This window comes from Xenopus laevis, chromosome 4L, assembly GCF_017654675.1.
Source record: "Xenopus laevis strain J_2021 chromosome 4L, Xenopus_laevis_v10.1, whole genome shotgun sequence".
Classification (NCBI taxonomy): Eukaryota; Metazoa; Chordata; class Amphibia; order Anura; family Pipidae; genus Xenopus; species Xenopus laevis.
In genome coordinates this window covers 92,351,397-92,495,575 of record NC_054377.1, presented here as the reverse complement: position 1 = coordinate 92,495,575, position 144,179 = coordinate 92,351,397, and the positions used below count along the sequence as shown (strand labels likewise).

The window sequence follows — 144,179 nt, the reverse complement described above, 5'->3', positions numbered from 1 at the left end:
ACAATAACAAATACAAACATGTAGAAGTGTGCAAACACTGTAAACTTTTACAAGCAGAGCCCTTTTTACCCTTTTGCCACCTGAAGAATTTTGCACTCCAGAGTTAAGATGGTCATAGACCTTTATACGACAAACGTTTTTGGATATTGATTGTTCGTTTCAATGTAACAATCTACAACTAGTAAATAAAGTAGAAAAAGGACAAATCTGATTATGTTTTGCCCATTAATTATCAGACCACAATTGTGTGAAAGTTATGTCAGACAAATAGTAGTGACAGTCATCCATTGATATGTAGATTGGTAGATTAATATATACTATTTTAGGATAACCTTTTAAAATATGCTGAAATGTATGTGTGATTCCATTTTGTTAATATGATTAGGCTTATAAATGTCTAAAAAATGGGAAAAGTGTTGATAATATAGACATATATCTGAAACCTATTTTTAGCACAAAAATACATCTGATTTCGAACTCCCCATTTTTCCCAAGCATGTTTTAAAGGTCAAAAACTCCTAGAAGTACCTCATTTTCAAAGCACCAGAATTCTACATAGCTTAGATTTCAAGGCCTAATAGTAGTATTATCCTAGGAAACCATTCATTTCTGGAAAAACATATTCTGATGAGTATAAAATTGGTAAAGATGTATTTCTCCTCTAAACTACCCACCTGCAATACTTTGCCAAAGTTATTGGTTTTACATTTTTTTTAAAAATTTTTTTAGACATTTTGAATATGAATTTCATGCCTTACATTCCAACTACTTCAGAAGCACACTGTTTGTTTTATGTGTGGTAAAAATATGCATAGGTTTATTGTTGCATGCAGGGCCCTAAAATGAAAAATGCATATGAATTTGCAAATTCAGCTTGCAAACAAAGCCCCCTGTATTTATATTTTGTGTTTTAAGACCCCTAATGGTATGACGATTATGACACATCTAAAATGGGTAAATAATACTTTAATACTCTAACCTTTACACCAAACTACCAAACTGCAAAGTTATGCTAAAAATACACAATAAACTGCAAAGTGAAAGTTTGCAGTTTGTGCATCCACTCCTTGTTTGTCTTACTAACACTTATTATTATTATTATTATTATATAATTTTTCTTTGGTGTTACTTTGTGTTTTATTTTAATTGTTTCTCTTTTCACTAGGACAAAATTTTTTGGACTGATTTGGAGAATGAAGCAATCTTCAGTGCAAACAGACTAACTGGTCATGAGATTTCTATCCTTGCAGACAACCTGAATAACCCACATGATATTGTGGTAGTTCATCAGCTCAAACAACCAAAAGGTCAGTAATCCCTGCCTTACTGCTCAATACTCCTTAAATTATACAGTACGTAGGCCTGTGAGTGTCCAGCATTCAAATATTTAGCTATCAATTTTAGGTTTAGTATTTTATTTTTTCTCAATTTTAATTTGTATAGCACTTTTTCAATGTATTATAATAATATTTACAATAGTAACATAGTACATTTGAATCTGGTTGAAAAAAAGACAGTCCATCAAGTTCAACCTCTCCAAATAAAAACCCAGTATCCATACATACAACCCTCCATACTTTCACATAAATTATATATACCCATAGCTATACTAACTATAGAGGTTAGTATAACTCCATATAATTCTGGTTGCATTTCTATATGTATTTTATGACTTTAACAATATGTTTCTAATAGAATGAGACTGGATACTTTTTATGAATTAATGTCCCAGTGGCAGAAGCAAGGTAGACATCAGCATACTGGCAGATAGATTATATCCTTTTTCTTTTCTTATGTAGCTGTGAATGCTTGCAACCAGGGACCTTTCCCAAATGGTGGCTGTGAGTATCTGTGCCTTGCAGCTCCCCAAATCTCTGCTCACTCACCAAAGTACACATGTGCCTGTCCAGATGGCATTGAGCTGGGGCCAGACATGAGAAGTTGTGAAAAAGGTAAGTGAAGAAAAAACATAGTATCACATTGGTATCCTAAGAGTTAATTGCAATTTATTGAATTTATAGCAACCCATATAATAAATTAATTGTGCAAACAGGCCCAGTCAGTGTGGAGAAGAAGAGAATTCTTAATGAGTGTGTTGAATTTGGAGATAGAAACAATAAGGGAGAATGGAGAAACATAGGAGCAATAATAATAGGCATAAAGAAGCTATAAAAATTAGAGGATGATGCTGCTGCAAGTAAAGAGAGAGTGGTGTAGAGAGTGTGTGATGGTGTGGGACAATGGCTTTGAACTACTGAATGTTTTGTTTACACTTTAAAAATTTCCATAAAATCTCTGTATAAATAAATGAGAATAAAGTGTGTACATCATTTTATTAGTGTGAATTTGGCAGGTTTAAGATGTGCTGAAACATAATGTGTAATTTGTTTTCTTTATTTTTAGTCACTGTTGCAACTGCAGAACCTGTAGCCAATGTAGCAACTGCTATCCACCAGCAGGTCCCAGAACCCAGTACAACAGCTGAGACAACCACTTCTGCTCTTCTCACCTCAATTTACACTACTACTACTGCTGCTGCTACTACTACTGAGATATCACTAAACTATTCCAGTGTAACCAACATTCACCAACCTTCCTCTTCATCCACGGACAGAGACTCCAAGAATAAAAACACTGGAAATAGCAACTTGTCCCTACACTGTAAGAGAATGAGTATGGATGTCAGGCATAAAAGTCATAGAGAGAGGCATTTTTATATTTGATATGCTCCCTTATTACTGCCAAACTGGAGGTTTAGAATCTTACATAGAATTTCAAGCTTACCCTGATTGTCACTTACTTCCCCTTTTCTTTATTTGGAAAAACTTAACAGATTCCTCAGCCACTCTCAGCAGCCTCAAACTGTGTTTATAGAGGAGACATTCACATGAATCAGGACACACTCATAGATGTGGGGTACCCTGTGGTTTGGGGTATAACCTTATTAGTAGATTTTAATTCTTTGTCCTTAGGAAAAGTTCTGCTGTTGCACTTCATATTATTGCATTACTTTGCAACAAGTACATTTACTTACCAGCAATTCCTGTACATTAATGGAGAAGGAAAGCTATGGAGGCATTTTATTGCCAATAGATTAGCTGCAATAGTACAAGCTAGAATGCTATATATATTCTGTTGAATGTTTTACCATACCTGAGTAAAAAGCTCCAGAAGCTCTCTGTTTGTTTAGGATAGCAGCTGCAGTATTAGCTTGGTGTGACATCACTTCCTGCCTGAGTCTCTCCCTGCTCACTTAAAGCTCTGGGCTCAGATTACAGCAGAGAAGGGGGGGCAAACTGAGCATGCTCACACCCGGGGCAAGGAGGTTTAAGATGAAGGCAGGAAGTCTAAAACAGAAAAGAAATGCAATGTATGTTTTGACAGGGGACTGGTATATTTATGTTGACCTTTATGATAAGGCTTACTTAGTTTTAACCTTTCCTTCTCCTTTAATACAATCCCTCAGTATGTGAAAATGTGTGACAATGACCAATAAAATACACTTTTTTATACAAGGAATATTATACAAGTTTATCCATGTTTTGGGCATCAGTACCAGCCTAGCAGTTATGATGATACAAGTAGTTTTTGATTTTTTTGGCCAACTTACAATATACACTAAAGTTCGGGCACACTGATAAAGAATGACTGAGCCCAATAAAGAAAACTAAAAGTGACTTTTAAAGTATGAATTGTCTAGGGACTTATCCACACCCCAGGCTAACCCTGCTGCACAGGTTTGCCTTTTCTAATAAGGTACCATAGAGCAGGGCCATTTTATGGAATCTGGATGGTGCTGTTGGGAGTTTACACCCTCCTTGTTGTATTCACTGATACTGTATCGGTATACCCAAAATGATTTCTTATGGAATGTGGTAGATTGAATGTAATTTTGGGATTTTTTTTAATCTGATTATTTACAAGGTGCTTTTACCTTAAATTTCTTATTTTTTTGTATTTTTTACTGTTTTTTATAGATGGAAACTCCGATTCTGACCTTAGTTCTACATTGACTGCGGCAGTGATTGGAGTTGCTGTTCCTCTTGGTGAGATTTTTAAATACAGGCTCATCCCCTAATTCATATAGCATTTAATCTTCTATAATCATTGTATTGTATTGTATATGTGGTATGCCCTTTCTTACCTAATTAGCTGGCCATTTATGTTAGAATTAATCTACATGTTTTGCCCTACGTTAACATCCTTCAAATGAACCACCTTCAGCACGTTTTGTCTATTCACTGACGCAGCATATCCCCATACTGACAATGTGCTGCTCCTTCTGGCATAGGTTCCCCCTTTTAGTCATAATGTATATTCCTTCTTGATTTTTCTTACTGTACATCCCTCCTATTTCCAGTTAATCTACCCCTTGGTAGCTTCATATTAAACTGAATGTAATTCTTCTGTCTGGGCAAAAAATGCTCTTCATAGAAATTTCACGTGTGTGTGTAGCAGGTACTTAAATACACAGTATAGCTAGATTCTCTTGTCTTTCAGTATTCCTTTACCAACTCCTTCCTTTTTCAGCTGTACTTGCTCTTCTGTGTCTGTTGGGATATCTTATCTGGAGAAACTGGAAACGAAAGAACACAAAGAGTATGAACTTTGATAACCCTGTATACCGTAAAACCACAGAAGATGAGGAGGAGGAGGAAGAAGAGATCCACATTGGAAGAACATCGCAAATTGGTCATATTTATCCAGCAGTAAGTACACCGACAGTCCCTGACCACAAACCTTTTGATAATGTAAACATTTGATGGCAGCCTATAAGATAACCGTTAAACATTGAAAACATATATTAGTTATTTGTGATCCAGTAGAGAACCATGTGCCATTCAGTAGAGTGTCTTCCATTGGAAAACTTTTTTCCACTGAAAAACTTGTTACCAACAGTCTGGAGAGGTTATAATTGCAATACTATTTGCAAAAAGCTGCTACCAGTTCAGTGCTGCAATACAGTTTTTTTGCTTATTATTCACACAATGAAAAGCCAATATACTTTGCTGCCACAAACTTGTTTATATACATTGAAATACTTATATATAAATACTTATATATATATTTTATTTATTTGATAGAGAGTTGCATTAAGCCTGGAAGATGATGGGTTACCTTGAAGACTGAGGATGCCCCACTACTCCTCCTTTTTCATATTCTGATGCTGTGTAACAAAAAAACATTGTGACACCATGGTGGGAGCAGTATATGAGTACATGGAACTTATGTGGACTTGCCCAGATCATGTAATATATACTGTGAGGAATGTCCGTAGATCCTGGTTACATGTAGTGCAGCGAGGCTGATGCTGTGTTATGCGCAGTGCTGAAACTAATCCTCTCTGCCTTTTTAGGAACATAACAAATTTCTTATTTATTCTGGTGATGGAAAACCACAAATATATAATTTTTCAGACATCCAAAGGATGTGAGGGTTTCTATGTATAATCTTTTATACAGATTTTTACTTGATTCAGGCCGAGGTACTCCTTGATCTCTGTATATAAAAGCCTCCCAGGGCAACCTACCATTTTAAGATATATTTATAGATAATTTTGTACATACCTTAACAAAACTTTGTGGTTTTCCATCAGCGAAACCTTTAAATTAATAATGAAACATTGACTTTTGTAGCATATTTATTAACCTAGAGCTGGATGGCTTTTTGTGAGGGTGGGAGGAGGCTTGTGTTCTGTAAATATGGATCAGAGTATTTATTTTTCTGTATGTTTTGAAATTCTATGTTTGGCTTAGTGCCCCATTACAGAATATTTGGATTTGTTAGCCTGACCACTGTCAGATGGAAATATGTGTTATTTCTTCTATCTAAGTATTCTGTGAGTTACTTTTTCATAAGTAGGACATCATCCATCACATAAAAACATATTTTAGGAATCAACTATAGAAAAATGCCACAAACAGAGAACAATTTCGAAAACATGCACAGACCAATACTAGATAATAAGTTTTCTTAATTTAATAAAAAGTTTATCTGGCATAAACTAGAGTGATTCACAACACATACTGTAGCAGTTCAGTCTGGCCAGACCACTCAGTCAGTCGGTCACATTATACAGATGCAAAGAATTCTGTTGGTTTCTACTGTAATCCGATGAGTCTATTCACACTATGCAATTCACAGTCTGGTTGCAATTAGCTTGTATGGTCATCTGTAATACAAATGAATGGGTCTTATTTTGCTTATAGCTAATAGGAGAACGTATCTCCTACAATCTAGTGTCTAATGAGTGACTGTGGCCTACAGAGAAAATGTGTTGAGCATAACAAACAACTACTGAAGCTCTGCTTACAGAGTATTATATAAGGGGATCGTTTACTGTGTGCACAAAACATTCCTACTTATTCCTACTGAATATTTGTATTGCCTGCCTCCATTGAAGTGAGGTTGACTGTTCATAAATACCAAGCGCACCCATTTTATTGTTGTCTTGGGGGATCCACAGACTTTTTTGCTTAAAAAGGAATGCTTTTTGGTAAGTGAGGTTATCCATCTTTACTTTCTTTTTTTATGGGAATATTAACAGAAGCTTACTCATTTTTTAAATAGGGCTTGTATGAGACACACAGTATACAAGAGCCATATAAGATCCATACGTTTATTTAGTATTTCAGACATAATGACCCAAGACAAACCCTGAAGAATTGCCTCTGTTGCTTAGCTGATAATTGTTTCTAATATGGATGTGCTTGTTTTGGGGTGATAATTACTCGGGTCTCTCATTAACAGAGACATTGTCAAGCATTTCTAAGTAGGATTTTTTTTTTTACTTTTTACTGGTCGAAGTCACAGAGATAAAATGCAATACAACACTCTGTGCCTAGCCATAGGGATTGTATGGAAAAATAAATTATTAGTTTATTAATTTTGCTTATCATTTACAACACAATCCCTACTTATTTGCCCTATTTAACTATATGTTGTCACTTTAAAGACTGCCATAACCATATATATTTTTTACTAAACTGTGCTTTGTACATGAGGTCTACCTGTACTGGCATAGCTTTATGCTACCTTTCTGTACATCCTATAAGATAAGAAAGCGATGCTATTGGGTATTCAGTTTACAGCTCTGTTTCGTTGTCCATGCCCGGTGATGTGAAGACCCACTTCTAGGGCCGCCATCAGACAAAATACGACAAAATTTCCTGGGCCTCCTGGGCTGCGCCCACCACAGGCCCCCACCTATAGGTCCGCCCCACAGGTCCACCCCCCACCACACAGTAAAAAAAAAACATTGGTGGTTAGGGTTCCCACATGTTAATAAAAAAACATTTGTGGTCAGCCCCCCCCCCCACATTATAAGAAAATTGGTGGCCAGGGCCCCCCTTAAATGTCCATGCAAAAAAACTTGCGCCCCCCCAGAAGTTTAAAAAAAATTGGTGCCCAGGACCCCACCACACAACAGGGACCACAAAGGGTTACCTTTGGGGGGGCCCTGCCATGTTGCACTTTCTTCATTAGCAGAGCCCCCCTGCTGTCAGTGAGATGCCAACTACAGAAGGGAGTGAAAGCATTTTCTTCCTTTATTGGTCACAGAATTTCAAGTCCCGGTAAAGCTGCATGGTGATTTGATGAGCTGAAGGGGAAGTTCAAATCTCAGCTATCCAATCCCTGAGCAGCTCAACCGGACTTAAACTCTGTGACCAATAAGGGAAGGTAATGGACAAAAGATATCTTCCCCCTGTGCTCCTGCCCTGCCTTCCCGAAGTCGGCAGCTCTGAGAAAGCAGGGGGGGCCAGCTAATCAAGTAAGTGCGGCGTAGCCGGGCCCCCCCCTTACCCTCAGCGCCCCCTACAACTCTACCCCTGATGGCGGCCCTGCCCACTTCTGTTTAGTAGCCCCTTGTGTGAGGATTATAGTACCATGGTACATCAATGGCAAAAGCAAATGGAAAATAAGGTATTCACTTATTATTTTTGGTTTTTAGACAAATATATTTAGGTAGCACTTTCAATATTTCTCCAGTATGTCATGTGAGTGTTTATAGGGAATTTTGATGTTTATAGTCATGGTGCAGTTTGGTTAGTATCCAAACCAATGCAGAAAATAGCATCACATTTGATGAAAATTGTACCTTTATAATAAATTGTACAGTTTTTATATCATAAGATTTATTTTGCTGAACACCTTGGGGCCCATTTATTAAACTTCAAATTTATCTGGTTGAGGTTTTAAAGGGGAACATTTTCATTGAAAAAACCCCTCATTTTTTGAGATTTATTATACCCTAAAGCTGCTAAAAATCCAAATCGGAAAATACTCCATTTCAAAACTGTCGAGGTCATGTAGAAGTCAATGGCAGATGTCCCTGAAGTTGTTTCTTTACATAGTGATCTGCACTGGATAATCCAACAAAGTCTGGGTTTTCATCCAATAATCTGGAAAAAGTCAAGTTTTTGCAGCGAAAATTAGAGAAGCTAGTGTTTTCAGAGCCTCAGTCGTAAGATACGAATCTCTGCAACTGTTTTTGAATCGCTGCAATTGTTTTGAGAAGAATTATTGATAAATGACTTCTATTTGTGGAAGGGAGTTTGGTAGACTGTTTTTAATAAAAAAAAATAAGATGAATTTGTGTTTTAGTAAATAACCCCCTGTATGTTCTTTATAGTTTAGAACATTAGAACTTGGGGAATGAGAATCATAATAGAACAGCGAGTTATACAGTACCACTGGATTTTAAAATGGAATTGCTTTATTTACCTTATATCTTTGCCCATTCTGAAGTGGTGCTGACCTATAACTACATTACCTCATTCAGTCACCTTTCTTCCAGGGGTTGGGCTTTGTAAGTTTTCCCATCTGCAGCCATTCATCTGTTGTAACACTCCAAGCCCAAACTGTCAGTGGCTAATAGATGAAGGTGGCTGTAGATCTATAATAGCATTCAACGGCACCCCTGCTATTGAGTAATAAAATACTCCCTTATGAGGATACTCATTTAAAGCCATAGCTGCTTTTACCTGCATAAAGCAACAAACACATCACTCTCTAGACTGAAGGGATTTCATTTGTATACAGTAAGCAGAATTAAAGAGGTTGCCTTTGTAATTTACCTCTTTCAGTATTTATATTTTTCTGTGTAGAAAACGGCTTGTTTCATTTCCTTATTATTTTCAACAAGAATCTTCATACAATCAAACTATAGAATTTAACCCTTTGACGCTAGAAGGCTTCCAATGCAAAGCCACTCAGACTTTATAAGGGTTTTGGTACAAACAGCACAAGATTATTACTGTACACTGGTGTATCTTAATGAGTTTATGTTGGAATATGTGAATAGTGTACACATACTTTAATTGTGTTTAACATTCTTATACATACACACACATCACTAAATACATGTATATAGGCGAGTGGATGCTTTGCAGGCTGGCCTGGCAATGTACAAGGGCACTTTATACTCTTCTAACCAACATAGGTACAACTCAACCAAAGGTGTTCATATTTTTTAAATAATGGTTGAATTATTGGGTTTTGGCATTTTTATAATATGGGATTCCTTCTTGCTGTTTATGGATGTCTCTCTACATTAAGATAAAGGACACTGAGATAATTTCAGTCTTTCAGAATCTTACTTGTTACAGGAAAAATACATTTAAAGGACTTGTATCTACCCTGTGCAGTGTCCGCACTAGAGCTATGGGCTGACACAGCAAGTATACATACATATAAGTGTCCTAGTTCACCTATCACCTTAGAAGAAGTGGCTGTTAATCTGTATGGAGAAGTCAGATGTGAAGATCTGAAGATATCAGCCCACATCTCTGGTGTGAATGCTTTTCAATGTTGATAGGCGGTCTTTCCTCAATTTGTTAATGTTACATTTACAGTGAGCTGTGGCCTGAGGTAGAGGGTGAATACCTTTTTCTTTTTTTGTAAATACATTCAATGTCTTAACCCTCATTTTTTACTTGTAAAACAATGACCCATTTCTACTTAGACAAGAAAATAAATTTTTTATTCTGCAGAGTGTATTGTGTTTCTGTTCCAAACATTTAACGTCCTGCTGTATGAAAAGATTAAGCAAAGACTGTCTAGTATGTTTGCATTACATTCAGTCCAGAACATTATGGATACAGACTTCACATCAGTTTATCGTTAGGGGTTTACCCTAAAGCTGGCCATAGATGCAAAGATCCGATCGTACGAATCATCGTACGATCGGACTTTCCCATCTCCCGACCCGCCACTAACCATTCAGATCAAAGTCTTACCAGTCAGATCAAATAAAGTAGTTAAAGAACAGATCAGCGATGTTCTGCCCCTGACAGCAATCCTACGATATCTATGTCCAACCAAAGCTAGTGACAGTCTCCCACTGAAAATCGTACGATCGGCAATACACGCAGAGATATTATCTCTATTATCTTTCTAACCTGCCCGATCGACCAAACGACCGATCTCCGCCGGATGGACACAGGTTGATTTCTCCTTTAAGGAGCACAAGGACCTCCAATTGTGGGCACTTAAAGGAACAGTAACACCAAAAATGAAAGTGTTTTAAAGTAATGAAAATATCATGTAGTGTTGCCCTGCACTGGTAAAACGGATCTGTTTTCTTCAGAAACACTACTATAGTTCATATAAATAAGCTGCTGTTTAGCTATGGCGGAAATTGAAAAAAGGCTTTATGGCACAGGTTAAATAGTGGATAACAGAATAGCTGCCCCCATTGCTACACAGCAGCTTATTTATATAAACAATAGTAGTGTTTCTAAAGTAAACACAGCAGTTTTACTAGTGCAGGGCAACACTGTATTATATTTTTATTACTTTAAAACACTTTAATTTTTTGATGTTACTGGTCCTTTAAAGTGTAACGGGATGTGTGTAACAAGGTAGCTTGACTCACTTTGCATCATGCTGCCATTTCTAAATGACTCTGTGACTCTCTAAGCAGTAAGGAAGCAGGTTTGAGAGTGATTGAGATTTTCTATGCTTTCAGTTATGTTGATGCTATTTCCTGTAAATTATGCATTACACAAATCAGGCAAAAAAACATCATTAGAGCAACAAAACTCTGAATAAATGCTCTAAACCTCATTAATGGTAGCTTTGTGAGGCTCTGTTCATTACTTCTTAAAACCTTATCACTATTATTCTAGGGGCCTCACATTCCAGTACCATTACATAGTAGAAACACAGGCTTTTAATGGATTTGAGTTTCATGGAAGAAACCGGTTAATAAGATGGATGCTTAAACAACATTGAAGTGCTATGTAAAGCAGCATTAGTTTAAATTAATTGAAGACATTTTTATTTTAAAGGGCACCAATCGCCCCACTACTCTTTCACAGATGGATTGGTGGTTATCTTTCACACTTTGCATTTCCTTTAGGTGTTATTAAAACATGCATATTATTTGCAGATAGGTAAAGTTTAATAACTGGAGATATACAAAGCTTAAACACAGAGTTGGTATATTCTCAAAACACACAAAATGGCTAAACTTTGTTTCAGTCTCATGAAAAGAAAATGCAATTCTAAGCAACTTTCGTCACAAATTGAAAGCAGCATTTAATATTCACTGAGTCTGCATAAAATTTACTGTCATACTGCTTTTTCTTGTTTATATGAAAATCAAATGAATATTTTAAACTGCCTGTCCTTTGCATTTGGCACTGCACTGCACAGGCAATTGCATAGCACTGAAGGCTGCCAGTAGATGATTATTTCTGAGCATGCGCTGATGCCCTGCACTACAGGATCCTGGTATTGGGAGAGACCTCTGCTGTATCTGCTGGCCATAAACGCAAAGATCCGATCATATGAATCCTCGAATCGTACGATTTTTGGACCATGTGTAGAGAGTCCCGAAATTTTTCGTCCCACGGTAATCGGTTGTTTGGACGATCGGCCAGGTTAAAAGATTTCTGTTGGCTGCCGATAATATCTCTGCATGTATTGCCGATCAAACTATTTTCAGTGGGAGACTGTCACTTGCTTTGTCGGACATAAACTTTGTACGATTTCTGTTTGGGGCAGAACATTGGTTGATCTGCTCTTTTACTACTTTATTTAAACTGAAGGTTAGTGGCAGGTCAGGAGATGGGGAAGTCCAATCGTTCGAGAAATCGAATGATCCGATCTTTACGTCTATGGCCAGCTTTAATCCGTTTACAGTTATCTGCGGTATTTTTGGAAAGACGCTTCTAATGCACCAAAATAAATGAGAATTAAGGTAATGAAAGTCATTAAATAACATTCTATGTGGGCATCTCAGGTGAGATTACAAGTTGATTGGGCTTTCCTTGTCATTTAACACAATGAAAACTAGTTACTTATTCTGATTTTCCATAAATATTTTAGTGACATTTTTCATGGACAGAATCTTATTGGGCCAGGCTGAAAGCACAATGCCTATATGGAGGGAACCTCTAATTATTGACATATTCCTCTGATGAAACAAGCCCTTTATCATTAGTATACTAGTATACTCAGGCCCAGGTTTGGAAAATTAGGCAACGTTTTCAGGAGACTGGTAAGGTGCAGCATTGAGGGGGGCAATGTGGGCCCTCTTGTTAAAAATAAGGTTTACTTTTCGTTACACCCCCTTAAAGCCATTGGCCCCCTCCCTGCTGTTTCCCTCCATAGGACCTTACTTGAAAAAAGTGTCCCTGGCATTAATGTTGGCATATTGATGCAAAGTAGCGCAGTGGAGTTCATGGGTGCTATCTTTAGTATCTTCGGGTCCTCTTGTTTTCCTTTAGTAATCTTTGGCCCATGTGCAATAGGCACGAATACCAAATTGGCCCCAATTTCGCATGCGTGAGAAAGTCCAATGTTGGCACTCACGCGAGGAAATTTTGATTTGCAGGTTGATAATGGGATGGGATTTACTTTACAAGGAAATGGTGGGGTTTGGTCAGATTGTGGGCATTGTTTTCATATAATGGCTAGGAACAAAGTGGATTAGGGGTGTGGCCATGCTTCCACAGCTCATTTTTTCAAATTGGGGTCCCATTCAGATTGTTGCCAGGGCCCTCCACAGGAAACCAATGGGTTAATAATAATAGTGCCCTTGGGGGGAGGGGCCTGCTAATTTAGTAGTATTATTGTCCATGAGTACTAATGGCCCTGCCACCAGGAACAACATTTAGAGTTATGGCTGGAACTAGAGATAAGCAGGAGCTGTGTGTCTAGTGCATGAACAAATGGGTGCACATGAAAAAGGAGCATACTCAAGCAAACAAGCACGGGGGCAAGGTGGCTGGTTGAATTGCCTAGGGTTCCAACTGGTTTGGCTCGGCACTGATGCCCAACCCCTTGGATGTTGCTCCCAGTGATCTCACAGCAGGAGCTTATTTTTGAATTCCTGGCTTGGTGGCAAGTTTTGGTTTCATAAAAACCAGGTGCACTGCCAAACAGAGCCTCAATTTAGGTTGACAATCCACATAGGGGCTACTAAATGGCCAATCACAGCCCTTTTTTGGCACCCCAGGAACATTTTTTATGCTAGTGTTGCTCCCCAACTCCTTTTAGGTCTGAATGTTGCTCACGGATTCTAAAGGTTGGGGAACCCTGGATTAGAGTATTGAGGCTCTGTAGCCACAGTAAGCAGAGCCTCCAAAAAGTCATTGACAAAAAAGTTTTTAGGCTGTTTTGGGAAAATAAGGGAGGAAGATTGGTCAGGTGTAGGATCAAACAAAACATACTAAACTTAAACTTCGTCCATTAAAAGCAGGATAGTTAAATAGGTGTGACAATAGAAGCGTGTATACAAAATAGGCATAGTTAAAGGTTTCACCCATACCTCCCAACTGTCCCTTTTTCGGAGGGACAGTCCCTCTTTTCTATGCTCAACCCGCAGTCCCTCATTTGTACTGGAAAGTCCCTATTTTCTCTGCACTGAACAGCCAGAAAAAGAAACAAAGTTTCTCACTTAATTGGCTTTTAGCAGAGAGCCCAAAACAGCTAACAGGTGCAAATAAGATACTTTGTAACAATTTTGAGACACAAAAACACAGTTTAGATAAGGAGAAATATTTTCAAACTTTCATAACCTGCCAAATTTTGTAAAACAAACATGGTAATTAGGGGGTGTGGCCACAGAAAGGGGTGTGGTCAAAAAATTGCTGTGCTACGTGCGGAAAAAGATTTTTTGTCCCTCTTTTTACTTCCAAAATGTTGGGAGGTATGGTTTCACCTACTCATTTCTTTTCTGATATTTATATAGCGCTGACTAATTTTGCAGTGTTGTACAGAGATCATTCACATCTGCCCCTGCCCCAGAAGAGCTTACAGTCTAGAGCTCTTAAAATATTCACAGCACTGCAGTAGATTATATCAATCTTTCCCATTTTCAGATGTTGTTAGGTATGGATTAGTGTGCATTTAGAACCCCTAACCCAAGACTTACTAACTGAGAAACTAGAATTCCCACCTACATACGTCTATGCCTCTTATCTTGCCTAGACAATTAACATGCCTCAACTCGTTTAACCCTCTGGAAACAGAGGCGTATGATGTCATAGACGTGTATTAATACAGACGGCCATATCAGCGAAATTACCCCTGTGCCGCTATTGGCTGAGATTAAACAACCCACTCATCTGGTTGGTACATTCCAGCCAATTATATCTTCCAGGAAATAGTACGTCCTATGTTCGCGCTTTGTTGGTGACGTAGTTATTAAGCGCCGTCATACAGCACCGCGACCGGTAACATGGGGAGCGATTTCTATCTCCGCTATTATGTTGGACACAAGGGCAAGTTTGGACATGAGTTCTTGGAGTTCGAGTTTCGGCCTGACGGTAAGTATTGAGGTAGATCGATACCACTGCTGCAATACATAATGGCGGGCTAAGGGAGTCTCCAATGTTGGAAGGCAGTGGGCCTCACATGCAAGCGACAACGTGGGGCTTCCATCGTCCAACAAAAGTCCGAGTGTGAGTGCATAAAGGCTCAGAGCTCTTTTAAGTGCAACGCAAAGCAAAATGCCTCCTGATAAAGATTATGAAGGTTAACAAGTGCCATAGTTAGCGGGACGGCGGCTTCTACTTTGCCTTTATTATCGCGAGAATAGGCTCGGTAACGTGGTAAATGGAAAAACAAACACGGAGGTGATTACATTCTGACACGGTACCAGGAGCTCCTCTGTACAACTCGTGCTTCGATACTGCTTTGTACTTCACAAGGGTTAGAACACTGGCGGCCGCTGTGTTAGTGTGTTTACCTATTGTCTTGTCTTTTCACTTCCGCCCACTTATCTCACTTCCGCCATCCACATGCCCAGCTCTGTGCAACATGTTAGGGGCAAATTCCTAGCCTCTCCCTAATAGTATCCACACTGCACGAATTACATACAATCTTACAGTTTAGGAGCTACTAACTGTATTGCTGTGGACATCTTTTGTTGTATGGGATGTTTTGCTGCTCCCAAGTTTTCCTGGAAAGGCAAAATGTTTTGGTTATGACCAAAGAATTTCTTTTCTTGGGATCCTGTTAAAGGACCTGTAACATCAAAAAATGAAAGTGTTTTAAAGTATTAAATATAATACAGTGTTGCCCTGCACTGGTAACACTGCTGTTTGCTTGAGAAACACTCCTATTGTTTATATAAATAAGCTGCTGTGTAGCAATGGGGGCAGTCATTGAACAGAGAAAAGACTCTAATTACACAGCGGATAAGCTCTGTAAAATATAATGGTGCTGTGCGTTATCCATTATTTAACCTGTGCCATATAGCCTTTTTTCAATTTCCGCCATTGATATTCAGCTGCTTGTTTATCTGAACTATAGCAGTGTTTTCTGAAGCAAATACATCAGTTTTACCAGTGCAACACTACATGATTTTTTCATTACTTTAAAACACTTCTTGCATATAAAATACAAAGTTAAATTTGTTGTTTTATTAATTTGAGTTTCCCCAGAATTAGCTTATTTTTTCTGCGTCTTTACCAACCCTACACACCCAGGCCACTGTTAGATGCGCTACATAGTACAAAAGGATTGTCTTCTCCTAGCAAGTAACTATATAGTATAATAAAGAACATGCACACAGATTGCCAATGCTCATGGAGTAATCCTGTTTTGTTCTGCCAACTTATATTGTTTCAGGGGTGACCTACAATTAAAAAAAATTCTGGTTTCCAAATTACAGACTAGCCACCAGTTCATTGTCTTACTAGGTCTATGTGACATTTGTATATTACAATAAATACAATGTATAGTACTGCTGATAATGGTGTATTACAGTATAGCATGGTATAATGTTTATTACAATGTTAATATATGATAAAAATGTTCAATACTGTATATACAAGAAGATCAATATAAATGTATGCATGTATATTACAGTAGAACCCCCCGGGTTCTGCATTTGCTAGGGCCAACAGCAAACCAGTGTACATTTCAGGAAACCATTAAATCTGTGAAATAAATAAAAAAGTGGCTTGCTTGAAGGAGACCGCAAGAAAACGGTCCGTTCTGGAAAATTGTGGTTCTACTGTAATTTAATTGACTTACTCATTAGCGTGTTTAAGGTATATAGCTTGTTTCACTGTTACATTCTTGGTCCCCACAAAAATAGAAATATCAATTTAGTAACTTAACAGGATGCGTTTATTAGCAATGACATTTTCCCTCCCTTTCTTTACAGGAAAACTCCGTTATGCCAACAACAGCAATTATAAGAATGATGTTATGATCAGGAAGGAGGTTAGTTTATGCTACATACTACTTTTGTTCTGTTTTAAGAGAAAACACTCCCAACAGCCTTGTTTGGCTTGTACTTGTTCAGTACAAGCCCTAATAATTGACCTCATATTGAACAAATATACAGAACCCCCATTTACATTTTACAAGGGAACAAGAAATAATTGTAAAAAAAAAGTAAAATCAGGCAAATTTATTATGCATTATATATTGGTGGGTCCACAAAAACAATGTAAAATGCTGTTTTACCTTGGTATCTGCTGCTGCCCTAGCCACACTCTTCACTGTAATATTATTCTGCTTCTCCTCCCTTTCTTTCTAGCAGCAGACATTATTTACATAATTCATTTTTATTTTTTTGAGATTACATACATATATTGGTGCACACAATATTGTTATTGTTAAAGACTAACCACATCTGTGGAGAAATGCAAATTGTCTTTGGCAAGAGGAGGAGTAGTACTTGAGGGAGTTGTGGTATAATAGTAAGACAGAAGGTTAATTGTGTGGAGGAGTGTGTTGTGATGGGTTCTATGTAAGTAGAGGTAGGACATTTGTGGGGATATGTAAATCTGTATATGTGAACTAATTTGTTCAGCTAGATACTGTAGAGCAGAGGTCCCCAACCTTTTTTACCAGTGAGCCACATTCAAATGTAATAAGAGTTGGGGAGCAACACAAGCATGAAAAAGTCCCTTGGGTGCCAAATAAGGGCTGTCAATGGCTATTTGGTAGCCCCTATGAGGACTGGCAGTCTACAGGAGGCTCTCTTTGGCACTTCACTTAGTTTTTATGCAATTAAAACTTGATTTCTAGCTTGGAATTCAAAAATAAGCACCTGCTTTGAGGACCCGGAGAGCAACATCCAAGGGGTTGGAGAGCAACATGTTGCTCACGAGCTACTGGTTGGGGATCACTGCTGTAGAGAATACTTAATTGGTATCCCCCCCCCTCTTTCTTTCTGATGCTTTCTCCATTTCCCTTAGCTGTACTCCATCAAATTTCATATTATGAGTTTCGCCCATTTCTGGCGCTTCCTCTGACTGGAATATCTTTTCAGGACTAGGTCTGAACTTTGAACTTAGATTTGTATAAATGGGGAAGCAAGTTGTTTTGTTGTGATTGGTGTAATGATGAGGGGAATATATATGGCTATGTGACCTATCAATATCATTTGTTCTAATAAGTTATCACACTGCATAGGGAAATGAAAACCATAGGAAAAAAAATTCTGTTGATTTTGACCACCTGCTGTGTTCCTAAAATGTGTACTGAGGGTTGTGTTTTTCTTGTCAGGCCTATGTACACAAAAGTGTAATGGAGGAATTAAAAAGGATAATAGATGACAGTGAGGTCACAAAAGAAGATGATGCATTGTGGCCGCCACCAGATAGAGTAGGACGGCAGGTATGTAATTCTACCAAAGTATTTCATATAATACTTTATTCTTAATCCTATACTAAAGCCTGTTTTTGTACTTGTTCAGGAGCTGGAGATAGTTATTGGTGATGAACACATTTCTTTTACTACGTCCAAAATTGGATCGCTTATCGATGTGAATCAGTCAAAGTAAGTCATAAATATATATACTACTCCATTATTTCCAGGCACATTTCCCCAGTTTTATTTAATGGGAAGTACACCCTTGTTCAACACGAGTTTAATGAATTTGGTTTGTGGTGAACATACTTTTGCCTATTTTAGTCATGAAAAAGTGTTTTGTTTTTACTTAAGCTAAACAGGAAAAACCGAGAAACTGAAGCTACTCCATGTTTGTTCCTTGCGATGTAAATTATCAGACAGCATTAAGGGGCATATTGTAACACGTCAACAGAATTCTATCTCTCAAAAAAAAACTACAAAATCAATAATTGTGTTTTGTTTTTTTTATTTCTTCTAGAGATCCTGAGGGGTTAAGAGTATTCTACTACTTGGTTCAGGACCTGAAGTGTTTGGTTTTCAGTTTGATTGGACTTCACTTCAAAATTAAGCCCATCTAATGGAATGGATTCTTTTTTTTATGGATGGGAGTGTATAATATTTTCCTTATACTAGATTGTGCATCTGAGGTTTTTTTATGTTTGGTATCATGGTTTTATTTCTACAGATTTGACACACTTTAATAAAATGTTGGCAAAACAACCATGATCACAGTTGTATTTAATGTAAATACAAAGTTCATGCCCTTTTTGCACCTTACCCTGAAAGTATACTTAGATCACTTAAAGCGGTGGTTTACATTTAAATTAACTTTTAGTATGTTATAGAATGGCAGATTCTAAGCAACGTTTCAATTGGTCTTCATTATTTTGTATAGTTTTTGAATTATTTGCCTACTTCTTCTGACTCTTTCCAGCTTTCACTCACCCCTTCTAAAAAACAAATGCTCTGTAAGTCTACAAATTTATAGTTACTGCTACTTTTTATTATATATCTTTCTATGTACACCCTCTCCTATTCATATTCCAGTCTCCTATTCATATCAATGCATGGTTGCTAGGGTAATTTGGACCGGCTTGCTGAAATTGCAAACTGGAGAACTGCTGAATAAAAAGCTAAATGAAAACCAATTGCAAATTTTCTCAGAATATCTCACTCTACGTCATACTAAAAGTTATCGCAACGGTGAACAACCCCTTTAAATGGCATGTAAACCCCCATAGCTGTTGTTTGTTTTATGAAAATGGGACAGTGCTGGCAAACAGAGGGGAAATATGTGGTAGAAATTATGCAGTTTGGATGGGGGAGATTTGGCCAACTTATATACATGGTTGGAAAATATAGGGTTTATATGTCCTTTAAAGGCAGTTCACAAACTTTTAGTGTTAAGGAATAACTACGTTATACATCAGTTGGGAGAGAGAAAGGATTTTTTTAAGGAATAACTAGCCACCAATTGGTCTTGGTCATTCGATTTTTTTTTCTTTCTCTGCTGGCTTTTTCCAGGTGAATGACTGACTCGGGCAGCTACAAAAAAAAAAATACTTCTCTCAAGGCTAAAAAGTTTTGGTTTTTATTGTCTTTCTAATTGGGCCCTCCCTTGTTATCTCAGTTTCTCATTTTAAACCACTGCCTTGTTTTAAGATAAATGGGACCCTAGCAACTGGATAACTGCTGAATAAGAGTTCCTGAACAAAATGTTATTTAAAAAAAAAAAGAATTCAGAGCAATTACAATTGTCTCCACATTCCAGTTTACATGATACTAAAATAAAAGGTGTTACCCCTATAAGCTATGCTGGGTCAGTATAATGTGACCGACTAAGACTGAATCCTGCGAAGGTTATTGCCAATGTTGGGGGAACTGCTTTGCCTGCACCAACCCACTTTTGAAGCAATTTTCCTCTATATGAAATTTTCATTTTACTCCAGATTAGCTGTCAAATGAAGCAACCTTGTGTTGCATTTTAGGTTTATATAGCACCTTACTCAGGTTAGTAGTCTGTTAAATGCATCACATTTTAATAATGCTTCCAAAAACTTCACAGCTAGAGCCTACACTGCCCTTGCTGTAGCTGAAAGGCTGGTGGTATCTGCATAGACCAAATAAATATTTGGCAAATAAAAGCATATACGGTATATGTACAGTCAAATGAAAAAGTTTGGAAACCCCTCGGCAGCTTGCATGGTAATTTACTCCACTTTCAACAAAAAAGATAAGTGGTATGTCTTTTGTTTCCCAGGAACATCTGAGTACTGGGTTGTTTTCTGAGCAAAGATTTTTAGTGAAGCAGTATTCAGTTGTATGAGATTAAATCAAATGAGAAAAACTGGCTGTGCAAAAATTTGGGTTCCCTTGAATTTTGCTGATTTGAATGCATTTATTTAATTGCTCAATACTGATTACTGGCAACACCAAATTGGTTGGATTAGCTCGTTAAGCCTTGAACTTCATAGGCAGGTGTGTCCAATCATGAGAAAAGGTATTTAATGTGGCCAATTGCAAGTTGTGACTCTCCTCTGAAGAGTGACAGCATGGGATCCTCAAAGCAACTCTCAAAGGATCTGAAAACAGATTGTTCAGTATCATGGTTCAGCGGAAGGCTACAAAAAGCTATTGCAGAGGTTTAAACTGACAGCTTCAACTGTAAGGAATGTAATCAGAAAATGGCACAGTTGCTGTAAAACCCAGATCAGGAAGGCCAAGAAAAATACAGGAGCGGCATATGCGGAGGATTGTGAGAATGGTTACAGACAACCCAAAGATCACCTCCAAAGACCTGCAAGAACATCTTGATGCAGATGGTGTATCTGTACGTCGTTCTACAATTCAGCGCAATTTGCACAAAGAACATCTGTATGGCAGGGTGATGAGAAAGAAGCCCTTTCTGCACTCACGTCACAAACAGTCGCTTGTTGTATCCAAAAGCTCATTTAGACAAGCCACAGTCACTTTGGAACAAATTGCTTTGTACTGATGAGACAAAAATTTAGTTATTTGGACATAACAAAAAGCGCTTTGCATGGTGGAAGAAGAACACCGCATTCCAAGAAAAACACCTGCTACCTAATGTCAAATTTGGTGGAGGTTCCATCATGCTGTGTGGATAATTCAGTGACTGGGGCCCTTGTTAAAGTCAAGGGTCGGATGAATTCAACCCAATATCAACAAATTCCTCAGGATAATGTTCAAGCATTGTTGAAGTTACGCAGGGGTTGGATATTCCAACAAGACAATGACCCTAAACACACAGATCTACAAAGGCATTTAATGCAGAGGGAGAAGTACAATATTCTGGAATGGCCGTCACAGTCCCCTGACTTGAATATCATTGAAAATCTATGGGATGATTTGAAGCAGACTGTCCATGCTTGGCAGCCATTAAATTGAACTTAACTGGAGAGCTTTTGTATGGATGAATGGTCATACTGCCATCCAGAATCCAGACACTCATCAAAGGCTATAGGAGGCTGTTACATTTGCAAAAGGAGGCTCAACTAAGTATTGGAATCTCTTTTGGGGTGCCCAAATTGAAGCACCTGTCTAATTTTATGATGCATATTGCATATTTTCTATTAATCCAATAAACTTTGTCACTGCTGAAATACTACTGTTCCCATAAGGCATGTTATATGTTAAAAGGAAGTTGCTACTTTGAAAGCTCAGCCAATGATAAACAAAACTCCATAGAATTAAGAGGGGTTCCCAAACTTTTTCACATGACTGTTCATATTTTGTAATGTTCACTTAATTTACCTGTTAGTTGAAATTCCAAACCGGAAAGCTGTACACAAACTTGGCTGCTATGGTTCCACTTACCCTAGTTGGGGTAGGTAGTTTAAAGACATGAAGAGGAGAGGTCCTGAATAAAAAGGCTAAAGATAAAAATCATAGAAATCTCACTAAGGGCTCTTACAGACAAGCGTTTTTACCTGCGCTCCCCTGCGTTCAGTTTTTCTGCGTTCAGCCGCAGGGATAGACGCATTACATTTTTTCCAATGGGGCTGTACTCACGTAGGCGCCAAACGCAGGAAAAATGCAGCATGTTGCGTCTCAACCTGCTTTCCTTGTCTACACGCGCCTGTGTGAGTACAGCCCCATTGGAAAAAATGTAATGTGTCTATCCCTGCGCTCCCCTGCGGCTGAACGCAGAAAATCCGAACGCAGGGGAAGCGCAGGTAAAAACCCTCGTCTGTAAGAGCCCTTAAGCATTAATTTGCAGAATAGATATTCCAGTTGGAATGGGGGCCCAGACTGCAGGGTCAGGGCAGCCATCAGGGGGGAGAGTTGTAGGGGGCCCTGAGGGTAAGGGGGGGCCCCGGCCACGCCACACCTACTTGATTAGCCGGCCCCCCATCTTTCTGAGAGATGCTGACTTCGGGAAGGCATGGACGTTTAAGGGGCCCTGGCCAATAATTTTCTTATAATGTGGGGGGGCCCTGGCCACCAATTTTATTTTCTCATGTGGGGTCCTAGCCACCAATATTTTTTATGGGGGGGGCCTGGCCACAAATGTTTTTTTATGGGGGGCCCTGACCACCAATATTTTTTTATTAACATGTGGGAACCCTAGCCACCAATATTTTTTTTTTTTTTTTAATGTGTGGTAGGGAAGGCAGACCTGTAGTTGGGGCTTGCGGTGGGCGCAGCCCAGGGGGCCCAGGAAATGTTGTCGTATGGGGCCCTGCGATTACTGATGGCGGTCCTGTCTGTGACGCTAGGATTACTAAGGTATAACTCAGTGGAGGTGTTGGCCAATAAATGGTATGATACACAGAAAACAACATAACATAGGATTCCTGGATAACTTTATTACAGAAAGAGGAATATCAAACTGAGTAAAGGAAATATTCGCTGATGGGATTTATCTTCAGTCGTCTCAGTTGGCTTCTTCTGTGGTCGAGACTCAAGAATCAATAATCGTGTAGTTCTGTACAACCTGAATGGCATCCAATAATCATTCTGGTACTTTAGGAAAATGACATATGTTTGGCCAAAGGATATCAAGCCTGCCACCACGTCAAGGTAGACTCTCTGAGCAGGTCCCTAACCTATCCTAACAGGGGCGCTGCCACCATGAGGCGAGTTGAGAAATTCGCCTCAGAATGGAGCAGCCCACAAGTTAACAGGGGTGGCAAAAAGGCACTCCTGGTAACTTTAAAATCCAAATTTCTGTTATTTAAATTGGAAATTTGACTCCTCTAGTGCAGAAAGCACTAGTGACGCTGCCCTGCTGGGCCCACTTTGGCGCAGTAAAAGTAACCCCTGGGGAGCAGGGGGCGGCATCACTAGAATTGCCCCTGTATACTAACCATCTTATTAGAGAGGCAAAAAGTAAGTATTGTTGGGATATACTTTTTATTTGGACTAAGAATTATTACAGCTAGCGTTTGAGAGAGACATTTCTTCTTTCGTAGGTTCAAGAAGCACTAATAATAAAGATTGCTGGTTGAACCCGAGGAAGAGAAAGGTCTTTCATTTAACAATGAGCCCTAAAAAATTACTGCTAATCTAAATAAATATCACAAATACTAACCTTTCACCTGTGGATTAATATGGCTGCAACTTTTCTGTTTAAATTAGTCTATTTTAGTTGTTTTGTACAAAATTCATCTACTTTATTGCTGGTCCTACATATTATTTTCTACCATATTTAATCATTGAAATCAAGTTTAGCTTATTTTATTTAAGCTATGATATGCTCCCTTGCTATGCCTATACCACTGAATAAAATGCCTGATATTTAATTTATTTCCTATAATTTAAGGCAAATTTTACCAATACATGAGGGTGGTTCTATAATAGGGGGGTTCTAATGAGGTAATACGGAACTATGAGTTCTTTTAACCAATGAAGTTTTTGACATTTTATTTTAACTTAATTATATAGGTTTTGTTCTTACATTCTGTAATTTTTAAGCATTCCATCCTACCTTATCCTGCATAATTTAGTAATTAGTAGTACTTCAATATGTAAGGTTAAAAAATATTAATAGCCACACGATTCAACCTTTCATTCATAAAATTCTTGTTTATCTTCATAAAATTCCTATTTATCTTGATCCAGAGGAAGGCAAAAAAAACCTCATCTGAAGCTGTGTCCAGTGTGCTTCAGAGGGGGGAAAAAATTCCTTCCTGACTCCAATATGGCAATCGGATAAATCCCTGGATAAGTAGTGCAGTATTGTTGTTAGACTATACTCTAGTTTCCTATTTAATGTTTTACTTTCTGTCTATTTCTATTTAATGGCCTATACAATTACAGGTTGCCTTGATCAATTTGTGTTTTTAAGAAATCCATATTTAAATAAGAGTCCTTTAGTTATATACCTTAGCCAAACATAACATACATAAATTAAATAACTGGAGTTAGAATGAAAGGTGGGGGTAATATTAAAGTGTACTGTGTGGTGCAAATAGGTGCGCTCCAGCTATGAGGCTAGTTGAGGTACTTGCCTCAGACAGTAATGCCTATGGGTTACAGGGGAGGCAAAAAGTTGTTCCTAGTACCCTTAAGTGTCAACTTTATCTTTTTTAAAGGGGAATTTAGACTATTTTAGTATATAGTGAGCAATTTCTCTGCACAATGATGCAGCCCACTTCTACCTGGTTAAAAGGTAACCATGGGTGTTAAAAGGATGGCATCGGGTAGGCTACCTCAGGGTGGAAGTGAGGGCAGAATCACCCCTGGGTGCAAAGGTTTTAGGGCCAATGGTGATGCTGGATTCATGGTGATACAGGACCCAATAGTTGGAGCTGACGGTGAATGACAGTAGTAGAGATAATAGGGCTAGAGCTGAGGAGCCGATGAAATGAACCATTGATTGGCTGAGGGCCAGAGACAGTAACTGATAGAAAGAGTCAGACAGAACCAGATGGAAAGGCCCAGAAATAGGTGGTGATGATTTAGCCAGGGAATAATGGAAATGGTGAGTGATAGACCATTGGTGTGGGGGCAAAGGCTGATGGTAATGACTAGTGGCAAGTGTTACAAGAGGGCGATGGCAGGGGCTAATAAAAAAAACGCCAAAGGCAGAGTTTTATATCAAGGGCCAAACCCTGGGGCAGATGGCAACTGATGGAACCTCCGTTAGGCCAAAATTAAGATGACAATAATGAGGACAGAAGACTGGAAGTCATGGAATTGATAATGGGGCCTGATGTTTGTTGTGGCATGGGGACGATGGTAGGGTATAAGATCACCATCATTGCCAAAAGGTCTAGAAATGGCTGGAACCTGTGAAATTTAATCCAGACATGCCATATCTTGAAGAGATACCTGATCACCTGATGTGATAGTATGTTTCAGGGACTCCAAGAATGATGGTGGCTCCTCACATGTCTTCTTAAAATCCACAGGTGACAACTGCAGTTAAACAAAATATAAATTAGTTTGTTACCAAAAAAAATGTAAGTAAAGTAGATGGCATTAGTACAATACAAAATATTAAGTGCAATTGTATTCGTTGTGGAATGCCATAGAGCGTTTTCCACAGAGTTAATAAACCTAGGCCTAGTCCTAACCGGCTATGTAGAGACTGTAGTACAGGAAGACACTGGTCTCTAGCCCAGAATATGTATTAAAACACAAACATTTCAAGATAAGTGCCTATTCATAATAAGCAGTAGCATACCAAAACACATGTAGTCATGTACTTACTGCTTTTGGCTGGGAAGGAGGTGGTAGAGTCCGGTTTTCTATTTGCACCCAATCAATGGCATTAAAAAATGGGTGCTCCCGAACACTTCCATTGCAGCCTAGTCGTTCTTTTGGATTTTTCTTCAGGAGCTAACGAAAGAGAACATTATCAGATATTTATTGCTAATATGAAGCTACACACCTGTCAGTAATACCCTCATAGAACAGGGATTTTGTCCAATTGCCTATACGCTATTCAGCAAACAGGAATATCCAGTTAGTGTCACTGCTAGATCTCTAGGAACAGTATCAGTTCTCTAGGAAATTATTTAATATAGCAGAACTAGTTATACCCTCTCCATAAATTCCAATACTTACCATTCGCAGGAGATCTTGCAATTCGGGCCTGAACCTTATTAGAATGCATGGCTGTTCAAGAAGAATCGACAAACGGCATTCTGTACTGTTGCCGTACTCTATGAATGGTGAGGTCCCACATGCCATTTTAGATACGATGATCCCTAATGCCCACCAGTCTACTCCTCTATTATATCTCTTCTCTTTTAACACCTAGATTTGAAGAAAAAAAAAGATTGTTATTAAAATCCTCTAGTGCATACATTTAACTAAACCTCTGCTCTTTCTGTAAGTCTCTCTTGTGCTGAAGCTGTTCACATGAGTAGTAAACTCCCAGCAATTACTCTAGGGTGCATGTGTCCCACCCTGGGCAGCACAGTGCATACCTCCCAACATTTTGGAAGTAAAAAGAGGGACAAAAATTTTTTTCGCACGTAGAACAGCGAATGTTGTTGACCACACGCCTTTCTGTGGCCACACCCCCTAATTACCATGTTCATTTTACATAATTTGGCAGGTTATGAAAGTTTGAAAATATTTCTCCTTATCTAAACTGTTTTTTTGTGTCTCAAAATTGTTACAAAGTATCTTATTTGCACCTTTTAGCTGTTCTTTGCTCTCTGCCAAAAGCCAATTAAGTGAGAAACTTTGTGTCTTTTTCTGGCTGTTCAGTGCAGAGAAAATAGGGACTTTCCAGTACAAATGAGGGACTGCAGGTTGAGCTGCCAAAAGAGGGACTGTCCCTCCAAAAAAGGGACAGTTGGGAGGTATGACAGTGGTTGCTTGGGAACAGTTAAAATGATGGGTAGGAAGGAACCCAGAGCATGCTATCTGAGACCCCATCTAGTGATTGACTTTTGTTCCCCTTTTAATCTGAATTGCTTTGTATAGAAAAAAAATCATATACCAGCAAAAAACACAAAAAACATATTTTTTAGTTAAGTATTTAAATGCATGAAATAGACTTATAAGTATAAGCACAACTTAGAGAATCTATTACCTCTCTGCTATATGCATATAAATTAAATCACAGTCACATACCTCTGGGGCCATAAAGGGCAGTGTTCCTTTTGTGCCTTTGATTTTTTTCTTTCCAAACACGCCCTCAGCTGCCAAACCAAAGTCGACGATCTTTATATGTCCCTCGTTGGTTACTAGGACATTAGCTGGTTTAAGATCCCTGCAAGGTAAACATTAGGGTTAAAAAATTAAAAGGAATTGAGAAAGAGCACGTAAGTAGTGTGAGAGGTAAATGTAAATGTTGGGAGTCAGTCAGTACTATTTTATGAGTGGGGGTGAGAAGGAATGTGAACCCTCTTCCCCAAATTCATGGTGTTTTACAGTTTTTTTAATACTCTGTTTTATACTCCATTTTCTTAATACTCTATTTTTAAATCTTTATTACTGATATCCTGGCAGTGATTTCAATGCATTGCAATAAAAGGTGTATAACATACAGGCGGCAAAATGCACCATGTGCCATTTGCATAATATTAATTTTATTTGAGAGAACAATGGGTTTGCAGAAAATATATATGAACAGAAAGATAATATATGGGATGTTTATAAATTTTACATACCGATGAATAATCCCTTTAGAGTGGAGAAACTGCAGCCCGCACACCAGTTCTGCTGCGTAGAATCTTTGGAGAAAAGAAATTAACATTTCCATAGTAAGTACATTTGTTTGCTTTGTTTATACTATAGTTATTTTTATAACGGTGCTTTGGCCCTGCTGTAATATATGAGGGCCCACTAACTAAAGGCTAGGCACACCTGTAGGACTGCTATGGGACATAAAACCATGGCCCTTACAGCTCAATTCAAGGGGTTGCCCTAGTCCTTCAAGCATTCAGCATTCTGAATGACGGTCACATCTCCATGTGTCTTAACAAAGGCAGCACTCCATACAGGTTGAGACACAACTCTTTTTGCCCCATTCTAGCAAATTTTAATGAGGTGATGAGTAAATTGAATAAAAAGATGCTTTGTGCCTATTTCCTTGCTGTAGGGACAGTGGATTTACTGCAATGGGAAGTAAAGCTACAGGACAGCACTTTATAGAAGAGAAAGATATTATGTGTTGTGCCATTACAGATATATTACATACATAGATTCCCTAGGTGATTTCCTTTACAAAAACAAAAGATGAAAATCAGTTGGCTGAAGATTCCGAATGCTGACCTCTTTCCATCCTTCCTTCTGCATGTACTCTAGGCCAGCTCCTGCTCTGTTATCCCATTACAAAAAAAATAAAGTCACTTACGTTACTAAGTCCATCTCCAGCTGGCCGGCATTCTTGATGACATTTCTTAGGGTCCCTCCACTGACATACTCCATAGCGAGCAGAGCATGCCGCTGGTTAAAGAAACAAAAGGCAAAATAACTACAAGCACATATGGCTGAAAACATGTGATTACAAAATTTTGCACACAGTGTTTTTTTTTTTTAAACATGAATGCGTGCGCACAGTAGCAACATTTTTGGTCAATGTCCTTGTGTACTAAATAAATGGTTAATTAGCAGTTAGGTAGGTTGTACTTGGACAAAATGTTAAAATTGTTGAATGTATTTTTTTCCAGTCACAGCTACTACAATACAATCTCACGAATCAAATTATTGAACAGTAGGGGTGTAACTATAAAGAACAGAGCAACTGCTGGAGGGCCCAGGAACTATAGGGGGCCCAGTGAGACTGATAAGTAGCTGCAGTATATTTGCTAAAGTCTGTCAGCTTATTGGGGTAGTGGAATATACCGTGAGTTTTTTCATTCATTCGGGGTCAGTGAAATGTGCCCCTGCCATTGCTTGATAAGTTACATAAGCTTCTATGTAAATTACTGTAAGTTTTTAGGCAAGTGAGTGCAGTTTTTGCAGAAATTGGGTAAGTAAATTCATACATAATGTACACAATTTGCGTTACTCTCATTATTCGCCTTACCCCCCCACCTTTTGGATGCGGTCTCTTCTCTCAATACCCCCCCATGGCGGACCTGCTTATCTTGCATGTGTTTTAGCTTGAGCTGCCCCACACCTTTACTCTTCCTGCACCCAGGGTTGCTGTCCTTGGCCTTTACTAAAATAACTATAAGAATGCTAGCTCTTCTAGCCTCCTATGTAGACTGGCAAGGGAAAGCTACAGGTGGCATTTTCTGAAGAATACTACTTTGGAGCTCAAGGAAAATGTAAAGAGGTAATTGGGGTTTTTCTACACATTTTGTGGTTCTCTGGTATAGTAAGAGTATTCTTATATAAAGGTGCAACTATGGTATCCCAGGTACTCCACTGCAGATTCCGTGACCCACCCTGTTTACATCCTGCCCCCTTTGGGAATACTTCAAGTTAACCTAAAGTTAGTGATAATATGTTGTACCTGTGTTTGGAATGATCCATGACCTTGGCAAAGGTAGGGGCATCCAGCAGCTGTCTTCAGTACCCGGGCCTCAGTGATGATGTTGGACATGTTGGTCTTGTCGCTCTTCTTGATGACTTTGATGGCCATATGCTGGCTCCTGTTAGGAAAAGATACCAACCATACCTAAAAAAGGCAGAATAAGAAATAAAATGTTAGAAATTCACTTCTATGATCCATGGCCGGATTTTCCTTTCTCACCATAGGCCACTTTTGTGCTACTCCCCCACAATCCAGTTCCAAATAGTTTCTCATTCTACCTGTATATAATAAACATAAACTATTCATCCCAAGTCATTTGCTAGTGATACATTTATGAAAAGGGCCTGCCTTTTAGCTCAGAATATTTGCCCTCTAGACCAGGGTCTAACTGGCCTTTCCTTAACAGTTATTTATAATGTCTCAGTTAAGATATAAAAAAAAGAGGGGGATTGATCAATGCACATTCCCTGGTCCCCTGTTTGATAAGTAGTTTAGTATCTGTGGAAGTACATGTATTTACAAAAACAGGGTTTTAGTTACAAAGTTGTGATTATAAATTGGTAAGCCACCATACCACGTTAAGTTAAACCCCATTAAAAGTCAGGGTAAACCTCAGTAAAGATATGGAATTCCCTGCTTCTTATATTCATTAATACTAAATAAGAAAATATAGGTATGGTTACCCAGAAGCCCAGCACTTACTTTGCCGAATGTTCCACTCCCAAGCTCAGCATGGATGGTGCAGTTGCTGATTGCTACTGGGAGAGGAAGCTCTTCTTCCACTCGGGGCCTCTTTAATCCACTTCCTTCTTCTGAGAGAAGTGCTATAAACAAATTTAAAGAATGGTAATTAGTAGTTACATGGGTTGTTCACCTTTGAGTTAACTTTTAGGGTAAAGGCACATGGGGAGATAAGGAGAGATTTAGTTGCCTGGCGACTAATCGCCTCTTCTTCTGGGTGTCAATCTCCCCGAATTGGCATTCACGACGCTTCGTTTTCCGAAGTTGCCTCATGAGGAAGGCGGGAAGGCAGGGGAAAACAATTCGGGGAGATTGTCTCCCAGAAGAAGAGGCGATTACTCGCCAGGTGACTAAATCTCCCTGTGTGACCTTACCCTAAGTATGATGTAAAGAGCGCTATCCTGTGACTATTTGCAATTGGTTTTCAATTTTTATTATTTGTGTTTTTTTAGTTATTTAGCTTTTTATTCAGCAGTTCTCCAGTTTGCAGCGTCAAATGACCTTAGCAAACATTCACTGATTTGTATAAGAGACTGGAATATGAATAGGAGAGGGGCTAAATAGGAGAGGAGTAATAAAAAGTAGCAATAACTATAAATGTGTAGCCTTACAGAGCATTTGTTTTTTAGATGGGGTCAGTGACCCCCATTTGAGAACTGGAAAGAGTCAGAAGAAAAAGGCAAACAATTCAAAAACTAAAAAATAAATAATCAAGACCAATTAAAAAATTTCTTATAATTAGCCATACTATAGGTCACCTTGAAGGTGAACCACCCCTTTAATGGAAAAAATAAGCGCAACAGGAATAATAATTCTTCTCTGCAAAAGTTTTTGCAATAGAAGCAGCTATTCAATAAACAGATACAAACATTTATATATACTATCACACATCTATATATAGATAGATAAATAAACAAATATATGATATATATACTGTAGTTACACTGATACAGATAAACAGAGAGACGCAGTTCTTTAGATAACCAACTGACAAATATATTTTGACAGTTGAAATAGACTGAGATCATTTAACTGATACAGATCATTAATAATTTTTCCAATAAAAAATCATTTAAACCCAATAGAACTGTTTTGCCACTAATAAGGATTCATTATATTTTAGGATTACCCAATAGAATTGTTTTGCCATTAAGAAGGATTCATTATATTTTAGGATTACGTAAAAAACAGTTGATGCAGACATATTAAATCACCCGGTTCTACTTACGTTCTGTTGAGGAGCTGCGTCGGAGTCTTTTTCCTCCTTGGATTTTTATTTGCTCCCTGTCTGAGCTGCACCCGTGTTTTTTCTCCTTTTTGCTCCTTTTTCTCCCACTTCTTTGCTCGGTGCTGCTCCTGTCGTCGATTCGTCTCTTCATCTTGACGGTACCAATAAGATCTCAAATATTGGACTAAAGTTGAATTTTCTTCTTTCTTCAAAAGCAACGTCAACTAAAGTTCGTGAATTTGCTTTCAGCTGCAAAAATAAAAATCGCTTTTCCGCACTGTAAAATCGCTTTGAATCGCTTGGAAATCCGCAAATTACCAAGAGATGCACTCTGGTCTGAGACAAACCAAAGTACTGATCCCAACTGCCACTGGTACTTCTCTCTAGACCTCTGATTCCAACTGCCACTCTGGCATGTGCCATATCCTGCATGCAATGGCATCTAAATGTAAAAATGTGCAGCCCCCATAGAAGTTCAGGTCCGGTCAAAATATTATCAGTGGACTTTAAAGGGGTTGTTAATTTGCAGTTGGTTTTCATTTTTTATTATTTGTGGGTTTTGATGTATTTCGATTTTTATTCTGCTGCTCTCCAGTTTGCAATTTCACCTTGTTGTTAAAGTCCAAATAACCCTAGCAACCATGCATTGATTTGAATAAGAGACGAGAATATGAATGGAGGAGAAGCCCTGAATAGAAAGATCAATAGGGTTAGCCTTACTGAGCATTTGTACCGTGAACTGGATCCCCACACATTGGATCAGGGAAAGCATTAAACATAAATCCCTATTAGTCTGTGATCCCTACACTACAGACCAGTCTTGCCTGAGGGGAGAGCTACCCCCTTGCTATTCCTCCTAGTTGGAGCCAGGCTGCTCTTGCTAAACTAGCTCTATATGCCTCATTTTCCTAGAAAGTGCTGGTACAGAGAACTACCCTGTCATGACCACACCTCATTCACGTGGTCCCTGTATCCCTGACTTTACCAAGGCATGCTCTTTACTGGGGTCTGAGCACCAGACTCCCATTAGAAACCACTCCAATAATACACTGTACACATTATGCTAATAAGCTACAGAAGATACATGGGCTTTTGCTTAGCAACCAGAGTACAAGGAAGTGTTGGCATGTAAAGCCATAGGGGAGCATATGGGTCCCTACATGTACAAACTACATACACAACATTTACAGATATGCAGAACATTGTAAGGATTTGGGCAGTAGAGTCTTGGACTGGTACAGTTATCTTCAGAGCCGCCATCAGGGGGGCACAGGAGACAGTTGTTTGGGGCCCCGCGTGGTTTTGTATCTAGGGGGGGGCCTAGCCATGCTTCAGCGTGCTGCCGGCTTCAGATAATAGGACAGTAGCTTAGTGCACACAACATTTTTCTCCTATTTAGATCCTCTGTACCCTCATTGGTTCTTTAAGGATAAGTCCCGTTAAAGCTGTACAGGGATTGGATAGGTGGAGTAAGAACTTCCCCTTCAGCCTAGCCAATCCCAATGCAGCTTTACCTGTATTAAAATACATAGGACACTAATGGCTATTCATAACTTGTGGGAGGGGGCCTAGACCATCAATTATTTTTACTTACAGGGGGGCCCCTGATCACTAATGGCTTTTTATAGCTTAGGGGGGTTTAATGTTTTAGCTCTGATGTCTGTGTGGCCTTTTTACTGTGGGGTGGTTGAGCTATGGGGTGGGCGGGGACCAGGGGGACCAAAAAATGTTGCAGTACAGGGCCCCGTGATCCCCTGTCTGAAGGCAGCCCTGTGCAGAGTCCACTACTTCTATAGCCACAATACCAATACAACTTTTAATAAGATAATTATCGGATATTTTTATTATTGGATTCATTAGGAGCACCATGTTGTGCCTTTGTGTAAAGGACCCGCCTCTCTCAGCAAAGTTTCCCGGTCACAGGAAGGCGGAAGGGAATAAGTAGATTTGCAGCATTCCCACCCTCTTATTCGTCGTTCTTCAGATGTTTGTACCACGTGAACGTTGAGACGCATTTGCTGTACGCGCTACGTCTGTGACACGCGTCGTAAAGCAGGGTGGGTGTGACGTCATGGTGGTAAGTGCCGAGCATGGTCTGAGGCATTGGTATGGTTTCTTGCTTTGCATGAATGCAGTGATACACGTGGACGCAGCTAAATGTATTGGATGGAGTTGATGTCTCTGCCATTAAAAAGTAAACATGTGACGTTATGTCCGCTGCGAGAAATCGAGTCTTTCAGTAAATGGATTGAACAGCAAAATAGGCCCTGGTAACTCGTGTATTGAAGGACCCAGTTCCCGTGCACATTGCTAGTATTAAGCGCTGGTACGTGCCATTTGCCAAACGTCTCTTTTAGGCCTTATTCATTGTTTGGTCTTTTTAGGGACAGGGTTGCTGTTTATATATTTTGTATCCTACTATAAAGTTAGTCAGGCCCTACACCCAGGGGCCCCAAGTATTAGCTCAGTGGTCACGTGGTGGGCCCTACAATCATGAAAAATGGGGTCCCATCATTCACTTACAGGTAAACTATACCCCCCCAAACAATGTAGGTCTATATAAAAAGATATTGCACTAAACATTTCATATGTAAAACCCTGCTTCATGTAAACAAAGCATTTTCATAATAATATACTTTTCTAGTTGTATGTGCCATTGGGTAATCATAAATAGAAAATTTTCATTTACAAATAATAATACTTAAATATATATACCAGTTTGGCAAGATTCTTTAATATGCCACTTAATATGATATAAACTATCTGTTGCGTAAGTATTCATTTTGGTGGTATAGTTTTCCTTTAAAGGATAGTTTATGAACACTGCTTCCCGAGAACCATCATACCTTTTTTACCTTGATAACGAGTAACATGCCCATGGCATTCTGAAGGGATTTAATAAATGATATACTGGCATCGGAAAGGACTTTATGATGTTTGCTGGCAGAGAGTTGCTCAACTGAATGAGTTCACAAAATCTAGGGAAGGAAAATGGAAGCAATCTTACAAAAACTTGTAAGGATTTCTTATCCTTTGTCTGATCAAATTAATTACACGTGTAACCATGGAATTACTGCCAGCTCAGACTAACTGGGTTCTAACGGGTTGTGTTAATAGAAACTGCTGACCTGTATCAAGCACATTGATATAAGGATATCCATGAAATTGCTGCCAGCTTGGATGTCTAGGAACAAGTTGTCTATAGACTCTATTTACTTAAACCCAGCAAACGGGACACAGTAACAGTGCATCCTATTCTAACACACATTGCATCCATTGCCACTTTCAAGCTACCGGTATTTGCCAAATGGATGCTATTTTGTGTCCATATTGGTGCGTCAATTGCAAATTGTCATGGTTGCAACTTAGCACATGCCTGCATTTGCACTGTGGAAAACACTGCATAGTAGATAAGAAAAATGGCAGTTTGGAAATTGCCCTTTTGCAACAGACATACTCTGGGTCTTCGGGTGGGAGAGATTAGTTGCCCAAATCTCTTCCTTGGGTGACTAATCTCCCAGAAAAGCCTTCCCGCCAGCTAGAATGTAAATTGCGGGCAGGATGGCACTCTGAGTGCTTTGGTTTCTGAAGTCGTCCCAAGATTCCTCGTGAGGCAACTTTGGAAAACAAAGCACTCAGAGTGCCATTCTGCCAGCGATTTACATTCTAGCCAGTTGGAAGACTTTTCAAGGAGATTAGCCACGCGAAGAAGAGGAGATTTGTTGTTGTGCGACTAATCTCCCCGGAATCTTAGCGTGTGTCACCACCCTTAGGCAGCTTATAGTTACCTCATGAACTTTAACTGGATTGCTTCAAATACAGACAACACCTAATACATTTTGTGTGTGGGCACTATATCAAAGGTACAAAAAACAGAGTTGAACCTGCTTATATACATCATATTTAAATTTACATACATTTCCTGTGCACTGAAGTGGATTGCCAATGTGAGTAGTGTAGTCTGGAATGAAATGAACTTCAGTCTTCTCAGGCAGCAATGCGTTACACTTTATACCTCTTGTTTTCTAACTGTCATATATATGTAATTAACTGCATTGACTGAAAGTAGAGACAGTCTTGGTAAAATGTTCCATATTCTATTGATTATCACAAGGTTGTTGGGAGTTTCATTGTGTACACTTCTTTAATGTCTGTTATTTAAGACAGTACATGGGGGTGGTTACTCTCATCTCTCTCAGTAACATCCTGGAAACATACTATCCTATGAGGTGTTTGTTATGCACTTTCAAGATTGCTTTTGAATTTTATTTTGGGGTCGAATGTTAAGGGCCAAATTGAGGGACCTGCACAAGCTGAGAGAGTATTGAGGCATTGGTTCAACTTCATATATGCTGCCTTTGAGACCTATAATGTGCCTATCTCCAGCAGCGGTTTCAATACTGCTGCAACTGGGTGAGACAATAGGTCAAAATTAAATTTGGTACAGTAGAACGGTGAATAGGTGGTCTAACCTGTGGAAAGATGCCATTGCGTGCAAGGTGAAGAGCACTCTAACCACCTCCCTTTAGAATGGAGAAAAATCATTGTTTTATCACACAGGGGCATGCTTCCTTTAGTATGCAAAGGAAGGTGCCAGTCTCCTAAAGCTGGCCATACATATGGAGACCTGCCACCTTAAGGCTGGCTATATTGGGCTGATCCAATAGTAAGCCCTAGGACCCAACGATCATATCATAATGGGAGGACGGAATGGACTGGATTTTAAAGCCTGGCTGATCGACATTGGCCCGACTTCTGGCCAGATATTGATCCGGGAAGCCCATTTGAGGTCCCCATACATTAAGAAATAAGCTTCTGACTTAATCTGTTGGCAGCCTATATCTGTCCGTGTATGGGGGCCTTAACAGTGTTGAATAGTGACACCAAAAGCACAATTGTACCAAATTCATTGGTTGTCTTGGTGCTCTCTTTGGTGTGTACATGTACTGGTGAAAAATTGTCAATTTCAGTAAGAGAAAACCTATTCGTCATTCTTGAATTACTTGATACCAGGATGGCACTTCGCCAACATACAGGGAGATGTTGATTAGAATAGGTATTATTTTGATTATTTAAGTCAATTCAGCTCCAAGGGCTAGTTATATGTGTTATGTTGTGTTATTCTGTGTGTTTGTGACTTTCTTTTTAGATACATCTTAAAGCGGACCTGTCTCCCAGACATAAAAATCTGTATACTAAAAGACATTTTCAAATTAAACATGAAATTCTTTTTTTTCTAATAGCATTCATAGCTGTTGTAAACTCATTTAAAAATCTCCTCTGTCAATCAAATATTGTCTGCCCCTTCTCTATGCCTTAGGCATAGAGGCGGGGCAGACGATTACTTTCTCTTTCCATTCAGCACTTACTAGATGTCACTGCTCTCCACTAGGGATGCACCGAATCCAGGATTCGGTTCGGGATTTGGCCTTTTTCAGCAGGATTCAGCAGAATCCTTCTGCCTGGCCGATCCGAATCCTAATTTGCATTTTCCCCTTCCCATATGCAAATTTGCATATGCAATTGGATTTGGTTTGGTATTCGGCTGAATCTTTCGAAAAGGATTCGGGGGTTCGGCCGAATCCAAAATAGTGGATTCGGTGCATCCCTACTCTCCACACATTCTTCCATTCTCTTCACCATTTAATTGTGTAACCAGGGCATGGGGATGTACATCAGGTCCCCCATTCTGGTGCACAAACAAGATTTTGAGATGATGCAAGGCTTGTCTTAATAACAGTGTCCACAAAATGGCTCCTGCCTGCTTGCTATAATTATGAATTCGCAGACTGAAGGAAACAAGATTCAAATAATTTATATAGTGTAATTAAATTTCATTTTGCTTGACTAACGTGATAAAATAGGATTTGGAATAATTTGTTTGGGTGATGGGTCCCCTTTAAGTGTATGTGAATATTATTTTTTCTCTCCACAGAAATTTGCTCTTCAGTTCAAAGCCTCTCTGGAGAACCTAACGCAGCTGCGGCCACATGGAGAAGATTTCCGGTGGTTTCTGAAGGTGACATGCTACATTTGTTATTCTGTTGCACGTTGCCCCAATCTTTTGTAGGTTATCCTACAGTGACTAGTTTGTGCAGTATGATTTTTTTTTAAATACCAGATATTGGTTGGTACTTAACGTAACTATTTAATTACATTAAATAAAATACAGCTCAACACTACAGAATTGTTGAAGAGCACTTTCAGCTGATTAAATCGTATTGCAACCCCACCAGGAAGGAAGGCTTAGTAGCTTAGCTATTGACACTTAACTCAAAGTCTAATGAAATGAGTCAGAGCTTTAGTAAGTAAACCTGGTGGTAAATTCTCTTGTCAGGGTCATGTCATATAGTTTAGCTGTTCCTAAGCAAATCAGCTCTGTTTGAGTGCTGTTCTCAGAGCCCAGTAACACAGCGTAGAATGAATATGCATGAAACCTTATAATATTTGCCACTGTTCTAGTGGAAGGAGCAGATAATATCTTGTGAGCAGCAGGTACAGCATTTTAAGACCATGCACTTAAAAGGGAAAATGTAATAAATGGTGCAAAGTTTACTACTGGCATTTACTGGTCACATGTTTAAAAGCAAACATATTGCTATAGATTACTGCACCAATCAAACTTTGTGTGTTTTATTACATATGGGGAATAGAAGGTTCTGCACACGGTACCCTATTTAACATTAGAACCCTCATAGCTAGACTTTATGTATTAAATATTTGCAAATCATGTAGGCCACAGAAACTAAAATCACTGAGCTCAATGCTGGATATGGCTGTTAAGGACAAAATCAGTCCTGAGAGTATCTATTCCCATCCTAATTAGTTTGTGCAAAGGTCTAGACCGGAAGAATGACACTGACACAGACAGTTCAGTATACAAAATGCTTCTTCTGCTTTATTCTAAGGCACAGAGGGTTATATAGGTTAAGTGGGGTGTCGGCTGGCAGCCCCGGATATAAGAGTTTTATCAGCATAGCCAATGATCATAACAAAAATCATAATATGTCCTTATTCTGAAAGCTTCTGCAGTCACAGGTGCAGAGTGGCTGTGGCTTGGTCCCAAACCGTTGTGACACTTTCTTAGCATGACCCTGTTTCTTTGAAGAGGTTCCTCTTCGTTACTTCCTAGCGTATAGCGATATATGATATATGTTTTGCAAACAGCTGAGCAAGGAAATAGTGAAAAACACACAGCATAACAGTAAAATAGACTTTTAACCTGAAAGATGATAAAGTAACACTGACACCTGTCCTCCACATGGCCACTTTGAGCCATACACCACATCCTTTGTAAGGGGTTTATATGTATGGTAAAACCAACCCAAGTGAATTAAAACACACAGAGTTTTATAATTTGGTTGAACGGAACAACATTGAAATAACACACAGATAAATGTGGTTAGATAGAGAACAAAAAAGGGACCGCTACTGCTCACCGCATTTGCCTGTATCCAGGTGCTCAGTCAAACAGTGTCCCCACTGTAAACGTTACAAGACTCGACAGACAGACGGCACCAGGTCCGGACTGAGAATTAAAATAGGCCCTGGCATTTCAGGTACACAGAGGCCCTATCAGCCCACACAGAGGCCCAAACAGCCCCCACCAGCCCACTAAAGACTGACTTTCTATGGAACCTTATAGCAGCCCCTCTGGCATTTGCCAGAACCCACAGATTGCCAGTCCGGGCCTGGACGGCACTTCTGGAATAGGTTTATTGGAGTTGCTGGTGACTATGACTAAGGGATTTACTCCCGAAACGCGTTAGGTTTTACAGCAGCAACCCCAATAAACCTATTCCAGAAGTGCCGTCTGTCTGTCGAGTCTTGATAAATGTGGTTATACTTCAAAAGCATATAATAAACCATATTCATGAGATATACAGCAGCAGAGTGACATTATGTATGTACAGCAAGTGTAGTGATGAGTGAACCTATGAAATATTTGTTAAATCCAAATTCTCCCCTTCACTTCTTCTTGTAGCTGAAATGTGGGAACTGTGGAGAAGTATCAGACAAATGGCAGTACATAACGCTTATGGTGAGCAGGGAAGGGGACCTAAAAGGGTTGGTTGGAGTGTCTGTATATTTTAAAATATGCCTTTGTGTTTTCATACAATAATAGATTATAACTCCCAGTGGCTGCAGCCATATGGAGAAGCTTCATTATATAAACTCACTGGGTGCCAGGGAATGTTGAAAGCAGCATTTCTCACATGACCTTCACTAACCATTCTTGCCAGTACTCTATCTCAAACAATAAATGTCTGATCGCCCTTCAAATTCAGTCAGTCTCTCTGAACCTCCCACTGATGTCAGCAGTGAAGTCACAGGTGCAACCTGAGCTAGTTTCAACTGTTATTAGCTTCTAACGGGAGCCACATTGGATAGGGATGTAGTCGGTAAGAAAATCATCTGTTGGCTTCAGTATAAAGGGAACAGTATTTGTTTGCCTTTTTTCCTTTGTTTAGTTTTCATGCAATTCTATTTAGGGATGGTCATACTCCCTTCATGATGTGGGCATTGCACTGGAACAGTAGATTCAGTCTGTGGGTTGCACATGTGCACTGCTTTTATGCTTTCATCATAGCCAACCAACACAAACTGCCTAAAGATTTATCCATAGTATCTTCACAGATCACTAATTAGTCAAGGGTGCATAGATACAATTGACATATATATATTCCATCTTCCATGCTGCCCTAAAATTTCATGGTATAGGAATTCCTGTAATACTGATTTTTCATAATTGTAGTTCACTTGGAGTACTAAAATGCACTGTGTATAATACATCTTGTCTGCAGGACAGCGTGCCTCTAAAGGGAGGCAGAGGTAGTGCCAGCATGGTCCAAAGGTGCAAGTTGTGTTCCCGGGAAAATTCCATAGGTGAGTGACAGCCCTCTGTAAGTCAGTTTCTTTAGTAATAGTCATAAAAGACATTGTTTTCATTCAAATTCAAAATATTATTTGAAATATGTTCATGGGGGTGTGGCCAGGCTATGGAGGCGACCAGAACTGAGTAGTCACTGTTGTATTCCTCCTCACCCAGGTATGTATCAGTTACTATATAAATAAGAGGCTGTATGCAAGGAGACTGAAGGAAAGGCATATCGTTTTCAATAGAGCAAAGATTAGGCTGTCCCCAGACTTTTCGGAGGCAGCTATTTCTGAATAGCTGCCAATTTTCATGATATGTTCTATATTTATGTTTCTATGAACCCCACAAATAGAATATCCTGGATCAAGATGCTATCTGTGGGATTATGTTTTAATGAATCTGCTATGCCAGATGTTACCCTACTCTTGTTTTGCCCGGGAAGCAGCAAAGGCCACCAAGCTACATCTGAAATTCCTGGGCCAGTCCTGTGCTGTGTGTTATCATTACCACTTGCTACACTTATGTAAACATTGCTCATTTCTTCCAGCTGGATTACTGGATCTCAGAATGGTTGGACTACTAATAAATCCTACTAATTATTTTACTGTTCACATCGGTAATTGAATGTTTGGGAGCTGAAGAGAGCCTGGACACCGGGGAAGAAGTCGGTGGGGATTGGAGGAATCATGGAGGTGTGGGTGCAGAGGGATCAGATTACTTTATCCTCTATATAATCAACATATTGATCTGTCACATTTCCTTCCAGATATCTTGGCTGCCTCACTGCATCCATACAATGTAAGTACTGCATAGAAATGAATGTACTCTAGCATTGATTTCCATCTTTTAGAATTAAAGTTTCGCTTTCTGTATTTTCCGGATTCACTATATAGGCTGAAGACAGTGAGACATTTAAGACAATTGTGGAATTTGAGTGTCGAGGTCTAGAGCCTATTGACTTTCAGCCCCAGGTAAAACTGTGCATCTCAGTTGTCAGTTGTAAATTGGTATCTTGTGTACTGACAATTTAAAGGGGTGGTTCACCTTTGTTATCTTTTCGTATATAGATTGGCCAATTCTAAGCAACTTTTCAGTTGGTCTTCATTATTTATTTTCTTTGAATGATTTGCCTTTTTCTTCTGACTTTTTCCAGCTTTCAAATGTCGGTCACAGACCCCAACTAAAAACAAAAGCTTTAAGATACACATTTATTGTTATTGCTCCTTTTTATTATTCCTCTTTCTATTCAGGTCCTCTCCTATTCATAGTCTGGTCTCTTTCTCAAATCAACGTATGGTCGCTAGGGTTTATTTGGATCCTAGCAACTAGAGTTTTGAAATTGCAAACTGGAAATTGCAAACTGGAGAACTGCTGAATAAAAAGCTAAATAACTCAAAAACCACAAATAGTAAAAAATGGAAACAATTGCAAATTGTCTCAGAATATCACTCTCTACATCATACTTAAAGTTCATTTAAAGGTGAACAACATCTTTAAGGAACAATAAAGTCCACTTTTAAGTATATTTTGCCTTACATTGAAAGATATCCCTAAAACCCTTAGGGGAATACATTAAACAAGCCACACATTTTCACTATAATTAAATGATATAATAGGTTAGAATTATAAGATTGTATTGCACATAATATAGATTCATGCAATTTAGTTACCAATGTATTGCTACAGAGAAAACAAATCTTTTTTTTCATGGGTGGAGTATGGATCCCATATTAAATTACTGCAAAACAGCTTAAGGACACAAGATATGATTATAAACCAATTACCTTCTCTATCAGGAAGTTTATTGTAGATTGCAACATTCTAGGACAGGCATGTCCAAAGTGCGGCCCGTTTTCATATTTACACCGGCCCTCAGCCTCTATCATGAAATTAATAATAATGCGGCCCGCCAGCACAGTACAATCAGGAATCGCCTAGCCGTAATATTTGGGCACATTAGTGAAATGATCTGCCCCTTGGTCTATACTGCTGCCTGTGTGCTGAAGAAGTTAGCAATTGACACGTACTGTGATGCACTGCTTCACATACTTCTTTAGGGCTGAAGGTGTCAATAGACATACTGACGTGCCAGTACAGTAAACTCCATGCCAGTACGTGTCTATTGCTAACACCTTCAGCACACAGGCAGCAGTATAGACCAAGTGGCAAATCATTTCACTAATGTGCCCAAATATTACTGTTATGGCTGAATGGTCGGCCCCCACACATTTTTACCTCAACAAATCTGGCCCTCATTGCAAAAAGTTTGGACAACTCTGTTCTAGGACTATGTGTTAAAACTGAAACTGACCTAGCTTTATAGTATGTGACTTGCGGTGAATAGCAATAAGCACCTGTATTATGTTGCAGTGTTTATATGCTTAGTTTCCCTTTAATTATTTCATAGGCTGGATTCGCTGCAGAAGGAGCAGAGACAGGAACCCCTTTCCATGAAATTAACTTGCAGGAGAAGGTTTGTGCTTTGATTCTGAACAACAATTAAGTTCATGCCTGTAGCTGTATACTTAAAGGAGAAGGAAAAATTAAGTAAGCTTCATGAGAAAGGTCTAAAACATTCTGCAGAATAAATACAGTGTTATAGCTTGCACTATTGTGGCTAATCTATTGCCAATAAACTGCTTCTGTAGCTTTCCTTCTCCTTTAAACGGGAACTATCGCAAAGATGAAAATTAACTTTGTCACAATGAAATAATCAAGTGTATCTTCACTCTCAGCATCTCTTCATTCTGTCTTCTTGAAGGAGTTGGATGCCAGATTTTCATTGACGGTTAGATCCAATATAATTTTCACGGGGAGGACTCCCTTTTCGGGTAGATTTGTTAGAGCAGTGATCCCCAACCAGTGGCTCGTGAGTAACATGTTGCTCACCAACCCCTTGTATGTTACTCTCAAATGCCTCAAAGCAGGTGCTTATTTTTTAATTCCTGTATTGGATGAAAGTTTTGGTTGAGTAAAAATCAGGTTTATTGCCAAACAGAGACTCATGTAGGCTGCCAGTCCACCAAGGGCTGCCAAATATCCAACCATATCTTTTATTTGGCACCCCAGGAACTTTTTCATGCTTGTGTTGCTCCCCAACTCTTTTTACATTGGAATGTGGCTCAAGGGTTATAAAGGTTGGGGACCCCTGTGTTAGAGTTTTCTCAAATAACTGATTCCAGCACAAAGAAACCTACCAAAATAACAGATTTTGGCACAAATGCTGCATGTAGAGAGAAAGTCTTAATGGTGATTTTAAAAGAATGAACTTTAATACATCTTTTAGGCAAAAAAAGCCTCCCCTAAGGCTGCAATGGACCCAACTATCATTCAGAATTAGACTCTCAACTCCTACATGAAGAGAGATAGACGCTGAAATGCGGAGAGCAAAGATTAACTTCAGTATTTCAGAAACGGGTCCGAATTTGTAATTGATTATACACGTATGGGATTCGTTATCCGAAAACCTGTTATCCAGAAAGTTCCAAATTACGGAAAGGTCGTCTCCCATAGTCTCCATTTTATCCAAATAATCCAACTTTTTCTCTGCAGTAATAATACAGTACCTTGTACTTGACCCAAACTATTACATTTTCATTTTCTCAATAGTTCCCTTTTAAATAAACATACAAGTGGTACTGTATATTCAGCAATAAGAAATACTTTATGGTGCTTTTAATTAAGGACTCGGCCATCATTTCATGGGGTACCCCCTTCTTCAAGTGCTCAATAAAGTGCCCATAAACCAATATTGATCAGTCCAAAAGCTGCAGGAGTTATCTAACCCATCTCTTTTCTGGATACACAGGACCACAGATAAAATTGTACATGTCCAAATTCAGTTTCAGTGTAGGACTTCTTATTGAATTTTGGGCTGTTCCTGCCCTTTGGCCCATGTCTCTATCACTGCAGAGCCATTCATATTATCCTTACCTGGGGAAAGCTAAAAAAGTAACTCCCACATGAACTATTTGTGGAAATGGAATGAAAACACAAAAACACATAGCTGGTAGCACTTGGTTATTCTAGAAAAGAGATGTAATAGCAGGGTAATATTTCAATACATTAAAGTCCAAGCATAAACAATATCCTATGATTTTCCAGGTTTAATAAAACTAATCTAACTGTTGTCTTTACTTTCCAGGACTGGACGGATTATGATGAAAAGGCAAAAGAATCAGTGGGAATCTATGAGGTGGAACATAGATTTACAAAATGCTGACTACGGGCAATGGTTGGGAAAAAGGTTACAAGTTACTAGTTGGCAACACCTACAGTATATGAAACACGTTCTTCCAAACTGTACGACAGTCACCGAAGAGCAAAATACTGTATGTATTGTACAGAAGGAGTCTGATATTGTTAATGCATTTTATTCAATTATATTACAGAAACCTTATAAATAAATCTGAAAACCCTGTGTTTATTTTCTTGTACAGATTTCACTTTGTGAGATGTCCTGGATTTGCACCAGATGCAGTTGCTGCAGCATAATCTCCCTTAAGAATAAGTTACCCGATAGGGACCATAAACATGCTATGGGATGGATTTGCTTTAAGTCTGTGTTGGGCATTACTTGTCCACTTTCCAGGCTTTGGACTACTGCCCAGGATTCCCAATTTAATTCAGGGCAATAGAAATCATATGTCCTTGTGTGTCTAAATACATAATATATTTTAATGAGCCCAAAAAATATAGTACATATGCATTGGGGAGTGGTATCTAATGCTTACAGCATCGGTCCCCAACCTTTTTTGCACCACAGACCAGTGTCAAGCAAGACAATTTTTAAGAGGATCAGGGACGTAGAGGCATGGGTGCATTACAGGCTTACCAAAACAGTATTTTGATACTTATTGCAATCAGTAGAAAGCTTCCTGGGCTGCACACAGCTGGTGGTTGGGGATCCCTTGCTTACAGTACTGAAAGAAACACATAATTGGAGGAGGGGCAAGGCCAAGCCTCAGCACAAGGACACGGTTGCACTATAAATGAGGTATTGCCAATAGGCCAGCTGGATTTTGCTTATGATGGGGAATAAATTGAATATTATTTTCATTAGGCACAGTGAAAATGAAGATACAGTGATCTTTTAAAGGGGAAGTATAGCTACACTTTAAAATTGGTCGAGGAGGAAATGAAAAGGAAATCCCTTTTCTTTCAAGGTTGATTATTCCAGTTTTGTACCTTGGAGTTTGAGGTGCAGCTTGTGTGCTCAGTAGCAGGTCACAGAGCCCTTTCTATGGATACAGTTACATGGCTCAGAGATGCATGGGGTTCAGTGTAGCTATTAATGAACTACACTAGCAAGGCTAAAAGGTAGGCCTAGACTCCCTCTTTACCTTAGCTAGTAATGTGTGAAGAAAGTGCTGCAGAAAGTATATGAAGTACAAAAGCAAGAGTAATAATAAATATATATATATATGTCAGCTTGTATCCAAAAACCAAAGGGGCACAGTTTGGATAAGGGGGTCTTTCTGTGCCTAATACATTTTAATATTGCAAAAGCATGTCATCATATGTGCTGGGCCATTATGAAGCAGATTAAAGGAACAGTTCAGTGTAAAACTAAAAACTGGGTAAATAGGCTGTGCAAAATAAAAAAATGTTTCTAATATAGTTAGTTAGCCAAAAATGTAACGTATAAAGACTGGAGTGACTGGATGTGTAACAGAACAGAACACTGCTTCCTGCTTTTTAGCGCTCTAACTCTGTTAGTCAGTGACTTTAAAGGGGACCACATGGGACATAACTGTTCAGTTAGTTTACAATTGATCCTCAGCATTCAGCTCAGATTCAAAAGCAGTTATGACCCATGTGCCCCCCCCTCAAGTCTCTGATTGGTTACTGCCTGATAACCAATCAGTGGAAACCAAGGAGCAGATTCCTTAAAGGTTGAAGTGACTAGTGCTAGCAAAAATTCGCCAACGTGCCATCATTTCGGAACTTCACCAATTCCCTAACGGCGCAGGTGTCACTTCGCTAGCGAAGGAGATAGACGCTAGCGTTGCTTCGCACTCTAACGCCAGGCGGATTTTCGCTCTGGTGAGTGGATGTAACTTCGCTAATTCACTAAGATGAGGATTTTACTGAACGTTACCTCATTCGCCAGACTTGCCTTCGCCAGCTCAGACCAGACAAAGTGCAATGGAGTGCATAGGACTTCCTCTATTTTAAGTGCAAAATTTTTCCCAAAAAACGCTGGCGTTTTAACTTTTTTCTGAGTGATAGCCTGCAAAGGTCTGTAACATTTTTTTTTGGGTAACTGGGTTCCCCCCTCCATTTTCTAACATATGGAATATAAACTATACAGTGGGCTCATGTGTAGGGCATTATAACAACTCTATTTTATTTATTAAGGTTCCCTGGACTTGTGTGATGTATTTGCTGCAACATATACGTCCATTCAACTTTATCATTTGCCGCCATATGCAAATTAGGCAAGGCTAGCGCATCTACGCTTTGACTGCCAAAGTAACGCTAGTGAAAATTTGCCAGCGTTCGGTGCCCTGGACACAACTTTGCACTTTAGGGAATTACGCCTGGCGAAGTGTTGCGATGGCTGCGAAGCTGGTGAATTTTCACTGGTTAGGGAATTTGCCCCCAAGAGAGCTCCAAAGCAGGAAGTAGTGATCTGGCTATTATGTTACACATCCAGTTACACCAGCCTTTATACATTACATTTTTGTCTACTTGTCTATATTAAAAACATTTTTTATTTTGCACATCCTGGCTATTTACCAAGTTTTAATTTTATACTGAACAATTCTTTTACATTTTTCCAAGATATAAAATAGGGAATCTCTGTGTATCGCCGTTCAGCGCTGGCCCCTTCTCCACATCAGGAATCGCTACACAAATTATTTTTGTTCATGCTCCATAAGTGATAACAGGCAGTGGGTAAGTGGTACAAACTAACACACTTACCCACTGCCGTTATCACTTATGGAGCATGAATAAAGCCGCTTTTTCAAAGAATTTGTGTAGCGATTCCTGATGTGGAGAACGGGCCAGCGCTGAACGGCGATACACAGAGATTGTCTTGCAGATTCCGGCTTGGAGTTGCCGGATTATCGTGAGAGCTGCGGGCGGTACGCTACACAGAAGGGTGAGCTCCGTCAAACCTTCACTACCCGTTCTCTTTATTATATAAAATAGGGACCCTACTAAATGTATCGACAATTTATCTTTGTGGATAGCAGCTTTGGTGTTCATTTTTGCCATACATTTACCAGTAATCATATGATTATTGGTGTGTGTGATGCTCTGCCAAGTCCAGCCTTTAGCCATGTACAATGGATATTGTTTGGTTCTGGAATTGGCAGTTAATAAAATGTTATCTGCCGATGCAGCGTCAGCCAGTTCATGGTGTAGCAGCAGATTATGAAGTACTTCCTGCTGTTTAGATCATTCATGGACAGACAATAGGATCCATAAGATGCTTTCCATCCATTTGTGCAGAGAGGTTACCAGATTGGCCTGAGTATGGACGCCTTTAGATTGAATAAGAAGATCTTGTGCCAACGTCTTATTGATTTTTACTTAATCTGTTTTGAAGTTAAACCCTATAAGAACTTATGTTAAAATGCTAATTATTACTCAGCTCTGTTGGATACTAGTGCATATTGGGGATACATTGGTAAATTTTAGCAGGGGGAGTCTGACAAACCTGGGTCATAAGCAAAATCAGTAACACTCTGACGCAAATCAAACCAAACTACATATGGTAAAAGTATGGTGGTTAAAGTGTCTTCCAACTGCATTTGCTCAGTAAACAAAACCAAGTTGACTTTTCAAAATGTTTATTTTTAGACTTTCGTTAAATACCAATGAATTCTAGTCCTGATTTATCACTATTTGTATTTTCCTGCATCAAAATCACCAGGCACAATATTATGTTCTGGATAGTTTAGCATGTACTGTAAATACCGGTTCTATTGGCATTGCTGTAGATAGAAAATAAATTTACTATTTAAAGAGAGAATATATCCATGTCATATATTTTCTTTCATTCGTTCCCATAAGGCTAAAAATAAAAATGTATCTATAGCTTATATTCACTTTCTTTTTCAGCAATTTCCCAGTAAACCACACTGGCAATGGTAATTTTGCATTTGTAGATATCATATTTGTGTATTTAACAGCTGTGATTTGTTTGTGATGTTGAACTCATCCTACAGTACCATCGGGTGGCAAGTTTATTATATAACAAAGTAAAATATTTACCCTTATTTAACACATATATAACATAAGCATTTGTCAGACATGATGGAAACAAGCGAAAACTATACATTTAGGGGCAGATTTATCAAGGGTCGAATTACGAAGTGAAAAAAATGTTGAAATTTGACCATCGAATAGGGTATTCCAACATTCGAAGTCAAAGGATTTTTAAGATCGTATGATCGTACGCCGATCGTACTTCAATTGTACTTCGAATCGAACGATTTAATCGATCGAACGATTTTACTTCAACTTCTAAAAACTTAGCCAAATGTTGGCTATATGTTCTAGGAGGTCCCCATAGGATAACATAGCAATTCGGCAGGTTTAAGGTGGCAAAGTTTTTTAAAGAGACAGTACTTCGATTTTCGAATGGTTGAAGTATTTTCACTTTCACTATTTTCACAGTCGAATTTGGCATATTCAATGGTCGAAGTACCCAAAAAAAATTCGAAGTTTTTTCATTCGAAAATTCACTTCGACCCTTAGTAAATGGGCCCCTTTAACTCTTAATAGAGCTAAGGTACAAAGAAATGATTGTACAGACTCATCACTATTCATTGCAGTTAGACAGCTACACAAGTAACAGAAATACCTGATACAGAGAGCATGGATTATTGTGCAAACAGAACACTAATTCCACAGCTCAAGCAGGGGTGCTTCGCCAATGAGGCAAGTTGGGGTTGCGCCCCACTAGGTACCAGGGGCAGCAAAAATGCTGCTCCTGGTACTTTAAGAGCTAATTTCCGGGGGATGGGGGGGCAAAAGCAACTGCTGCATGCCTCAGGCGGCAGAGGGGCCAGGATTGCCCCTGAGCTCAAGCAGACATTTTCCGGCAGCTAAAAAAAATCATTAGTGGTTATAAAGAGTTTATCATGTTTAAATCATGTACAAATATGAACTGAGGGAATGTTCTGTGTGCAAAATAATTCAACAGGTGATTTAGTCAGCACTTTGCAGATTGCTTCAGTCTGGTGCAAGTCCAACAGTTTCCACCTTCAACTTGTTTGCCCAAACAAATCGCCAAAGTTTCAGACCGCCATCAGTCTTTTATCAAGCCAAGACCGATGGTGGTCTGAAACGTTGCCGATTTGTTTGGGTCAGAGCCCATGGCTTAATAAAGGCTTTTTAAAGGAAAGAAAAACCGTGAGTGGTGCTGTCCATGATACAAAAAAAACCTGTGTGCAAAGTTAGTTATGCCTTACTGAAAATGAAGGGAAATTAATGGAAAGCTCAATATAAATATAAGGATGTATTTTCTCTTTCAAAAAAAAAAAATCAAACCAAATCAAATATCTTGAGTGACCTGTCATTTTCTGGTATGCAGACATTCATGAAATGTTTCTTTCCAAACTGCATTATTTCAAGGGTTTGTCTTGCAGAACACTGAAGAAGTCATCCAGGGATTGATGCACACACTGCACAAACTGTCTCACATCACACTCCGGATATGAAGAAACTGTGCAGCCAATCCAATCATCATGTACAAAGTATGCTACTCCAAACCCATCCGGCACTACTGGTGCAAAGCCTGCATTCTGTAGAGCAGGGCTGGTGAGTGTGCTGGTGGATAGAATGATATGATTAATCTGTGCATATGGGACGTCCTGGTAAATTTCAGGAAGTGAAAGCCCCTTGCTTGATGCCAAGTATCTCAGTGCAAATAAATGCAGATCAAAACCCTGACCTTGAGGAGGAAAAACACAGCTGTTAATTATGTACACAATAGTGACAGTTTGTGATCTAGTTCATATAAACCACCCCTTTAAAAAGACACATACATACTGATATCTAAGCTGTAAAACAGGAGACATTCTGGACTAACATTATCCATATGGTCGCCAGAGCTGAAACTGACTTGATGGCATTTAATAATACCGTTGTAAAAATTCTTCCTACATGAGGTGGACATATATTCTAAACACTGTTAGACCTTTCAGAATTCCAAAAACAGCATACATCTGCTTCAATTTGGGTGAAAAGTAGACGGTGTGATAACCGCACCTGACCAATGAAATATGGATAAATTATATATGTTTCTATTTAGTAATATTCTTGTTTGTGCTGAATGGTTTTCTTATATTTTTAGGAATCTCAAAGCAGTACCACATACAACTGAGTTATACATATTGGTATGTTGAAACTTACCCATCGCTGCTTCCTTGGTCAGTTGTCTGTGGTATTTTGAGCATTCCTGGAGCATGCTGCGGAGCTCTGCTGGGCTATACTTCGAGGGATGCATAACAAATGCCTCCGAACACTTCCTAGTATATATGGAAGCTGGCCTAATGGTCTCTATGCGACCATGTTTAAATGCTGCATTGCTGCAGGCTTCATATGTGGTCGTTGTCTTGCCATACTGTCTCAGAAAAGCCATCTGAAAGGACAGCTGCAAAATAGCATCAGGGCTCAGCTTCTGTGTCTTGAGAAACTTTTTTCCTCCTTTCTTGAACTCCATCATTGCAATGGATAGTGCATTTACAGAAGTGTCAAACTTATTTTTGGCATTTGTTACTGCAGCTTTCAAAGAGTCATCTAAGTTAAAGTTCAGTCTCTGAACTGCTTTGCTTGAGTCCACAGGAGCAGAACATGACTCTGGAGATATTGCTGGCCTCTGTGTGCTGTCCTTAAAAACCTCATTTTGGAACCTTAACACAGCAACTCCATCTCCCCATGAGTGTTCAAAGTTAATAGCGGCTGTCCCATCTTCAGTCATAATAATGCTGAATGACTTGTCAAACCAGCGATTCAGACCAGAACCATGCAGCATATTGTGTGACAAATGAACACTATCTTTAATAGGGAAATCATCCAGGCATAAGCAAAACACAGCAGAATCTACTTTTGCCAGAGCCTCTTCATTCCCGTTATCCAGCAATTGCTGCCTTAGAATTGCCCATGTGTTCCTCTCCTCACTGGTCAAATATCCTAGTGGGAATTCTGGGGTCGGGGTGGTATCAAACAAAATGTGCTGAAGGTGTGCCTGGATTTCTGATGCCTTCACTATATTTCCATCTCTGTCTATGACATCAAATACATAGAAGTTCCCTTTCCATAGAACCAGTAAGTGTCTACCCTTTTCATCTGTCAAAAGTTCATCTCTGTTAGGTTTTGGAATGCGAGTAGAGTTAAAAAGACGGAAATATTGCGACGTGTCTAAAGGATATGCATTCACCATATATGCACCATACCAGGAAAGAGAGGCGGGCACAAACCGGATTAATTTCCGGAATGTCAGTGTGTCACTTCTTGCTGGATTTAAATGGAAGATTTCAGGTTCCAAATTCCCAGCTCTCAAGGACTTTAAAAAACGCATGGCAGAAACGGTCATGTTTGTGGCTCTGATCAGCTGCCTGTTATAATCTGGCCTTGGGTCAGGTGTGAAAGACATAAAGGGGTTAAAATTCAGAACGACGGAATCACGGGCGCACATATACATATCAAGCCAAGGACCTGCAAATTAAAACGAGTACATGTTTAGCTACCATTGTCACCATATAACACACTCAACTTTAACCCCTGGCTGAATATGTTAAGTGACAACCAATAAGCATGTCCTGCAATTCTGCAGGATCTATCAGTCTATTTAAAACATGCATATGTTAAGCAACAGACAAAATCATTTCACTGCAAGGGGCCCTTTACTTAGCTTGAGTGAAGGAATAGAAGAAAAAAAACTTCGAATTTCGAATGATTTTTTTGGCTACTTCGACCATCGAATTGGCTACTTCGACCTTCGAATCGAACGATTCAAACTAAAAATCGTTCGACTATTTGATAGTCAAAGTACTGTCTCTTTAAAAAAAACTTCGACCCCCTACTTCGCCACCTAAAACCTACCGAGGTGCAATGTTAGGTCCCCATAGGCTTTCTAATGTTTTTTTGGTCGTAGAAAAATCGTTCGATCGATTGATTAAAATCCTTCGAATCGTTCTAATTGCGATAAATCCTTCGACTTTGATATTCGAAGTCGAAGGATTTACATTCGGCAGTCGAATATCGAGGGTTAATTAACCCTCGATATTCGACCCTATGTAAATCTGCCCCTTAAGTCTTTACATATTTATTGTATATCTTGAGAGAACGCCTAAACAATTAATTTAAACAAAACTTTAATCTTCTAAATTATAGGATATGCCTATGATTTATCACTGATAAAAGCCAGTCATGGGCACATAGGGTTACATCAGCTATTTTATCTCTACAACTTTTTCCAGGAAAAACAAATAGGCACAAAACTCCAGTGTCTGAGAAGTCTGTGACAGTCATCATGTTAACAAATGCATGGAATTCCCACCTCAGTATTTGGATGTTACATAATTACTTGCACTTATTAGTTACAGTTAGTTCAAATCTGTGTTTTCAAGGCCCATGTTTCAGGACAATGCTATAAAGGGTGGGGGGAAATAGAATGATCAGTGACAGTAAATCTAGGGCCACATGGGGCTGTTTCTCTGCCGGCATATGCATTTTGCCACTGAAATCTGAAACAGTCTATTGTAGCCCTAGCCAGTATTACTACATTCTTACCAGAGATATAGCTTGTGTGTTTGTTCTGTTTGTCCTGCTGCACTAGCTCTTCATGCAGCTGCTTTCCAACACCGTTCTGAAAGTTCAAGGCCAGCTGCTCAGTTTTCCTAGTATATAAGAGAAAAATATTCACATTTTAGTGTTTTAAAAAACTATAAGGTCACATGGTGCCCTACCCTTAATGCATACTTAAACTGAACATCATCCAGCAGAGGTCGCTGTGCATTCAAGTATCTCTTTATAGTGTCTTCAAGTTTAGGAATTGGCAGCCTGAGAAGACAAAACAAAATAGAAAAATATGTAACATTGATCAGGCTTTTTTACATTTTCACATATACTGTTTTATACTTTCAGTATTGTTTTATATTAAAGGCCTTATACACCCCTATATCCAGTGTCGGACTGGCCCACTGGGGTACCAGGAAAACTCCCAGTGGGCCCAGGTGTCAGTGGGCCTCTTGCTTCTAACCATTTAGCCTATTTCATGGTCATTCCCTTTATGGGGGGAAATGCATAATAATGGAAGAATATAGTAAGTAGATATAAAAGACTAGTAGAATAAAGAGGTTGAGCAAGGAGAGGAGGAATAATAGTTTGAAAGTGGCCTAAGGTTTTCTGGTGTGCCCATGGTCTAAGGTTTTCTGGTGGGCTCCTGGCATCTCAGTCCGACACTGCCTATATCAAATTTAAATTATTTAATTCTAAGCAGCTTTTCCAAAATACATAAGAAACATTACATTAAGTTATTTGTAAATTTGTATTTAAAGACGTTTTAATCACTTGGGGTGCCAGATGTCAAAGCTTTTTTCTACTCAAATGTGTTGGCCAAGTGCCATCGAAGAAAGAAGAACCTGAACAAGAGGATCCCACAGAAATATCCTGAGCAGGTGCAGTTCTGTGCTAGTGAAAGCATGGGCCCAGTGTATCGGGCAAGTGATTATAATCACTGGGGGGTTCCTAACATTTATCACCCCCAACCCTCCCAGTGATTTCACCGTTCCTTCTCTTTAAAAGAAGAAAGCTATTTTCTGCGCTGTTGATTCTGACTACAGCTACCATTAAAACATTACTGCAGTAGTATTATGCAGTAGTATTATGTGTTAAAGTAATTTACTGAAGACTTTCATAGAATTTCATTATGCAAAATGTTCTATTTGTGTTTTCGACTTGAATCAAATGTACATATCCACTGACTCACCTTGGCAGGCTTTTCTGGAAGTGCATAGTTGGAACAATGCTTCTGCGCAGATACTCTGTATCGGAGCTCCCTGAGCTGTATGCTCTTAGCAGAACTGACTGAGAGGACGTTACTGTCCCCCATCTCAAGGCAGATGAAGAAGTTAGTAAGCGAGCCATGGAAGGCACTTTAAATAACTAGCAGTGAGACCTAAAAAAAACAGAAATGAAGCTAAAAGTGGAACATGATAATGAAACAATGTATCTCTGAGAAAAAGTTTCATGATATTGAGTGATCCACCTGTGAGTGAGATAAACTCTCATAGAACCAGAAGGAAACTATGTCATGTGCTGAGAATAATTGAAACCCTGAAACTTCCATACAGGTTGGGCAAGTTCCAGGGTCACCGTAGTAAAGACATTTTTTTAAAAGACTCCTGACTCATGAAACAATGTAGCAGAACCAGCTGCTTAACAGACCTGGAGTAGAACGTAATGCTGCTACACTTAAAAAAGCCTTGCTTTTAAAAGTCAGAATCAGAGAACAGAAAGGAGTATATAAATGCTGCTTTTAGCTGCAATAACATTTGCAAATAACAATGAATGTATTTAACCCGTACATGATAAAATGGGCATGGAAGTATCCAAAGAAGCATGAGGATGTATTCGACCCAGTTCTTGTTCTGACCAGATAATACACTTGTACCTCTTGTTTGGGTTAGAACAGGGGTAGGCAACCCTCGGCTCTGGAGCCTCATGCGGCTCTTCATCCTGCTTGCTGCGGCTCGGTCTTGTGGCTTTGCCTGTCACGTCATCTATACAGCCCTCGCACCTGCTGGCGGCTACTTGAGTGTGCAACTGCGGTATGCGGTAAGCAAATGGTTTGCTTATCGTGTTTGCACACTCAGGAAGCTGCCAGCAGGGCTGTATAGAGGTGACAGGCAAGACCGAGCCACAGCAAGATGATTCATCTTGGTCCATACTTTTAGTATGATGTAGAGAGTGATATTCTGAGACAATTTGCAATCTGTTTTTTCATTTTTTATGATTTGTGGTTTTAGCAGCTCTTCAATTTGCATATTAACCAATCTGGTAACTAGGGTCCAGACTATCCCTTAACTTCTTCCCTGAAGCGCTCCTGTCTTCATTTGAAAGCATATCATCCTGGCCCAGTGAGCCCCCCACACCAACAGGAATGGAAGTTTCTTGCTGCCATGGCGACGCTCTACTCTTTCATGTCAGCGACCAGGATTCTAGTGAGCAGAATGCACAGAGGGACTGCCGGTTGCACGATGGTAATTATGCCACTGTGCCAGACTGTGTTCACCTAAAGCAAATCTGAACCTTTACATTTACATGACTTTTAAGCTCCAATTCTGTTCAGCCAAACCTTTTTTTTTGGAGGAATCATAATATAAGTTTAAATCTAAAATACAAATCCAGTGCATTCTTCGTTCAAATCAAAAGTAAACCCCCCAAAAAAACATCTAGTGAACTGAGCCATGAGTTTAAAACTGTATACAACGTATACATGTATTCTAGCTATAATTCCTCTTCTTAATAACATAAACTATTAACATGACTGTTAACATAAACTATTAAATAGGACTACAGGCTAGAATGATCTAATACATGAGTTGTGAGCCAGATCAAGTATTATTCATGTTATTCCCCTTGTATGTTATGGGTAAATTTGTTGATCATTATATAAATGGTGGTGTATACTGTATATGGGACAGGGGTACTGATGTGCAATGCCCTCAGTAGTGCTACTCATTTCATTGGTATAGCCTGGGGACGGTTACTGTAATGGTAGCCTACCTATGTTTTAACTTGTAACTGCTTTTGATGTAGAGGCTTTTTTGTTTTCTATAAATGATCACAGACGAGAAGGGAATTAATAAATATATTTATCGAACAGATAATAATTAAAGAATAATGTGGTGTATTTATATTATAAAGTTTATATTGTGGGCAGGTCTCTTACATGATGACCAGCTGAGGGTGCACTTTGCTAAATACCTAGTCCCCTGTTCAGCAATATACTTAATATCATACTTTCAAATTGACAGGTTAGATATAGAATGTGTTTGTTTAGGGGTAGGCAGCAGGTTTGGCATCTAAAGAGGGACCAGGGCTTAATGGAGATCCTGAACGATGAACAGTTTAATTATATGTGTGTGTGAACTTATTAGGCTCATTTACCATTGTACAAAAATGGATGCAGTTGTTGGAAGCATATATTGATGCTATTTGTTAAAGGTACTTGTATCCAAACGTTTATATAGTTTTATGTGGCACCAGTGTGTCCATCCAACATTCTGTTCCACACACCTTGATACAATGAATCCTGAAGCTATCACCTCCTTCAAGCTTGTAGTCTTTCCAGTGTTCCCACTGCGGAATGCATCAGTACACACAGCAGACTTGTGCCTAAAGAGTCAAAGATTTAATTCTGACACAGAGCAACACCATCTAGACTTTTGACACCTCAGGTGCAATTGCATCAATCTCAACCCCCCAGCAATAATGCTGGAATTGTGGGGAAAATTATAGAGAATTGTACAAAACTGCAGTTGTAGTTGGCAATAACCCCTATTTAAAGGATTCTGTAGAGATCCCAGTAAGTGTAAAGGAAATCATTTGTAAACAGTTTGTAAAGTTGTCTTTTACCTTTGTTTTGCTTGCAGTGAATTATAAAAAAATAATCTTATTTATAAAAAATAATCCTAGTGGGGACTTTACACAGTAACTCCCCATTATCTATGGGTCAGAAAATATACTGGATGCTTAAAATAAGAACACCCTTAAATACAGGATTACATACAATAGCATGCCCAGCCCCAGTGTATATCCATTATTTTGTCTATGAGGTTTTGCGTAACCTTTTTCATCCAGTCATCCAACTGCCCAGCTTCTTTAGAAAATATTATTAAAATATTTAGTATTAGAGTAACAATTATGTCTTGAAACAAAATGCATACAAAATACTTATACTGTATGGCTAACTAACAACTAATGTATATGTCTTCTGCAGACTGCAATAGATTAGATCATGTGTTATGTAATTCCAGTAATCTGCCATGCAAGGTGTGGATTTCCTATGTCCAGTGTAAAAAGAATTCGTTTGTTATCCTACCCTTGTGGTAGATTAATGTGCTTTTGCTCACTCATGGTAGGTTAGTGTGTTGACTCCTGCATAAACTGCAGTTGCAGTATTGGCCTCTTTTATTAGCATTTACGGTAGTGTTGCCGCTTCATATATTGTAAATGAACACATATGAATGCTGCATGTCTGGTTAGTTACCAGCACATATGTAAAATGCAGATTTTCCACAGTTCTCTAATCTGTGCACAGAATTCACTCTGTATTTACAACCTGGGTTTGTGTATAGAATACATACTGTATGTGTAACCCTCTTCTGTGTGTAAAGAATACATACAGCATGAACCTCCGTCATGTCTTTATATAGTATGCTGTCTGCTTAGTGAATAAAATATATACTGTATGCGAAGTGTACACAGAAAAACAAATATGCTTCTATCTTCCTAGTCCTGACAAATGTAAGATTGCACTGGGCAGTCACACTGCAGCTTGCTGTATTCAAAAACTTCTTTTTTTTTACTGCTACTGCTAACTCAACTGCACTTTTTGTCTAGAAAAGAAGAATCCCAATATCTTATCATTTACTTGAGTATATTCATATTCTTTTCAAATTATCCCGAGCTCCCTAATCTCCTCTCTGGCTTCTAATGATGAAGCCAGTAATAGGATTTGGGTATTAATTTGGGGCCATAAAGCCAGCTGCATGTTGCGTGGCTAGTGGGTGAGGGGTGACCTTGTAGTGTGGCCAGCCTCTGCTGGCTTTGATCTGATCTTTAGAGAACGTGAGTTGGCTTGTCGCAGAGCAGCGTGGTCCCTCTTCTGGACTTTTAGGGCACAATGGCAGGGGCTGTGGATGCGGTACTGGCCAGAGTGAAGGATGTGTGCAAACGGAATGGACTGCTCATCCTCTCAGTTTTATCCGTCATAGTGGGATGTCTGCTTGGATTCTTCCTCAGGACTAGACAACTAACAGAACAGGTAGGTGAAACAGCTGGGCACTATTCTCGGGCAAAGTTGCTAATAAAATATGCAATTTAACCTAAACACAAATGGGTTTGCAGAATACTTGGTTCTTGTTACCCGCATTCAACGTGACAGCCTAGAATACTGAAGGGCCATGCTTCCTCCATTTGGTGAAGGCAATACAAGGAATGTTGTTTTCATTAAATACAATTACATTAAGGCAAACAGGTAGTTTGACTTCTGTCAGTTTGTATTTCTTGCAAACGTATCGAAAATAATTCCAGCTGTGCCCAGTAGCAATAATTACAGCTATCATGAAAGCTACAGATTTAATTTATTTTAAAGGAAAATTGTTTTGGTTTTTTTTTACAAAAAAGGTATTCCCTTTTCCGATGTATTGACAGTTACGTTTTTCTTAATAATAGGGAAACTGCAGGAGAAAAAAGATTGTACATTTATCTGGATTAGGGAAGGGTACACATCCACTCCAGTGCCAGTGTATTCAGTCCTTACTTTTGTGCTGTTTACTATATTTATGTTCTTAATCTCTTCTGTCAGGTGTTACATATATTCTGTGGAACCATATAAATGGATTAACAGTTTATACTATTTCCTAAAGCAAGGATCAGCAGACTGTAACCCTACAGTCCTCAATGAACCACAGATCTCAGAATCACTCAGCAACTGAAGAAGATCACTGAAATAGATGTGTTATTGTCTAATGTAATTTATATTTGTTAAATATGCTAGACCAATGGATCGGAAACTGTGGGGCTACTCTCTTTAGGGAAAGTCAATGTAGTTGAAGGGGGGCCAAGAATGAGAGAAATGTGGGAATGGGCTGCTTATTTACTGTTATATCTTGATGATATTCTGAATTACACAGGGTGACTTGAAATGTATGGCAACCTCTGCCCTAGATAAATGGATATCTATTGTCAGAGGCAGATTAAGGCCACTAAGATCCAAAGATGTTCTCACGGCCCCATGACTTTCTCTGGTTGTAGTTTCTGTGCAACATTGACTTATTCCTATGATTTGTTTGCCACAAGGTGCAAGCTGAACAAGATTCTGCCAATGTGTGTCACTGTAGCATGTTGTATAAAAAATCTAAAATTAGCACATCAGTTGGCATATACCCCTTCACCTTAGCGATTTGTGCAGGGCCAGGAACATTTTACGGTACTGGTCAGCTCACTGCAAAGATCTAATTTTTGGGTCCCTGCAGCCAGACAGGACTGCCTTGATGAACTTGAATATAATGAGGCAAGTAAAAAAGAAACAACAAAGAGATCTCCTAATATGATTAGTACTGAAAAACAAACCTCACAGCCCACCTCTACATGGGGCCCAATAGGAAAAAACTCCTCCACTAAGGGTTGTTCTAATAAAAAGTTCAAGTTCAATAATATAACTCAATATGTATATGTTGTAGAACTCCTGCTACTTAAAATGAGTCCCATTTCTGGGGAATGAAATGTCTCATGGTGGGCCCTCTGCCCTGGTGGTAGAAATGTTTCTTTTAGCCATTTATTAAAATTATCACGTATAGAGCTTTGCTATGACAACATCTACACAGTTTAGAAAGTGATTAGCTGCAACACGGGACACTAGTTAGAATTACCTTTTTTATTCCCTGGATGATGGGCCATTGCTATCCAAAAAGCCTGCTTACATTGTGTAACTGCCTTTAGGTCATCTCTGTACCCCCAGGGGGAAATTACATTAATCACAGATGTGCAACAAGGCATTCTCAATCTGTAGGCCACCAACTGCTGTTGAACTTTAACTCTCAAATCCACCTGACTGCCTGCAGTTCAGCAGGATCTGGTGGATACTTGGCCCCTCACTGGTGGGGTTCCTAGTCAAATGTTTTTTCTGTTCCTATAAAATAACTGTGCTTGTACTTTTTAAACCATGTTTCTATTTACTGCTGTATTCTTGCATTCCAGTAGCTTTAATAGTGCCTAAAATGGGATGAACATTGAATATCTGATGGGTGCTTACATTATTTGTGGCTTATGTAGTAATATAGGGAGGCCACGTGAAAGTCTGTGCTAGAGAATATCTCAAATGCAGATTATTTCTAGTGCATTACATAGATTAAACATGATGGCTACTGTATTTGCTGCTGGGGGTTGTGTATCATTAGAGTAATTTACTATGCCATTATAGCAACATTCAGCTTTCCAAGAAGAAAATATTTGAGTAATATTTGTTGTAAAGTGTGAACATAGCATCTAGTAGAAGTAAATCTAAAGCAACTGGACTTGCTGAGTATTCAGAGAAATGTCACTACTGATCCCAGCAGCTTCTTCAATTCAAATGACTGGTACGGGAAATCCTCGGCATATAAACTCTTCCACAATGATGCAGTGTAACTATCTAGAGAGGAAACAACCGAAGCTCACAAAGATTGTGAATGCTGTGTAGTTACTGTAAAAGAATGACCAACGTGTCTTGTAACTCAAAGAGACAGGTGTTACTTGTGAGAGTTGCATGAATGGAGGTGTGAAGGTAAAGATGTTAGAACAGCAGTATGTAGCAGACAGGTGAAGTCGAAGGCCCCCTCCTCTTTTTTGAGATGGTTTCTCTACCTTAAAGGAATAGTTCAGTGTGAAAATAAAAACTGGGTAAATAGATAGGCTGTGCAAAATAAAAAATGTTTCTAATATAGTTAGTTAGCCAAAAATGTAATATATAAAGGCTGGAGTGAACAGATGTCTAATAAAACAGCCAGAATCCAACTTCCTGCTTTTCTGCTCTATAACTCTGAGTTAGTCAGCGACTTGAAGGGGGGCCACATGGTACATTTCTGTTCAGTGAGTTTGTAATTGATCCTCAGCATTCAGCTCAGATTCAAAAGCAACAGATATGACCCATGTGGCCCCCCCTCAAGTCTCTGATTGGTTACTGCCTGGTAACCAGGGTAACCAGTCTGTGTAAACCAAGAGAGCTGAAAAGCAGGTTCTGACTGACTTGTTATACATCAAATCACTCCAGCCTTTATACATTGCATTTTTGGCTAACTAACTATATTAGAAACATTTTTTATTTTGCACAGGCTATCTATTTAGCCAGTTTTTATTTTTACACTGAACAATTCCTTTAACATGAATATCTTATTTTACACCTCGTTTAAACTAGCTGTCTTCTCTGTCCAAAATGTGAACATTGCTATCTTCAACTTGTAGTCACATGAATATAGATTCTGTTACATATGTAACAGATTTTACAGATATGTACAGATTTTAGCTTCATATCAAACAAACGATTTGCCAACCTGCAACTAACCATTTCAATTATATACAGTAGTAAAATAACAAATCAAACGATGTTCTGGCCATGCCAAATACTAGTGACAGTCACCCATTAATGTTGTCAGAGAGGTAATAAATGCAGAAATATTATCATTAGCCAACAGAAATCTTCTAACCTGTCCAACTAAAGGACCGATCACCATGGCATGAAAAATGTCAGCACAATCCACACACGGTCTGAAAATCGCGCAAAACTAATTTTCATTCGACTTTATCTTTGCGTTTATAGCCATCTTAATTCTCATAGCATAAACTGTGTCTCTTCTCTGTTTTGTAGGAGATTAGCTACTTCCAGTTTCCTGGAGAACTCCTTATGCGGATGCTGAAAATGTTGATCCTTCCTCTTGTGGTGTCAAGGTAAAAATGTATTCAGTATTCCATTATTCAATATGACTGCAGTCATGTCTTTTCATTACCCATAATTCAATACCTTCCAACTTTTATTTTGGATCCACAGTGAGTGATTCTCAGTTTGTAAAATATATGCAGACCCCCTTCCCATCTGTGAGGTCTGCTTCCTTTATAGTTAAGCCATTGACCTGAACCATAGCTAGTAGGATCAGGGCCACTTTAGGGTACTGGTGTGGTCAAATGCAAAGAAAGCAACAAATAGGTTGCAATGTTTGCTAATTACTAAAAACTAAACAAGCAGAACCACACAACCCCCTTTTCATGGGACCCAATAAGAGAAGAACATCCCCACTAGAGGTTGTTCCCAGTGGTGCAACTATAGAGGAAGCAGACCAGTCGCAGGGGGCCCGGGGAACAGGGGGGCCGGACTGTGGGGTCTGCTTCCTCTAAAGCTAATCCTATCCAGTCGCTCTCTTACCTGTAAGGAAGGGGATGCAAGTCAGGGCGGGACTTAGGCGGAGTCGGTGGGGTGTGGGCAGAGTTGGGTTATAGAAGGGGTGGAGTTTGGGTTTTGGGCAGGGCGAGAAGTGGGCAGGAGGATGGGGATCGGTGCGAGATTTTTTTTGCAGGGGGGCCCGGCACACTCTAGTTACGCCACTGGTTGTTCCACTAAAATAAATGAATATGGTTATGTAGAGCTCCTGCTGCCTAAAATTATCTCAATTTCTAGGGAATGGGTTAGTCAATGGTAAAAGCAGAGGAAATATGTAGTGGTGGGTCCTGCCAATTTATTAAATCCACCATGTGTAGGACTTTGCTGTGACAACATCTACACAGATACTTTAAATATGTGACATAAGTAATTGCCCTAAAATGATTTGTGTCATTAACCAATCTTCAGTGTCTTCTCTTTTTGTGAAAACTTTTCCTTTTGAATTTTCTGCCTAACTGTCAACAATAGGTTATAGTAATTCAGAGGTACCCAATGCTGTTAAGTGAAAGTCAATTTAATTGCTTTATTGATTAGCTTGAAAACACACATTTTTGTAAATGTCAGACCTGTCAACTGCTCTGGATTTCCTTGGAGTTTTGGACCCCATCGTGCCACTCGAAGGCAGTGTTTAATGAGTTAGAAGTGCTCATGCACAGTGAACATTCAGTGATGCAGAAGGACATACTGATGTCATAGGAGACTCCCAATAGGCCATGCAGATTTTTTTTTTTTTTGCAGCTCCCATCCAGTGGGATCTTGTAAGCTGACATCTTTAAAATGCAAGGTTAAACATTAAAAAATATATTTTTTAAAATATTTGCACATTGGGAAAAACAACATTTGGGGGGAGGGGGGAATTCATACAGAACATAAAACCACCTTTAGTACATCTGCCTCTATTTTTCACATTATTTTCTTCCTATACCATATTACTATATATGATCCACAGTAATCCACAGTGCTTTCATCTGTTAATATATTTAAGATAAGGAATTTCAGTTGGTTATGCAACCTACTGTAGAATTCGGTCATTGTTAAGCAGTATTAGTTTGGTTGCCAACTGGCGAGTATTTTAAACGGCCTAGTCAGTAAAAACAATGCTGATGTTATTCATAGGGAAAAAGTAGCAGATATAAGAAGACCTGCATTTTTCTACAAGTTTATCATATTAGTGCCACTGGATGAAATGGTTAATATTCCAGGATCCTGCTAGTTTCTGCCTTATGCACCTGGGAAAGCTCCAGGAAGTGTATAAAAATACCACAGACTTTTTCCAGTGCATTTTTCTAATGCACATTAAGCAATAAAATTCAAAATGAATGTCAGTATCTGGGGCGACATATCCATGAATCACCAGCTTCAGAAGTGCAGAGTATTGGAAACTTTTATACACTAGGGATCCAATCCTGAATGAAATACAAATGTATTGTTTTAATGAATGCAGAAAGTGTATCCCAACACATTTTGGTTTTTTCAAAGTATTGATGTTGCTTTGCTGACAGCAAATATAAAACATGGAAAACCATATGGAATGTTTTGCTCATGGAAGATTTTATTTCTAAATATATTTTTAATGTTTAAAGGAGAACTAAAGCTTAACTAAAGATGTAGGCAGTGTCGGACTGGGATGCCAGGGGCCAACCAAAAAACCTTAGACCATGGGCACACCAGAAAACCTTAGGCCACTTTCAAACTATTATTCCTCCTCTCCTCGCTCAAACTCTTTATTCTACTAGTCTTTTATATCTACTTACTATATTCTTCCATTATTAAGCATTTTCCCCCATAAAGAAATAGGGAATGGTCATGAAATAGGCTAAATGTTTAGAAGCAAGAGGCCCACTGACACCTGGGCCCACCGGGAGTTTTCCTGGTATTCTGGTGGGCCAGTCCGACACTGGATGTTGGGCTGAAATGTACATTATGGGCTTCTATACCAGCCCATCCAAGGCAATCTCAGCCCTTTAGCAGTAAGATCTGTGCCTCACTAGATGCCCCAGTAGTTCCCCATCTTCTTTTCTGCTCATTCAATGCACATGCCCTGTGCTGCTGTCACTACTGAATATGTACAGTATATTATATAAATGTCACATTATAAGGCTGACTAGTAAATAATTCAGCTTATTGGTGCATTGGTGCATGGCAGCTCAGAAACCAACACAATCATCATCAGAATTTAAAGGTGTTGTTCACCTTTGAGTTAATGTTTATTATGATGTAGAGAGTTATAATCTGAGACAATTTGCAATTGGTTTTAATTTCTTATTGTTTTTTGAGTTATTTAGCTTTTTATTCAGCAGCTCTGTCTCCAGTTTGCAATGTCAGCAATCTGGTGGCTAGGGTCAAAATTGTTACCCTAGCAACCATGCATTGATTTAAATAAGATACTGAAACATGATTACGACCTAAATAGAAAGATGAGTCATAAAAAAAGTATCAATAACAATACATTTGTAGCTTTGCAGAGCATTTGTTTTTAGATGGGGTCAGTGACCCCCATTTAAAAGCTGGAAAGATTCAGAAGAAGGAAAATGATTTAAAAACTATAGAAAAATAAATAATGAAGAATAATTGAAAAGTTGGTTAGAATTGGTCATTCTAAAACATACTAATATTAACTGAAAAGTGAACCACCCCTTCAATAATCAGCTCTGTAGCATCATCTTATATGACAAGTGAACCTCATTTTCTGCTTAATGATTTGTGACAAACCCTAATCTTAGCGTCTCAAAAGCTGCTCAAAGCACATTGAGCATGTGCATGTCGCAGAAACTTCTAACATAATCCAAGATGGCAAACTTCTGTGACAAATATGAAGGCTTGGATCATTACTATTATAGAGATGCTGAACCTTTAGGCAGGTTCAATAAGTTCAGTATAAAAAATATGGCATTTTTAAGCATATTCATTCTTACATACCTGTTACCAGACTTGGATACCTTGATCACAGGAGACAGATTAATTACAATTCCAGAAAGTAAACATTTAATAATAATAGTTATGATTAATTTGATCATTTAAAATCATACAATATTTCCTTATAATCATGCAATAGGACCACTCTTCTTGTTTCTCTTTCTACTTTTCTTGTACTTACATATCAGTGCAATGAGTTGCAGAAGCTTTAGACCATAATGTTTCTACAAAAAAAAACAAGGTTCTAGAAAATAACAGTTGGAAATATTTTGCAGAATTGTGACCATATGGGCTCGTTCCGATTGGCATCTGCAGTACTGAACTGTCTAGCGTTAAATAGAAATATTGTTGAAGTTAATTTAAGTAAAAACCCACGGTCAGAAAATGTAGAATTAATGTGAATATTCTTCATCTGTCAGAGTATGTGTAGATGTCCCCACATGTGTTGCAGATTGTGGTGCTAAAAATGGAATTTCCTTCCTGCAGCTAACATTTCAGTTCTGTCCTTAAACTCAGTTGCAGGTTAATATCTTCATAACGGCAGAGCCTGGAGTATCAAACAAATCATCTAAAGTATCAGTATCACACATTTTCTGTGGAACTTTCAAAATCAGGTTCAGGCATTTTTTTTTTGGGTAGATGCCATTACTTTACCCATTTGTTTTGCCAGTCATAAAAACTTTCAAATGTTCCAAAACTAGAAGAAAGACAAAAAAAAAAAAAAACTACTTTGTGGTCTGTGTGCCACAGAGTGGATTTGTTGATGAATCATTACATTTTTCAGTTCTAATGGAAGACAGTCACATCACAACTGGCAAGTGCTCACTGCTCCTCTCTATTGCTGTGGAATCCCAGCTAAACCTGGGTAGTTGAAGGATCCCAGTTTTTATATTAATAAGTCATCCATGTAGAAGAGCAATAATTTTTAAATGTTATAACTTGCAAATGACATGGAGCCAGCTAAGTTTAATTCAAGGACTGCGGATGTACATAACTGTAGGCAGACTTTCTTAATTAGAGCTTCCAAGTATGTAATATAGTTTTGGCCCTGGATCTTATTTAAAAGCAGGATTGGTCTTTCATTCTAGCTTCAAGAGCCCAACACTAGTATTGAACAACAAGTGGAAATTCTAATTGTGCTTAATTGTATGTGCCAAACTATACTGGCATTAATTTACCAATGACATGGTGGTGCAAGCATCTTGCTACTGAATACAATGCAAGGAAGGGATGCAAGTAGATGTCGTTGGGTATCCAAGGGTATCGCTTACATGGTTGGTACTATTGCTCTCACTTGGGTGCCATTTAACATCTGGATCAAAACTTTGTGCTTTTAGCTTTGGGGAAAAGGATTTGCACCAGACATTATGCAGGTATTCTGAAATAATTTATATTTGCAGGAAAAAAATATTGGCATGTCCTTTTTTTGCAGAATCCACCAATTAGTAAAGATACCTGTAGTGTGGAAAAGCTTATAGAGAGAATATCAGAATGAAACAATGAAAAATGTGTGTGTATATTTGTTTAAATGTCTTGTATTTTGCAGCTGCCCAGTGTAAAATATATGACTCCCTTTGCTCAGTGAACCCAAAGTGCTAAGTTTTTTTTATTCAAACCTTAACTTTCAATTGGTATGTGAATATACACTAATGTCCTGCTCACCCAGCCACAGGCCTGAATAACATGTAGGATAAGTATGCACTGAAACATGCAAGCATTGATATGCAAGGTGAATTTGAGCAAGCAAGAGTTCAGGGCAAGGCGAAAGTCCACAAGGCACACAAGTGGTAACAACATGCTGAAAGTCAAAGTACAAGCAAGGGTCAAAACAGGTAGATATCAAGGCACAGGATGGTAAGGGGCACATTTACCTAAGGTCGAATATCGAGAGTTAATTAACCCTCAATATTTGACCATCGAAGTAAAATCCTTCGACTTCGAATATCGAAGTCAAAAGATTTTGCGCTATTCCTACGATCGAATGATCGAAGGAATAATCGTTCGATCAAACGATTAAATCCTTAGAATCGAACGATTCGAAGGATATTCCTTAGATCAGGAAATTGTTAGGAAGCCTATGGGGACCTTCCCCATAGGCTAACATTGGCCTTGGTAGGTTTTAGGTGGCGAACTAGGGGGTCGAAGAAATTTTTAAAGAAACGGTACTTCGACTATCGAATGGTCGAATAGTCGAGCGATTTTTAGTTCGAATTGTTCGATTCGAAGTCGAAGGTCGTAGTCGAAGGTCGAAGTAGCCCATTCGATTGTCGAAGTAGCCATATTCGACCATTCTAAATTCAAACTATTTTTCCTCTATTCCTTCACTCGAACTAAGTAAATGGGCCCCTTAGTGTGTACATGTATTAGGTACTGAGGGCAGAAATGTACAGGTTATGGTACCTTACAAAGTGGTATAGTTATTGGTGTCAGCAGGCCTTTTATATTTCAGTTTTGGTTCAATGTGCACATACTTATACTTGTTGTCTAGTGTGTGCCTAGTGTGAAATAGTACTCAGCTCTCTGGTGCAATAGCACTTACATCAATGAGCGAGACCCCTTGCATGAACCCATGTCACTGTGTAGATAGAGAAAAAAAATGTTAGGCTGGAAAATGACAAATAAAGATAATAGCTGAAAATGTAGTGATGTGCATGCAGAAAAATTAGTGTGAATGGTACATATGAACTAAAAGGTCTGTGTTGTGGGGACTGGTTAAATGTAATGAATGCAGATTAGATAACAGCCTTTGTAACTGGCAGTTTGTATCTGCAAAATGCAAATCTGTATTTGGGTGTATTTGGGTGTACAGGAAGATGGTTCAACTCACTGTATTAATCATACATTTCCCTCTTTAAAAATTAGGCCACTCTTTCAGTATGTAGTACTGTAGTTCACTAAAGTATGTGCCACAAAATTAGTAACCAGAAAGATCACTTCAGTCTTGTAAATATTCCTTTTCAGAGGGAACAGCTAAGTTCTAGAATGCTCTGCCAGAGAAGGTTGGGGTGGCAGATACCCAACTGTCTTCAAAAATTGCTTAGATATATTTTTTGCAAAAGGAAAATCCCAGGGCCTAAAAAAAGTTAAACAGCTAATAAATTGTTCTCTGGCAGGATTTTTCCTCTTTTACAGCAAAACAGACATGAGCTCCAGAATTATTTTTCAAATGTTCCTCAGTATCAGCAGTGGCAAGGTACAGTGAAGGCTAACAGAAGATATATAAATATGCAAGAAATGGAAGAAAGGGTTTAAAGTAAACATATTAACATGTTTTTTCCCCATATAAAAACAGCAAATCACATTTAATTAGCAGAAAGCAGCCCACTCTGTCACACAGAATAATTATGAAAATAGTGAATAATAATAGTGTGTGAGCATGTACATATCATGCAAAGTTACTTTATCTTTGATTTGGGGGTTAGATTGAATGCACAAGGGTTCAGTTCACAAATGTATTGTAGGAGTAGCTCAGAGTTTAACAAGTGGAAACAGTAAAGCATGAGAAGGTTTTGCATGGGGTGCTTTGTGTTTCGTGCAATGCCCAAGACTGTAATGAAGACTTTTTAAAGGAATTCTGTCATGATTTTTATAGTATCGTTTTCAAGTTTTTCTCAAGAAATTACACTGTCTACGTAGCAAGTAATTCATTTTACCAATTAAAATTTTTATTAGAAGATATTTTTTTCAGGTTGTGATGATGGTGTGTTGGCAGCAATCTCAGATCATTTTGCCTGATCATGTACTTTCAGAAAAAGCCAGTGTTACTCTATGGAACTGCTTTCAGATAAGCTATTGTTTCTCCTAATCAATGTAACTGAAGGAGTGGAGACTTGGATTTTTACTACTGCTGTTCTCATATCTACTATCTGTTCTCATATCTACCACGTGATGGTTATTGGGAGCGTTTTTAGTAGTGCAGGTGTCAGGGAGATACTACCTGGTTAGCTTCCTATTGTTCTGTTGATCGGCTGCTGAGGGTGGGAAATGGAGGGGAGTCGTATAACTTGCAGTAGAGTAGTAACGAGTTTATTTAGAGCACACATGACTGGGGGCACCTGGGAAACTAACATGTCTAGCCCCATGTCAGATTTCAAAATTAAATTTAAACAAATGTTTGCTCTTTTGAAAAAACAGATTTTGCAGAATAGTGCTGGAGATGCATTAAAAAGAGAAAAAAAACACAATATGTTTTCCCATGACAGAATCCCTTTCAAAATGGAAAGCAAACATTGTACTCACGCTGGTAAGGCCATCATATGAAAATGTTTTGCTAATTCTGGGGATAAATTGTGGATTTGGGTTAGACTTCACTGTCACTCTAACTCAGACCTGTGCTTTCTGATGGCATCATGCATTCACTCATTATCTTCTTCACTAGTGGAATTCCAGTTTTGTTTTCCCTCCTTGATCACCGATACAAACATGCCTTTTGCTTATTGAAATGCAGGATGTTTGAGTTGAGTTTTGTAGTCTGTTTATATTCTTGTAACATCCTGCCTGGAGTCAAACCAGTGACATGGTGTTTCTATGCTGTCTGCATTACAGCTACTCTATGTTAACAGACTGCTAAGGTCCTGATTCATTGTTATTGCTATTCCTGTAATTGCAAGTAGGTATGGCTTGTTTCAGCAGTTGCTAATCTGGCCATAGGTGATCAATGTAAGCCATACATTTGCTACTGCTTCTTGTCAGCTTGATTTAAAATATAAGCACAGCAGTACAGTACTTAAAAAGAGAAAGCTGCAGAAATGATTGCTATAATAGTTTGATCAGAGGTGGAATGTAAAATCTATTAGTGGTCTATTCAGTGACACATTAGTGATTAGTGATTTAAAGTAACTTTTTTTATATGTAATAGTGCGCATGGAAAATCATCATGTACAGAAGAGCATTAATACTTTTGTTATATTGTTGTTATTAAAACATGGTTTGCTTTCTTTTTATGGTTCAAATGTCTCATAGATCTGTAAATGCTTCATCTGGGCATTTATGTATTCACAGACTGTATAAATGATTTTGTGGACTATAATTATTCTACACTTTATCATATAGTTCTCAGTCTTGTTAATGTGTTAATACTTCTTACAGTCTTCCAATAGAGATGAGCGGGATATTCCTTTAACCTGATACAGTGTGTGAGGCCTAGCCCATATGGCTTATTCACCCATTCTTGGCTGCAGCTGAAGTGCATTTCAGAAGCTTTTTATCCAGCAAACCTTTGTAGTGTGAGAGGAAGGATGTAAACTTTCAGCATCCTTTTTTGTTGAGGACATGATGCCAACATCTTAAAAATATGGTGATATTCATGGTACTCTAAAAAGCGGTGTTCAATTGTACAGGGTTCAAGAGGGACAACATTTCTGATGGGAGCCCTGCCAGTCAATATTATATACTGTACAACAGTGCTCATTAGTATATGAAATAGGGGACGATTTATCAACAACAATTATATATATGTTTGTGCACCTTTGTATACAGATATGATGTTTTTAATTGAGTTATGGTACCTTTCACACAGGTGTTTATGAGCGATATCATTATTTACGTTCTATTCATTGTTCACTGCTATGGGCCTAACCACCCATTAAGCATCTCTTTCCATAGCCTTCTGACTAGAACGTATATTAAACTTTTGTCTCCCTAGTTTGATGTCGGGACTGGCTGCACTTGATGCCAAAACTTCCAGTCGTTTGGGAATTTTTACCATCGCCTACTACTTATGGACAACATTTGTAGCTGTCATAGTAGGAATCATCATGGTTTCCATCATCCATCCTGGAGGTGCGGCTCAGAAGGAAAATACAGAGCAGAGCGGGAAGCCAGTCATGAGTTCAGCAGATGCCCTTCTGGATTTAATCAGGTAACTGGGCAGCAATGACAGATGCAGTTTTCTCATTATAAATGCATCAAAAGTAAAAAAAAAAAAACTTCCAAACTTTCTATAATGGCCAGGGTAACCCCTTTTCTTTACCCTGGCTACTCACTTAGAGCCTAGAACAGGGGTGTCCGAACTTTTTTTTGGTGAGGTGAAAATGTGTGGGAGCCGACCATTCAGCCTGACATTCTTTGAACTATTAACATCATTTAACTCATTTAAACAAGGAATAGCATAGCCATAGCATTAACTTATGGGCACATTAGTGAGATGATCTGCCTAGAAGTATGCAAGAGCAGCGTGTCACTATGTGCCAGTACAGTAAACTAAAGAAGTATGTGAGAGCGGGGCATCACTACGTTCCAGTATGTGTCTATTGCCAACACCTTCAGCACACAGGAAGCAGTATAGACCAAGTGACAGATCATTTCACTAATGTGTCCAAATATTACTGCTATAGCTACGTGATTCCTGATCGAACTATGCTGGCGGGCCGCATTATTATTAATTTCATGATGGAGGCTGAGGGCTGGTATAAATTTGAAAACAGGCCGCAATTGGCCCCCGGACCTGACTTTGGACGAGCCTGGCCTAGAATATTAATGAATTTTCCTTCCTTATCATAGCACCTATTCGTTTAAACTGTTTGGATTAAAGAAGCTCTTAATGGCAAAGTGAAGCCCTATTATAATGTAATATCTGAACTAATAGATAATTGCATGGATCTAAAATACATGTTCAATCACAGATCAGCACCAATGAAATTAAATGCAAATCTCTAAAGTAATGACTTTCTGCTTCCTGCTGTCTCAACGTGCCACACTACTTTGTAACAGCTAGTGAAATAGCTCTTTGTGACACTCACAACTATATATGCAAGGATATTGAACTGCACATTATTGTGTCCTTGCATGCTGCATGCTCTGCTCTAGGCAAATACAAGAGTCCTCTGCACTCAACCCATTATCAATATTTTTAAGACATAGACATTTTGTGCATACTGCTACTGAAAAATGCCTTACCCTTTAAACAAAATAGGGATTGTTTGTCCATATATTGCAATATATTTAAGCTGGCCAACTACGTCAAAGTCATCCCATATCTGGCCAGTCCTATGCTCAATTTTCGTCTGATTCATTAAGAATTCTATTGCTTCATTATACATTTTACAAAGAGACTAAGTTTTACCTGCAACTTACCAGCTGCTTTCAAAGTAAAACTCCCAACGTGGCTGCCCTTTTATTAGACACCAGTGGGATCACCTGACTATAGTTGGGAAGGGTGGGAGCTACAACATGGAGCTGGTCACTGCTCCTATATAACTGTAACAAAGTTGTGCTCACCACTAATTTTTAAAACCATTAGGCGGGGGTCGGGGGGTGCAATGAGGTTGTAACCACAAAATACATATTAGAAAATCATTATATCACTTGGCGGATGACTGGGGAAATTATAAGGTGAAGGACTGACATTATTAAATGCATCAAAACTCCAAGAAATCTTGTATTTACCTGAAAGGGGGAATCTTGAAGATTATGACAGTGGTGAATCTTCTGCAATCTAGCCCACCAGGCACCTTTTTAAACACTTTGTGTCTCTATGGGCTTTACTATTAATTTTTATTAATTAAGACAATACTGTTCTATGTGTGTACTTCTTTTTGCATTCTATTTTAGATTCCACGAGAACCAGAAATGACTGGCAACAGAGAGCAATTGCACAGATTCTCCTAGCATCTCTCAAAATGTGAGGCCAACCTCCCCGTGACCTTGTAAATCTAGTTAGGCCAGAGTGGATTGATTGTTTCTAATACATAACAGAACCTGCTGTCTTTACAAAGCTTATTTTATGTGCCAAATAATTCCATTCAATTAAATAAATGCTATGTATATTGTGGGATGACATTTTTCACATTATGGAGACAAACAGATTTCTAGGGACCCAATTAAAACCCATATTATATGGAAAATGAATTGCTAGTTACATAGTAGTGTAAGGTGCCTTTGATTCTGCGTAAAGTCGGTAAATTAAGACAGTTTAATGGCAAAATATGAAGCATGCAATAAATCCCTTCCAGAGTACTCAGGGACTGAGGTCCCTCACCACTTGGGTGGGCATAAAGATATACTGCAATGCTCAATAAATGGAAACAATTAATTACAGATGTCATATAAGGGACAATTAACTACCATATTGTTTTCCCCTCTAAGAAATGGTTTTGATTTAACTCAAATTGCACTCAGATCAGCAATATTTACTTATTGCCATAAGTAATGGAACATGAGAAATAAGTACTTTACCAGTTTTCTTATTACTTGTTTTTTTTTATATTTGAGAAGGTTAACCCCCTCATCATTACCTTACCTTGGTTTTCTAGAAGTCACGTCTCTCTCTCTCTCCATCACATATTTCCAAGACTACTAACTGGAGAGACAACAGACAGACATTATAACAATGCATTGGATTATCCTCAAAATGCGCCAGTATAATTTCGATGCAGGTCATTGAGATAGAACACAAAATGCTTTAATCCTACTCAAAACCTAATAACAATTAATCTGTACAGTGATCATGTGACCAGTTCTTTTTCTACAGCAATTTGAAACTGACCTAAATGCTGCTAATTATTGCTGCTACGAAATACCAGATGCACTTTACTCTGCTGACTAAGGATATTAACACAAGGGTAACCTAGTTACAAAGTCTGAGACATTCTAGGGGGCATATTTATCAAGGGTCGAATATGATGCGAGGAACCATTGAGACCGTGGCAGGGTTGAAAGCTGGCACCTTGTGCTTTCATTCCCTATTTTTCTCAAAGACGCTAGTCCTGCAATAACAATCTAAAAATATATTAGCCCTTCTGCCATAACGGAGTTATCTAACACTGTAGCTCATATGCTTGGTAACATGGCACTGGTCTAAATATGGCCTTTGAGAACAGTCATGTCCTTGAGTGCATGAGGCTTCTGAAGCAAGCAATTGGAGCAAATTGCTAATTGGAGCAAATTTCCAGGGTATTAACCCACAGAAAATTTTTGTACAGGCCATTCTAAATTGAGATAGCCAGTCAGATGACTAGCAAAATGTCTTCAAGAGAAAAAGAAATACAGCAAGTACAGTTGATTTAACTTACTATAACAGATATGCATTTGCATGGCTTGTCAATCCTGTGAAGAGAAGATGGTTGCAGATAGGCAGGCTGCAGTGTATATGCTGGGTAACATGGCACTATTAAAACTGTGCAGAGTTTACTTTGACTTTGACCAATGGTGAGGGTGAATTACAGACAATCGTCACAATCCAGTAATTGGCCAGAGGACAGAAGAGTTGGCAGACAAAAGCCAAGGTCCAGTAACAGGCTAGAGGTTTTGGCAAAGAAGCAGACAACAGGCAGATGCAGAATCAGGAAAGTAATTTAACTTCAGTCCCAGGAATACACAGAATAAAAGCAAAGGGCAGGAACTGACTAGTTCACTGATAAACATCTTTATGACCAAGCATAAAGGAAAAGGCAGGTTTATATAGACCCTTGATTGAATGACTGTTGCAGATGATTTTAATAAGATTGCAAGTGGGCACTCATTTATCAACACTGTGCATTTGGGTAGTAACCCATAGCAACCAATCGGTTGCCAAGGTTTACTGCCAAATGCAAATTTGCCAGTGTTGAAGAAAAGGCTCAAGTAGAGGCAGTGCATGTTATGAAAATCTTATCAAGATTATTAACAAAACTAAGCCTCATGTGGCTCCACCAGGAATTGTGCTGTTACATTATTATAAGATCCACCTTGCTTCAAGAATAATTTATACTGGCTAGGTAGCACTTATCAGGACCAGTAATTCATTTATTGGTTTAAACTTTGGTTTATTTGGTTTATACTAGCTGATAAACAGATAAACCCATTTCTACTTCTGTCTTTTGTAAAGCTAAACAAGGGTTGGTACCTAATTCAGAAGGATGCAGGAACTGGAACCATGGTACCATAAAGCAGTTTTGTAGGAACTGCATATACAATTTACTGCCCTGCAATCTGCTGCCTTCTGTTTTGGGACTATCACTGTAATTCCCCAACTGACTACCTATCTACATCCAATCTTCCATTAGAAACATGGTGAAACTGCAGTACATTAGCAAATTCTAAAATAATATTGCTACTTAGTGCCTATATTGTTCCACCTAAGTGACAAATGTAGGAAGTACCCAAAACAAAGTGTTTCAGAAGATATGCAGCTTAGTGAATTTTTTTATTTTTTCATTTTAGAACTACCCGGTGGAATCCAGTTTATGGAGCTAGATTGCTAAATTTCTTTCCACACCAGTATCTATAAACAGCAATTCTGAAGGCATATAGCTTTATAATTGATATAAAGGAGTTTTACAAACATTTATATAATACGTAATTGGAATAATGAATGGCTGATGGCAGTTATAGAAATAGTTAAACTATAAGTTGACTTCTCATCATTTAAACTATAGCATTATGGAAAAAGTCCAAGTTGCCGACGCACACCCAGGCCCTCTTGAAAATAAAGTATCCCTGGTGCTCAGTAAAAGGGTTTCGGTGGCCCCACAACTGTACGAAGAAAAGATTCACTGGAACACAGGTACTGCTGGCAGGGTGAAAAACCCTTGCTTTAAATTTATTAATGCGGCATGCAACGTTTCGGGGACAACCCCTTTATCATGCTTGATAAAGGGGTGGTCCCCAAAACGTTGCATGCCGCATTAATAAATTTAAAGCAAGGGTTTTTCACCCTGGCAGCAGTACCTGTGTGCAGGTGAAACTAAAGCATTACCCCTTAGTTGAATTATTAGGTATCCTGTAGTACTTTTAGCCTGGTTAAACTGTTTATCCGTTGACATGGGAAGGAGCCATGGCAAGTCACATGTACAGTCATGGGGATTTGTTTACTTTCTAAAGAGATCACACAAAACTTGAAGTGACAGTTATAAGCAGCAAGTCTTGTTTGAGCACAGATGCATAAAGGATTTAGATGTGGGCTCAATGAGGGTTATGGTAAATACAGAGGTCAGGAATAGGGAAATAGATAATGGCACAAGGGGACACTTGGCAAGCTTTACTACATACAGAATAGACAGTCATTTACTAAAAATGATATCCAAAGCTATCTAGAATTCCCGTCTCTCTAAAATGTTGTACTGTATAGTCCACTTTCTGGCTCAGTGTTCTTAATCACATAGATGTTTAAGAACCCGAATTTAATGTAAATCAGATCTTAAGCCAGAAATAAGAAAAAATATAACTCTCCTTTATGTTTTCATTAAAATAAAAATAAAATATGTGGTCTTTCCAGATGCATGCAAGGCATTGTGAGAAAAATAATTTTGGCTGGAGGAGAGCAGACTTCTGCTACATTGTTTCAAGAGTTAGAACCAGGAATTCAAAAAGGAACAGGCCAATAATGCATTCAATAGCCATTACATTAACAAATAACTTAAAGGAACAGTAACGTCAAAAAATAAAAGTAATTAAAATATAATGCAGCGTTGCCCTGCACTGGTAAAACTGCTGTGTTTGCTTAAGAAACACTACTATTGTTTATATATACTGCTGTGTAGCAATGGGCGCAGCCATTCAAAGAAGAAAAAACTCAGATTACACAGCAGGTAGCAGATAAGATCTGTCTGTCTAATGGTGTTATCTATTATCCATTAGTTAACCTGTGCCATATAGCTGTTTTTCAATTTCCGCCATGGCTACACAGCAGCTTGTTTATATGAACTATAGTAGTGTTTCTGAAGCAAACAGATCAGTTTTACCAGTGCAGGGCAACACTACATGATATTTTCATTACTTTTAAACACTTTCATTTTTTGGTGTTACTGTTCCTTTAATAGTCAATAAAAATGTTTGTTTGTTTAATTAATTATTTAAATAATTAATTAATTGTATAGTAGCTTAGCAAGTGCCAGTAGAGCTGGGTGCAAAGAATGCTGTACTGACCACCTGCCAGACAGTTAAGGACAGGCCTGTCTTTCACTACACTCTGCACCTGTGCCAGACCCGCATGCTTATTGAGTGAGCACTGACTGTGTGATCTTGGGGCCCTTAGTGCTCCACTTGCATTTGGGGTTTTTGTAAATAATCCATAGGGTTTTGTCTCAAATTGTTCCAATTTGTTACTAAACTATACATAAATAAAACAGAGGTCAGTGATGTATATAAAATCTTTCTAGAACAATTGGCAAGCACCAAGAATTAATGCAACATTTTTTTCTTCTGAGACTGACTATATCATGGAGGGCACTTTTCCTCATTTTGTTTTATGGAATGAAATTCTGTTTTCAAAAATAACTACAAAACTGCCATTAATTCTATATCTATCTAGCTTCACTATATTTGTAACACATTCCTGTGTCCTCTATCAGCAAAATATTTTCATTACAACTTGGAGATTTCACTAATCCAATACACCAAATACAAGTATTGTGTGAATGATCTCCCAATCATCTTTTTGTCCTATCTGAGCTATATTAAACAGTCGGATGTACACAAAAAATTGATTAATTTCGAACAGCCTAAAGCAAAAAAAAAAAAAACACACAAAAAAAAACAAAAATGTTCAAGCCTCACAAAATAGCTAAAATGTTAGTGGTAGAATAATTGTGATTTTTAAAGAAAGAAAATGATCTTCAGGTAAAATAATGATCTTCTATAGCAGACCTAGAGCTAGACATAAACCTAACTATTACCCACCTTAGGTTGATCCGATCATTTGGCCCTCCAGCCATTAATTGGATCATAATTGCTACCACTGCAAGCTGTCAGGGAGATTACTACATCAGGGGACCAATGTGGTCCTCGCTCAAGGGGCAAATCAAGCCTGCCAAATTAATATCTGCCTGATTTTCAGCCAGATTTCAGTTGGGCAGGGCCGTCACGGGCCAACAAGCTGCCAACTTGGTTCAGAAGGACAGAGTTGACCACTTTTATTGACCTTTGTGTGGCCACCTTAAGGGGATGATTTATCAACATTCTAATTAGAATCAACATTTTGTGCACTAAAGTTCAAATGTAAAACTTCTAAAAGTTCATGTAGAAGTCAATGGGAGCTGTCTAGGACAAATTTATAGCATGCTTTCAATGCAAGTTTTTAAAATTTTAGAATTTTCCAAATTTAAGATAGCAAAACAGTTTTTATGTATGCCATTAATTTATACTTCATCAAATCAAGCCTATCCACAATTATATATCCTGATCCCTTGTCCTTGGCCAGGTTGTTACCCAACAATGCAAGAAATAAAGTAGACCATAAACAGTATTGAATAAGACAAATCCCCAGATCCAGATGGTCTCTCAAAAATCTATTTTTAAAAAATTCTAGATATTTGACTCATCCTCTACATTTTCTTTTTTAATCATGCAATGCAAGGCTGCTCAGTACTACTTCAGATGAATCAGGCTTCCATAACTCTACTCCCATAAATTGGCAAAGACTATTTAACTGTAAAGCACTGATGGCCTATATCTTTATTAAATGTTGGCATTAAATTACTTGCTAGTATTTTAGATAACTGGGATAAACACTTCCTCCCAAGGCTTATCCATGCAGATAAAACTAGATTTATATCCCATAGGCAATCTGCTGATAGCTTGAGATGTATTTTAACCTTACTGAGCATTTACCTAAGACCCTTCTCTCTCTCTCTCTCTGAGCAAAATGAATGCTTTTACATTTGAGATTTTAGAGAACATACTGACATCTGCTAGAAAATGAATTGCTGACTAATGAATGGGAGGGATGTAATAAAACAGTATCATATCTGCATTTCTGTTTTACTCTCTGTTGCTCCAACAAGATGTGTGTGATTGAGGCAGTTGTTTCAGGTCTTGCACTGACATATAAATGACCTGATAGAGCTACATATGTTGTGTACAAAATTATGAATTGCATGCCAGCACCTAGCCTAGAAATTTGTGCAGATATACATTAAAATAGACAGATAGTGCAACATATCTAATAATAGCTACTGGGACAGACCATCATGAAAGCCCATCATGAAAGCCCACTGCTCACTGATGTGATCACAATGAACCAGCCTCTGTACAGACCCCTTACATACAACTATAAAGCACAACTCAGATCATTGCCGAAAACACTGGCTCAGATTTCTTAACGGATTGATTTATTTTCTAGAAAATAATTAGCATTTCCCAGTGTTGTTTTCTACAGATTGGTTTAAAAGACTGCAACATACTGAAACTCATATTTTTCTTTTCCCTAGGAATATGTTCCCATCAAACCTTGTGGAAGCCACGTTCAAGCAGGTCAGTTATTTGATATATGTAAGAAAAAAATTAAAGATTGGTTTGTATTAGTGCATTGTAGGGCCAGGTGTCTCCCAACATGATCATGCCATTGGCCACCTCTAATTCTATGCAACTTTGTAAAAGACTTACGGTAATTCATTTTATCATTGGAATCCCCAAGTGTTCTGTCTTCATTTGTATTACTAGTGGCCTTTGTAATTTCTCCTATCTCTGTCACTCCTATTAAAAAGCATATACGGTATTTTAAAAGAAATATAGTACCTGCTGAAAAATGACAAGTTTATCTGTTGGCTTTATAGCAGAATTAAATGTGAATAATCCGTATAGTGTGTGGTGTACTGCACTGCCAAGGATTTGTGAGGCAATACAATCTGAAGAGCACAAAAAAACAGCCTTCTGATCCTGTTTGACACTGTGTAATGTTAAAATGTAATTCATTGATGTTATAAGGATTTACAACTGTCAGATTAGAACTATCTCTAAACTAAGGAATAGATGGTTTGTGCGCATGGCAACATTTTTTATTTTTCTGGACTGTGAGTCAATAATATATGCAGTGGTTTCCTTTTATGTGAACAATATACCCTTTAAAGTGAAACCTCAATTTTACATACCTTCATTTTCAGTTTTACACTGTGTTTTTGAGGTCTTTTGTGGTCTGCATTTAGGTTTTACATGTGACTGTCAGCAAGGCTTGCATATGCCCCTCCCATAATTTAACATGGATGCTGCAATGGTTAACCCGTGTCATTAACACATCACATATTGTATTTTAAAGTAAAACATATTCCAGTGCTCATATCCTTTGAGTACTTGAAGAATATGTTGATTTGACACATTTCCCTGATTTTCGATTTTTCCAGATTTTACACTATTTTTTCTGGTCCCCTGAAAAAATGGGAAATGGGGATTATTATATTAAAGGAAGAAAATGTGTATATAGTGTATCTAGCTAATAGTTGCTATAGTACTGTTTAATGTAGCAGAAAACAATAGTATACAACTAATTTCAAACAAAGGGATCTCCTTTGAGGCAGTACATACCGTGAAGAATGATCATGACTTTGAACTTGATAGATGGTTTTTTTTCAGCTACTATGGTATAAATATCCAAATCATTTTACAGAAAACCATGGGTCTAACTATAGAGGAAACAGACCCTGCAACTGCTGAGGGCCAAATAAAACTTTTATAGGCAGCTACAGTATATGGGAAATATTTGTTTAGGGCGGAATGATCTTGCTGTGGGACCCAATAACTAGTCACTAATGAAGGAGAAGGAGCCCATATAATTCAATAAATAGATCCCAAAAGAAACAGCTAATGATACCCTGTAATAACTATACTACTGTAGTTTATATAAATAGTTCCATTAATTCATTTGCTAATGAGCCATCTTACACTCCTGCCTGCCCCTGTCACGCTGCTTTGCATTGTCATTGCAACAAATATGTTCAATATGTAACCCTTTAAGGGCAGTATTACAGAGCATGACTTCTAAACAAGATAATTAAAAATTAGATAAACTGAAAAAATATCTTCTATTTCATAATTTTCCCTCCCTAAATATAGTTGGGTTTGTTTGTTATTGACTTGTTGTTTGTACCTAACACTAATGACAATAATGTACAAATAAAATAATGTTGCAGGCTTTGCTGAGCATTTGCTTTACTACCAAAAAAATAAAAAAAAGTTACAAAAAGATATTGTTGGGTTAAAGCTTAAAGTTAAAGTTTCTTTGTGTAAAGGTTACATTTATCCTTAAAAAAGGCTTTTCTGTTTTTTTGTAGTACCGCACCAAGAATATCCCAGTGTTGAAGCCTGTCAGGGCATTTCCTTCTGAAAGTTTCACACATAGAATTGTTATCTATGGGATTCAGGATGAGAATGGCTCACACATCCAGAACTTTGCACTAGATATCACCCCATCTCCAGATGTTGTCTACAAGTCAGAGCCTGGAACTAGTGAAGGCATGAATGTCCTGGGAATAGTAATTTTCTCTGCCACCATGGGTATGGAAAAATTGTGTAATTTACTTTTAGTTTTAATTGTCTGGAAAGTAGGGTCAGTGAAATAGGCGTTTATTGTTAAACAACAAATATTCTAGCTGTTTTAAGGTTCTTCTTTGTTAAACTAGCTCTTGGGCAACTATTAGCAGTTTCTTTATCTTGTTTGTTTTGTATTTACATAAACATTTTATCATATAGTTGTTGCTATTATTTTCCTACAAAATTTGTAAAACCTGCTTTCAGACAACTCTATTAGTATATTATATTTGCAACCATAACTCCAATATTAACAGTACAACTGTATGCATGTCTGTGTTGTCAAGGTATAATGCTCGGACGAATGGGAACCAGCGGAGTTCCTCTTGTGAGCTTCTGCCAATGCTTAAATGAGTCTGTCATGAAGATTGTTGCTGTTGCAGTTTGGTAAGTTCTACTTCCTCTAATACACTGTCACTTTTGGGGTGGGACAAGTTTAATCAAACTGCTTCCAGAGATTTGCATGACAAGTGCATAAGAGGAGATAGGGAAATAACCATGGAGATATATGCAAAATTGGAAAGGTGGATCACTAAATATATTTAAAGGAGACATATAGGAGAAATGAATAGGATAATTGCCTTCATAATTGTAAACAATAATAAATACTACACGGGGCTTTACTCACGTAATATTTTCTTTTAAAATGACCCCTTTTTTGTAGCCCCCTAAAGATCTACTACTGTCCCTAGCTGTGTTTCAAATCAGTGGTGGGGGTATCCTAACGGTTTTGGAAGGCAAGGTATGCAGTCCACCTGGGTATACCTGGACTCCCTTTGTTTGCCCTGTGTGGCTCTCTGGCACTATTCCTGTGTTCCAAATGTGTGGCTGTGAAAGTGCCATTCTGCTTCAATAAAGCCAGTCCTGCTGAAATTTTATCTTTGTTCTAATTATATTTTGCACTTCAAGAATGTAAACACATAGGGAGTTATTTACTAAACTCCGAATGCAAAAATCCAGCATGTCAGACCTGTTAAGGTGTCATATATATACATATTTTAATGTGCGATGGGTTTCGTGCAATACCCCGAAGTTTTCGGGTGAAAATTCTGAAAAAAATCATGAAATTCGTGAAAATCGGATGAAAAAATCTAGAAAATCTGATTTTTTACCGCAAAGCACATTTTCAGGACACTTTTATAATAAATAAGTGTAAAAAACCCGAGCGGATTTGATCGGAGTTTGTAGCAGAAACTATTGAGGTAAATTCGAACATTGATAAATAAACCCCTTAATCTATTAACACAGAAGAAAAACATAGCTATTGAATTTGCGACAAATATTTCATCAACTTCAATCTTGCACTGTATTTGTAAAGAAACTTAATTTCTTGTTTTACAGGTACTTTCCCTTTGGCATTGTATTCCTTATAGCAGGGAAGATCATAGAGATGGATGACCCAACTGCCATTGGAAAGAAACTTGGATTTTATGCTATTACTGTTCTTTGTGGGCTAGTGGTTCATGGACTCTTCATTCTTCCTATCATGTACCTTTTTATTACAAAGAAGAATCCAATAGTGTTTATCAGAGGGGTGCTTCAGGCTCTGCTCATAGCACTGGCCACATCCTCCAGGTATAGTATTAAACTGAAGACATTTGCTAATACAGGGCTTGTTTACATCTGCAAGTGCAATTGTGCTCCTGTTCATTTCCCTGCAGTGGGTTGAGCATACAACCTCTTTCATGAGAGCTACTTACATCAAAATATGCTCCTTGGACTTCCATATTGTGGTATCTGGTGCTACTCAGCCTTCCTGCCTTCTGTTCCTTCTGCCATGTGTTAACCAGGTGTTAGCTCCAGGGTTCTCTTTGTAACCAGCATCAATAGACGCAGTACATTTGCACCTAAAGAATCGGGCTCTTCACTCACACTCCAAACACGGTCAATGACTCCATATTGGCTTCTACTCAATTGTGTCTTATTTGAGACAAAATGTATGTGCAGTTGTGTTATTTTTGCACCAGGTACAACAAAATTGCATTAGCAACATTGCCACCTTGCTTCCACAATTCTTGGAAAAGAATACTGCATCGTGGGGAAAAAACATAGAGTTTGTGCAAAAATTGTACTTTGCTCAACGTACTTTTAGATGTAAATGAGCCGTATAGTCTTTAAAAAGCTGGAAACTAGCTAACCAGTTTGCATTTCCCCCCAGCTTTTTCTGTGTTTATATCAGGACATAAAAATGCTATATTATCAGTATTTGTGAGTACAAGAATTATTTTTCCTTGTAACAATCACACTGGAGAATATACATTTCCTTTTGTCCATGTTTTGAAGTACTAATTGTGTCAAATAGCTTCAAATTGGGTTTTATTCGTGACTTTATGTTAATAATATATATTAACAATAATATATATTACAGAACAGTATGTAGAACTGCCTTGTACGCTATGCTAGATTTATATTTTTGTGCAGACTATGGGGGTTATATATCAACGTTCATATTTTTTTCTGTGATTCCAAATTTTTTGCACGAAAACTCATGAATAATTTGAATAATGGTTTTAAAACACAAATTTTCGATATTTATTAAGAGAAGAATACATGAAACAATTGGACATGAAATGCTTGCAAGGTCATGTAGAAGTCAATGGGAGCTTAGTCAAAATGTAAACTATTTATTTGTTGTAAATTCACTAAAATAATGAGTAAATCACAAATTTAAGGTATTCAAGTTTTTCCCCACGATTTTATTCATTCAATTTTTAGGTTTGGATTTTTTAATAAATGAGATAAGATTCATATTTTTAAATTAATATATATCAATAAATATACCTCTATGAGACTGTTTGGTATTTTGCTTAGTCTTTACCCTGAGTGATCACTTTTGGCTACTCTCATCTGCTTAGTGATGTCAGACATTTATTTGCATCTACACACCCTCTGTGTGGTTCTTGAAAGACAGAAGGGCATTGGGAAAAATGGCAATAGCCTACTAAATACTTATTATTTGTATTAATTAAAGGGATGATACTAGCAAATGGCAATAACATACTAAATACTTATATTTGTATTAATTAAATGGGAAGATACTAAGAACAGAGATCTTTTTATTGGTAAACTATGTTACTACAAAACAAATAAATTCAGCTGGTACATTTGATAATGTAAATATAAAATAATTCTTCTTACAAGCTTTTGTAATACTCCACTGGGGCAGAGATTGATGGGAATGATAGAAATAGAGGATAATATCAGTATAAATCAGTTTCAGTGATCAGTTTCTATTCCATACCTCTTCTAATAAAATTCCCAACATTTGTCTCCACAATTATAGACGCCTATGATTCATGTTTTTACTTTTTCCCCCTCCCTTTCCGCTGCAGTTTTCTATCCTCCTTATCTTATCTGTGTAAAATGCCCCCTTTTTCTAATCTTCACACCTTATACACTTTTTGTCTCTTCCCTAGCTGTGGTTTTTATTACTGTATCATGCTGTGCCATAATTAAAAGCTGCTATAAATGTGATTTGTGTTACCAGCTCTGCTACTCTGCCTATTACCTTCAAATGTTTGCTAGAGAATAATCACATAGATAGGCGGATTGCCAGGTTTGTGCTTCCTGTGGGAGCCACTATCAATATGGATGGAACTGCCTTGTATGAAGCTGTGGCTGCCATTTTTATTGCCCAGGTGAACAACTATGAGCTGGACTTTGGGCAGATTATCACCATCAGGTAATAGTCAAACATCCTTATTTCTATTTAGCTTACTTACTGCTTACTAAAATGTTTTCTAAAATGAAAGTTATGGGGCCTATTGTAAAAGCAAGTTCTTAATTTGGCCTGTTTGTACCCACAGCACCCAATGAGTTGCCGGACTCAAAGCAAACTCAAATTTCAAAGCAAACATCTGATTGTTTGATTTGGGTTAGCAGAACCTAAGCAAGCTTTACTTTTGTTAGTAGATTCCACTGTTATTGTTCTTGCTTAGGGCAACAGTTTCGGATTTGGACATTTAGACATAAGAATATGTTGCCATTCAGACCTTTTAATGCTTTAATTGTGCTCACCAGAGCAGTCTGTTTATGGACTGGTCTTGACCCCCCCCCCTTTGTCATTGGTACATTCATAGTACAGTTGGAGGGAAACGTTACTGGTGATGTTGCATAGCAACCAATCATATCTTTGCTTTTGTTTTTATCTGTTGATAGCTAATTTCTGATAGGTTGCCCTGAGCAACATCACTGGTAATGCTTCACTCAATTTTTACACATCATAATGAATAGACCCTTTTGCGTACTGTACGAGTGCAAAAGTTAAAGGGACCTCCACCACAGGATTTAGCTACAAGTGTCTGACATCAGCTGGAATACTTTTGTACCATTTCTTAATATAGGCATTTGTAGGCCACCCCTCAAAAGCTGCCACCCTAGGCACAGGCCCAGGGGATGCCAATATGTAAACATTACATACATATTAACCCTTTAAGTGCCAGCAGAATTTCACATTTTGGTTACGCGAAATGCCAGCCGTTTTTAAGCATTTTGTGCTCTCTCACTTTAGGGGCATTTTCTGAGGGGAAACCTATAGTTTACCTAGGAAAACTATACATTGTTTTTTTCGGTAGAAACTGAGCTTTCTAAATCTGCCTGAGTTTTCATGTATTTCCACCTGTGCAAAAAATTTATAGTGCTAAATAACAAAAAAAAATGAAAATTACCATTTTTCATTTGTATATCAATTTATACCAGAAAAATATTTCATTTTACAGATGAAAATCCAACTGATTTGGAAAGCCTTATGTCTCTCGAACGTGCCAATACCAGATATGTATAGTTTTAGGGAGATTTAGGATTTCTGTACAGCAAAAACTCCCGGCAGTATATTACTGAATTTTGAAAGCACTAAGGCAGAAAACGGCATGCTTTAGATTCCAAGGCAAAAAATCCTGAAACCATAGGTTTACCCCAGAAAACCATACATTTTTGAAAAGTACACATTCTGCCGATTACAAAATGGGTAACTATGTCTCTCTACTCCCAACTACCAAACAGAAAAGCTTGTCTGAACATAGCGGTTTTTCAAAATAAAATTCAAAATTTTGAAAAATCATTTCAAAGGTTTTATTTTGCTGCTCCGCATATCCCAAACTATATTACGTACCAAGAAAAAGCACCTGAAATATGATTGCCAGGGGTCCACTGAACAGTTTGATATCCATTATGCATAGGTTTACCAAAGTATCTGGCATTTAGAGACACAAATATGAAGTTAGCGCATCCAAATTGTTCAGGACTTTACTTCAGCTACTGAGAAATCAACACATTGACTGCATTTTTTGTGGGGTAAAAACACAGAAATATATGTTTACCCCCCAAACCCATATATTTTTGGAAAGAACACATTCTACAGAATCTAAAATGGGTACCCATGCCTTTCTGCTCCAAACTACTGAGTCGCAAGGCTTTCCCAAAATTGTCGGTTTTGGTGAAATATCTGAAAATTGCCTCAAAACTTCAACTTCCCAGCACCATATCACCCATGTATCATTACGTACTAAGAAAAGCACCCTAAATATGATTGCCAGTGTTCCTCTGAACATTTTGGTGGCCATTGTTCATAAGTTTACCAAAGTATCTGGCATTTAGAGGCCCCAAAATGAAGTTAGCGCATACAAACAGTCCCGTGAGTAACTTCATCTAATGAGAAATCAACACATTGACTGCATTTTTGTGGGGTAAAAACACAGAAATATATGTTTACCCCCCAAAACCATATATTTTTGGAAAGTACACATTCTACAGAATCTAAAATGGGTACCCATGCCTTTCTGCTCCAAACTACTGAGTCGCAAGGCCTTCCCACAATTGTCGGTTTTGGTGAAATATCTGAAAATTGCCTCAAAGCTTCAACTTCTCAGCACCATATCACCCATGTATCATTACGTACTAGAAAAAGCACCCTAAATATGATTGCCAGGGTTCCTCTGAACATTTTGGTGGCCATTGTTCATAAGTTTACCAAAGTATCTGGCATTTAGAGGCCCCAAAATGAAGTTAGCGCATACAAACAGTCCCGTGGGTAACTTCAGCTAATGAAAAATCAACACATTGACTGCATTTTTGTGGGGTAAAAACACAGAAATATATGTTTACCCCCAAAACCCATATATTTTTGGAAAGTTCACATTCTACAGAATCTAAAATGGGTACCCATGCCTTTCTGTTCCAAACTACTGAGTCGCAAGGCTTTCCCACAATTGTCGGTTTTGGTGAAATATCTGAAAATTGCCTCAAAGCTTCAACTTCTCAGCACCATATCACCCATGTATCGTTACGCACCAAGAAAAAACACCCTAAATATGATTGCCAGGGTTCCTCCAAACAGTTTGGTGGCCATTGTTCATAGGTTTACCAAAGTATCTGGCAGTTAGAGGCCTCAAAATGAAGTTAGCGCATACAAATAGTCCTGTGGGTAACTTCATCTAATGAAAAATCAACACATTGACTGCATTTTTGTGGGGTAAAAACACAGAAATATATGTTTACCCCCCAAACCCATATATTTTTGGAAAGTACACATTCTACCGAATCTAAAATGGGTACCCATGCCTTTCTGCTCCAAACTACTGAGTCGCAAGGCCTTTCCCACAATTGTCGGTTTTGGTGAAATATCTGAAAATTTCCTCAAAGCTTCAACTTCTCAGCACCATATCACCCATGTATCGTTACGCACCAAAAAAAACACCCTAAATATGATTGCCAGGGGTCCGCCAAACAGTTTGGTGCCCACTGTGCATAGGTTTACCAAAGTATATGGCAGTTAGAGGCCCCAAATGAAGTTAGCGCATACAAATAGTCCTGTGGGTAACTTCAGCTAATGAAAAATCAACACATTGACTGCATTTTTGTGGGGTAAAAACACAGAAATATATGTTTACCCCCAAACCCATATATTTTTGGAAAGTACACATTCTACCGAATCTAAAATGGGTACCCATGCCTTTCTGCTCCAAACTACTGAGTCGCAAGGCTTTCCCACAATTGTCGGTTTTGGTGAAATATCTGAAAATTGCCTCAAAGCTTCAACTTCTCAGCACCATATCACCCATGTATCGTTACGCACCAAAAAAAAACACCCTAAATATGATTGCCAGGGGTCCTCCAAACAGTTTGGTGCCCACTGTGCATAGGTTTACCAAAGTATATGGCAGTTAGAGGCCCCAAAATGAAGTTAGCGCATACAAATAGTCCTGTGGGTAACTTCAGCTAATGAAAAATCAAACACATTGACTGCATTTTTGTGGGGTAAAAACACAGAAATATATGTTTACCCCCCAAACCCATATATTTTTGGAAAGTACACATTCTAACCCGAATCTAAAATGGGTACCCATGCCTTTCTGCTCCAAACTACTGAGTCGCAAGGCTTTCCCACAATTGTCGGTTTTGGTGAAATATCTGAAAATTGCCTCAAAGCTTCAACTTCTCAGCACCATATCACCCATGTATCGTTACGCACCAAAAAAAAACACCCTAAATATGATTGCCAGGGGTCCTCCAAACAGTTTGGTGCCCACTGTGCATAGGTTTACCAAAGTATATGGCAGTTAGAGGCCCCAAAATGAAGTTAGCGCATACAAATAGTCCTGTGGGTAACTTCAGCTAATGAAAAATCAACACATTGACTGCATTTTTGTGGGGTAAAAACACAGAAATATATGTTTACCCCCCAAACCCATATATTTTTGGAAAGTACACATTCTACCGAATCTAAAATGGGTACCCATGCCTTTCTGCTCCAAACTACTGAGTCGCAAGGCTTTCCCACAATTGTCGGTTTTGGTGAAATATCTGAAAATTGCCTCAAAGCTTCAACTTCTCAGCACCATATCACCCACGTATCGTTACGCACCAAAAAAAAACACCCTAAATATGATTGCCAGGGGTCTTCCAAACAGTTTGGTGCCCACTGTGCATAGGTTTACCAAAGTATATGGCAGTTAGAGGCCCCAAAATGAAGTTAGCGCATACAAATAGTCCTGTGGGTAACTTCAGCTAATGAAAAATCAACACATTGACTGCATTTTTGTGGGGTAAAAACACAGAAATATATGTTTACCCCCCAAACCCATATATTTTTGGAAAGTACACATTATACAGAATCTAAAATGGGTACCCATGCCTTTCTGCCCCAAACTACTGAGTCGCAAGGCTTTGCCAAATTTGGCGGTTTTGGTAAAATATTTTGAAAATTGCCTCAAAGCTTCAACTTTCCAGCATCGTATTGTCCATGTATCATTACCAGCATAAAGCATCCTAAATATAAACATAGGGGTCTACTAAACAGTTTGATGCCCAATGTGCATAGATATACCAAACTATGTGGGGCACAGAGACCCCCAAATGACAATATGTATAGACATTTTCACGGCTGACGCGCTGGCTGCTGCAATATAACCACCCGGTGTGTGTATTATGCGACATTAGACCACCTAACAGTACAGAGACCCCAGAAAACCATATATTTTCAGAAAGTACACATTCTGATGAATCCAATATGGGTAAATATGTGTTCCTACTGCAAACTGTCAAACTGCAAAGCAATGCTGAACGTAACGGTTTTTATCAAATTTCTGAAAATCGTCACAAAGCTTGAATTTTACCCCATTATATGCCCCACATTTCGTAACTTATCAGCATAAAACATCCTGAATATGAACGCCAGGGGTCTACTGAACACTTTGATGCCCAATATGCATAGATATACCAAACTATGTGGCGCACAGAGACCCCCAAATGACAATAGTGTATATACATTTTCACGGCTGACGCACGCTGGCTGCTGCAATATAAGCACCCGGTGTGTGTAATATGCGACATTAGACCCCCTAACAGTACAGAGACCCCAGAAAACCATATATTTTCAGAAAGTACACATTCTGACGAATCCAAAATGGGTAAATATGTGTTCCTACTGCAAACTGTCAAACTGCAAAGCAATGCTGAACGTAACAGTTTTTATCAAATTTCTGAAAATCGTCACAAAGCTTGAAATTTATCCCATTATATGCCCCACATTTCGTAACTTATCAGCATAAAACATCCTAAATATGAGCGCCAGGGGTCTACTGAACACTTTGATGCCCAAAATGCATAGATATACCAAACTATGTGGCGCACAGAGACCCACAAATGACAATATGTATAGACATTTTCACGGCTGACACGCTGGCTGCAGCAATATAACCACCCGGTGTGTGTGTATTATGCGACATTAGACCACCTAACAGTACAGAGACCCCAGAAAACCATATATTTTCAGAAAGTACACATTCTGACGAATCCAATATGGGTAAATAAGTGTTTCTACTGCAAACTGCCAAACTGCAAAGCAATGCTGAACATAACGGTTTTTATCAAATTTCTGAAAATCGTCACAAAGCTTGAATTTACCCCATTATATGCCCCACATTTCGTAACTTATCAGCATAAAACATCCTGAATATGAACGCCAGGGGTCTACTGAACACTTTGATGCCCAATATGCATAGATATACCAAACTATGTGGCGCACAGAGACCCCAAATGACAATAGTGTATACATTTTCACGGCTGACGCGCGCTGGCTGCTGCAATATAAGCACCCGGTGTGTCTAATATGCGACATTAGACCCCCCTAACAGTACAGAGACCCCAGAAAACCATATATTTTCGGAAAGTACACATTCTGACGAATCCAATATGGGTAAATATGTGTTCCTACTGCATACTGTCAAACTGCAAAGCAATGCTGAACGTAACGGTTTTTATCAAATTTCTGAAAATCGTCACAAAAGCTTGAATTTTACCCCATTATATGCCCCACATTTCGTAACTTATCAGCATAAAACATCCTGAATATGAACGCCAGGGGTCTACTAAACACTTTGATGCCCAATATGCATAGATATACCAAACTATGTGGCGCACAGAGACCCCCAAATGACAATAGTGTATACATTTTCACGGCTGATGCGCACTGGCTGCTGCAATACAAGCACCTGGTGTGTGTAATATGCGACATTAGACCCCCTAACAGTACAGAGACCCCAGAAAACCATATATTTTCAGAAAGTACAACATTTTGACGAATCCAATATGGGTAAATATGTGTTCCTACTGCAAACTGTCAAACTGCAAAGCAATGCTGAACGTAACGGTTTTTTATCAAATTTCTGAACATCGTCACAAAGCTTGAATTTTACCCCATTATATGCCCCACATTTCGTAACTTATCAGCATAAAACATCCTAAATATGAGCGCATGGGGTCTACTGAACACTTTGATGCCCAATATGCATAGATATAACCAAACTATGTGGCGCACAGAGACCCCCAAATGACAATATGTATAGACATTTTCACGGCTGACGCGCTGGCTGCTGCAATATAACCACCCAGTGTGTGTATTATGCGACATTAGACCACCTAACAGCACAGAGACCCCAGAAAACCATATATTTTCAGAAAGTACACATTTTGACGAATCCAATATGGGTAAATAAGTGTTTCTACTGCAAACTGCCAAACTGCAAAGCAATGCTGAACATAACGGTTTTTATCAAATTTCTGAAAATCGTCACAAAGCTTGAATTCTACCCCATTATATGCCCACATTTCGTAGCTTATCAGCATAAAACATCCTAAATATGAGCGCCAGGGGTCTACTGAACACTTTGATGCCCAATATGCATAGATATACCAAACTATGTTGCGCACAGAGACCCCCAAATGACAATATGTATAGACATTTTCACAGCTGACGCGCTGGCTGCTGCAATATAAGCACCTGGTGTGTGTATTATGCGACATTAGACCCCCCTAACAGTACAGAGACCCCAGAAAACCATATATTTTCAGAAAGTACACATTCTGACGAATCCAAAATGGGTAAATAAGTGTTTCTACAGCAAACTGCCAAACTGCAAAGCAATGCTGAACATAACGGTTTTTATCAAATTTCTGAAAATCGTCACAAAGCTTGAATTTTACCCCATTATGTGCCCCACATTTCGTAACGTATCAGCATAAAACATCCTAAATATGAATGACAGGGGTCTACTGAACACTTTGATGCCCAATATGCATAGATATACCAAACTATGTGGCGCACAGAGACCCCCAAATGGATATATAGTAGATAAAATTTACATAGGCAAAACAAAATAACACAGAACAGTGTGAAATGCAAATAAATCACCAAAACTAATAAAACCACAAAAATCAATGCTTTTTTTTTTCACACTAGTGTAATCGGCCACCAGAATTACCGTTTGAATATTTTAGCTGGGCCAAATCGATTATACGGGCAGAAACAAGTGAACAACACAAATGCAGAGCTGAAAATGCAATAAAATGGCTAAAAATTCAATAAAATGGCTAAAAATGCACCAAAATACCCAAAATTGCAATATAACCACCAAAATAACATACAAAAGCTATTGCACAGTACGGTTAGCGAATACGCTATTCGGAACGGCAATAAAACATTTTTTTAGCCCAAAAAGAGACGATGCGATAAGAAAAAAAAAAAAAAAGCCACAAAGCCATATATGTACATATGCGTGTGCACAACGGGTAAATTGCATGTTATTTGCGCATGTGCGCGTGTGCAAGTGTACATGGGTGCTGTGAGTGTGTGTGACCCCCCCAATCCCCAAAAATCTATGTGTGAGTGTGTGTAAGTGTGAATGTAAGTGTATATTACTGTAATAAGTGTGTGTTGGTGTGTTTGTGTGTTTTTGTGTGTGTAAATGTTACACTTACCTGGGGTAGATGCTGCAGATCGATCAGAAAGGGTCCCACGCAGCAGATCTCCAGCTCCAACGATCATCAGCCATGTGGGGGCGGAGCTGGGCGGAAGTGCGGCGCAGGCAGCAGCAGGACGCATAGGAAACGCGTCCCTGCTGCTGCTTTGGGGCCCCTGGGCGATCGCGCCCCAGGGGCCACACGATCCCCTGCTCTGCTCGTTGTCTAGGGGCAGGGGATCGTGAAGGAGCGGAGCGAGCGGCTCTAACAGCCGCTCCTCCGCTCGCAAACCCGGAAGTGCTGCAGAACGTAGAATCTACGATCTGTGGCACTTTGGTCCTTTGATCCACAGAACGTAGATTCTACGTTCTGTGGCACTTAAAGGGTTAACATGCATAGTAAGTAAGACTCAACCTATTTGCCTAGTGAAATCTGCCTAACTGCTAGTTGATTCAGATGACAGATGAAGGCAAAAAAAAAACATGTGAATACTCTCCAGTTTGCCTCAGAGAGGAAAAAAGTCCTGAGTGGGCATTCAGACCAATCCCTGGATCAACTTTGTACTAGATTCAATTTCAGTCATATATAGTTCAATTTATATTGTAGGTCCAATATCACATACTTGTTTCTTTTCCCAGTATAACAGCGACAGCAGCCAGTATCGGAGCTGCTGGGATACCCCAGGCTGGCCTGGTAACCATGGTGATTGTGTTGACCTCTGTTGGCCTTCCTACTGATGACATCACTCTTATTATTGCAGTGGATTGGGCTCTGTGAGTTTGTTGGTTTTAGTTTCATGCACTTTTTGGAGTAATGTAATAAAGGTTGCAACATTTGCACTTGTTCTAATAACCCATAGCAGCCAATTGGAAGGTAGCATTTACTATTACCTGCTTGAAATCAGTCATGTGGTTGAAAAATCGTTTACTAGACTTGTGCAGTTATATTAGTGAGGCATTGGGAATCGATTTACAGTAAGCTTGTAGGGTTTGTGTGTCCAGAATTATAATGAGGGATATCAGAGTCATTGCTGTTTTACTCTTTTAACCTGCACAAGTGTAACAGTTAATCACAGGGACTGGCAAAAGCTCCTAGAATTGGCTCTAATGTTATTTTAGAAGCACAAGCCTCATTGTTTCCTGGTTCATAGTAACAGAGACCTTAAAACACTAAGTCTAAAACAAAGGTCTAAGAACTTATGTCGCTATCAATCACCATTAGTCCAGTATAATAATCATTGTAAAAATGTTTAACTTTGTTGGATGGCTCCAAAATATCAATAATAGAATAACATTAGTCACATACAGGGATTAGACTTCAGTCCCATCTTTTCTTCTCTGTATCCTGGAAGGGAGAAAGGTTTTCAGCCTCTGTTGCATACTGTATATATAAAAAGGGTCACTCTAGATGCCTGGCTAAAGATTTCCCACTTGGAACTTTGTATGAACTGACAGGCAGGCTATGTGCTGTGTGTAACCAACAGTACTATACGACTTTACAAATCCTGAGCATTTGTGCATTTGACACACAAGCGTATTTTTGGGAAGGGCAAACAGCAAACAGGTTCTACTAGTACCCTGGAAATGTGGTGCTGTAATTTATTATAGCCAATGCCTTATACATAGCTACGCCTTAAGTAAAATTAATTTGAAATACTAACTAGGAGAAAGAAGGAATGGCCTGTAGGCAGATAAATTGCTCAAAGTGATTTATTTGTTAGCACAACATGTTTCGAGCCCAGTGGCTCTTTGTCAGTTGTACATAGTATAGAGCATGTGAACATTAAAGGGGAAAAACAGGAAGTTACATCACATTAACTCAGACAATTATGTGTCCTCCTCCCCCTCAACCATCCCAGATGCCAAACATAGAAAACAATCCGTGTATTACAGTGAGCCCACATGGTTAGGTATAGAGTTCAATGTAAAAGTCCATATTATGATGGTGCTGTCAACTGACGTGATCATCCAAATTGTGTGTATTTTATGCTGCAATAAAACATTTTTTTTGGGAAGGACAATAATATGTGCCGAGTTTATTTTTGAACTACATCCATCTAGCACACCAAAACTGTCAGCATGTGATTGTTTTGAAAGATACCTTCCAGTTTTTCATCCTTCAGCTGCCCATTTTCTAAAAGTGCTAAATGCTGTGTTGTTTTCAGGGACAGATTCCGTACCATGATTAATGTGTTGGGAGATGCACTAGCTGCTGGGATTATGGCCCATATTTGCAGGAAGGACTTTGCAAAGCAGAATGATGAGGTGAGTAACATAATGGGCTGAAACCAAATTTACAATGTACTATAATGATGTACTTTTGATGTCGTTTCATTCAACTTGCACCAGGAATACATACGCACCCATCCCATCTTGCTGTACCATGAGCATACCAAGCAGCTAAGTTTGGCATGCTAAAACAACAATATGCTTCACCCCTGTAGAGTAATATTATCTGGAAATTATGATGTTTTGTCTATTATTCAGAATGCTTGGGTCTTTCTGTAATCTGGATCTCCATACCACAAGTAGGGTTGGCCCAGACCCGCTCCCTGTGCAAAGCAACTGGTGTGGCTTCTGACCTCTCTCCTTGGACCTCCGCGTGTCTGCACAGAATAGAAGTTAGGCATGCAGGGGGGGGGGCTGCCAGAGGGGGTTGTGGCCAGGGCTGGGGGCCCGGGGGGTTTTGCAGCCCCAGTGTGCCCTTCAGTCCGACGCTGACCTCAAGTCTACTAAAAAATAATTGATACATTAATTAAACTCAAAAGTATTGATTTCCATGCAGTAAGGATTAATTCTATACTAGTTGGGATCAAGTACAAGGTGTAGTTTTATTACTACACAGAAAAAGGAAATCATCTTAAAATATTTGCATCATTTGATTAAAATGGAGAGTATGGAGATGGCCTTCCTGTAATTTGGAGCTTTCTGGATAGTGGGTTTCTAGATAACGGACCCCATACTTGTACCTAATTTCTCAGCATGCAAAATGTTTGCACATAGATGTTATTATTTATTAATGCACCAGGGTTCTCTTAAGCATGACACTTTTTGTTGCTATGAGGGCATATCTTCAGGCATTCTGTACTTATATTGCCACTATACAAATCATAGACAAAAATGTTTTTGCTGAAGTATCCCAATATACCTATGACAAAAAAGATTTTTTCTTCATTATCTATTGGTTCTGGTTTTATTAAATGCTCCCACACTGCTTCCTTCTTAAGGACCTTCTGTTTCCTTCCCTGGCTCAGTGTCTGAGTCCCATCTGTTACTCAGTTCATGGTGCCTCTGGTCTAATTTTACCACTCTTTCAACTTGTAAGTTAAAACAGAAATCTGAAAATTCTCTGGCTTTCAATGACTGTGATGGAAATTAATATATTTTGTAGTTAACCTTTTCACTCCAGGACATTCTCCTTAGAGACAAATCAAGATTTGTTGTGTTTTATGTCTCTATTAATATACAGACCAGTGAATTATTTCAGATTATAAAAGACATTGGGCATAAACTGTGTTTAGCTCCCATTTATTTTCTTCTCAAGGGATGCTTAAGCATTATCCAAAACCGTTTTCCCCCATATTCTTGTTGGCTATGTTCTACTGAATTTAAATGAAAATGTGTCTCTATTCTGAAGGGTGTGTTATTGCCTCATAATTGTTTTTTTAAATTAATAAACAGAAATTATGACTAGAATAGTTTGGCAGGCATGATTTCCCTGCAGAATTCCACATTTCCCTATTGGTGAATATTTTTGTGAAGGCATGGCAAAATTTTGTCACAAAAAATGCCCAATTTGTTTTGTATTAAAAAAATTTGCAGTGAAAAAATGCTCATTGGCTTTAATGTATTTTGCATTTTGCAAATGTTCCTGTTGTTTTTAGGGATAGATGTTTAGAGGATATCATAGAGGAAATTTTAATATTAAATTCTTAATGATTAGTCCTCAAACACATTCCATTTTAATGGAATAGTCCTCAAACACAAGGGAGATTATCTGGAAGTGTTCAGTGGCAAAACTTTGGGGTCCCAGGTTCCCCTGCAAAATTATTCTTTTGGGTCCCTCATGACAAAATCATGGGTCACCCATGACAAGAAATATATTATGGGACACCGCCAACAGAGGAAGTAGACCCAGGCCCCCCATTGCCACGGGTCTGCTTCCTCTGTAACTACACCACTGGAAATGTTCCTGTAGTTGGAAGCATTGATGTAATTTAAAATTGCAGAGTTTAAATGCAGGTCATTATAGCAACATAATGTTCAGTAGTTTGTTGCATATTTCTAAAAATGCACATATGTACATGCTAACTGCCACTTCTTTAATGCATACTTTCTGTTTTTTACATGCAGCAGGTTCCTCTGATTTGTGAGACCAAGCCCATTAGTCTCCATCAGATCATGGCATACCAACGAAATGGTTGTGTGAAGAGCCGTAGCGCCCCACAGTTTTCCCCTTCTCCACAGGAATTCCAACAGATGCAGGAAAATCCAGAGTCAGCCTTCCCAAAGACCTCTGAGAGATGCACAGACAAAGACCACTGCACAATAGAAATCAGTGAACTAGAGACTAATGTCTAACTGCAGTCTATATTGTATGATGATTCTCAGCTGGCGTCACATGCCCGCAACTGCTCACATTCTGCCAGGCAGCTAGAAGGTGGTGTTGTACTGGTATCTTGCTGTGCTACCAGATGTGATCAACCATCCTGTGATGGAGCATCAGCAAACAGTGAAGTCAGTGATGGTTACTCCACCATAGGATAACTACTTTTTTTAATTCATTTTCATTCATGACTGAATATGAGCCTACTACTTGTCTTTAAACATGTTTTCTTGTATCTCTCTGTACCACTTGTGGTTCCTAGATAAGAAAAGTATTTTGCAGATGAAAGGAATGCCTTCAGTATTTTAAAGAAAGATGAAGATTTCATCTCCTGCAGAAGGTGAACATAAATGGACAATGGCTGATGGTAATTTTACAATTTGCAGTTACAATGAAATGGTAACCACTTGGCCTCCCAAAATATAACAACCACAATAATAATATTAAGTACGTGATGCAATATATTTACTGAACATGGATCATTGGTGTGGGCGACATTCTCATGTGAACATGTTATGGGTCTGAACTACCTGCAGCTTTTGTTATTTGCCCTCAGTGCCTGGAGCACTCTTGTACAGATAAATATAGTACTGCACAGGGGTCTGTAGACAATGGTAGAATCTATTATTGGTACTTGAATTATTTAGCTTTGATGTATAGGAAGAAATCTATATCCTAAAGTATTCCCTTTAGACAACATACAATTTTTTTCATTGAAGTAAAATGGCAATGCATATGAGCACCAGAGAATAATATTTTTGTCAAATATTAAGAAAAGCGGTTGCCAATTTAAATGGCCTTAATGCCCTGGAAGCTCATTTTATTCATAAGAATGTTTTACTCTTGCATCAATTTTATTAAATCATTGTGCCCCCTAGGCTAGGACCACAAGACCAACAATGGCAGGGTTCTCTGCTGTGGCTTTTTTAATGTAAGTATCAAAGTCTCACGTTAGAAGAGTTGTTTCCCATGGAACCATATTTATAGAACTGTGTAAAGATCATAGAAAAATACAGTTTTAAGAATTGCACTTTGTCTTTTGAAACACAGATAAATTATAAAAGTGAGTGTAAAACATTAGCATATAAACTGGCACAAATCTAGTATAATTGCATAAGATGAATATGAGTTTACTAAACTTGTGCCAGATTCTCTCCATGCAGTTTAATGGAGTTTGCCAAATCTATTGAAGGACAGTAATTAAAAAAACTGTGACTCCATTACAGAACTATTGGCATAAAACCTGCTGTAAAATGCTATGTAAAAAGCAATGGGTCCCATTGTAGCTTTTTTCAAAGTTGACATCTCTCTCTTTATGTTAAAATCATTGCATGGCTTTAAGATTATGGGCTATATTACACACCAAATAACATGGGGTTATAATCATTATGTCTGGTTTATTTCAGCACTTCTTTTTGACATACCTCGATTTATATTTGCAGAGAGTATGATTTTGGCATATATTCCATAACATTGTACATTGCCAGGCTTACAGCTGGGGTGCCCAAGGATACCCCCTTCCCCATCCCCCATCCCTGCTTCACTATCCCCAGGGCCGCTCCTGCCATGAGATAGGTGAAAAGCCAGTTACCACCTCTGTTAACTTTAAAAGTTGAAAGGGGCGGAGTGGAAGGGGTGTGACATCGATGCTGCTGCCTCGATGCTGCAGCAATTTGGACCACACCCATTTATGTGACCACACCCCCTAATTGCAATGTTCATTTTGCAGGTTATGAAAATTTGAACACATTTCTGTGGTTTTTATGTGTTATTACAGTTTTGCTTATGAATTGCCCTTTAAGCTGCAAGTCGCAGTTTCCCCAAGAGACATGCTTATCTTAAATTGTTACAATTGCTTCTTTGCTTATGTAAAATTGGCTGGCGTTTTTTAATATTAGGATTGCCTTCAAAACACCTCACTATTAAAGATTTTTGTGTTAACATTTTTTTCACAACCAGGGGCATATCACATTTGTTTTAGGGTTTTAGGGTGGGCTCATGTCTAGGGCATTAGACAATCTCTTTTGTCTTTATTATGCTTCCTTGGACATTGGTAATACATAGTGGCCACTTCAAGCATTTGCACCAACAAGCGTACTAACAAAGTTTTACTAGGCAGAAATGAGCACTAGTAAAGGTTTCCTATGAAATGCTCACACTGACGAATTTACGTTAGGGAAACTTCACCAGCGTTCAGCTGCTGAGACACATCTTCGCATTTCAGTGAATTAGCTTAGTGGTTACAAATTGGTGCCTGACGAAGTGTGGAGGATCGTTCTCTGTCGAACATTCGCCCTTTAGTGAATTTGCCCTAAAGTCAGGACAGTTCAGTAACAATCCGGGACTGTGGTTGAGCTGTCAAAATCTGGACTGTCCCGTGAAAAACTGGACAGTTGGGAGGTATGCTATCCCCCAGCAACCCCATCTACCCCACATAACTCAGCACTGAATTACTCCACAGCTGGTACATTAGAGATTCTGGGCTCAGAGAAGGTCTGGGCCTAGAGGATTGCAGACAGAAGAGTTACATTCCCAGTGCCCCTACTGTTGTGCCTAGTTCATACACTGCTGTTGTATGGGCTCCTATACACCCAGACCATGAACCTTTATATGAATTTACCTTAAAAAGGAAAGCTTGGGTTTAGTACTAAACCACAACTTTATAAACACATATTTAATTCTGCAAACAAATGTATACATTTTGGTGTAAAATTACACATTTCTATAAATACAAATCTAAGGGGCACATTTACTATTGGTCGAATATCGAGGGTTAATTAACCCTCGATATTCGACTATCGAAGTTAAATCCTTCGACTTCGAATATTGAAGTCGAAGGATTTACTGCTATTCCGAAGGATCCTACCGAAGGATTTTAATCCATTGATCGAATAAAATTCCTTCAATCAGAAATTTGCTAGAAAGCCTATGAGGACCTTCCCCATAGGCTAAGATTGATGCTCGGTAGGTTTTAGATGGCGAAGTAGGAGGTCGAAGTTTTTTTTTAAAGAGACAGTAATTCGACTATCGAATGGTGGAATAGTCGAAAGATTTTTAGTTCGAATTCGATTCAAAGTCGTAGTCGAAGGTCGAAGTAGCCAATTCAATGGTCGAAGTAGCCAAAAAAGTTTTTTTTATTCTAATCCTTCACTCGAATTTAGTAAATGTGCCCCTTAATGTCACTTGTGAGGATAATATCTGATACCAGCTTGCGTCACATTGGCTGCATTGACTTTCTTGCTACACCAAGTAGTTTTTAGTTGCAACTGAAATATTTTATCAAGATCTGCTTTTATCACTAATCTTTGCTGTGTAGGAGATAGCCCCAACCAAGGCCCTCTGAATTTCTCACCATTTTTATAATGATAAACGTCTAAAGATTTTGGCCTTGAACTTTTTCAGAAGAACTCTAGAGTTACAGTCATCTTGCGCTACAGTAAGATGGTCATAAGATCTCATCTAATAACTCTGCTCATTTTTAATAATGATTTGCTGCAAATGTACAAATCTTATGCAATGTGGAGAATACAACAGCAGTATATTCTTACCATGGCATGGAGTACAAACCTGTTTGTTTATTTGTTTGTTTCTGAAATAAAATGATTTGGGAGTACAAGTGTGGTGACTTTGCTATGTGCAGAAGAGCTCTGAAAAAAATAATAATTTGCAACATTTCACAGAGTGAATCAGTGATACTAGTGTTTCTGTTTGTAAAAAGTAAACAGCTTCCTTTTACTGTATCTGTAAAGAAAGAAAACTGCCAATTGGAGAGCTGCTGAATAAAAAGCTAAATAACTGAAAAAACACAAAAAAATTAAAAATGAAAACCAATTGCAGATTGTGCCAGAATATCACTATCTACAAGTTAACTCAAAGGTGTACAACCCCTTTAATACTTTTATAAAAAAAAAAAAAAAAAGCACATTGATCATCATTGTCATTATGAATAACATTACTGGAATATACATTAGTTACATGAATTGGAACAGCAATTTTGTAAAGGAAGAGTAGTAATAGAAGCAGACGGCATGTAACACAGATCCCTGAAGGGCCATCATTGTTATGGGCTCAAGGCACTTTTGATCTTCCACTTGTAGGCATGAGATCTGCTGAAGGTCAAGTGCTGTTAGGTGAATTTCTTCTTGTTTACCTGACTATAGAGGTATGGGACCTGCTATCGAGAATGGATAAAGGTTATTTCCGTAATTTGGCTCTCCATGCCTTAAGTCTACTCGAAAATTATGTAATGATTAATTAAAACAATAGGATTGTTTTGCCTCCAATAAGGATTAATTATATTTTAGTTAGGATCAAGTTTCTGTTTTTTATTATAGAGAAAAAAAATTTGAATTATTTGTTGAAATGGAGTCTATAATAGATGGCATTCCCATAAGTCAGAGCTTTCTGGATAGTTTTCGGATAACGGGTTTCCAGATAATGGATCCCACACCTGTATCAAATTGTTGTTGTGTACATTGAATTTCATACAACATAAACATCTGGAAAAGTTGATATGTCTCCACAAGCCATAGGACATCTCAGACTTAGTGCGCATTTATTTCCATTAAAGAGGTGTTTTGTATTGTTTAGAGTGTAGTCATTTTCTTTTGATTGTGTAGCAGACACATACATTTTAAAGGCCTTCCCTCTTTACTAGACAATTTGTTTTGGGGCTTTTAGGTTAGTTCAGTGATGAGGAATTTTATGGTCAAGAAGGAGTGTGTCATTAAAGGGATACTGTCATGGGAAAACATGTTTTTTTCAAAACGCATCAGTTAATAGTGCTGCTCCAGCAGAATTCTGCACTGAAATCCATTTTTCAAAAGAGCAAACAGATTTTGTTATATTCAATTTTAAAATCTGACATGGGGCTAGACATATTGTCAATTTCACAGCTGCCTCCAGTCATGTGACTTGTGATCTGATAAACTTCAATCACTCTTTACTGCTGTACTGCAAGTTGGAGTGATATCACCCCCTCCCTTCCCCCCCCCCAGCAGCCTAACAATAGAACAATGGGAAAGTAACGAGATAACAGCTCCCTAACACAAGATAACAGCTGCCTGGAAGATCTAAGAACAACCCTCAAAAGTAAAAGCCAAGTCCCACTGAGACACATTCAGTTACATTAAATAGAAGAAATAACAGCCTGCCAAAAAGTAATTCCATCCTAAAGTGCAGGCACAAGTCACATGACTGGGGCAGCTGGGAAACTAACAAAATGTCTAGTCCCATGTCAGATTTCAAAATTGAATATAAAAAAATCTGTTTGCTCTTTTGAGAAATGGATTTCAGTGCAGAATTCTGCTGGAGCAGCACTATTAACTGATGTGTTTTGGAAAAAAACATGTTTTTCCTTGATAGTTTCCCTTTAAGGATAACTAGATCAATCTTAAACAATTTGAAAGCATGACAATTGATGGTCTCCTTGTTCTTAATGAGTGACATCACTAGTAGTGGCAACCTTTTGAGAAGCCCAGGATTTAATGCTGTGTAACTTTTTTTTTTTTTTGAGTTTTATAGTTTTTATTAAACATGTCAGGTTACATGGTGAAATGAGACCATAAAATGTTGTTTTTAATTATTCAAAAAAATAACAATAAAGTTTACATTTCCTTTGACATTTACCTTGTCCCGCGTCTCATTATTCAAAGGTAAGTGGTTAAGAGATCAGGGCATGGGGATTGTTTCCAGTAACCAAGTCCTGAGGTAATTCGAGATTGTGAACCCCGGAAGAGAAGGATTTCCATATTGCGATTGTGCAATTTACAAACAAAACTTAATAACCATAAAAAACAAAGCCATCAAACAACTTTAAATGGTGCCTCCTTTATTTCATCTGTGGGTCATATGGTTTCCTTCGAAGGGATGAGCCTTGTACGCTGTCATGTTTGTGATTGTCTCCTTTGGGAAGCATGTCAATAAAATAGTGCCTGTTCTGTATACTATGTAGAGTGGAGATCGTAGGTAGTAATCCTGCTTAGCCCTCATTTGCTCACTTACCCGTAGCCATTTGCCATATCCCTGTATTTAGTTGGAGAGGAGGGCACTGGTTGCACCAGAGTGTATCTCTTCTTTTAACCAATAAAACAGTTTTAATTTTTTTTCCTTTTGTCCATGTTAGCTATTGTAACCATGATACCTTCTAGAATGTCTAATCAAAAAGGTGATTTTATAAGTAGGGATGAGCAAATTTGACCCGTTTCCTTTCATCAAAAATTCGCCAGCGGCGAAATGTCACCGACGTCCATTTAAGTCTATGGGCGTCATAAACATTTTTGGTGCGCAGCGAAATTTTTTTGATGCGCATCTTTTTATTTTGATGCACCACGCCATACAAGTCTATATGCGTCATTTTTTCAATGAAACAACATCCCTTTTTATAAGCTCTATAGAATGGAACTAAGTTATAGTGTAACCCGAAGGCAGAATAAGTCTACAACGTCTGCCTTACATAATATCATCAAGTGATGCTCACTGGAGCTTATGTTATTTTGCATCTTTTAACATTTTACTCTGCTGCAGAAGATCTATTTGAGTGAAAAAAGGCATCAATAGCAGATGATTGACAATTTCCGGTACTATTTCTCATCCTGGGGATAATTGTGCAAGATCCCTTGAAAATTACATTGGGAAATATATGTTTTCAGTTGCCCCAAGGTATATATAAAGAAATCTGAAAGTTAACATATTTTTGTGTATATTTTTCAGGAAAGGGGCAACAGTTCAGCTGCAATTATAACTATTGGAATGGCAAAATATCAAGCTTTGGATAAAAAGAAAAGGCAAATAGGAGGGAATCTTTTTTGTAATAAGTGGAAATGAAGTTTGTTTGGTTTCTTGAATCTAACTAATGTTGAAAGAATAATTCTAACATCCCAGAAAATGAATGTGCAAGCTACAAATGTAGCTTTTCTAAAATACTTACATGTTTTTCTAGGTAGTTTCATTCAAAAATCATCATATTTTTTAGGATAAAAAAAACTGCAATGGCAGAGGTTCCTTGAACCATTTGAAGATGTTTTTTGCCTTCATGATTTCTGTTTTTTTATAGTGGTCTGCGCTCGAAAAATCGATCAGTGCAAGGTATTCAAGATTTTTTAGACGATAATGTGATCAGTTCAAGTATTCGAGTTTGCATTTACCCGAGTTTTTCACATGTAGGTTTTTTCATAAATAAGTAAACATTCGAGTTGTGAGTTTTTTCGAGGTAAAAAAAAACTCCCCAAATCGACCTTTGATAAATAGCCCTCTTAAAGTTGAATAATACTCTAAAGACCTGTATTATCACAACCTTTTTCACAGGATTATTTCTCTTATGTATAAATATAACTAAAGAATGTCTAATAAATTGATGCAAGTATTCACGTTTCAAAACTATAACATAATAGCCTAATTTACAGATGCCTTTAATTTTTTACCATTCTTATAAAACCAGGGATAGCGATACAGATAATACAGATAAACTATTGCATTCATTCTGGCTATGCATAGAACCTTACAGCACAAGAGTTAAATAAATTGTTATGCCAACATGATATATTTCCAAGGAAAAAAGTAAACAAAATAAATTACAGAGACAGGATAAAAATTTTACTGGTATATCTTCACAGATGGCTGACTTTGTTAGCCAATATCAACAGTATGACAAAGAGTCAATGTTATTTGCTTTCTTTCTGATAGTTTTGAAGACAACATAGTATTATAGAAATTAGCAGCATACAAGGTTAAAGAAAATGAAGAAATATGAGGGTAAGAATTTGCTTATCTAAAGGCTTAACTCTGTTACATAAAATAGATTCTAAAATACAAGACAAAAGCCAGCTTTTGTGTAGTCCATGTAGACCAATATAGGCCTATACTATACTTTATACTGTCAGAGCTTGTTAACAGTTTCATTATTAGAGATGACCACAGAATACAGATCAGTGGCTCTTTGGTTGTTTCCAAGTTAAACTCACATCAAACTCCAATAGTGCTTCGATATTAAAGAATGCTGAGGTCATAGTTCAGCACAGCTGGAAAGCTATAGTTTTGAGATCCAGCGTTTTCGAAATGCGAAGGGTAGTTGAAAAAAGGCACAAACATTAGGATTGTGGAGCTTGTCCTGCTGGCAGAGAATGAGTTGTAAACTGCCTGTTGTATCCTAGATATTCTTCTACAATGAAAAAACCTGCAAACAGTAAAAAAGCGGAGTTAACAGACAAATCTTCTTGAAAGAAAATAATCAGTTACGAGGCTCACTCAGCATCATGAATGTCTAACCTCCAGACCCTCCAGCTGAGAAACTGAAACTCTTAGCTTTTTTTTGCAGTTTGGGGACAGCAATAGTTGTAGTTCCACAACAGATTAAGGGTCACAGGCTAACACTGTAACTCTCTTTATTAGCAATTATAAGAATTTCAGAATATAAAAGATTCAACAAAGGTTAGCAGGGAACGAGCGTAATTTATTTCTCTAAAATATATATGCACTGCATGTGGCTAAAAATATATGGATGCCTTCCCTATAATTGGTTCCCCCATTGTTTCTATAATAGCCTTTACTCTGGGCATTGCCTCCTTTCACCCACAAGAGTACTGTTGTTGGAATATTCAGGCCTTGCTCAAAATTGGTGCTCTAATGCATCCCACAGGTGTCAGAGAAGTTCTTAGCCCATTTTAGCACAGCAGTTTTGTATGGATTATGCATATCATTGAATGGTTACTTCAATGGAACCCTATCTTTCTGGATAATAGGTTTACAGGTATGGCATCTTTTATCCAGAAACACGTATCTGAATTTCAGGAAGGCCATCTGCAATAGACTCCATTATAATCAAATATTTCAGATTTTTAAAAGATTTCCTTTTTCTCTGTATTAATAAAACAGTACCTTCATACTTCATACCGAGTAAAATATAATTATTTGCTACTGGAGTCAGAACAATCCTATTGGGTTTATTTAATGTTTAGATGTGCTTTAGTAGATTTAAGTTATGGTGACCCAAATTACAGTACATTTTGGATAGTAGGTCCCATACCTGTACTAGATCTTGTATCTGTGCTTTTATAAGCTGTGCATAACAGAAATTGAAGTTAAAGTGACCAAATATTTTTTCTTTTACAATGACAAATATAAAGTGAGGCTTTATTTGATGGTGAGCCATGCAGTTCATTTGTTGGTTATTTTGTGTAACGGGCATGTATCACTAAATTATGTTTTTTACCAAATGATCTGCTGACAAGGGACTAATTGTGCAAATATTTGATTAAGAATTGCATCTCCAGTGTTTGCTCTGATTCAATATGTATGCAGCTTGCTGTTGTTTACTTACCAACCTAGTTGTGTATAGTTTCTATTCCATTTCATCTTCCTCTTCTTCTTCCTCTTCACTTTGTTTTGTGTATTGTTCCGATTTCCTCGAGGCTTTGGAAAGGTTGCTCTCAATGTCTAGTACTTGTAGCTTGTCCAGTCCTTCAAAAGCTCCTTCCTGTACTGACCCAGCTGTGAGCAAATTAAACCTGCCAGAGAGTAAAGTAACAAATTCCAACAACAACAACTTCATGTTTTGCAGTGTAATATAGTTCACCCAGCAGTTTTTGCACTGTAACATTTTACTTGAAAGGTAAAAAGTATAAAATGCACAATATACATTCTGCAGAGTGGTCACTAAATTCTTTTGTGTGTTCCCAATGCTTATATCAAATATACACTGTTTGCATATCAAATATACACTGTACTGTATTACTATAATTTTTTTTTGGTTGATTGCTATTGAAGGCAATATCTGTCTGTTCATTGCTGTTGTCTAAAATGCTGGTTCTGACTGTTGAAACAATATAACAGTGTCTTGGCTGAAGGAGAGCTGACCTGATATATCCTTTCAAAAGTCAGTATTTTCAGTGCAGAAAAGAACAGACAAATTCTGCTTTTGATTGCAATTAGATTTAAAATAGTCTACTGAAAATTGTTAATTAACAACAATTAACAATTTAAGACAAAATTATATTTTTAGGTGGGCATTGCATATATATACACAGGGCCGCCATCAGGGGTGGACAGGGGCAGTGCTGCATTTTTGAAAGAGCCGAGCCCTCCTTACGAGCACCCGAGCCGTGCGGCAATTTCTCAGGTTGTAGAATGCGGAAGTGCCGAAAAGCCGAACAGCCGAAGCCGAAGTCTCGAAGCGGTGAAAAGACCTGAAGTCACGAAAACAGCCTAAATTGAAGTCCTGAAGCGGCGGAAAGACCCGAAGTCACGAAAGTTGAAGTCCTGAACCTTGAGTTCAATTCTACTGAACACCAGTTTGTGTGTGTGTTTTTTTTTTTAATCCCCTGGCCACCAATGTATTATTTTAATATTCTATAGGCCCCTGCCACCAACATTTTTTTGGAAAAATTTTTTTGGGGCCCCAATTTTTTTTAACTAGTAAGGGGCCCTTGCCACCAATGTTTTTTTTTTACATTTCTTTTTGGGGGCCCCAATTTTTTTTAACTAGAAAGGGCCCTTGCCACCAATGTTTTTTTTTTACATTTCTTTTTGGGGGCCCCAATTTTTTTTAACTAGAAAGGGCCCTTGCCACCAATGTTTTTTTTTTACATTTCTTTTTGGGGGGCCCAATTTTTTTTAACTTGTAAGGGGCCCTTGCCACCAATGTTTTTTAAAAAAAATGTAAAAAAATGTTTAGATTTTTTTTTTTGGGGCCCCAATTTTTTTTAACTTATAAGGGGGCCCTGACCATCAATAGCTTTTTATAACTTGTGTGTGGGGGGGTTACTTTTTAGGAGCTGATGTCTGTGTGGAGTGGGCGGATATGGGGTGCGGCGTGAGGGTGGGCGGGGCGTGATGGTGGGCGGGGCGTGATGGTGGGCGGGGCATGAGGGTGGGCGGGGTGTGAGGGTGGGCGGGGCGTGAGGGTGGGCGGGCGTGAGGGTGGGCAGGCGTGAGGGTGGGCGGGGCCCAGGGGGCCCCAAAAATTTTGTTGTACGGGGCCCCGTGATTTCTAATGGCGGCCCTGTATACACACACATAGACATGTTTAATGTGCAACCATGCAAGATTAAATATTTACATATTTATGATGTCATTGCTGAATAACTTTCAAAGTATTTCAACTAAATGCTAGTTGTTGTCGGAAGCTTTCTGGTAATAATACAGTAGGAAATTTGTAAGTATTTTATATCCTGTGACTTTGGATCCTTTGATTCAAGTGTGTCACGTGCACTGTTGTAGCCTGTTCTATACATACATTTATTAATATGGAAGAGCAATCTACACCGATTTACAATGACCATTGGATTACTACCTGAGAAAGATGCCCTTTATGTTTGGAGTGGATTCAAAGGCATTATCAGACACTGTAATAATCTTGTTACTCTGGAGGTATAGATACTCTAGGGTCTCTGGCAAGTCTGATGGGACATAAGATAACTGGTTTCCGGACAGATCAAGTAGCTGAAAGACATTAGAGAGAAAAAATATTCTTTCTTCTATAAACAGTTTTTAAAACATATCTTTACAGATTAACAACATGGGGGGTTGTATCATGTGCGCTATAAATCACAAGTGCTCATGCAACAGCCGTTATTCTAATCCAGGGCTATTTTGCTGTATATTGTATTTCTCTATTTATACAATTCAGTTTACAAAGTGCTTTTCTTGTGGCTGACATGCAGACATACTAATTATCAGATACAATAAGCATGTATATTGTTCACATTGGATATTAGCACAGTAAGCAAACTCATTGTGATTAGAAACTTCAGTCCATTTTGTTGCACATCGGCAATTAAAACAGTTATTTATTTCCACTTTATACTATAACTTTATGCAGCAACTACGTTACCTGAAGACTGCTCAATTCTGCCCAAGCGCCAGAATAAATAGAGCTTATCTTTAATTTATTATTGCTCAGATATAATTCTTTTAGTTTTGTCATCCCAGTAAGACTGTCTTGAGGGACAGAGCTGATGTCATTGTCCTTCAACCTCAAAATCTCCAGGTTTTTTGGAAGTCCATAGGGAACTGACTTAAGGTTGTTTCCTGACAGTTCCAGGGTCTTGAGGAGTCTTAGCTTACGGAAGGCTTCCTTGTGAACATTACCACTCATTATTTTGTTGTAGCTCAGATTTAGATCCTCAAGCAAATATGTAGTAGCAAAGTCATTCTTGGAAATGCTGGAGATCTGATTGTGGAGGAGCATCAATGTCTTTACTCTGCGTGGGAGACCTGGTGGAACCTTCTCCAAGAGGTTGTTGTACATATGCACTGTGTGCAACTTCTTAAGGCCAACAAAGGCTCCAGGATGAATACCATGGGCCCTCAACTTGTTGTTGTGAAGCAAAAGATACTCCAGGTTTCTAATCTGTGTAAGAACATTATCAGAGATAAACCTGATGGAATTTTTTTCCAAATGAAGGATGACAATGTTACGTGGAAGTCCACTTGGTATTTTTGTAAGGTTATTGCTTGAGAGATCAAGGTATTCAAGCTTATTTAGTTTCCTAAAATCAAATGGATATAAAGAGTCAGGAGAAAAACCATTCCTTGGAGCAGTATAATTGTTAGTTAGGCATTATGTTAGTCACTAATTAAGGCACAATTAAAATGTCAATAAGCAACTATAAGGATTGTACATTATGGGGGTTTTTCATCAAATGTCGAGTTGTGTTTTCCACAAAAAAATTCAAGTTTTTGAGTTAAAAAAAAACTAGGATTTTTCATGTTTTGTTTTTAAAAAACTAGAATTTTCTGAGATTTATTATACCCCGAAGCTGGAAATAGCTCGAATCTGAAAATACACCATCTAAAACCTGCTGAGGCCATGTAGAAGTCAATGGCAGAGGTCACTTGAACCATTTGAAGATGTTAATAGCCTTCATGATGTTCCAGGTTTTTTTGGTGGGTTTTGCGGATTCGAGTTTTTTTCCACAAAAAATTCAATCAATTCGATTATTCAAATTTTTCACCCTGACTACACTGATTTGAGTTTTTTTCATTCAATTTTTTTTCTTAAATTAGAAACCATTTGAGTTGTATTTAAATTCAACTTCATTCAAGGTATAAAAAACCTCACAAACCTCTAAAACTCAACCTTTGATAAATAACCTCCTATAAGTTACCAAGCCCTGGCAATTTTGTTCAGTTCTGTACAATATTTCCTAAGAGCAATGAAAAACTGAAAACTGTGAGTAAGTATTCACTAAAAGTTTCTCAATGCTTACATTGAAAAAGTTTATGCTGATTGTTGCCCCAAACTTGTCTATAGTATAGGGTGGTAGGGTAACTGCTTACGTGAATGTTTCATTGTCCATTCCATCATTGGTGAGGCGATTGTTGAGCAGATATATCTCCCGTAGGTCTGTTAGGTGGCTGAACGCTCCTGTGGGAATACTTTCCAACCTGTTGTTCTGAAAATATGTTAATATATTAATATTTATTAATAGAATTAAGTAATATTTCAGGGGTTTAAAATAAATAATTATTTGTCCTCTCTCTATATAACTTGTGAACATTTTTTTTAATTGATGGGCTAAAATTTGCCAAAAATTTGTGAAACATGCAAAAATGTGCAAAGTCAATGTGTGATTTTTTCACTCAACTTTTTCCAAGCTGTGCAACTTTTTTTTTCTTTTACAATACATTGGAATCTATGGGTGTTTTTTTGCAGTGAAACATGACAAAAGATTTTGCTCATCACTATTCTTTTTACCAACATTCCCATTGGTGGCAAATAAATAGTTTGGAACCTTTGGTTGCTGGCCCCAGCCACTGGCTTAACACATGAGCATATAAATTATCCAGACCTATCTCTGCCTTCAATGCAATGAACATTTCCATCCAAGCAGTCATTACCACTTCTAATTCTCCTAAGCTCCCCAGTGGGGCTTGCTGAACACTGACCCATTATAATCACTCACCAGGGGTTTAGATACAAGGATTTTAACAACTTTGGTGTAACAATTTTTAGTACAATATCCCCCTCATTGTCTAGTCACATGCTTAGGTACCTGCAGGTGCAGTTTGCATAGTGCAGGGGGCAAGTTCTTTGGAACGTACTTCAGGAAATTGCTGGACAGTATCAGAGTCTCCACGCGGTTTGATCTGTTAAACATGTTGTCTGGTATCCCATCATCTGTCAGCTTGTTGTCATGCAGATAAACAGACCTAGGGAAACAAAACATTTCATCACTGTGGTGTAAATACAAGTAAACTGCACGAAACCTGATTTACAGCTATTACAAGTCATGTTGTATAAAAGACAACATGACACCTTTACAAACACAGAAATTGAACCTCGTAACTCATGCAATAACCAACACCAGCCAATCACACATTATCCTGCACTAGACTGACCCAATCTACTTCACTTTATAAGACTCAATCACTGTAAATTCTTCTTAGCATAGAAATACTAATTTACAATTGCAAGTGGAATGTGCAAAGGACAAAACAGGAATGCATGTTTCCATATATATTACACACAATGCAATATTTTTCTCCAATACTTAAGTATGATTTTGATGGGCCTCATAAATAGTGTGTGCTGCAACTTCATTGTGATTTACCAACAAGAATGCAAATCCAAATTAGCAACTGCTTTGGTAAATCGTAATGTATGTAATCGGACCACTTCAGTGCAATGATCCCATGACGACATGGTTTTTTGTGCACTCACAAATGATATCAATGGGCATGACAACACTTACTTATTAGACATATTACAACGTATTCATTTATCTCCCTCGTCTTATTAGTTCCTACAACCTCATCAGCTATAATATTTTTAATGCTACCCCACTGGCAAGCATAGAATGGAATTCTCCAGTAGGGCTTGGGGTTAGATAGTCAGTGCAACTACACTCCATTACAAAGAAACATTTGCTCCCCAAGATAAGGAGTAGGGATTAGAACGGAATCACAGACCGCGTAAAAATACATATCTAGACTACTTAACACACATATCTATTCATCATATATTTCAAGTATTAAATTATATTTGCAATATACATAAGGTATTTTGAGGTATACTTACCGCAAATTTGGCTTATGCCCAAATGTCATCTCATAAATTTTAGTGATGTTATTGGCTGCAAAATCTGCACTGATCAGTGAACTTGGGAGGAACCTGGGAGCCAGAGACAGCTTTTCGAAGAAACGCAATACATCAATAAAATATGTAACTATTACATTTTTTTTAGTTCTGTATACATATTATGCTTTTTACATTTCTATATACACGTTACTGGAAAATACACTTTTCTTTATGTAATCTTTTTTTAAGAATGCCTTTGTTTTAAACATGCCCATATGAAGTTAACACAGATGTAGTTCTTTACATAGTAACAGTTAAATTGGGTTGAAAAAAGACAAAGTCCATCAAGTTCAACCCTCCAAATGAAAACCCAGCATCCACACACACCCCCCTCCCTACTTTCACATGAATTCTATATACCCATACCTATACTAACTATAGAGCTTAGTATCACAATAGCCTTTGATATTATGTCTGTCCAAGAAATCATCCAAGCCACTCTTAAAGGCATTAACTGAATTAGCCATCACAACATCACCCGGCAGTGCATTCCACAACCTCACTGTCCTGACTGTGAAGAACCCCCTACGTTACTTCAAATTAAAGTTCTTTTCTTCTAGTCTAAAGGGGTGGCCTCTGGTACGGTGATCCACTTTATGGGTAAAAAGGTCCCCTGTTATTTGTCTATAATGTCCTCTAATGTACTTGTAACGTGTAATCATGTCCAAGTGTGCTAATCCATAGTAAATAATGAGCATTTAGCTGTGCTCTGTGTTAGTTAGATTAATGAAAGCAAATATTGTATTCGTAGCTATAGGTTCTTACTATCTTACTTCACTCTCTGCAAATTGATTTTATAGTATGTTATGCTATTAATTAAGTTTCTCTGTATAGAAACAGCAAATAAAGCAACTATAGGAAAAAAATGGATAGTTGTGCTCACTACATTTTAAATCATTCATTTAGTCGGGGTGTAATAAGGCAATAAAGCAGTAAATATGTACATTTTACTTTTGTTTAAAATGCTAGGAGAATATTCCATTCTCTACAGCATGTCTTATTACAAGCTGTAAAGTAAGTGACAAATCCCTGACACTTTTCTGTTAATCTGGCACCTACATGTACAGCTTCTCCTGTTCCAAAAATAATATGGGTGGGAACATGGGCTGGAAGAGAAATAACTAGAGGGGAGCCTGAGAAACACACTGTACTCTATCGTTATCTGGCCTGGATGTCTGGATCAGCACCAAAACAGCCCAGCCAGAACTTTGCAGTATACAAAAGCAATCAATAGCCACCACTGAACCAGGACACTGCAAAGTGTCCCCATTACTACAGTTTCACCAAAAATATGGTAGTGAGGTAATAAGAAATGAATTTTTGATGCCAACCAACATAATTCAAAGTAAATGAAAGATGACAGTTTGCTCTCTGTACTCTATTGCTTGTATGAGCATGCTACTACATGGCTCTCACCTTTATCCACTTTAGTCTGTCTCTCCTATTATGTAAGAGGGAACAGGTCCCTCTACTGTTGATATATTTATCATGGCTTCCCAGAAAGCAAAGAATAACAAACTTAATCACTTTGACTTTCAAAGTTTGTACCTTACCACATCTTCTCTTTTGTGCCTCCATACCTTTTTGGCCTCTCAGAGCCACCACCTAATCACAGCACCTCATTCCACTGTTGTTTCCTACCTTCAACTTTTCTCTCTTGCTGCTCCTTGCTTTCAGAATCTCTGATATCTGCCTTTCTTCTATCTCTTTAAAATAAACTCAGAGACTACCTTTGGGACTACTGCCATAACATCTGAATAAGTCTTGGCAACAATGTCTTGGAAACAATGCTTCAACCATTTTAAACAGCACTTAAAATGTACAATATAAGTAGGTAGGTACACAGAGAGACCCAAATAGGAGGATAAGCTGAATGGGGCAGGGACCTCCTCCCTCTTGACACTTAGAGGTTAATGTGACTCAAGTTGTTTTTTTTATCAAAATACAGTCATATGAAAACCCCTTCTTAATTCTTTGGAGTTTTGTTTATCATTGGCTGAGCTTTTTAAGGTAGAAACTTCCTTTTAATATATAACATGCCTTATGGAAACAGTATGTCAGCAGTGACATAAAGTTTATTGGATTAACAGAAAATATGCAATATGCATCATAACGAAATTAGACAGGTGCATAAATTTGGGCACCCCAACAGAGATATTACATCAATACTTAGTTGAGCCTCCTTTTGCAAATGTAACAGCCTCTAGACGCCTCCTGTAGCCTTTGATCAGTGTCTGGATCCTGGATGGCGGTAGTTTTGTCCATACAAAAAAACAGTTACATTTGATGGCTGCCGAGCATGGACAGTCTGCTTCAAAGCATCCCATAGATTTTCCATGATATTCAAGTCAGGGGACTGTGATGGCCATTCCAGAATATTGTACTTCTCCCTCTGCATAAATACCTTTGTAGATTAAAGTTTGTTTAGAGTCATTTTCTTGTTGGAATATCCATCCCCTGCATAACTTTGTAACTGATGCTTGAACATTATCCTATAGAATTTGTTGATATTGGGTTGAATTAATCCGACTCTCGACTTTAACAAGGGCCCCAGTTCCTGAACTGGCCACACAGTCCCACAGCATGATGGAACCTCCACCAAATTTGACAGTAGGTAGCGGGTGTTTTTCTTGGAATGCGGTGTTCTTTTTCCGCCTTGCAAAGCATTTTTTGTTATGACCAAATAACTCAATTTTTGTCTCATCAGTCCAAAGCACTTTGTTCCAAAATGACTGTGGCTTTTCTAAAGGATCTTTGGTGTTGCCAGTAATCAGTATTGAGCAATTAAATGCATTCAAATTAGCAAAATTTCAAGGGTACCCAAAATTTGCACAGCCACTTTTTTACATTTGATCTAATTTCATACAACTGAATACACTAAAAATCTTTGTTCAGAAAACACCCCAGTACTCCGATGTTCCTGGGAAATGAAAGACATACCACTGTTATCTTTTTTGTTGAAAGTGGAATAAATTACTATGCAGGCTGAGAGGGGTTCCCAAACTTTTTCATATGACTGTAGTTAAGATTTTCTGCCTCAGTGAAAATGAATGGAGCATGTGAAAGCATGTGACTTTTGTGTGACCATTATGTATGTTTAAAAGGTTTCCTAATGAATTCTTCCAAACACAAATGTTCCACAGGAGTAAGGACATTTATTCTGAATACGGCTTTTATGTCTTAAATCTCAGCTGGGGTTTAATCCAACATTGCAGTTTATAGCATGTTTTACAACACACGTCATCAAACTAAATCTTTCTTTCAGTAGTAACAACATCTTGAGGTTGAAAATGTTGCCATTGCTAATGGAAATGGGCCCATAATTTGTCCTCACAAAAATGTTAATAGAGAGCCGGTTCATATTTCCAGGCTTTGTAGTCTGAAAAGTGTTCATGGTTTGCAAGAACATTAAATCTAAACTTGAGTCTAGCTTGACTTGAGTTCCCTGCACAATGTAGGTATGTATAACCTTATTTATATAGTGCAACTTGGATATGTTTTATAAGTAAATACATATCTAAAATAAGTACGCACAGGGAGGACAAACATAATAAACATTTCTGTGACATGCTTTGCTTAAAGGTTATTCTGTTTCAAAGAGCAGTAGTTTTTTTGTAATGGAAGAAAACATACTTTGTCAGTAATTAAAATCCTAAGAATAACTAACCCAACTTATATTTTAGAACTTTCTTTAACGTTTTAGATATGCTTAGATCTTAAGACTAGTCTACATAAAACCATGCATGTTATGACATTTGGCTACATAAATCCATGCATGTTGCCAATCTGTAGGTGTTATTTTTTTGGAATAATGAAATATATTGAGAAGTCAATATCTGCTAAATATGGTGCATCTGGTTACCTGATAGGGGTTCATTGCCCATTTTAAAGAGGATCAAAACCAAAAAATTAATTGATGTAACCTTACTAGGGTGTTTCTCTGAGCACATTTGATATTGCAAATGAGCTGTGGATTGGCAGGGGTTGTGTGGAACCACCCTGGTGTGTATACATTTTGTATTTGGTTTATTTTAGCAACTCATCTGGCTGGCCAGTGCTTTGGAGAAATCTCCTTTAATTAAACAAATTATAGATATATATATATTCACACAAACTCTTCATTTACCTTTTTAACTAGAGAACAAGTCTGCCACCAAATACCACACACAACACATGTTATAACTGTTATTTCATTATTATTTATTCTCTTGAAGTGAAGTGTTAAAGATCTGTTTTATTTTACCCACCTTATTGTTTGCGAGGTATAAATAATTCAGATTCTCTAGGTGCTCAAACAGGTCATCAGGAATTCCTGGAGAAGGAAAATAAAACATCCTTATTTTGTGAGGCCAGACCAATGCCAACACACATGCCAAAGGTTACAATGGCACCAAAGGTTACAATGAACACAATAAATGTATACAAACATATTTTTATATTTTGTTAGGCCAGCATTTACAGGCATGGGACTCCAACAATGTGTCTGTATTATTATTATTATTATTATTATGATTATTATTATTATTATTAATAATAATAATAATAAGATAATAATGAGAACTTTAAGGGGCAGATTTATTAAGGGTTGAATTGACATTTGTTTTATGGTCAAAACTGTCAAATTTGACTAGGGAATTATCCAAACTCGATTCAAGTTTTGTAAAAAAAAAAAAAAAAGTTTGATTTTCAAGATTTATCATACTCTGGCCCTTTAAGAATTCAAAGTCGAGTAGTCGCCTCCTAAAACCAGCCAAATTAATGTTTAAGTCAATGAGAAAGGTCCATGGATCAATTTGCAGACTTCCTGTCATTCAAGTTTTTTCTTGCATTTGATCAAATTCGATTCAAATTCGACTCGAATTTTCGGGTTGTTTAAATTTGTCCGAGTTTTAATAATTGGATTTTATCTATTAATTTTGCCAAGTCGAATTTCGGATTTATTCAAATTTAAGGGAGTTAAAAAAAAAAACTCACATGAATTTGAAATTCGACCCTTGATAAATGTGCCTCCCCGAGTGCAGAATTTCTATTTTATAAGTCTTGCTAGAGTATCTGCAGGTAGACCAGACTATATTCTTCTGTTAATGGTAGTTTGTGCTTTATGTGTGTTTTTTTATACCCACATCATGAGAATTTTATAGGTCACCTCAACTCTTCATTATTACATCTAAACTTTGACAGTTCATGCTATAAGTCACCTCGAGATGTCAGTCGGTTATTCTGTAGATTGAGGGTCTCCAGGTTGTAAAGTCTGGTGAGATCTTCTGGGGGAATCTCTTCAATCTGATTGTTCTGTGTTAAAGACAAGAAGATAATTGTTGGATAGATGAGATAGCGAGACATGAGTTTAGTAATAGGAGGTCAACTTTAGCTTAGATAACCATAGAGAAAGTTGAGCAATTTCTCTAGTGAGCTCTTTTGTTTATCAGTTGAGTTGTCTTTAGGGCATGTAAATAGCACCACGGGTCCTGCAGAGCAGCATCATTCACAGGTATGTGAAATATATTGAATAATAGAGATATGCAAACCATGCAGCAATGAGATTTGTATGAGACTACACAGAAATCAAACCAAATACAACAGAACTTAGATGTGAGTGGAAGAGTTCACATATACTGTTTTGAACATCAGAGAAGAAGAATACACAGATCCTTCATTTGCATTTACCCTCAACCCATGGTTCGCCATATGAGCTGCAATATCCACAGTGGTTTAATGAGAATGATATCAATGGCAGCTCAGAAATAGATGTAGTGGTGCTAGTTAGGAACCTCGCAGTTAGGCATATTAAGCAAAATACAAAACCTACAGTCTGTAATATTGTACATGTCTTAGACAAGGACAATGAGAAGCTCTGACCTGTAGAGAAATGTGTATAATAATATCTGGAAGGTTAGAAGGGAACTCTCTCAGATCCACTCCAGCGCAATTCACCACGGCCCCTTCCTGAGAGCACTTGCAGTCTGTAGGACACAGCAGTGTTGGGAAGGTCGGCTTCATCTCATCCACGAGACTTTTAAAAACATCATTGTTCTCCTCTTCAACTGTAACCTCCAAATAGTATTCATACTCTTCTTCCTGACTGTAAACCTCATGGATGGAGATCAATACCCATGAAATGAGCAGAAATGGAGTACAGGGATGCATTGCACTGCAAATAAACCAACAGGACTAATCACTTTGAGCGTACTTCAATTTCTTGCTTAAAGGATTTGAATCGGCGATTCCGCATAATGGGCCATGAATATATATATATATATATATATATAGAAATTGCACGTGGTACCGGCACTCACAGGGTTTGCATGAAAGATCAATCGTTCAATATGGTTAAATAGGAAAAAAGGTTTATTGAATCCGACGTTTCGGTTCCCCACAGGAACCTTTCTCAAGGGCAAAAAGATTTTTTGCCCTTGAGAAAGGTTCCTGTGGGGAACCGAAACGTCGGATTCAATAAACCTTTTTTCCTATTTAACCATATTGAACGATTGATCTTTCATGCAAACCCTGTGAGTGCCGGTACCACGTGCAATTTCTATCTATTATTTAACCAGAGCACCCAGGTTTTTTGATGTATTTGAAGGTGTGCAGCTTGTACCCACCTTTCCCTATATATATATATATATATATATATATATATATATATATATATATATATATATATATATATATATATATATATATATATATATAATCCGAACAAGGGCACGCATTCACAGGACTTATGAAAAACAAAGGAGTTTATTTACAGCAAAAAATACTAATGTTTCAGCTATTACTCTTGCCTTTCTCGACTGCTAGCCGAAACGTTAGTATATATATATATATATATATATATATATATATATATATATATATATATATATATATATATATATAAAGAATAAGACAATAAGAATAAGCCACTCTTATGCAAAGTCAACAGAAGTCAATACGTGGGAACACTGAAATATGATTTCTTACAAAACTAGACCAAAGTCCATAGTGTGAATGGGAATGGAGGTAACATATTTTTTTACATGCTGCTTCAGTTCAAAATTTTTTATCCTACTGTATAACCATTTACAAATGCCACTCCATAGTGGCACATTAATACTGTATATGGGCTGTTAAACTACTGCCTTTTTGGATTATTAAAATAAATGCACTATCCGAGGATCTCAGATCCAAGGAAGACCTGCCAGAATTACTGTAAGTAGAAAATTAGCCAGTTCGTCCGTGGAATTTATTCACCAAGTTTAGGTTGTTAAAGTGGATAAAATGAAAAAGAAGCTCACATGTTTGTGCTTTTTATTCCAGAATTCCTAAGGAGTCCGTCACACAGGCATGTTTCCAAATATAACCAAGTATAAACTTCAAACACTGTATTGCTGAATAGCAGCAGAATGAACTAGAAAGTCAGTGCTTTAGCAAACCCCATGCATTACTGTACAGAAGTGGTCTTTAATGTTTTCACCTAAAGGAAAACTATACCCCCAGATTGAATACTAAACCAATACTTGGTTTAAGTGGGCTATTAATGAATGTTACCAAACAAGGTGGGCAAACCAATAATCTAGCGCCCATCACACAAGTACGATCCCCAGATGGGACCCTTTGTAATACCCCCAGGGGAATTAATGACACATTATTATTGCTCATTATTATCAGAAACTATATAGGTCCACACAGGAGGGGCACCCCAAAACCTGAGCGAATACCTAAGCAATATCCCCCTAGAGAAACTAAATAGGCAAGGGCAACAACAATTGGAACAGCCACTGACACTCACTGAAATCAAAGATGCGATCTCCTCATTCCCCACTGGAAAGACACCGGGCTTGGTGGCTTTCCGATAGACTGGTATAAACTCAACATTCTGGCCCCAAAACTGCTTCAACTATATCAGCTGGCCCTTGAAACTGGTACCTTATTCCCATCCCTCAGAGAAGCACTTATAATACTTATACCTAAAAGGGGAGGCAATCCAACAGACTGTGCGGCATACAGACCCATATCTCTGTTGTCCAACGATGTTAAAATCCTAGCAAAAGTCCTAGCTAGCCAACTCACCAAGGTTATCCTATCCTTAATACACCCAGACCAGTTTGGCTTTATGTCGGGCCGTGCAGCTGACATTAATATACGTAGGCTATACACAAACCTTGACTTAGCCCGATTAGGGGGATACTCTAGCGTTGTAGTCTCTCTGGACATTAGGAAGGCCTTTGACTTGGTTGAATGGGTTTTGGGTCTAACTTCATCAATTGGGTCAGATTGTTATATGACATCCCAGTAGCTAAAATCGGCACAAATAAAATAATCTCTGAATCCTTCCTCCTAGGCAGAGGTACCAGACAAGGATGTTCACTCTCCTCATACCTATTCACATCAAGCCATTAGCAATGCTAATACCCACAGCCCCACTCCTCAGGGGTCTGCAATTTGAAGGGGTGGAAAAGCGCATATCTTTATATGTGGATGATGCTCTGGTTTACCTGTCAGACGAGGGACAGTGCCTTACAACATTGTTGACACTAGTCGACCAATTTGGAGAAGTCTCGGGGCTCCAAGTCATTTGGCAAAAGTCCACCTACATGCGACTAAACCAACCAATGCTCTCTAGTCCAGGACTCCTAACAAAGCTAAAATGTGTGGAGAAATTTAAATATCTGGGAGTATGGGTAAGTGCAAACCCAAATAGATACAAAGAGTTAAATATAGATCCGGTGGTTCAACAGCTAGGCACTAACTTCACACACTGGCCAAGCTTCCCACTCAATCTATTGAGGAGTGTAAATCTCATAAAAATGGTGGTGCTTCCTAAACTACTATATTTATTTCATAACTCCCCAACCCCTCTCCCAAACAGCCTATTCACTAGACTTGACTCCATAATACGCTTTTTTGTGTGGAATAATGAACAAACCTTCTGCAAGCTAACATATATTAGTAGAGGCTGCCCAGATAAATTTGAGAAAGTCTGGGGCATATGGGTTGATGACTGCTACTAACACACCCCAAGAATCTAACTAGCAAAACCACCTACATATTTGGGAACAGATGCCAACGCAAGCCTAAATGGCCCAAACCCCCCCCCCCCTCATGTACCCCTGTTTGAATGTTTGAGTTATAAAACAGAAAAAAGGATTTGCTCTTCAATTGTGATGTATTGGATGTATTACAACTCCCTCTATTAAAATCACCTGAAATCTTGCCCCTCTACATGCAGAATGTCTGCAAAAGGCAGTTATTTTGTTAGATTTTGTTTGTACTGGAATCAGTTATTTAAGTGAGCACTAATACATCTGCTAGGAAAGGAAGCCCCCTATAAGATATATTGGATCACTCATCTGACCCACAACTGCTGCATGAAGACAGAATGAGGAAAAACAGATGCTGAGAGAGGAATATTGAATATAAACTTGATTATTTCAGAAACAAATCAGAATATTTAATTGATTGTATTTAGAAAGTTTCTTATTTAAGCTAACTTAAGCTAACCCCTTTAACAAAACAGAGAGCAGGTAGAATTTACACTCGGGATGCACTGAATCCAGGATTCGAATCCTAAAAATCACATGACTTTTCATCACACAAAGTCAAAATTTTCATAACTGTACACACCATGCCAAATTTTTCACAAAGGATTATGGATTTGCTCAAATCCTGAAATAGTGGATTTGGTGCGTCGCTAATTTACAGTGCTCTTCACAGCTTTGTGATACAGTTCCATATCATTTGTCCTACCGTTGCAATCTATGTTATTAATATGCCTACCTATGATTTTCTGTAATTACCTGTGCAGTCACACAAGGTGTAAGAGGATTGTGGATAATATGTGAGCTCTACATAAAATGTGTTTGTATGTATAATTATTGAATGTACATTTATATGCTCCAGAAGGCACTTCATTAAAAGTTGAAATATTAGCATCATGTTCAGAAGACAGGTGTTGTAAAATATTGACAAGAGACCTGTACTCAGAGCTGGAAGACTCTTCTGGTCAGGAAGATGCCACATATACACTTGTTTGGTAAATCGGTGATTTAGGGAATAGCACTTGAATGCTAAATGCTCCCAGATGTTTTTCTAATCACCAGATTCAGATTTCTTGGCAATGATATTACTAAAGAACAAAAACAAGGACTAAAAAGGCGTAGATTTCTCCTAATCTCAGTTTTTGAAGGGGTGCTTTTAATGTATACTGAATGTAGAGAGTTTTGCTTATTCCTTCTAATCTTCTGGTGTAAAGCATTCTGTTCAATTTGTCTCTCCATAAAATGTAATGAAAATTGCACATTCCTGTACTGAGGCCTCACAGGGAAACAATACAGAGCCAGTGGGATGTCTATATATCTGAGTCACTGCACATGTATTCCTCTGACAGATTAACAAATAACAGGAAATAATTGGGCTCTGAAATGAGAAAAACAAAAAGGCAGTTTTAGTGGTGTCTGATTATTACAAGAGCCATAGCTATGTCTACTGGACTGGACTTAAAGACACATCAAAGCTTTAAAAATATATCAGACAAGAAATGATTTACCTTATGTATAGTAAGTACAAGCCCAGAGGTACAGCAGCCCAATAACTAAAGATCTCTGCCTTTAAGTTGCTGTCCATTTTGTCTTACATTTTGGTTGGCACTACTCATGCTATGTTTTCTAGACCAGGGATCCCCAACCTTTTAAACCCGTAAGCAACATTGGAAGTAAAAGGATTTAGGGAGCAACACAAGCATGAAAAATGTTCTTGGGGTGCCAACTAAGTGCTGTGATTGCCCATTTGGTAGCCCCTATGTGGATTATCAACCTACAATGAAGCTCTGTTTGGCAGTGCACCTGGTTTTTATCCATCCAAAACTTGCCTTCAAGACTGAAATTCAAATATACGCTCCTGATTTGGGGCCACTGGGAGCAACATCCAAGGGGTTGGAGAGGTCATGAGCCACTGGTTGGGGATCACTGTTCTAGACTATAGAAGAGTAAGTCCAAGGATGCATTAGGGAGATGGACAAATACTTCATGAACATTTGAAGCTTTGGGGGAAACTTTGAAGACTGAAGATTATTCATTGTTAGAGGGAACCCTATTATAATCACCTATTACATTTTAGTTTGTTCTTTATGTATGTAATAAAAGTGAATGAGCTAACAACAAGTTGTAGGAAAGTTCACAGTCCAGTTTTGTGTTCTCATTGTTTCTCTTTTCACTCCTCACTTCAGTTCTCCCCTGTCTTCAATGTTTTCTCTTTGTCTTTCTTCAGTGGAGTTTTATCTCTCTAAACTGTCTTCTACTATTTATTGTGCCTCCTTACTGCGTTTCTTGCTCACCATAATCCATACTCAGGCTATAGTGAATTATGTTAATCCCCCATTGAAGGCGCAAGACCTGGTACAGTCACCTCAAACCCCCCCCCCCCCATGAATCTGCTAGTTTAACCACCATATATTAGGACTTCTAAACCAATAGTGATTGAGTAGGAGGTCAGAACCATATAAACCTCAAAATATTATAAGTGGGGGACAAGGGTCTGTTTTTTTAATCTAATATCACAGTCCAGAGGGATCACTTGCTAGAAGTACTTAATTCACAGCCAGGCTATTTCTTCTATTGTCCGGCAAATATTGAATGTACAGTATATGACCAAACTCACAATGAAAGCTAATGTGTTGTCAGTTTAGGTCATTTTAATATGACAGGCAAAGCTTTTTGGTATTCCCTTGTGTCTGCACAGTTTGATGCATTTAGAACTTAAGAATAGGCCCCTCTGGTTGGTTTATACTTTGCTCTTCGGAACAGGAAGGAATTATACTATAAACATTTGTATATAACCGGTTTAGCCTTTAATGGAGCTGTATATGTTTTGTATAAACACACATGGTACTGTTATTATCATTAAATGTGTCCAGTGTTTGGGCAACACTTGTTTGATATAGTTATGCATATCCTGTGCAAACATATATTGGAGTATGGGTACGCAAGAGTTAGATATAGGACATTATGAGTGCATATATATATATATATATATATATATATATATATATATATATATATATATATATATATATATATATATATATACAGTATATTTGATATATTTTCATTAGATTTTTTGGTTTGTGCTCTTTGAGTGCCTGGATACCTCCTGATTTCTTGCTGTTGCTTATGTGCTCCCTGAGTTGAGGGACTGAGGCTAGCACCTAGATTACGTTGTGGTGAGTGCATTCTATAGCAGTTTCCTCTGCCGCTCTCTCTTTTTTATTTTTGTATTTCTATTTAACTATCCATAGTGCGACCTGGCCATGTGTGTTCATGATAGAGACCTCAGGCTGATGAGAATGAGAAACAGTCTCTTTGCTGTGTAATATAGCTACAGTACATTGCATAAAGAAGATTTGCAGATAATGATATTAACTCTAGCAGAGATGGCTGTGATCAGGATATGTGCATGTATATGAAAACGGAGTGTCTGCAACTACCCACATATGTGCTATAGGACATATAAAGGGTTATATTGTATCAAACACAATTTAGTTAACATACTACATAAGTTACTGTAAAATAATTTTTAGTCGTTTAAGAAACGCAGTTTTTTCCAGTGTCTGGAAACTTTTACTAATGCTGAACAGGACACAAGAATCATTATGTGTCTGCTAATTACACAATGGGAAGTCTTCTACTTCTCAATCCCTGCACATCACTGGAAATCGGCCTTAATATAAGTATGTCATTATTCAATCTTAATGAAAATACAGTCAATAGCTAGGCATTTCTAAAGTTACGTTGAACAAAAAAAATCTCTATCATTATTTTGTTCCAGGATCATACCAAAAAAAGTAACACGTGTATGCAAATAACAATGTAACTAAAAAAGTAACAAAAGTGTGATAAAGTTAGTTTCCCCAAAATATTTGGGTTTTTTGAGGGTAGTTTTTGGGTTTTTAACCCTGAAGTCACTGATTCAAGTTTTTTCCATTCAAGTTTTTTCTTAAATTAGAAGGCATTCCAGTTGTGAGTTCATTCGAGGTATAAAAAAAACCTCACAAATCTCTAAAACCTGACTTTTGATAAATGACCCCCAAAATGTCAGTAGCTTAATGGACCAAAATAAAAAATTGCATTAAGGTATAATTCCTTAACCAGGCCATTATCTTAATTATGATATTTTGATCTTTAACGTAAAACTGTAACGCTGAACAATGCAGGTCTCTATAAAATATATTGCATAAAACATCTCATATGTAAAACCCTGCTTTATCGAAATAAACCATTTTTATACACTTTTTTAGTAGTATGTGCCATTGGGTTAGCCTAAATAGAAAATTTCCATTTTAAGAACTAAGGCCTGCCCCCCGAGACCATATGACTCACAGTTCACACAAACAAACCAAGGGCACACATACTTGTTAGGTAGTGTATTTTAGCTGGAGCTGTGACATGAAATTGCCTTGCAGTTAATTTAAAAAACTTGCTCTGTTAAATGTGTTGTCAGTACTACCACTCTTGTCAATATTAAATAATTAAAATGCAGCATGATTGCAATTTGCAGATGTATAAATACTGACTTGCTTAATTTATGCATACAATCACTAAAATTGTTTTAAGGTGAAGCTGGAGGGCTATGTCTCCTCTATGAGAGAATCCACTCTTTGCCATTCTGATTTGCATTTGAGTCTTTTATATGGGTGTATGGTAAATCTTTAAGCTACTACATATTTTCCTGTAATGACAAGTACTTCTGACCTGTTTAACAGATGTCTTTTTAACATTGACGTAGTCCTATAATTCCTTAAATCCAGCATCGGACAGCAGCAAAGTCCTCTCTTGGAGCACAACCGAATTCAGGGAGGGAGTGCAGGGAGCGGATCTGGGCCGACGGGGCCCAAAAGAGCCAGAGCCTACCGGGTTTTTTTCCAGATGTCCTGACGGCTCAGTCCGACCCTGCTTAAATCCCAAATTAATAGCGAGGGGAATGCATTTTGCAGGGCTGCGCAGTGCAAAGCAGACAGCCTCGTTTTGCTCACTTGGTGATTACTCTCAGAGACCACACTGTGCTCACCCTGTAAACCTTAAAACTTTCTTCATGGCAACTGTAATGTAAAGTCCGACTTGTGTTTTTATAGTTTCTTGGTCTCTGTTTTTCATTAAAAATTCAAGCTTTGTACTAAGAGCATTAAAATGTATTTCTTAAAATCCTAGGATAGGCTGCCAGCCCTAAACATCCTTTAAAGTGCTGACATGGATTACCTATAATAAGCTATCCAACTGAATACTAATGGCTCTCCAAGCTATTTTATAGCCCATACCTGCTTACAGGTGTTATAGATATCTGTGTATGAAATAATAATGTTAACAAATCTAGCCCACATCCATGTTGTCTATCTACCACTATTTGTAGCAGTGGCATCTTATTTGTAAAATCTAGACATTACTTTATAATAGGCAAGATTCCTAAATATCCTGTAAATTATCTTTATAAATGGTACTTAGTGATGTCATCAGTTATCATCAGTGCTTAGTGATATCATTTCTGTCACATGACTCACTGAAACATACCCATTATAATAAGTAATATACACCCTGTTCATAAGAATTAGGATATTAAAAGTCATCTCAGAGTATATAAGGTAATGTAACTCCTCAGTGACTAATTATATACTTATATTTTTCAATAGGGGGTACATTTATGCATCTTAAGCTGTAATGTCAAGATCAGATGACGTGTGTGTGTGTTTATGTTTGCATGTATTTGTATTTGGCTTTGCTTACTATAATGGAAATTCTAAGGTACTCTATTCCTAGAAGGGATCCTAAATGACTGCCAGTAATGAGATGTAAATGCAGCAATGGAAGAGATTTAATTAATTGTATCATTAAATATAATGGAATTCCTTGCTTAGGGATGCAGTAAAAATATTTTTAAAGAAGAATTTTTCAGCAACATTTTATACTGTACATTCCAGGTACTACTCATACCAACTTTCAGTGTGCTAAGCTTTACCAAATGTATTAACATGTACTGCTTGCTTGAGTACTATTTTTCCTAAATTTGCTATTATTGGTTTAGTTACTTTCTCCTATTTTTTGCAAACTGTTTTATTATATTTTCAAAAATAAAATAGTAGAAGCTGTGCATTGTGTGTTTGTTATGACATAATACAGGTACATACAAGTCAGTGTTACTTGAATTTGTTGAACAACATCAGCCATATTAAACACAGTTACTTTAGAGACCGGAGCAACATAGTAATGACAGTAGAGAAACAGGAAGAAAAGAGAGAGAGAAGAAAAGAAAGTAGATGGAGTAGAAGAAGGGAAGGGAGACAAAGGGGCTACTGCTGTATTTTCATATATTTTGTGGTAGTCAGTAAATGGAATACACCACTTCAGGTGCACTTCTTCTTATCGCATTTGTTCATGTGATTTGGGCAAGTTCTCCTCTAGCGAAGGCCTCTGCCCACCATTTGGTGTATCTGAAAGGGGCTAGTAGTTTATGTTGTTTCTGTCCTTTAAGTGTACTTAAGTATTTATTCCAAATGTCAAAGAAGAGGGAACCTTTAGATTCCTTGTCTTGTAGTGCCAGGACCCATTGGAGTTGCACGTGTACATTAGCTTACGTTCCCATAGTTGCTTTGGAGGTGGCTGTGTGTTAGTCCAAACTTCCAAAATTGTTTTTACGGTGTGTTAGACTTTCTTCTTTAATTAAGGTATTTTTAGATACAGCTCCCCATTCTACTGCAAGTACTAGAAAAAACATGGAGATCCAAAATTGTGTGTACATGTGACTAAACTTTTATATGTTCTGTGCCAATCAGGGATTCGTGCAAGTTTAAACTTGATGGATGTGGTCGCATTTATATGCCTGTCTGAGAAGAGGATGTTTATAAGTGTCTGAACTGAAGGTCACTATATCATTTTTGGATAACTTTTTCTTTGCAGTATTTATTGAAGTTCTCTACAACTCATGTTTACCCTTTAGCTATAGTATTAGACTGTGCATATAGCAGTTACTAATCAAGCTATTTCTGGAAGATTATAATATATACAGCCAACCTGCTAATATTCTACATATATTATGTAAGCTAAACACTTGAACAGAAAAAAGTGGTGGTGGGGTTTTTCCTACATAAGGAGCACTACATAGGAGTGAGTCACCACAATGAAGTAACTAGGAAAACAGCAGCTTGTATTAAGTGTTAGATTTCATTTAATGATATGCATGATGGGGTTTCTGGCTTCTTAAGGGACCCAGAACACAGACCTGCAGATTTTCAAAAATGATCAGTTTTTTATTAACTAAAGCACTCATGGAGCATTACCATTGCACCCCGGAACCAAACTTATTTTAAATGCCACAGCTTTCATTACAAGAGGCTAATCAGTATATATTAAAGAAGTCTGGAAAAAAAGAGAAGGATGTCAGATAGATAGCTATGGAGTTTCCAGGCGATATTTTCTAAATATGGCATGGTATGTATGGTATCCATGACCTACTGGGGGTCATTTATTAATGCATCAGTGGTATAAGTAAAGAAGAGGCAGTCCCCACTGTGGGGGGCCATTAGGGAACAAGGGGCCCCTGAGATTTGTGGATGCAGGTCACTTGCAATTATGTGCTGGGGGGAAGTAGGGGCTCAATAATAAAATTTTGTGGGGAAGCATGGGCCTCTGAAGGTATGCCACTACTCTGCAAGCAACACCTTCCCCTCATCAATACAGCTCTGTCAAACATAGGCAGTGCTGTAGTGTAAAGTGTGGGGCAGGGTGCAAAAGTGCAAAGAACATAAAAGTTTGCCAATTATATTTTGAACAAATCACTCTGCTTCGCACTTTATAAATGTGGCTTAGTAAGTTTTGAAGCAGTCAATTTTCCCTGGAAATGATTTTCACTTTCCCGAAACCATATAAAACTGCTAAACAGCTTCCTTGGTTAGAATAAAAGTTGACCAAATATTGATTCTAGGAAGTTATGGTAATTTGAAACATGCCAATTGATTCAAGCAAACTGAACCCAACTGACCCTACAGATCAATTCTAATAGTAAATTAGAAAACTCTGAAAATTTCCAAATACATATACTTTGGTATTTCCCAACTGCATTACAGATCGTAGCAGCAAAATATTTGGAATACCTGTTTTACTTATAGAATAGTCATTGCAATTTAAAAAAAATAAGGACCAGCCATAACCAAATCTTTAAAGAAACCACAAGCCATTCGCAGAACACAATTTAACCATGAATAAAACCACAAACGATTCCCTCTTCTCTAGCAAGAGGTAACATTGAATCAAATAAAAACCTTAAGGGCCTCATTTAATTATGGGGCAAAATAGTAGTTGCAATAAAAATAAGTGTTATTCATTTGTTGTGCAATGGCTGTGGCCGAAAGACTTGCATAACAGTTTGTCTTTAGGAACAAGCTTTGACACAGCATGGGCACATGAATTGCTCTTCAAGCTCACCCTGTGACAGTCCTACAGTATGTATGTTTTTGGGTAGAGGACTGTGCACAATTTAACACATTTCTCAGTAAGCCTTTAGATATACAGTAAATAATTGTCATCATAGCATATCCTGCTCTGTTGAAAAATATTGAATGAGTGTATTCTCTTTTGCCTCATTATAAGTCAGTGAATTATTCTCTATGAAATAATTGGAGATCCCCAAGGGACCACAGTCACTAGCCATGAGGTTCTTTCACTGCATTGCTGGTAGAATAACATAAAGCTGTGGATGTGATGGATTGTTCTTCCTGGGTGCTATTCAGAATTACATTTGGAGGTAAATGCAAATTTTCAGTTTTGGAGCTTATTGTTAAATGATGAATGGGAGACTATAATTTTATGAACCCAGAGTAACATAAACAAAGGAAAAGCTTAAAACCTAAATATTTAAATGATCTATTATGGGCTTTAGGTGGCCATTTTTACATCCATCTGTGCAGGGTTTAGTTTAGTTTGACTAATAGCAACATTTCTGGTGATTATACTAGGAAATAGATAAGATGAGTACAGTACTGACTTCATTTCACTAATAGTTTCAATCTAATTTCCAATAAAACTGCATCGTGCTGTGACTCAATTGTAAAATGCAGCTGACAGGGCCAAAAAAAACCTGGGTAGTATCAAGGGCATCCATTAATCCAAAGCAATTAATAAGCAATTAGATTATACTATTCTAGTGCTGCTATAATAATAAAATCTCTGATCTGGATTCTTTGCACTTTGCACCTCTCCCAGAATTGACTCTGGTCTTTGTGCTCTGTTTCGAATGGCAAAGTACTGTGAGTGCTCCCATGAATACCACTCTGCCTGTGTTTGGCAGGTCTGTATTCATGAGTTGCAGAAAGGAGGAGGCACATAGGTGTACTCTTCTCCTACCCCATACCTTTCTCCTAATTTGAATGTCTTTCAACCAAATCAGGAAGTTGAAGAGCACATGACCCTAAAGGTGGCCATAGCCGTAGAGATCTGCTCGTTTGGCGATGTCGCCAAAGGAGCGGATCTCTCCCCGATATGCCCACATTGAAGTGGATGATATCGGGTTGATCCGATCGTGGGCCCTAGGGCCCAACAATCGGACCATAATGCATACGATATGTCGGTCGGATCGCAGGACCACATACACGCATAGATGTGACCGCGATCCGACAGGATTTTTTTTTACCTGATGGACTTTCGGCCACATATCGATCAGGAAAGCCCGTCAGATGGCCTGACACAGACGAATAAGCTGCTGTCTCTGTCTGTTGGCAGCTTTTTTTGGCTCATGTATGGGGGCCTTTACCGTGTGCCCTATTTTCAATGGTAAGACATGGGCCTGCGCCAGATTTTCTTTTTATCTGGCACAAGGTGCAGAGGACAGACATTCCCCCAGGAATAAGTGCCTTTTGCAGAAGCAATTAGGAGCACATGCTTATGCGCTCTTTGCTGTCAGACTTCCTACATTAGAAATCCAGCCGTTCATCAGCCTATATGGATGATTTGTTCTTAGAAGGTTATTGTATGTTAGACAAAACAGAGAAGTATTGGCACTTGTTCTAAGCATCTGTAGTCAAGGATGCCTCTTGTCAATGCTCCCAGTCTGTCGTAGTAATCTGCAAATCATATGAACCATACAGTGCGGAAGCCGAATAAATATTGCCTGTCACAGAAGTCAAATAAGGCCTGATTAAATGCACATTTCATCCCACTGATAAAACAGACCCGTGCATTTCATAACAGATTATTGTTTCTTGTCTTTGACATGTAGTGCGCAGAGTATTTAGCATTTCACCTATACACCCATTAACCTTACTGTATTCACAACACACAATGAAGGGTTATTTTACATGAAAATACTACAGTTCTGCAATCACACTGTAAAATAATTCACAATCTTGAATTATGATAAATACCAAGTTTTCTTCCTGTGCGTATATTTTTTAAATCATACATTAATGAGCTGAAAGAATGCCAGTATAACCATTTATGATGCTAATATAAAATTCTTACCGTTTTCAGTCCAGAGGGAGAAAAAAAAAGATGAAAAGGCGCATACTAATTTGAGCCAGTGAAACTATGACACAAGTACCAGGGTAATAAGAAGCAGATGGAAGGATCGGTGAATATAAACTCGTGCAGAGAGAGAGTTGGCTGCTCAGTGGCGAATGGAGCTTGTGAGCTGCAGGTTCAATGTCCTGTTACAGGTGGTAACTCAATCAGAAGGAGCTGCTTTCTGTGTAATGGTGTCTGAAGCCATAACTGCTCCATTTAAGCAGCAATTTTTTTTGTGAAACTACTGCTTAGAATTGTAAGGCATAGATGTGTGAATGGTGCCATCATACCATGGACACATTGTCTATGAAACAGCAGAGATCAAGTGCCCTAAATAAAGTAAAGTCAGGCGTATATTTCTCCTGCAATTGGAGACACTACAGTGTAGTCCAGCAAGTTCATCCTGCATCCCACTGGCTGTTGTACTTTAGCATTCTGGGAATTGTAGTTTAACAGCTGGAAGGCGGCAGGCTGGACAACCCTCATCTCCCTGCTTTAATCTGTTCCCAAACTATCTTTCTTCATAAACCCAAAAGTCTTACATCCATGACCAGCCTCAACTATTAATCCCTTGCTTTCAAACATTTAATTCCTTCTGCACCCCCTCTTTCTGTGCTCGGCACAGATGTCACATTCCCTCTGTTGCTCACCAGCTGAGATTCAACATCAACACTACTCACCTTGCAGACACAGATATGCAGTTCCAGGCAGAGAGGAACATATACAGATCTTCATGCCATGTCAGGGAACCCACAGATTTCAACCTCTCACTCCCAGGCAAACAGGATCCATCCCAGATGTGGGAGTGGGGAACGTCCTGCCTTTCCTGGCAGATGTGAGGATTTGGGAGAATGTCAGACAGCCTCAAAAGGGGGAGGAAAGAGGAAAGGAACTTGGCATTGGAGTGAAACCCACTCACTGCTGCTGGATGAACATTTGTGTGATTTCTTTGTGTATGTGTTTGTATGGGCTCTTCTCATCTACAGCACCTGTGCAGTGTACTGATATTAAACTAACCATGGAACACTGACCAACCATTATTTAGCACTGCTACTGAATGGAACCTACTGCACTGTGCTGAATATTATCATGCACAGTGCAGCACTGACAGGGTTTGGATCTGAATGAAAACAAAGAGGAAACTTTCCTGGGCCTTGGCTACTCCACAAGAAGATCAACGGATCACACTTCACGATCTTCTTTGGTTACAAGGATAACTGCTTTTCCATGATGTGCATTATGGATCATGAATGTTAAAGGTAGATGCTGTGACTTGGACCCTGCAGGACCCAGGGCACCATATTGTCATTCCATTGCCTGCTCTCTATGTTTTACTAAAACTCAGAACTGTGCCCAAATCACATCTGCTTATATAAAATAGACTCTGCTGATTTTAATTAACTTTTTTTTTGACCAAAGTCTTTTCTTAGTTGTGGATTGTCTAAATCCATTCAAACTGTATTTTGCATTGAAAGCCTTAAGAATCTACTCTACCGCAACTTGGCTATGGAAGAGTTCTTATCTGTAGAACAGCCCACAAAACTAATGTCCAGACTATTTACCAGTAGGTCTTTCCAGCTGACACGAGGTCACCCATTCCGATTAGAAGAAAAGAGGTTCCGCCTAAATATTCGGAAGGGGTTTTTTACAGTGAGAGCTGTGAAGATGTGGAATTCTCTCCCTGAATCAGTTGTACAGGCTGATACATTAGATAGCTTTAAGAAGGGGTTGGATGGCTTTTTAGCAAGTGAGGGAATACAGGGTTATGGGAAATAGCTCATAGTCCAAGTTGATCCAGGGACTAGTCCGATTGCCATTTTGGAGTCAGGAAGGAATTTTTCCCCCTCTAAGGCAAATTGGAGAGGCTTCAGATGGGTTTTTTGCCTTCCTCTGGATCAACTGGCAGATAGGTAGTTAATAAACAAAAAAACAAAAAAAAAGGTTGAACTCGATGGACATGTGTCTTTTTTCAACCTTACTTACTATGTTACTATGTTACTATGTTACTATATCGTATTTTATTAGCAAGTATCAATTCCGCATTGCACAAAATAAATGGCAGTTGCAGACACCATAGCTCACGCAGGAAGACTGGGATGAAGCTACGAAGACAATATATACTAGTTTAATAGCAGTGAGAGAGAAACTTATTCAGTACAAAGTATTCCATCAACTCTATACAACCCCGTTAAAACGTAAAGGGCATGTAAAGGCAAAAAAATAAAATCCCATTTTTAATTTCTTTAATGAAAAAGAAACCTATCTCCAATATACTTTAATTAAAAAATGTGTACCGTTTTTATAAGAAACCTGACTGTATGCAGTGAGATTCTCCCTTCATTTACTGCTGTGGATAGGAATTGTCAGACGGTCCCTAAATGCTGAGCAGGGAAACAATCATACTTATGAACAGCAGGGGGAGCCCCCGCCTTACTTTCCAGCCATGCAGAACTCAAGCAGCTTTGTTTATGACGATCCCTAAGCAGCCAGACCACACTGAGCAAGTGCACAGTCTTAGTCTTGCAAAGATGTTTAACAAAGTTACAAGATGGTGACCCTCTTTAGCCAACTTTGAAAGCATAAATCATTTGTTTGATTAGGCTTGTGGTGCAGTAAGTTCATGTTTATATTTAGTATACAAAATACAGCATTTCTAGCCTTAGTCTAATTTAGACTTTACATGCCCTTTAAGGCTATGGGCAAGAGAACAAATGACAATTGCCCCGGATGTGGAACACCAGCGGGTATACTTCTTACACATGATTTGGGCCTGCCCAGCAATAAACACCTATTGGACTCGGGTAATGACCGCACTAGCAAATACCCTTGACTTTCCACAGGTGAATTCTCCACAGGTGTGTCTACTGGGGATAGTGGGAACGAAGAAAACAGGTACCGGCACACAGGTGCAATTCAAGTAGGGGACTAGCCCCTTACGTGTTTATTAAGTCGACACAACGTTTCGGGGGCAATTCCCCCTTTGTCAGGTGATACAGCCAAACATGTGAAATAGGTTTAAATACCCCAAAGAAACTCCTCTACTGGGGATAGTGGAGCATTTAGTGCCTACTGCCCATGCAAAACTAAGGTTTAGAGCCCTATTATACTATGCTAAGAAATGTATTATTAAGCATTGGATGGGACCCACCTCTCCTACAGGTGACTCCTGGATAAAACTAGTTAATGAGGCTATATATATGATTAAGCTCACACAGGAAGCCAGAGATACGGGTTGTAAATTCAATAAGGTATGGAGTCCCTGGTGGGAGTCAGGCTCTGGCGGTCAACCTAGGAATGACACAGCAAATGTTTAAGTAATCCAGTAGTAAGATAATAGTACGGTTAACCTGTAGTGAGGGAGCAAGGATGAGACATAAGGTAAAACTAATACAAAGACACGAGATTGTAATAGAATTGTTTATTGTTTTTGAATGTTTAATGCTCTTGAAAACAAATAAAGCATTACCTGTATTTTGCATAAAGAGTTAACGTAATTGTGTTTTTTATAGTTATTTGCCTTCTTCTTCTGACTCTTTCCAGCTAAAAAAGTAAATGCGCTATAAGGCTACAAATTTATCGTCTTTACTCATCTTTCTATTCTGGTCATTTGCCTAGCAACCAGATTGCTGACATTTCAAACTGGAGAGCTGCTGAATAAAAAGCTAAATAACTGAAAAACCACAAACGATAAAAAAACCTATTGCAGAGAATGTCACTCTCTAAATATCATACTAAAAGATAACTCAAAGGTAAAAAAACCCTTTATGAGGCAAAGACCTGTGCCCATTGTCTTAGAAGAGCAGTATCCAACCTGTAGGTTAGGTAAGCATTTCAGAACTGAACCCTAGGATTTGTGTGCTAGTAAAGCATGGACATTCCCAGCGGTAATGACAAAACTGATTTTGCAAATTAGTGTTAACCCATCATTGGGCAATGCCTAAAATGATAAATGTGAGATAATTAAATCCCTCTCCTGCATTGTCTACATCAATCACTATAATTTAGGTATATCAGCATTAATCTCTGTATAATTAAGGTATATCAGCATTAATCTCTGTATCATTAAGGTATATCAGCATTAATCTCTGTACACATTACAGACAGATACCCCCATACTATAAAAAGTTCAGTTCTGAACTATTGTGTATGTGCAGCATTATGAAACATAAGCTTACTGTCTGGAACACACACTTTGAATAAGACCTGCAGCCGTCCCTCCCATCATTCTACCATTAGAAAGTATGCCTGGAATGGTTGCATTTATGATAACTGGATAGTAAAAAACGATCCAGCAGAAGGGCTGGATACAAAGAATATAGGATTTATGAATCTCTCAGGTATTAGTGGGTTTTCATTCATTCAGATTGTGCATGGTCCTCTGGGTGTTGTGCACGTGTAGTGATTTACTTAACCTGAATATTTTTTCAAATCATTTCAAAGTTTCATACTTTAATACATATCTGAATCTGCTTGTTTTTGAAACTAAAGGGATGTGAGTATATGTATATAAATATATGTATGTTTTTATTATATTTGCTGGTGTGTTTGTAGCAGACTGAGGCATATAAAATCACTTGCTGTTCTCCACGAGCCTCCAATTTGTTTTTACATGGAGGTCTGCATTTCACCACTCTAAGGGGCACATTTACTTAGCTCGAGTGAAGGATTAGAATGAAAAATACTTCGAAATTCGAAATATTTTTTTAACTACTTCGACCATCGAATTGGCTGCTTCGACCTTCGACTTCAACTTTGAATCGAACAATTCGAACTAAAAAACGTTTGACTATTCGACCATTCGATAGTCGAAGTACTCTTTAAAAAAAACTTCGACCACCTACTTCGCCACCTAAAACCTACCGAGCACCAATGTTAGCCTATGGGGAAGGTCCCCATAGGCTTTCCTAGCAATTTCTGATCGAAGGAAAATGTTCAATCGATGGATTAAAATCCATTGAATCGTTCGATTCGAAGGATTTAATCGTTCAATCGAACAAATTGCTTAATCCTCAATATTCGACCCATAGTAAATGTGCCCCCCAGTGTATCAGCCAGCGTGCTTGCCAGACAGACAGAGGTGTTTTGACTGCTGCTGTTTTCCACTGCATGAAACAGAAACCCACCCATGTGTCACTGGCCTTACCAGCAATTTGTTAACACTACTGCCTTACAGTGCTGGACTCCTTAGTTCAGATCTGGGTACTATCTGCAAGTACCCACAAGTTGATTGGCTTTTAGTAAATGGGCATTATATGAATCTTCTAGGGTCCTTAGGAGTGTAAGCTCAACTGGAGCAAGGACTGATCTAAACAAACAATTTAGGTAAAGCACTGTATAATATGTCTGTGCCATATCTACACAATTAGAGCTGAATTTTTGCTCCGGGCTGAGTTATTAAAGAAGAAGTAAGCCTTTATTATAAAATCACCTATGATTACTCTAAACGGCCCCCAAAATACCATGCCTTTCTCCCTGCACTCAGATTTATTTTGTTTCTCTGTTACAGCCAGTTCAACTGGAGCACTTTTAGTTCCTTGTTTAGCATGAAACTCCTCTCCTTTTGCTTTCTGATCACGCCTTCTCTTCTTGCCGACTATGAAGACCTCAAAGAGGTGCTTACTGCACATGCCTGATTGATTTCCATTGGAGCAGAAGCAATGAGCATGCCCAGTAGGCATTCATAGTTGGAGAGAGGAGTGCTCAGAAAGTAGAGATGCATTGAATCCACTATTTTAGGATTCGGCCAAATCCTTTTTCGAAAAATTCAGCGGAATACCGAACCGAATCCACACCCTTTGGATATGTAAATTAGGGGAAATGAGGATGAAAGAGAGTAAAAATGGGTAAGAAAAGTAAACAATTTTTGACTTCCTTATTTGTGTGGCGAAAAGTCACATGATTTTTTGGATTCATTCAGTTCGACCAGGCACTTGGATTCGGACAAATCAGAATCCTGCTCAAAAATGCCCAATCTTGGCATCCCTTGGAATCCCGAACTGAATCCTATATTTGGTATATCCCTATTAGAAAGCTAAAGGGGGTGGTTACACTAGACAAGGAAGTAACTAAAAGAGCTGCTCTTTAACTGGCTGTTATAGAGAAGCAAAATAACTTTGACTTATTGTGCTGTTTTAGACAAAAGGGTTAATTTTTTCATATAATACAGAAGAAAAAATACAAATAATACTAGTGGCATTATTGTGCTGTTTTAGACAAAAGGGTTAATTTTTTCATATAATACAGAAGAAAAAATACAAATAATACTAGTGGCACGTAATTCATGGGGACTGGGCCTGGGAATGTTAGATCCTTACCACCTCAGGGATAGAAATGAATGAACTTGGAGAATTTTGCCCCAACATATGTACCGTCAAAGTACCAGGTTTAATACCAGTTATAATACAAATACAAATACTAGTACAAAGCAGCCAGGCAGGGTCAAGACTTGCCATGTTGCTAAGGTGGTAGTTCAGTATAAAACCAAAAACTGGGTAAATAAATAGGCTGTGCAAAATAAAAAATGTTTCTAATATAATTAGGCCAAAATGTATTGTATAAAGGCTGGAGTGACTGGATGTCTAACATAATAGAACAGAACACTACTTCCTGCTTTTCAGCTCTCTAACTCTGTGTTAGTCAGCGACTTGAAGGGGAACCACATGGGATATATCTGTTCAGTCAGTTTGCAATTGATCCTCAGCATTCAGCTTAGATTCAAAAGCAAACAGTTGTGACCCATGTGGCCCCCCTTTAAGTCACTAATTGATTACTGCCTGGTAACCAAGTGGAATCAGTGGAAACCAAGAAAAGCAGGAAGTAGTGTTCTGGCTATTACGTTAGACATCCAGTCACTCCAGCCTTTATACATTACATTTTTGACTAACTATATTAGAAACATTTCTTATTTTGCACAGCCTATTTACCCAGTTTTTATATTTATACTGAACAATTCCTTAGCTAATTGATTTTATTCTGCCTGGTTGTACTCATGAGCATTCAGAGTTGTGTTTTACTCCAATTGCATTTCATCATGTTTTTTATATTTGACATGCTGCATTTTCCTTGTGCATTCAGCAATCAATAGAATTGAGGGCTGCATTTGGAACTAACAAAAACGCACTTAGCGGCATTTTAATAACACATATAAACACAGGGTGTGGGTATTTTTCATGCTCAGCATTCACTTATAAACACATAAATAGTCGTTTATTATGTGCTTTGGGCTGCATCTAGTTTATGGTTGTCACCTTCTTCCGAGTGGCAAACCAGGTGGGGGCGGGATTGATGACATAAGGAACGGTCCTGGTGATATAGGGGGAGGGCAGATGACATCAGAGGGCGAGGCTGGTGCCGGTCTTGGGGTGTGTCTGTGATTTGGAGTCAGGGTTATGACATGGCAATTGCCAATTGGCTTATCCCCTACCATTCATTTTAAGGGCAGAGACACATGGGCAGATTCAAGGAGAATAGTCGCACGGCCAGAACTGCCTTCCCACCGAATGAAATTCGCTGGCGGGATGGCACTCGGAGCACTTCGTTTTCCAAAGTTATCCGAAGTTGCCTCACAAGGGCAAATTCAGAAAATGAAGTGCTCCGAGTGCCATCAAGCCAGCGATTTTCATTCTAGCCGGCAGGAAGGCAGGGAAGGCAGTTCGGGGAGATTAGTCGCCACGAACAAGAGGAGATTTGTCGCCAACTAATCTCCCCGAATTTGCCCGTGTGTCTCTGCCTTAAAGCCCTGTCTGGATTATTCAGACAGGAGGTTTCACCCGGACCCAGGGCAGCCCTTATCTAGTAGCTCCCCATATTCTTTTCTGCTGATTCACAACACATGTTCTGTGCTGCTGTCACTTACCTGAACTTATGGATCTACTTAAAAAAAAATCTACATCGGTATAAAAAACTGGCCAATTACCGGGACCATACGTTGTTACATAAAATAACGAATCATTGTTTGCCAAAGATTGATCTCCTTCCTGAGCAAAGACAATCTATTCAAGTATTAATGCCCACTTTTTAGCTTGTTCTATTATTTGCTCGGGAAACCCCTTTTGCAGAAAATGTGTAGCCATTATCTCCAGTTCTCATTTCCTTTCACATTCCTCACTGGTTATCCTGACCACCCGCAGCATCTGTTTTATTTAGGTAATGAAAGCTAAATATGCCTAGGTTAATTACTATTATAATGTAGGAGCACATTCCTATCTGTTACTTTCTGATACATTTTGGTTTCGAGTTTCTTAAATTCATAATCTTTATAAACAGTCACATCTAGAAATTCTATACTTTTCTAAACCATTTAAACTTTCCACAAATAGCAACAAGTCCTCCTTTGTTCCAAACCACAACTTTTGTAAGGCAAACCTCAACTTTTGCTTGATGATTTGTGACGACCCCTAAGCTTAGCTTCTAAATAGCTGCCCACCAATCATATGCAGCGTATACTCAACTTTGAAGGCCTGAATCATTACTGTTATAGAGATGCCGAACCGTTTGATGCATTAAAGGAACAGTCACACCAAAAAATGTAAGTGTTTTAAATTAATGAAGAATGTAGTGTTGCCCTGCACTGGTAGAACTGATGTGTTTGCTTCATAAACACTACTATAGTTCATCTAAACAAGCTGCTGTGTAGCAATGGTGGAAATTGAAAAAAGGCTATATAGCACAGGTTAAATCGTGGATAACAGATAACACCATTGTGTTCTACAGAGCTTATCTGCTATCTGCTGTGTAACTTGAGCCTTTGAATGGCTTCCCCCATTGCTACACAGCAGCTTATTTATATAAACACTAGTAGTGTTTCTGAAGCAAGCACAGCAGCTTTACCAGTGCAGGGCAACAGTACATTATATATTTATTTATATATTTATTACTTTAAAACACGAATCTTTTTGATATTACTGTTCCTTTCAGCTCTGTATATAAAACATGGCATTTCTAGCCATACTTGTGCATTGGTCTGGAATTTTGAAGAAAGAAGAAGCTGAAGAGGAGGATCACTCTGCGGTGCTTGCTGAGAAGAACCCCAGGGCAGGAGCTTCGACCACGGGTATTATGCAAGTGAATTCAATCACTGGGGGTGCCTAACTTTTGGCACCCCTAAGTGATTGTGACTTTCCTTCTTTTTTTAAGGTCTATGGAGGGCTGCTTCTGTGATGTGTTTTATTAAAGAATACAGAACTTAAAGATGTGAAATAGTCCTGTATGCACATGCCCTCATGTGAGTTCCCAGCTACTATAGCTTCAAGTTTAGAATTCCACTCTGATCTCCTCAAGATTAGAAAATTGTGTGACCTGGGCTTATGCATATATTTATTATACAAGTGCCTACTGTTCAGAGCTGAAGAGTGCAGTTATGCTTACAGTAAAGCACAAGCGAGATTGTGAACTAACAAAAAATGTTAGCCCTTACTAGTGCAATTAAGACACTGGAAGGTTGTTGCTACAGATTAAAAACCACTAAGAAGTGTGAGCTCATTTATGGCTGCAAAGGCAGTGTGCAAAGTGCAAAAACAGCTGCAATATGTCCCCCCTCCTTGCACATTTCCTTTAAGATAAATAAATTGCAACAGGTCTTTGTCCTCCATTTCTGAGCACAGAGATCTATGGAGAATAGTGTTTTTTTTTTTTTTTTAATAGAAGATCATTTTTGGATTAGTTCACGGAACATTTTGGCTCACTAGTCTTACATCATGGCTGTGGGTGGTTTGTTACACAGGAACAATCTAGGCCGTCTTATAGAGCAGACATCCTTGTCATTAGGCTGCTCCCTAGTGGTAAAGCTGGAACATAACGTATCCATCTAGCATCCCACTACATATGCCTGTGTCTGTGTAGGGGTGGGCATTGTAAGCAATGTATCAGTATTATTATTTATTATGAGTAATATGTATTTTTAGAGTGCCAACATATTGCGCAGTGCGTTAGCCAATGACAAAAAATTCTGCAGGCCAAATAATTGCATCCAGAATGTGTCTTCCTTGCAGCGGAATCTGATAAATGTAAGATTATGCACCTGGTAAAGAGTATGAAGAAAGACTGAGATCGGTAAATAGGCACTTAAGAGTGGATATGAACTATGTATATATTTATAAGGGAACCATACAATACACTCTATGATGCTTTATTCACCAGTAGATCCTTCTAGCAAACACAAGAGCTTCCATGGAGATTAGAAGAGAGGGGTTCCATCGCAAAGAGATACTAACAAGATAACGACACCAGGAATTAAACCTTTTTTAACATCTAACATAATGTCTTTGCATGCCAATTATGATTTTACCATTGTTCATTTATGAGGGGGCTGCTATATTTGTGCAGCAGTAGGCAGTTAGCATTAGAAGCTATAAATGACAGCTTGGCAAGAGTAAGGTGTAGGACAGGGGTGTCCAAACTTTTGGCTTCCCTGGTCCACATTGGAAAAAGAAAAATTGTCTGCGGCTACACATGAAATACATAAACACCTTGATTTGTAAAGTAAATAGAATACACAGAAAAGAACTACACTACCAGTTGGATAACCAGATAGAGCTATACACTGGAACATGGGACACCTGGATATTAAATAGACTTATTATTATCACTAACTGTGCAATGGCCAGAGTCCTCCCTACTCCATAGGACACCCCATTGTTACAACCTGGCATAGTAAGCCTGTTCCTAACTAGACGACAGACTGGGGGGGTTAATGTGTCTGGACTAAGAGAGCACAAAGTGTTATTCCACTCTCTTGTTTTCTCCTATTTCCATACCTTTATTTCTTAATTTCTTTCTTTTTTCTCTCTCCGTCTACATACAATGTGAAGCAAATGTACTGTATGTAATTCATGTTTTTTGCAATGCATAAAAAAAAGGAACGTGAAGAGTGCAAGTCAGACATGTACACAACCGGAGCGTAACAGGAACAACAAGCTGAATTGCCAATGCCAGGTACCAAGTAGTGGCAGGCCCATTTGGTCCAGGGGGGCCATATCCTTTGTGATGTGACGTCCTAGGGAACAGAGTTTTTCAAGCTGGGCCACATTCATATCCATCCTGGGCCCTCGGGCCTTAGGTTGGACACCCCTGGTCTAGGAACTTCAAGTAATTATTTACAAAAGCAGTCTGGTCAGCAAAAAAAAAAACAAACAATCAACATGAACTATTGGTAACTTTTCATATACAGTACATGAATATTTCTAAGTATTTTTTAAGTGTCAGTATCAGTTTAAGGTGCCAAGGTTTTTTGACACAGACAGCCAGGAAGTTGATGGAGAAGTTGTACTGCTAAAGGGTTGAACGTCATTTTATCAAGGAAGAAAACACAGGAGTTAATAAAATGAATTCTTAGTACCAATTGATGAAGGGACTGGCCCGATTGCTCTTTTGAAGTCCCCCACTTTTCCCCCCACTCGGAACCAAAATGAGCGTTTGCCTTCCTCTGAACAACCTGAAGTTAGAGCAGGTTTTGTTTCAACGTTAAACTTGACGAACGTGTGTCTTTTTTTAAACTGAACTATTAACTACAATGTTTTAGGAAATACTTATGTATACATTTTTCCTCGAGTTTTGCTCCTGCAAACAGAATAATTTTGCTTTTATTATATCA

General features: G+C 38.3%; 6 protein-coding genes across 7 annotated transcripts in view; 4 read left to right on the top strand and 2 right to left on the bottom strand.

The window, feature by feature from the left end:
- lrp8.L (LDL receptor related protein 8 L homeolog) overlaps positions 1-5,787 on the top strand; it is a 78,866-nt gene extending 73,079 nt beyond the window's left edge. The window contains exons 14-19 of the mRNA XM_018258447.2: positions 1,166-1,307; positions 1,800-1,952; positions 2,404-2,661; positions 3,978-4,046; positions 4,531-4,709; positions 5,085-5,787. Of these exons, the coding sequence (XP_018113936.1) occupies positions 1,166-1,307; positions 1,800-1,952; positions 2,404-2,661; positions 3,978-4,046; positions 4,531-4,709; positions 5,085-5,123 (840 nt within the window). The 3' untranslated portion in view covers positions 5,124-5,787. The remainder of the gene's footprint in view (positions 1-1,165; positions 1,308-1,799; positions 1,953-2,403; positions 2,662-3,977; positions 4,047-4,530; positions 4,710-5,084) is intronic.
- Positions 5,788-14,639: 8,852 nt separating this feature from the next.
- Positions 14,640-18,819, top strand: magoh.L (mago homolog, exon junction complex subunit L homeolog). Its single transcript, NM_001086255.1, is given in 5 exon segments — positions 14,640-14,777; positions 16,625-16,683; positions 17,977-18,087; positions 18,167-18,249; positions 18,581-18,819. Coding segments are annotated over 5 exon segments (441 nt in total). The 5' UTR covers positions 14,640-14,689; the 3' UTR covers positions 18,681-18,819.
- A 14,711-nt stretch (positions 18,820-33,530) lies between these two features.
- Positions 33,531-44,782, top strand: czib.L (CXXC motif containing zinc binding protein L homeolog). 2 transcript variants are annotated; one of them, NM_001096279.1, is given in 8 exon segments: positions 33,531-33,555; positions 37,414-37,497; positions 39,463-39,519; positions 40,283-40,364; positions 41,123-41,154; positions 41,250-41,327; positions 42,764-42,829; positions 44,501-44,782. In NM_001096279.1, coding segments are annotated over 8 exon segments (483 nt in total). In that variant the 5' UTR covers positions 33,531-33,549; the 3' UTR covers positions 44,579-44,782.
- Positions 44,783-49,692: 4,910 nt separating this feature from the next.
- Positions 49,693-54,736, bottom strand: cpt2.L (carnitine palmitoyltransferase 2 L homeolog). Its single transcript, XM_018258446.2, has 5 exons — positions 54,308-54,736; positions 53,299-53,379; positions 53,110-53,216; positions 50,728-52,032; positions 49,693-50,266 (listed from the first exon to the last, which is right to left on the bottom strand). The coding sequence occupies exons 1-5, from the start codon at positions 54,463-54,465 to the stop codon at positions 49,938-49,940; spliced, it is 1,980 nt and encodes a 659-aa protein (XP_018113935.1). The 5' UTR covers positions 54,466-54,736; the 3' UTR covers positions 49,693-49,937.
- Positions 54,737-57,918: 3,182 nt separating this feature from the next.
- Positions 57,919-99,755, top strand: slc1a7.L (solute carrier family 1 (glutamate transporter), member 7 L homeolog). The gene is made up of 11 exons (XM_018258445.2): positions 57,919-58,369; positions 61,952-62,031; positions 71,079-71,294; positions 79,561-79,603; positions 81,397-81,619; positions 81,940-82,039; positions 82,994-83,227; positions 85,140-85,334; positions 94,027-94,161; positions 95,553-95,652; positions 97,741-99,755. Exons 1-11 carry the CDS (start codon positions 58,229-58,231, stop codon positions 97,966-97,968), a joined length of 1,695 nt encoding a protein of 564 aa, XP_018113934.1. The 5' UTR covers positions 57,919-58,228; the 3' UTR covers positions 97,969-99,755.
- Positions 99,756-105,386: 5,631 nt separating this feature from the next.
- Positions 105,387-133,424, bottom strand: podn.L (podocan L homeolog). The gene is made up of 11 exons (XM_018258444.2): positions 133,270-133,424; positions 118,929-119,220; positions 118,268-118,361; positions 117,317-117,381; positions 113,010-113,119; positions 111,985-112,141; positions 111,269-111,384; positions 109,821-110,478; positions 109,281-109,429; positions 107,310-107,496; positions 105,387-106,166 (listed from the first exon to the last, which is right to left on the bottom strand). Exons 1-10 carry the CDS (start codon positions 133,308-133,310, stop codon positions 107,331-107,333), a joined length of 1,848 nt encoding a protein of 615 aa, XP_018113933.2. The 5' UTR covers positions 133,311-133,424; the 3' UTR covers positions 105,387-106,166; positions 107,310-107,330.
- Positions 133,425-144,179: the final 10,755 nt, after the last annotated feature.

Excerpts from the sequence above, each read along its gene's own strand:
- czib.L (XM_018256935.2), top strand. Across the intron at positions 40,365-41,122 it reads TTCCCGGGAAAATTCCATAG|ATATCTTGGCTGCCTCACTG; the intron begins GTGAGTGACAGC and ends ATTTCCTTCCAG. Across the intron at positions 41,328-42,763 it reads CTATTGACTTTCAGCCCCAG|GCTGGATTCGCTGCAGAAGG; the intron begins GTAAAACTGTGC and ends ATTATTTCATAG.
- cpt2.L (XM_018258446.2), bottom strand. The coding sequence starts at position 54,465 with ATGGCTCGCTTACTAACTTCTTCATCTGCCTTGAGATGGGGGACAGTA. Across the intron at positions 53,380-54,307 it reads TTCCAGAAAAGCCTGCCAAG|GCTGCCAATTCCTAAACTTG; the intron begins GTGAGTCAGTGG and ends TTGTCTTCTCAG. Across the intron at positions 50,267-50,727 it reads GACCAAGGAAGCAGCGATGG|GTCAGGGTTTTGATCTGCAT; the intron begins GTAAGTTTCAAC and ends TTCCTCCTCAAG.
- slc1a7.L (XM_018258445.2), top strand. The coding sequence starts at position 58,229 with ATGGCAGGGGCTGTGGATGCGGTACTGGCCAGAGTGAAGGATGTGTGC. Across the intron at positions 71,295-79,560 it reads GCCCTTCTGGATTTAATCAG|GAATATGTTCCCATCAAACC; the intron begins GTAACTGGGCAG and ends TCTTTTCCCTAG. Across the intron at positions 83,228-85,139 it reads GCACTGGCCACATCCTCCAG|CTCTGCTACTCTGCCTATTA; the intron begins GTATAGTATTAA and ends TTGTGTTACCAG.
- podn.L (XM_018258444.2), bottom strand. The coding sequence starts at position 133,310 with ATGTTCCTCTCTGCCTGGAACTGCATATCTGTGTCTGCAAG. Across the intron at positions 117,382-118,267 it reads TAACCGACTGACATCTCGAG|GAATTCCTGATGACCTGTTT; the intron begins GTGACTTATAGC and ends TTCCTTCTCCAG. Across the intron at positions 112,142-113,009 it reads GGGCATAAGCCAAATTTGCG|GTCTGTTTATCTGCATGACA; the intron begins GTAAGTATACCT and ends TTGTTTCCCTAG.